Here is a 144,179-nt window from a genome sequence, read left to right as displayed (position 1 = left end):
TATGGTGAAAAGGGAAGCAGGTGGCTGCTTTACATGCTGTTTTGAATTTAAACAAGTCTCAGCAGAAACACTTAGTTAGTTACGAGTTGCACAAGAGTGCAATATTTTCCCCGCTCTTTTAGATCAAAGCTCTATCCAGCTGCAAATCCTCCCTCCTGCAATGGCATGAATCTGATGCTCTGGAGCTGAGCAAGTGTGCAGGGTTCCTCCCCTTGGTCTTCTCCCAGTTCCCAGCAGTTTGTGGCATAGGATTTTCTTAAAGTTTTATTAAGACCATTACATTTAAAAACTACAAATTAACCCAGCCCTCCATTTTCCTCTGCCTTCAAGCCCATTATTATTTTTGACACTGGAAGTGATTTCCCCAGTTTAGTTATGCATGGAATGCAGCTGTTGTCTAATCAGTAGATTGTGTGTTCTTGGCTATTATGTTAAAAGAGTCAATGGTTGTTTTTTCAGTCTTACAGAAAAAAAGGCTTTATTTCACTTGCCTTTTTTTCTAGGCTGCATGGTCATGGTCATGGTCTGTGTGGTCACTTTTCTTCAATTCCTCCCCTAAACAGCTATTTCACACTTTTCCACACTTCCCATTATGTTTGTTGCCTTTTTTTTTTTTTTTTTTTTTTTTTTTTTTTTTTTTTTTTTTGTCCCCTTTTAATAATCAACTATGTATTTTTATTATATTGTATATCCAGGGTGTACCCAGGTATACCCAGCGTTCAAGATGTGAGCCTCTCATAAATTGTGATCCTCATATTTATGGGTGTTTTTTTTGACTGCTGCTGAGCAGAGATGACATTCACAATGCTATACTGAGCATCTCTTTCCTACATAGTGGTAATAAATCATATTGTGTTTGTGTCAGTGTAGTTGTTTTTTTCCCAGGTGTTTTACCTTGAAGCACTGGATATTGAAAATGGGTTATTTTCTCTCCCAGTCTAATATTTGGAGATGTGTAGCAGGGGGACATAACTCTTCTACTTCTCTGTCAGCAAGTATAAGAAAAAATATTTTTCTTTCCTTGTCCAAAGTTAAGCTTTCATGGAGATGGTGGATTTTAAAAGGGTAATTCTTTCCCTGGCCCAAGAGCCAGAGCCATGGCATTACTGGACAGGCAAGAATTCTTATTTTCAATATTCTTTCTCTGTGTGCAACAGCTTGCTGCATTCAGGAACAGCTATAATGTGAGAAAGATGAAGAATGGAGAATTTGTATGGGTGGAAAAGAGGGAGAGAAGGAGCAGATTTGTAGAGGGGAAGACAACAGAGAAAAGGCAAGTCCATTCACTCCAGCAATGCTTTTGGTAAAATATCTACAGGTTATTTTAGACCATGTGGGATGCACAGAGCATTGATAGGGTTGGAAGCTATTCAGCACAGATATAAAAGCAAAGTTCAATTAAATCCATTTACAAGCTGCCAGAGTTTGCAAGGAGCTTTGTCAAGCAGTGCACAAATTATTTTGTAATGAATGTAACTTCAACCTAGAGAGTAGCATACATGATTTCCAAGTTCCATTTACATCAATACCTTCCTAAACAAGCAGAACCGCTAGAAGAACATGTTCTCAGTAAAAAGAAAGAGTTTCTGTTCAAAGATATTCACAAGATTAAACGAATAAAGGAATCTGAGAAAAAGTGCATTAGTATACATATATAGTTTGTGCTATTCAGTAGCTGTCATACTATATGTAAAAAGTGATGTTCAAGCAATGAACATATTAATGCTAACATCTCAAACTATAATTTAACTGAAGCTTTATGGCTGAGACACAATAAAGATAAGAAATTGTCAGGCACTCTTCTTTAGGAAGTGTAAAATTGAGAATGTAACTTGAATATGTAATGGTACTCATTTCACTTTATAATCTTCAGAGGCTTTCCAGAAAATACCCTCAAATATCTGTATTTTGATCTTCACATATGTAAAAGAATATCTCCTATTGTTATGATTGCGAGCTGGAAAACTGTAGCTGCATGAAAAAGATTTCCCTAAGCAAAAACAAAACGCTGCCTAGTGTACTAATATGTGAAATTGTTCATGAAAACACTTTTCATATGAAATTCTAATTAAAAATTATGATGTTCAACAAAATCATGACATGAATAAGCACATGGTCAAAATAATGCAGTTTCATTGATAATACAGTGGCAGACATTGTGTGTAATATTTTCAAAACCACTGACAAGTAACTCTGGGTAATTTTGTAAAAACCAATAGAATTTCACCTTCATGTGCATGAAATACATTATAAATATGGATTTTATCCAAAAATTTTGGCATCCACTTTTAATGAGCTCCCCCCACCCCTGCCACCACAGTGCAAAAGAGACATTTGTAACCTAAAAACAAATCAGCCTACCAAGCCTTTAGTTGCAGTTACCACTTATGGCAAACTGCTTTCTTTATATCTCTGTTTTCCTGTAATCAAATTACAAATGGAAGTCATTGGGTTTTTTTCATAATATGTCATTGGATTCAGAGAGAGCCACTGTAATTTGATATGCTCTAAATTTCTGTGCTTTCTTTCACTGTCTAGCCTAGAGAAGAAAAAGAAAAATGTTACATTTCCAGATTTTTTCTTTATTTTAGAAGGAAATTTATCTCTACAGACCTGGATGTCTTTAGTATTACGATTTTGATTTGGAATGGTGAATTAAGACACTGATGAACATGAACCCTTTTTCACATGAAGGAAAAGATGCAGGAGCTGTTTTTCTGTTTTGCTTTATGGGAAAAATTCCAAGTTCTGCTGGTTCATATACAACACTGTGAAATAAGCCAGTTTGAATACTGAAGGCAATTGCTTTCCTTTTGAAGTGTATTTTTTTGTCTCTAATTTTCAAGATTCATGTACTTCATGATAAAGAAAAAAGAAAAGCTAAATATTACTTTGTAGCTTCCATATTAAAACCACTTGTACTTTTATACAATGCTTCAGAAGGAAGATTGACAAAGCAGCCTTCTAATTAATGTCTTTCATCTTCCTAGAACTATAAGAAATGCTGAAATACAAGTGATATTGGAATAGATTTGTGTATGCCATATCCACAATTGGCTTAACTTTTTAACTCTTACAATTTTTTTTTAATGTCCTTGCTAATTCTTTTCTGTTTGGCAGAATATCAGCCAACAAATGAGGTCAAAGAAATCAATTTTCCACTGTATCACCACAGTATTTTTTGTATTTAAGTTTTGCTCTAGACAAAGTCATGTGCTGCTCTAATTCTTTTCTTGTGCATCAGGCTTACATTACTCATCTTTGCAGCCAGTCCCCTGAAATTGTAGCCTATTTGTCATCTCTCATTTGCAGTGACAATATCAACAACTGCTTTTGCTGAATCCGCATTCACAGTCTCCATTAACTTGTATTTTAAATTTGCTGACAAGTACCTGGTGCTGCCCTCTCTCTTGGAATTACTCAATTTTTAGATTACCTTCAGATTTTTTTAAGATTTTTTTTTCAGATCTATGTGCAAAGCATCTTCATTGTTCTTCAGTCTCTTTTTCGCATGTGGTGACTACCAAAGCCTACAAGAAAATTTAAGCCAGTACCAGCTTTTTCCATTGACCTTTGCATTGAAATGTTGAATGTCTTTACAAGGCTCAAAACATCAGCCTGACTGACAATTGCAAACAAAAATCAGAGTCAGAGCAAAGTGACTGTCTTTATGGACAAAACACAAAACTGCAGTAAGAGCAAGTGCTGGTGAACGTGTTGGATGAGACTGAAGGAGCCAAGGGGAAGTACCTTGGAGCATTGCTTTTAAAGCCAAGTTGTCAGCTGTGTTTTCAGTGAAATCTGGGGAATTCAAAGGAGAACATGCTGCTGGCATATTGACCCGCAGGCTGGCTGAGCCAAACCACCCTCAAGCTCTCAGGATCTCATTTAATGACTTACAGGACTAAAAGGCACTAGCTGGGACAAAAAGCACGTGTCTCAAAGAAAAGATGTTTGTTCTTTCCAGGACCTTCTCATGCTTAAAGAGAAGGACTTAGAGACTGATCACTGTTTTCAGTGTCCAGCTGTACTGCAAGCAAGGCCAGACAGATCCACTCTGGCTCAGAGAACAGTGATTACTTTTCCTACCATAAAAGTATCTCATTCAGCTCCCTTTTCCTGAGATACAGAGAAGCATTTTTTCTCAAGTAAAGGGAACGTCTCTGTGTGTAAATGCACCATATTTTTCACTGAAGTCTCTTTTCAAAGAAGTGCTTGCAGCAAACAAAAATCATTAGTGCACACAATATCTAAAAGGATCAATAAGGATTTGGATTTTGAATATATTTGTCCAGCTGCTATTGAAGCTGCATGCAATGTTCATAACCTGAAGTGAAAGTTCCTGACAGCTATTTTGGTAGTCATGGAAGACCAAGGACAAGAAGTGAGCTGGGATGGATGCACAACAGGAAGATTCAGAACCTGAGGCTGTTGCTTTTAGGGGAGCTGAGTAATGAATAGAATTACAGTGAGTGTGCTTTCAAAGTCAGTGGCCTCTTTTCTAATGGTTTTAGTGGAAATACCAGTCAATTTCTGGAAGGAATCCCCTGTAAAAAGTTGTCATAATTTGGCCTTCATATTGTACTTACATGAACAATGATTATCATAGGAACAACATGAAAACCCTGGGAAAGATGTGACTATATTTAGAGGGGGGGTAATTTTACCTAATGTTTGTATTCTAAAAGGTCAGTGTTTCACCTAAGCTCATTGGTCTCCTTCTTATCAGCAGGAAAGGCAGCAAGAGAGAACCTTCTTCAGACGGTGATCTATCCTACATACCTTAGACATCCATCTCAGGACAGAGTGGGTGAATTGCCTGGGGATGCCTAATTTTCCTGCTGTGATTAGACTGCTATTGTAGGCAAGATTTAAATTTCTGATTAGCTAAAGTTAAGTAAATTGAATCCCAGGGATATCTGTCTAAACAGCAGAACACATTTTGCTGTGATTTCTATCATAATAACTTTTTGTACCATGCATTTGTACCATTCACTCTTCTACAATTCCCTGAAAGGAGTAGCAAGGTGGGGGTTGGCCTCTTCTCCCCAGTAACAAGGATGGAATGAGATAGTTTCAAGTTGTGCTAGGGAAGGTTTAGGTTAGGTATTAGGAAAAAAAATCTTCACATAAAGGCTTGTCAGGCACTGGAACGGGCTGCTAAGGGTACTGGCTGAGCCACCAGTCCTAGGGGTATTTAAAAGATTTGTAGATGTGATGCTTGGGGACGTGGTGTAGTGGTGGCCTTGGCAGGACTGGGTTAATGGTTAGAATTGAAGATCTTAGAAGTCTTTTCTGACCTAAATGATTCAATGATTTTAGGATTTTGGTTACATTATTGCTTATGCAATATTTAAAAATTATTCTTGCACTTTGTCAATTTTTAAAAATTAAAATTATAGTGAATAAAGTAAAAATATTGATTCTTAACTTCATTTAGCTTCTTAGTTGGATTAAATAGTGTGTTTTAATGCAGAAAAAGGCTTAACAGGAAGCAAAAAATATTGTGATAGGTGGAACCAGCAAATTATGCTTGCAAGTGTCAAAAGATACAGAAGACTTGTTTATAAAAGTAAAGAAAACATTCTTCTTTCTAAGTAACACATAAATATATCCTGTCGTCTACTCTAATAATTGCAAGATCTCTGGAAGCCTGCAGGCATTTTACAATGAATACAAAGGATACAAAGCAATAGTTTTCCCAATTTATTTTTTTTCTTCATAAAAGCTCAACTGTTTCATTTTTTAATAGGTGTGATCCTCTCTTAGGCTGACTGTGGTGTACTCAAGGTAGATTTTGCTATTCACTATGACAGGACAGAATTCCAGACAATCAGTCTCTTGTTGCAAGCAGTCCAATGTGATAAGCAGTCTTGGGAAACTGAATTTACTTTCCATTGTCACGTGCTGGCAGATAGAGTCAGGTAAAGGGGCAAGTGATGCACACCTGGATCAGAGAGAGGGAGAGCAGAAAATGTACTATACAGCGGTTTGATGGATGGGATCATGGTTGGGAATGATCGCCAGCAACTTGTAAGACAAAGGAGCAAAGAAACAATAAAAAACTAAAGACCAGGGAGACTGTGCAAAGGCCGATTAAACTTTTGTGGGGTTTATGCCTTCTAATGGGTAAAGGTGTAAGCAGGCAGTCTCCTGTGGAATGTATATTTGGGGAGTAAACTCCAACAAGCTACTGGCATTGTGGCTGGGGTTTTCCAGCTCTCAGAGGCCACAGGCGTAGGGTCTCTCCTGAGAACCCACAGCCAGGTGCTCCAGCTGGTCCATGAAGTAGTGGCATTCTGGGCCACCTTTGTACCTGGCTCTCTTGACAGCAGTGTTGTAAAGGACCGAGAGCTGATCCCAACTGTATCACCTTACACCATATAACTGGTGAAATATTTTATACATCAGTCACTCAATCCATTGCTTGATACTTCAAAGGGCATCTCTGATGGCTTCAGTAGTGCCACAGTCATGCTACAGGTTTGCAAAGGAAAATGGTATAGAGGCTACAATTGAACTGGAAGCATCAATGCTCCATAGAAAACTCTGTATTCCTAGACTTCTCAACTTCCAGGTTGAAGGTCATGGCCACTGCACACTTTTATCTCCAGTCTTGTGACCTCTCTCAGATGAAACTTTTTATGAGTATCCGACTTAACCAAGAATCCACATTCCACTCACTTTGAAGTGCCTGGAGTACCTGCCTGTATCATTTCCTTGATAGCAAGAAGAATGGGGGGAGAAGGGGCAGCCGTAGCTATGACTCTCAAAGGGGGATTGTTATTACATTCTTTGAATGTTTAAGTAATAAAATAACCATTGTGATCAGTTTAAAAATGTATAAAACCCCTCTTGCCTTCAGGAAAGTAATGTTCAACTTCCATTTCCTCCAGAGGCAAATATCAATTCAGAGGGACAGGAGAAGATAGATTGGAATGAACCAGGTTACTGTAAGACTGTGGGGTCATCACCATGTAATTCTAGATATTTTTTGCAAAAGCTGAAATATTAAATGTCACTGGGTGGAGAGATGGATGCAGTCCAAGGGCAACCTAGAGGGAAATAAGACTGAACTAATGAAAGTCTGCTCTCTCAGTAGTATGTAAAAAATGTCTCCAATATCGTGCTCACTAAAATAGTGTCTCTGGGCAATGTGAGAATAATCATAGGTAGAAATTACACTTCCTTCCAAAAATAACATGAAGAAGAATAAAAGTCGTGTCTGAGAAAAGGTGATCTGTAGATTTCAGCAAGCTGTCTCACTCTTAATGACATTTGAGTATCTTTTGAGATTTCCTGACGTAATGAGATTTTAGACAGGGTTAGAGGATGTCTTTATTTCCTTGAATTCTGCAGAACTGCTGATTACTTTCCAATTTTCTTCTCTGTTCATATTTGGTTTTGTGGAGGTTCTTTATTGAAATTGCTAAAAGAATATATTTGACTACATCTCTTTTACAGAACTATGAAATATACTTTCTTTGAAAAATTTAACTAAAGTTTACTCAGGCGAAATAACCTCTGAGGATTATCCCTTCAATTTTCAAGATAAGAGTAGAACAGTAAATTTTATGGTTCTCCTTAGGAAGTAGAATTATGGGAATTTATATTATCCTAAAGCAAAGATCATAGGATCTCAGAATAACTGAGACTGGAAGGAAAACTTTGGGTATCATCTCCCCCAGCCCCTTGGCTCAGAATGGAACTGAACAGACCATGATGCTTAGGACCCCTTTATAAATACCTGCTGACTATGCCCAATCACCTTCAATATACTTGGAAATTATTTCAGGATTAGTCGCTCCAGCACCTTCCCCAGGTGAGAGGTGATGGTAAAAAACCTTTACTTCCCATAATCCTCCTTCTTGCTCCACTTGAAGACAGAAGTGACATTTTCTTCCTTCCACTTCTCAGGAAGCCTCTCCCAATTGCTATGGCTTTCATAGTGGCGCCTTGGTGACTTCTGCCACCTTGCTCGGTGTTCATGGGAGAATGGACTTGCTCAGATGTTCCCTAACCTGGTCCTCTTCCATCAAGAGCAGTGCTGCCTTTTTTTACCTCAGGAACAAGATAACTTTGATTCTGGCACTGTTCAGCTGTATCAGAGATATGCTTGGCTTGCATCTTAATAACTCTTATTGCAATAGTGTGCATATTTAGCCCGTTCTGACACTGGTTGTCAGCCTGTAGGCTAGCACAGGTTACAGATAACATCTATCTTCATATTCACACATGTAGACTAGACTGATTATTTAAAAAAAAAAAAAAAAAAAAAAAAAAAGTATAATACTGAAAACAGGAAAAATAACTAAGTATTTTCCCCACAAGTTTTAGAAGTGGGTTAATAAGACATACACTAGTTAAGTGCATGTCTACAGTTTTGGTAAAAGAAATGGCCAAAAAAAAGCTGTATCAAATTGGCCTAGTTTGAGAAAAAAAATTCAGGATCATGGCCTCAGCTAGAGACAAACATTAAATGATAGGATGATGAGGCATCTAATTTCTTGGACATCTGGGTAGAATTGATAAACTTGAACTAATTGTTTGATGCCATTTGGTGACTTCTTGGACCAATATAAAAAAATGTATTGATTTTTTGCCATTAGTCGTATAAGTGTGTTTATTCATCTTACTGAAAATGTTTTGGTGAATTATGCTTTGTCTTATTGAGTGACACTGTTCACTTCACCACTGTGCCATGTTATTGACTGAAAAAAGAAACTTCAACCTCTCTTGAAAAAACATTTATCATTGTCTTTGTCATATCTATTTTATACACTTACCCCTTCCACCTTATCCTTCCTCACTATATTACCATTTATTTACTTAATACATTGATGAAATATACTGCTCCATTTCTTTTTCGAGATTGTAAGACACCTTGGTAGCAGCCCTCTCATGTCTGCCAGAGCCCTGCTCTGGCCAGTAAAACTCTCCCAAATGGAAGTTCCTTCCTAGAAATGACAGGAGTTTTGATGTGAAGTTACTTACTGTTTAATATGATGAAATCTTTCTTGCACTTTCCAAAGGAAGAGGCCAATAATGGCCTTTGTACACCTCTCTTCCCAACAAGTCACAGGTATTTGAAATGGAGCTGTAGACAGAAACATTTTTTACTGAATAATTTCTAGTAAATATAATTTAAATATATTTCCTCCTTCTCCTCCTACAGTGGTGTTTTGGATATTTCATTATCCTGATGTTTGCAAACTCACCAATATTGACAAGAAGTAAGGGAGAGTGAAGCCTTTGTCACCAGAAGGTTTTAATTCTGGATGAAATGCTAATGTGTCCTGATCAAAACCCCACCAATATCTCCTTGCATAGAATTTATTTCCTCAATGTTCTTGTGCTGCACTACAATCTGGAATGGTATCCTTGAGCCACTTGGAGCACACAAAATATTATGTATTATATTACATATCCACATAATGGATAAATTGGATAAATATGTTCTAGATTGATCAAAATCATAGATTGTGTTCCAAATATTGCCTGAAAAAGATTGAAGTAAATCCAGTTTTAAGCTTCACTGACTAGTTTAGGACAAAAAAATTGGAAGAATGTGGGGAAGAATGCTGCAATCACTTTTACACTATGCATTCATCCTCCTCTGGTTGCATGAGAGTTTATCTACCTTGAGAAGAGAGTTAACAGTCTTGATTATGAAATGTAGCCCCTTGTCCTTGCAAGACATACTGCCTTTAAAATAGTGTGTGCTGAGAAAAATCCCAGGAATCCTATACAAATTAAGAATGTTACAGTTGGTCCCTTCCAAATGTTCTGGAGCTTAGGATAACCTACACAGTTTGCCAACTGGTACCAATACTAAAAGAGAGATTTCAAACACATTATAGGATATGGACTTGATAGATAATCTAAAAGTCTAGAAGTACTAAAACAAAAACAAAACCAAAAACAAATGAAAAACCACAACACTTAACTAGCCTGTATCTTTTCAGGGAGGATTTTCCAAGGAGAGTTAATTTCTCTGCACAAAGAAAGAGCCTAACTCCTCGTCATGCCCAGGAAATCCGCCTCCCTCAGTTTTCTCACTAGTTCTGTAATCTAGCCATGCTGAAGGACACCTACAAGAATCAAGTGTCAGCTTGAGACCAGCTAGCAGAAAAAACATTGAAATGGAAAAGTGCAGTTTCACAATTAAACTTAAGTCTCTCCTTTTGTGTTGTCTCCTTCATTTCTCTTTCTATAATTCTTCTTGTATTATTCTGACAAGGACTTCTATAAACTCCCAAGATGCCAACTTGAAGCTGACAAGAATGGTGGCAAAAATACCTAGAGCACAAATTCTTTTGACAGACTAACAGGAGTCTGTTGTCTGCCAGAATCACCTTTCATTTTTCCTGTGTGCATTTCTTCTGCTTTGCCCTCTGCAGACACCTCAGCAACAGCCTGAGGGGGTCGGGCATAATTCTGCAAAGACACAGAGAAGGAAAAGAAAATGCCAAGTGTCAAGTCTATCCCGTGACCTACCACTACTATATAAACTGAAAAGAGAAATCACAGGAAAGTGGCCAGTTAGCTCCTCAAGTCTTGATAAGTTTAATTGATTTCCAAGTATTTTCATATCTGTGCTGAGAGATACGTGTGTTTAGGATACAATAAAGTGATCACTGAAATCAATTGGACTCTTTATTCTGACTTCAGTGGGCTGAAGGTTGACTCTGGTTTCCATCATGAGAGTTCTGTAATACGCATTTTTTAAAGCATTGATACAAACCCCATCATTCCACTAGCATGTAAAAAAGAGGCAACAAGGGACATTCTGAAGTTTTATATTAGAAACACAAGATCAGTAGAGCATGAAAGCTCATATATGTGCTCTTATATAATAATGAAAGAAGAATTCTTTTTTTTGGCAGTTACTGATGATGTAATTTCTACTGTTACTGATCCAAGTGCTTTATGTTGCTTTTCCGAGAAAATGTTTGCTGGCACCACTAACCCTGATCATTCAGTTATATTGCCAATTAAGTCCAAGCAGTAATGCTCAAAAGAACAGGACACTCTGAAAAAACGTAACTATCCAAAGATAAACCACTGACCTTGATAGAAACTAAATCAAACTACAGCATTTAGCTAACATATCCCTTTGAATTTTTGTCATTCTGAGTGGGTTTTATTTTAAAAGAAGGACTCTCCACTTCAGAACTGGAAAGCTGACATTCTGTATCTATGTCCATGCAGTTTGACATTCCTATCACGGCAACTTACCTTCACTGCCATTTGTCACAAATGCTGATATGGATATGTCAGCTGTCTATGCAGATATGTCATAGAGAAAAAAAACAACTGAAATATAAGTAGATGTCAATAAATAAACAGTGATGTTTCTGTGAGCATTGTGTTAAATTAGTTGATGCTAAGTCTTAGCTTACTAATCATCAGTAGCTGGAGCTTACGTGGCAAGGAGTTGTAGTATGAAGTATGATTTTCCACAGGTTTGAAAGGTCAAGTTTAATTTTCCAAACATCTGTAATTTTATTTTCAACACTTCAATGGCAAATCAAATTCACTTGAGCAAACTTGTCATATAAATAACTTGCAATACTGAAGATACAAATTCAGAGTAAAATTGGGGAAATCATGGTCCCTACTGGGTAAAAAGAGCTAGCCTACCCTAGAAGTCTGAAGCAGCTCGCTTGAGTGGCCACAGCATTCTTAAATGGGACCTTTTCTAAGTAACCAAGAGCAGGCACATATTTTCAGTAGGAATAATGCTAATGTGCCTAATGTTATTTGGCAGTTTAATATTTATTATTATATAACATTTGTGGAAGGAACTGCACAAGGGAGGAAAGAGTGCAGTGGCTCAGATTCCATGAAACAATTTTGGCACTGGCTTTCACTCAGTAACTGATCCCTTTGAAAAGGAGAGGATCACTTTGAAAAGCACTCGGCTCTTGGGAAGTCTGAATGCAAATGGTGTCACCACTCAGGATATCATTCAGGGGGTCTGGGACGCTTCCTTGTGTCCACTGGCTTCAGTACCACCATCACCATGATGGCAATTGTCATAAACTGGGAGTCGTTTTACATGGTGTAGTGGGTTTGGTGTGGGATGTGCTGCCAAGCAGGAATGGGGCCCATAGCCGAGCCCTATTGACAGGTCTGCCCTGTTCTCCTAACCCAGGACCTACTGCCTTTGGAGTTGATCGTTATGATACTTATTATAGTGACACACAGAACAGAGAAACCGAGGTTAAATGACCTCAGAAAATACAGCTGACAAATCTTTCAGGAGACTAGGCATTTCATTTATTTTTTTTCCCTAATTTAACTTACATTTTAATATTGACTGATACAGTATCTTTTTCTTTCTTCTCAATTTTCTTTTTCTCATTCTTTTAATTTTCCTTCACCTTCATTCCTTCTTTTCCTGTGCAAACCGCCAGTCTAACTGGCATTAAAGAAAAGGGATGAATGTGGTGAGAGTTAGTGACACAGAAAAGAAAGGAGTACAGGATAAAAATATAGGAAACAACAAAAGCAAATACGAAACATGAAAGCAGCACATTTCAAAATTAACACTTTTCAATAAAAGGCACAGTAGAAACAATTGCAACTATTACAAAGAAATAAAAAAAATGCCTAATTTTACATCAACTGAATGTAAAGAACAGGAAAAAACCTTTCTTTTTCAAGTTCCTCATCATGAGTACAAGGTTGCTGGAGAATGGACTCTGCCTGTTATTGAGGAAATTTTTTTCAGTATCCAAACTTCAACAAAAGGATCCATATAAGAATGCTAGTGCATAGAACAAGATTTCTTACACTTGTGATTTGTCTGTCTGATGAAGGAGTATTTTCAGCATTGTCCATCATTTATTACCTTAGATATTCACTTAATGCAGCTCATCTTCTCTTGTGTCAATTTTCATCAAAAACATGTTCTGGTTTGTCTTTAATTTGTATGTATGCTCAAACTGAACATATCCAATTTTATTACATTTAGATTGAAAGAGTCCCATGAAATAGATGGGATACACATCTATCTTTGTCTTGATTCTTATCTCTGGTTACTATAAATCACACATAATTCTTCTAATGTTAGTGTAGTTACATAAATGAAAATCCAAATAACAGAAGAAAATGTTTGCTCCTCTTAAGCATTTGTGACTTTTCCTAAGCAAGGCTTTGATAGTATAATCAGGAGCAGTGATAAACCCTTAACAGATACCTATTGTTCACAGCCAAAATACCTTTTAGGTCAGCTGTTCAATTATCATGACTTACTACACAGTGGTATCTCCTCCATTCACTGCCTGGTGTTGATTGGTATGGTCCTGACAAGCAGAAGAAAATCCAATAATCTACTTTTCTTTCTTGCTTCTTCAGGAAATATTGGCATTTTTAATACAGCATGTGGCTATACAATACAGATGATGGTAGGGCAACTTTAGGAGAATTATATTTTTGCAACATTTTTCATGAAGTTGTGAAAGATAGAATCAATTTGCTGCTGCAGCTACCTGAAGAAAACAGCTTTAAATCTGTGCCTGGACAGATTCTGTGGGACAATGTTGTGAAAAAGTAATAGAGATGATGTTATTGCATTTCTTGTTTCAATCCTTTTGGACTGATCACTGCATCTTTGGAGGGTTGCTGTGTATTAAACGGCAAAAAATGCGAGCTACTTGTCATAAAGTAATTGTTTCTCTGAAGAGGAAACTATTGCATGCCTTTCACAACTCTTCTGAAACCCATTGCCAAAAATCCTACAGAACCAGATAAATGGCCATATTCAAATTATAGGACATGTTCAACTCCTGAGAACAGAGAAACTTCTGTGTCATCCTTTTCTCTACAACAGTCTACCTCAGATTGTTTTGGATTGTTTTAAACAATGATTTTCATAAAACTCCCACCCAAAAATCTCAAGCCCACTTAGGGGCTGACCACTTAATTTTTTTGGCTTATATGTATGTAACAGCATTAGAGTGTACATGAGTTTCTTGACTTTTTAATGTTGATTTTGCCATTGCTTTGCCGTAGAAACAAACTTGGCAGGTAGAAACTTGTTCAAAATCACCCATGTCCCTCACCCAAACTTCCAAGCTTAGAAATACTTCTGAATCCCTCATTTTTGATACAGACTCAGTTTACTTTTGTGGTTATTTCTAAAGTGCAGGAGAATCTGGCTGGATTCTTGATATTTTAAAAACCAATGTCATTTTCTGTTCTTTATAAACCATAATAAATGCAACTGGGAGGATTTTGAGTCTCAGTAACTTGATTTTCCGTGGCAGAATAAAGAGTGCCCTGGGAATATGTTTCATTGTCTTCAAATGCCATGGAAACCTTTTGACCTTTAAATGCAAACTTTTCAATTTGCAGGAAGAGATTTAGCCAAAAGATTCTCATTAACATTTGTGTCAGCTAAGAAGCTGAATGCTTTTGTGCTAAACTGAAATTTAACTCTATGCCACAGACTATGAAACTGCATGAGGGAAGTCAGAGATGCTGCTTATGCCAAATGCCCTTTAAGAATTAATTTTGCGAAATTCTCTCACAACAGGCGTGGGCATATCCTGGACTCATTTTGTGCGGTCCTGATAGTTTAAAATCTGATGGCATTCTGACGTGAGGTATTCAAAAATTTACTTAACACTTCTATGGTGCTAGAATATCAAATGCCTTTTGTCCAATAAACAAAGTGACTTTTTATATGATACAATGCCCATTTTCTTGAAAGGCAAAGAACCTGTGGAAATACACCTGCTGCTTCTTCAGTAGAATTTTCTAGTCAGTAGAATATTTCTATCAGTAGAATATTCATTCAGATGCATTTTCTATGAACTTCTGACAAAATATTCAGACTCTGAGAAGACACTAATTTCATCTGATGACTCAGGTTTTACCTTTCTTTGAATTTTGCCAATTCTTCAGCATCAGGTTTCTTAGTTAGCACTGTGGTATATATATGTAATTGGTTTTGTTTCACTATCAACAGTAAGGCAGTTAAACTTTTCATGAAAATTATGCTTTCGAAAACTATATATTTTTAAGATGATGGGGACTGCTGTGTTAGTTTAAGCTGTGTTGCAAGAAGTATTCCTACAGGAGTTTAAGAACACAGTGAATTCCCTTACTTCTCAAAGGCAGTATGAAAAGTCCCTCTGACTTTGTGGACCAAGACTTTGTGTCAGTGTGGTATTTTCATAGCACTGATGCATGAAAACAAGTAAATTATTTCATATTTGCTGCTATCACCTCACTAAGATAATCCACTGAAACAAGCTGAGAGGTAAAGGTCAGAAAAGAACACCTGTGTTCAAAAGAACTTACAGAGGTGGAAAAGGGCTTGGGGGCAGTTTATGGCTATACAAGAGACTGATAAAATGCAGATCATATTTTATTTTTATTTAGAGGACCTATTGGGTTAGGGCTCAGGTCCTCTCCAGGCTCTGTGGTAAACTTGGTGAGACTGAAAGAGAAGATAGCAAGGTACCTCAGCCTTAGTATTGCTAGAGCAAAAAAAACCCCCAAAAACCTGCTTAGCCCTGGCCACAGCATGGTCTTACCTCTAGATTCCATTTATTTTCCTAGACTTCTGATTAGTGACAGAGAAATGAGATCACAATTTCTTCTCTTAGTCCTGAAAATCCTCAGTCCTCTGATAACCTCAGCTGTTTGAAAGTTCATCTCTTCTACCCAGTGGTCTCTCAGTCACCAAGAACAACTGTAGAAGATGTTGGGGTTTCTCCCTGGGTCATCTGAGTTCAACAAAAAGGATTCCCTTTGTTGCTCAAATATATCTGTGTGCCTCAGTGCAGCCCCAGATCCTTTTTCTCCTGTCTTCTGGGCAAAGTCACTGCAGAGAAGAAAGGTGAGCCTGAAACCTATGAATCTTCTGTTGTTTAGCCTCTAGTGTGAACCAAACAGTGCCTGGAAAGATTTTTTATTAAAACTACTCAACAGTCATCTAACTCTGTATTTGTCCTTCTTTGAATTTATCACTGATAAAGGGACCTTAGACTTAGGAAATACTAAAAGTAGTTGCTTGTCTGTCTGATTAACAGATCAGGTGCAGGTGTCCTTTTACCCTCCTACCATTCCCTATCTCTACAAACAGTCTGACAGACAAAAAATAGCTAAGTGTTCAAGCTGGAATGAAAGTAAATATGCAATCCTACATTGTTGCTATTTCATAGCGCTTAATTTGCTTTTCAAAAGGCAGGTATCCACCATCAAGTGAGATTCCCTGAGATACAGATGGCACCTGCATAGGGCTGGGCTGAAGACCAAGTGCCATTACTGAAGGTGTCTAAAAGACTCTAAATGCTTGTGCTTTGGCAACAGAATTGAATCCTAAGTGATATTTTTAAAGTACTAAAATCAAATCACCTGCAGCAGTACCAGAATGAACTTCATTTCCAAAACCTAAAGTGTCTACATTTGTTAGCATTGAACTGTTTCCATCAATGTTTTCAAAGAAAACGGAACTTTTCTTGCCTGCTACCATTATTGTCTGTGAGATGCTGTGACAACAAGCTCTCCATGTGTTTAAGCTTAGAAAATAAGGCTACCTTTCTTCCCATTCTGGTTTAATGGCTTTCAATGGCTCCATTTATTTTGAAACAAGTTACAGCATAAGGCAATTTTGCCACTCGATAGCTTTTGGGTGCAATCTGTTTTTTTTGACTTAGCAAATAGATGAAGCTCTCAAACAGCCTGAATTCTCTAACTGGGAAAAAAAAAAAAAAAAAAAAAAAAGGGCTAGAGACAAATTTAAAAGGCAGCAAGATTCTTCATCCTTCACGATATTTTCCAAAAACAAAATAGAAAATCACAAAATATATTGCTGATGTACCAAGTTTTCAAAGAAAGGAGAAAAATGGAAAATCCCAATGAAACTATATCACTAAAGAGAGCCTATGGTAGCTGCATTATCTTGTGACTGAAGTATTTGTGCTGTGATGGAGTGTAAATACTTTTTGCTGAACAAGCTGAAAATGCTGCCACAGGAGAACAGGCTGACTTCAGCTTAATGCAATTGCTTTCCTTTCAAGCAGTTTCTGATATTTCAAAGTAACTGACAGAATCAAGCCAAATTCATAAACTCATTCTAAAAGGTATAAATTATGACCTTTAAGATGAGAATGGATGTTTCTATCCATACTGTATTGTTGTAGTAGATGAAAATAATCAACTTCTACAGAGAGGAGGTGGTTTAAGGCTGCTGTGTGTGAAAGGGTGATGTGAGTGTTTACGAAGAGCTCAGCTGCCGGTTGTACCAGGTAATCTGATCAGTGGCTGTAACCAAGTCAATGATGACAAATTTGTTATTGCATCTAGATGTAGGGGATCAAACAGTGCCAGAAATAGTGTGGTGATATTGTAGGATTAATGTCAGACATCACATCCAGCTTGCAACTGGCACAGTTACATATCATTATTGCAGCAGGTATGACTTGAATTAAGCTTGCCCAGAGAACACTAAGAATAACACTGTACCAAGAAGTACCTATGGAACTGTTTATGAAACTACATGTCAAGGGAAAAGTATCCCTCAGGAGATGCTATGTTAAAGAGAAAATAATTTTTGTGTGTCTTGTCAAGAAGCATGATGTGGTAGAAAGTGCCACTTCTGGAGATAAAATGTGTGATGTTGTGTGTGCCAGCAGGGATCCATGTCACACAGCAAGTAAAACAGACTTCCAGTGAGGATCTGCAGTTACCTGACTGTGTGAACAAAGCAGGCGCTAAAAAATACTATAAAGAAATATCAGGAAATGAGAGCTTGAATCCAGGACATAATAGGAAATGCTTACTTGTTTGGTAGAAAATGAGCTCTAAACAAGATAAATAGTTAGAAAAACACACAGACAGGAAAAGAAGCCAGGGGAGTAATAAGCCACTGACAGCTTTTCAAAGGCTGGATTTTCAGGAACAGAAGACCATTCTTTGTGAAACAAAGCAAGGTAGTATTTCCAGTCAGATGAAAGCTGCAACTTACTCTAAAAGAAAAATCCAGCAAGAGATTTTAAACCTGGAAATACTGAAGTTTCCCATAACCACACTTAAAAAGATTAAAACATGTGCCCAGATTTGGCAAAGGATTTTTCTGAGCACCTTCGCAGCACTGAATCCATCCTACAGCACCTCTCCCATCAAGATTTAAAGAAAATAGCTGGTACTCTCTTGGAAGGTACTCAGCTTCCTGAGCTGTAAACTGAATGAGGGGTATAGAAATCACAAACACACGTACTTTGTGCAGCCAAACCAAACATTACCTGGTTTTCCAATTACATGAATTTGCAGTTATTCTGGCATAGGTAATGCCAGTATGATGACTGAGATTTGTCATTCTACATCGCATCCAAAGCTGTGGTTCTCATCCATCTGATGCATGTGCTGGGATGCATTCAAGGACAAACCTGATTACCTTCTACTTTGGTATGCAAGTCTGAATATTGACTTCAAGAAACCCAAGGCAGAGCTCATCACTGAAAGCTTTTCAGACTTATACGTCGTTCTCATATCTGCATTAAAAATGATTTAATGAATAATTTTGTTCCAGGACTGCATTCATACATTTTTAATAAAATGTACATTTATTCCAACCTTAGCATTCTTCAGCATTCTGTATTAATTATATACCAAAACTATGGAATATTTAGTGTCCTAACCCATCATTTGACTAAGCTTACTGGAAGTATTGGCTCAGTTATGAATTCATTATCTTTTATTCCCTACATATCTCTGTGATGCAAATTTCTATAGCAGAGAAAGGTGTCTGAGTGCTTTTTTCCCAGTTAATGTCATATTAATATGGCAATGAAATTCATTACATTTACAGATACCTTTTTTATTAACACTAAATTAATGTTTGAACTTGCTTGATAGAGTCCTGCAGTTGCCTAAGTTTGATTTCTTTGTTGATTTGGTTTTTTGTGGTGTTTTTGGTTTTTTTTTTTTTTTTTTTTTTTTTTTTTGGGGGGGGGGGGCAGGGTTTCAAATTAATACAACAGTTAAGATATTTGTGTTGGTGATACTGCCAGGTGAAACTTTTGCTTTTGTGTATCATCTGTTTGTGAGATGCTGGATTTCCTAAATCACAGATTAATTATTGCTACTTAGAGCTACACCTCTGGAAGACCATTTGTCCCAACAGTAAGGATTGCATTAGTAAAGTAAAGATCTCTTGTAGATAGGAAAGTGTCATGGATTGGCACAGTTTGTTTTTAGTTAGGGAGGAATGTGAAATATTACCTTGTCAGGACCTTGAAATTATTTTAGAAAGGACAGGGACCTCTCAGAAGCTAAGCTGGGATTGGCACCTGCTTTGACCACTGAGAATGTTGAATGTGACTTTGGGGAGTACCCATATAAACCCTGATTTTGTTCAAGTCACCCCTTTTCCTCCTGGCCAGCTGAACAGGTAACATCGAGTCGGGCTTGCTCACCTCCCCCTCCCTCCTCTTCCTCTGGTGGGCAGAGCTGGTCCAAGGCCCGGCCGGGCTCCATCAGCTCCTGGCAGGGGAGGAGAGGCTGCAGCTTAACATCAACTACTTTTTAAAACTTCCCTGGAGCCCAGGAGCCCCAGAGCAGGGAGGGATCTCTGCCAGGCCCCCGATAACAGCCGTGGGTCTGGCTGGGCTGAGGCTGCCCCGATGGTCACCGAGGGGTGGGCAGGGCTCTCCCTCCTCTCCCCTTCTCTGGTGATTCCCAGGTGGAGAAGAAAAGAGTGGAAGGAGGAAGCCCAGCCGATCTGAGATGCAGCAGGGGAGAGATTTCTGCCCCTGCCTGGCAAAAATCACATGGACACTGCAGCCCTGGACAGATTTCAACCTTTCTTGGCAACATGAAGCTTCCAAGGCCTAACCCTTCCCTGAGAGAGAGAGAAGAAAGAGACAGAGTGGATGTAGAAAAGACACAGCACTAAGTCAGTGGAGCAAGAGTGAAAGATAAAGATTATGTGCTGGCTTGAAGGCAAAACCAGTGAGAAACTCCAAGTCAGAAAAAACAATTTAATAGGAGAGAAAAAAAAGAAAAATAAAACACATGCAGTGGTACAAAAGATCACTGACAGAGTCAGAATACAACCTGAAACCGTGGTGGTGGCAGTCCAGATGAAGTGGTCTTGTTGAAGCAGTGTTCCTGCAGAAAGGTCTGGTAGCTCTTATCCTCTGGGAATCCAGTGGGTAAGGCAGCCTGTGCTGTCCCAGATGCCAGATTATATCCAGGTGGGAATGCTTGGCTCCTCCCCCTGGGCGGAGCATCTCACAAGGGGCTGATATCATTTTATCAGTTTTGCAATGGGTCCTTGATTGCCCATTAAACAGAGATAGCTCCTGGGGAGAGTTATCTATGAGTCATGCAGCAGGGCATTGATGGGCCATTAACAGAAGATAGTCTGGAGGGAGGGGGCACGGGAAACAGTGGTGCACAACTTAGTTTCAACATTTCATGTAGATGGTGATAGAATACATACTTCGGGCACATCTTACATTGTAACCCAGGACAGATTATTAGAAAGAGAGATTGAGGATGTGGACATTTTCAGCCAGACTTCTCTGGTGTAAACTATGGAGAAATGGACTGTTTCTTGTAATAGCTTAATGTTGTTTGGGGGAATGCTGGTTCTAATCAAAGTTGAGGATTGATATGATTGAGATTTAAGTGAGAACATTAAAGCCCTTTGCTCCTAAGGGAAAAGGAGGTCTCATGAAAATGATTTTAGAGAGAAAGTGATTTGAAACCCTCAGCTCCTGAGGGAAATGGAGATCTCTATTTTCTTTTGAGATAGAGACAATTTTGGAGATAAAAGAAAATCCTTATTTTGTACTAAAGGAAGTATTCTTAAACGGTACCCCAGATACGGTGAGAGGCCCATGAGTAGCCAAGGGAAAGGGTGGTAATGGGTGGAACTGCACAATCTGCAACAACTCCAAGCAGTTGCAGATTTGTGACATTGGGAGCCGCTAGACTGTTTTTGTCTTGTGACAAACGTCTCCATAGGAGTCTAGAGACTTCTCTCCCAAAGTGATGAAAGATTATGTTTAAATAGTGAAACTGTCTAAAAATCACAGGTTGTGTCTCTCTATGTTGTTTGTAAAACAGTTTGTTAAGGGAAGGGAAGAGTGTTTCGAAGTTTCATTTTGTTTGGGTTTTTTTTTCAACTTTTCCATTCTTTTAGAGTGTGTTAATAAACCTATTTCTTTATTTTTAAGCTTAAGACTGCTTTGTTTCTCCTGATTTTCTCCCACAAAAAGAGAATAAATACTAAGACCACTACACTAAATTTGGCAAACAGAATATGGTGAACATGAAACCACTACAGAAAGGAAAGCCCATCCAAATGTTGTTCTCAGGATGCTAATGCCCTCCTGACACCCATTCCCTCACACCGTATGTCTTAAGTGTTTTAAAGGCCAGAATAAAGGCTGTACAGCTAAAAAAAAGGAGGAGATTTTTACCTTAGGCTTTATACCAGTCTCCAAATAAAGAAATAAATTATTGTCAGTCTACAGTGAATAAGATTGAAAAAAAAAGGGGGGGGGGGTGTGCTAAATTGCATCAAGTGATAAATATGCTCAGCATTGGGAAAAATGTACTGAACAGATAGTGAAACTCTGGGACAGACTGTCTAGAAAAGCTGCAGAGTATCTGCTGCTGGAGATTTTAAATGCCGTTCAGACAAACATCCATCAGGATGGAGGATAGATAAACTAGGCAATCTCTTAAAATACCTTCCAGTTTTATTTTTTTTATGATTCTGTGAGTAGGCTTGTCACACTGAAATATTTCTCTGATTAGGGTCTGATGCTATGCCTTGTCTCCTGTAAAGCTATTTATCCTTATGTTGTTAGAAACCTATGATGATGCATAAAAGACAGATGCCTAGTCTGTTCTCAGAAGCCAATTTTTCAGCCAGTTGGCATCTGGAGTTGCAGACAGATTTCCTACAGAGTTCAGTTCTAGAAGTTCCTTTGTTTCAGATATAATGGGACTTTCCAGGTAAAGCATCCTGACATTTTCTACAAATATACTTAAGTAAAGAACTCCTGTCATGCTCAGACACAGGGCTGCATTCCTATAACTCACCTAGTTACAGAATGAGATCTGAGCTAATCCACAACTTCCCGTGGCTTCCACTGAGATTAAAACTGGGAAGTTTTATTAGTTATTTGTAGTGAGACAAGTTCATGAACAAGATCATTAAGGTTGTGGCAAGGCCTTATAGCAGCCTTCCAGTACCTAAAGGGAGCCTACAAGAGCTCGAGAGGGACTTTTGACAGGGGTTAAGGATCACTTTTTGTGAGTGGTAGAATAAAAGGTAATGGCATTAGACTCAAAGAGGGTGGGTTTAGATTAAATATTAGGAAGAAATATTCTCCTGTGATGGTGATGAGACACTGGAACAGGTTACTCAGACATGTCGTGGATGTCTCATCCCTGGAAGTGTTCAAGGCTTATTTGGACAGGGCTTTGATCTGGTGGGTGGCATCCCTGCCCATGGCATGAGAGTTGGAACTAGATGATCTTTAAGATACCTTGTAACCCAAGTCATTCTATGATTTTATAATCAGTTGGTAAGTCCCAGTTGTAGTATAGGGACTTGTTTTGTCATTGCAGATTTCAAAGATTAACTCACACTGAAGAAAATATTTTAGGAGTCACTGAGCCTAACACTAGCTAATACTGTTCCTGAGGCTCCCACATTAAGCCACTCTGGAGGCACACTATGAACTGACAAAGATGCTTGTTCAGACCATGTATAGTTGTTCCTATGCTCCTAAAACATTTCAATGAAGTTTCTAAATTGATTCTGAAAATGGGACCTAGACTTTGAATTTAGCTGGTTTTTATTTAGGTGTTATTTAGGTGATTTTGACCAAGTTGTATTTAGCACTTTTCAAAAGCTTCAAGGACACACTTAATATGTACCCATGCTGCTGAAGAGAAATGGATATGAGCATATACATTCCTGGTTATATGTACTTTCAAACATATTTCTCAGCTCTTTAGCTATATCACAGCTGTATAAGACAAGATGTCTTGGAAATTTGATCCTAAGTGAACAACTGTACTGAAGGAATGCCCAGAGCAGAATGCTGAGGATAATGTTACTCTAAATCAAAGACAACAGCAAGAACTGTCTAGGATCTTAAACCAGTTCAGAGAAAGTGTGGTACTAGCATTGGTTTTAAGATGGTTATTTTCTTATCCATCAACAGTATTTTTTTAAGTTTTATTTCTGCATTCTATTTTTGTTCCTGAATACACTAGGCTGTTGCTGATTTTAAACAATTTAATTCTGAATGTGAGTTAAGTTCTCTGATATCAAACACCTACACAAACACCTTTATGCCTTATTTGTGTTTAAGTTTTATTTCAAATCAGGTGCCTAACTGCAGTGCTTGTAGAATTGCAGAGTACTTGGATTTTAATTGTATCAAGTCCAGGCAAAAGTGACTATAAAAGCCTCAAAGAAAAATAATAGTTTCTAAGTACAAGTGAAAGGATTCCGAGATTTACATAATGGGTTTAGTCAGACACCCCTACTGTTTTATAGAGGGAAAAATGTATGTGCACAATAAATAAATTACACTCTGCCATCCGTAGGTTGCATCTAATTGCATTGGTGGCTCCGTTTTTCCTCTCATGACTTCGATAGGGAAGCATGTTGGAAAGCACATATTTTTTCATTATCCTGTTTAATTGGTTTGATAAATCTGCGTATAGATGACAGAGTTTTTTACTGCTTCTACCAAATTACTTACGTTTGAACCAGATCTTTTGTGTGTTTACATGCAAGATCCCAAAATACTGAAAAAAAAGTTATTATTGTCTGTGGCTCAGATAGAACATGACCAATATCTTGTTCTTTCACCTACTCTGCCTTCAGGCTGTGTGTGCTTTTTATAGTGTCCACCTCCTAAATCTGCTCACTTCAGGAAAGAGCTGGTTAAAGCACCTCCTTCCCCCTCCACACTGCCCTCCACAAAGGTTCTTTAATCTATCTTTCAACAATACTTTGCCAAAATTATTTTCTTGAAATGCTGTTCAAATTCAGCGAATCTCATTTTAATATGGCAGAATATAATTTAGGAATTGTTAAATTATTAAATCCATTTTTATGGAGACTGACCCTTTTTTAAAAAAGGAAGTATATAGAAAATGGAGAGGTTTTGATGAATTTAATTTATTTGGCTTCAGTATCTTTATTTTTTTTAATCCTCTTCCTTCATACTTTTCCCTATGTTTTTCTGGATTTTTTTTTTTTTTTTTTCATTATTATTTTAAAAATGTAAGAAGAATGGCTTAAATATGGTCAAAATGGGGAAACCAAAAAAGTGGAACAATAATGAAAGTTTCCAGATAAATTCCATGTATTTTCTTTTTTCTTTTCTTTATTTCTTTTTTTTTGTTGCTGTTGTTGTTTTGTTGTTTTTAAATTAAGAACTTTTAGAAATACCATTTCCTGTCAAAATTTTCAACATTTTAATTTTGGCCAGCTTGGTTCTTTTCTCTGTTCAGTGCATTTATGCTCTGGAATAAGGCAGAAAATCTAATATATGTGTTATGTTTCCATTTGCAAAAGAAAACTGAAGCAGATTAAGGATTGTGTTGCTAGAAATCTGTATTGGGTTTGTGCAGCCAGGTTTTGGTAGCAGGGGAGCTACAGGGATGGCTTCTGTGAGAAGTTGCCAGAAGCTTCCTTCACATCCAGCAGAGCCAATGCCAGCCAGTGCCAGGATGGACGTGCTGCTGGCCAAGGCTGGGCCCATCAGAAATGGTGGTGACGCCTCTGGGGCAACAGATTTAGAAGGAGAAAAAAATGCTACTGCACGGTTGTATTTGCAGCCAGAAGAAAGCAGGGTGAGAATACATGGGAGGAACAGTCCTGCAGACAGCAAGGTCATTGCTGAAGGAGAGGCAGGAGGTGCTCCAGGCACCAGAGCTGGGATTTCTTTGCAGCCCCTGGTGCAGACCATGGTGGGGCAGCTGTGCCCCTGCAGCCCATGGAGTTCCACAGCAATGCAGAAATCCACCTGCAGCCCATGGAGGAGCCCAGGCTGGAGATGCCTGAGAGGAAGCCGTGAGCCCATGGGAGGCCTGTGCTGGAACAGACTCCTGACAGACCTGCAGACCTGTGGAGAGAGGTGCCCATGATGGAGCCAATTTCCTGGTAGAACTCGTGATCCCATGGGGTCCCACACTAGAGCAGCTCGTCCTTCAAGCACTGCACCCCTTGGAAAAGTGACCCACGTTACAGCAGTTTGAGGAGGATTGTGCCCGTGAGATGGACTCACATGGAGAGATTGATGGAGAACTGTCTCCTGTGGGAGGGACCCCACACTGGAGCAAGGAAAAGACTCCTCTCCCTGAGCAGTGGCAGAAACAATGTGTGGTGAACTGACCATAATCCCCACTCCCTTTCTCCCAGCGACACTGGGGGAGGAGGTAGAACTAGAAAGGAGGGAAGAGTGCAGAGAAGGTCTTATTTTACTTCTCATTATCCTGCTCTGATTTTCTTAGCAATAAATTCAATTAATATCTCTAATTTGAGCCTGTTTTGCCCCTGACAGTATTTGATGAATGATCTCTCCTGGTCCTTATCTCAACTCATGAACCCTTTGTTATATTTTCTCTCATTTGTCCAGCTGTGGTGGGGAGGGAGAAGTGGCTTTGGTGGGTGTCTGGCATTCAGCCAGCGTGAACCCACTGCAAGGTCACAGACAGGATATATTATGGACTTGGTTTTGCCAGACACTAGATGCCTGCAGCTCGCCTCTCGCTGAGTGAATTTAAGGCACTTGTCACATGACCTACTCTTTTATTAGCTTAGTTGCAATGGAAAAGGCAGAGCAGAAGCATCAGAAATGGAAAATGATAGCAGGAAAAGTCTGGCAGTTTGTTCCACAGGGGTGATGGAAACTGTTATTCTGAAAGGCTCTCTGCGGAGGTAATGTAGAGGAAGATAGTAAGAGCAAAGGGAAATGAAGATTTCAGAATAACAGAAAATAATAAAAAAAGTGCACAAACTATTTCTGGAGCAATAACTGCTCTAAGAAAAAGGTATCAACCCAGATGAATCACATTTACAAAAAGGAGGTAATTTAAAGCCATTTTATCAGACAAAGGGAAATAAGCATTTTTAGAGAGTGATTCAGCCCTTAGATAGATAGCGTATCTTTCACTCTTTTGAAACATCTCAAATCACATCATGAAATTCAGATTGAACAGAGCTGGGGCACAATGACTAGGCATTATTAGAGTGGTCCTTCCAAAAGTTTCTCCTTAAGCGAGGACATGGGAAGTCTGGTGCCAGCACAGAAGCCCATATAAAATCCAGTAAACCTGAAAAAACTCTTTTCAGCCTCCAAAAGAATGACGATTTTTCTACCTGAGCATTGCTCACTGCTCATTGCAGAGGGCTCCCTCCTGCTGCCAAGCACTTGGTGATAGCCTGCAGACCACGGGTCACTGAAATGTTTCTGTGAGCCCCGCTATTTGTCTGAGAACTCATCCTATACTTTGTTCCTGTGCATTCCCCATGTATACCCACTGAACGGATCAGTGACCTACGTGCCTTTTCAGCAATTCAGCCTGTGTGCTCTGGCTTTGTCACCTTGCGAAAGGAGCCCAATGCAGCACCAAAGAGCTGCCCTTCCCATAGGAAGGAGGAGGAGGTACATGTTTCAAGCTTTCCCATGTTTGCCGTGTCTTTTGTGTAAGCTTGATTTTCACACGTGTATTTGCATCGGGAAGGTCCAGTCCTGCGGACAAAGGTCAAATGCTTTTCAGTGGAAACTTTTCCCCAAAAGAGACTGCAGCATCAAACTTTCCTGCATGAAAAAAAAGACATCCTTCCTCACTGAAATATCCTGCACAGAGAAGGAAAATATTTTTTGCCCTTTGCAATATAATGCAACCGAAGACACGCCGCCTCCAACATAGACCACAAAGGAGGGCTGCTTTATTTTATTGCCAGATTTTTAAGACCACAGCGCTTCACTTTAGGAAATTCAGTCACACGCAGGAGAGGATCGCTCGGAAAACCACCGCTTGATGAACAGCATCTCGCTACTGTCACGACCCCGAAACCGGGTGCTTGGCCGCAGTCCCGCGGGATGCTCCGTGGGGGCTTACGCGTGGCCCCAGTGACCCCGCAGCCCCTCGGCCACCGCCCCGCACCGGGCCACCACCATCTTCTTCCGCGATCCCCGGCGCCGGCGGCGCGGCTCCGCAAACGCCCGCTCCTCCTCCTCCTCCCGCGGGAGCCCCGCACGCCGCGGGTTGCGCTGCGCTGCGCTGCGCGGGGAGCGGCGGAGCGCGCCCGCCCGCGCTGCCTCCGCGCCCGGGGGCGCGCGCCCGCGCGTGAGCGGGTGCACGCGCAAGGCGGGGCCGCGCAGCGGGCAGCCCCGCGCCCGGCGGTGCCGTCTGCGAGCGGGGCGGGGAGCGGAGGAGGGCGCGGGAGAGGGGCACGAGCATCCTCCAGGCCGAGGCTCCGTCTGCCTTTCCGGGCTCCGCGCCGGCGAGCGGGAGCCGCTTCGGCAGCAGTAACCGGCCAAGTACCTGCGGATCGGCTTTCCTCCTCCTCGCTGGCTTTTTTTAGTTTGGCGGCGGTGCTGCTTTTTTTTTTTTTTTTTTTTTTTTTTTTTTTTTTTTTTTTTTTTTTTCATTTTTCATTTTTATTTGTCTTCTTAACCCTCCTTCAAATCCAGGGTGACGCTTCTGAAGCGGGGAGAGCGCTGATCTTACGTAAATGGTGCTGCTCCGGGGAGGGGATCTCCCCTGCCAGCCCCGGGCCAGGGGACCATCCCCAGGCGCCGCTCGCCCTGCCTAGCGACCGGGCTCCGCGCTGCCGCCCTGCCCGAGATCCGCACCGGCAGCGGCACCGGCGGGGGAGGGCGGTGAGCAGCAGCCGGCAGCCCGCAGCCCCGTTCCCGGCGGGTTTCGGCGCCTCCGCGGACCGGCTGCGGGGATGATGCGGCGCGTTGGACCCCGCGGCGGGGAGGGCGCTATGTCAGAGAGATAACGCGCCTCCGCCAGCAGCCCGGGGGCAGTCTCGGTGCCAGCCCCCCCCCGGGATCCGGCTGCCTGCGAGCCGCTCGCATCTCGGCGGACGGACTGGCCGCGGCGGCGGGGCCGGGGAGCGGCGGGGCGAGGCCCGGCGGGGCGGCGGAGCGGCGGCCGGCCGTGCCGGGGCAACCCGCCTCCGGCGGGCAAGCGGCCGGGAGGCTGAGGAGCGCAGGCAGCAGAGCCGGGGAGGAGGAGGAGGGCAGCGCCATGACTCATTTGCAGGCAGGTCTCTCCCCGGAGACTCTGGAGAAAGCCCGGCTGGAGCTGAACGAGAACCCCGACACCTTGCACCAGGACATCCAGGAGGTGCGGGACATGGTCATCACCCGGCCGGACATCGGCTTCCTCCGCACCGACGATGCCTTCATCCTGCGGTTTCTGCGGGCCAGGAAGTTTCAGCACTTCGAAGCGTTTCGCCTCCTGGCCCAATACTTTGAATATCGCCAGCAGAACCTGGACATGTTTAAGAGCTTCAAGGCCACAGACCCGGGCATCAAGCAAGCGCTGAAGGATGGTTTCCCCGGCGGGCTGGCCAACCTGGACCACTACGGCAGGAAGATCCTCGTCCTTTTTGCTGCCAACTGGGACCAGAGCAGGTAAAAGCAGAGCCACTCGCCCCCCTCGGCCCCTTCTCCCCCCGGGCAATGCGTGGGAAAGCCGTGCGAGAGCAGGGGGAGAGAGGTTGGGCAGCGGGGACACACCCCGCGCTGCCCACAGGGGGCTGGGCAGCAGCCTGGAAGGCAGAGGGAGAGAATGAAGAAGAAATACGTTTTGTGGCTTAAGGCCCTTTCAACCAGTTCACATCCTTTGGGGTGTGAATTTTGGGAGGCAAGAAGATACTGATGGGGTGCTCTTCTCAACTGTCTGCTCGGAGGTTTACACCCTTCTGCCTCCCCTCAGCCGAAGTGAGCTGGCACATAGATGATGTGCTCATCCCCCAGACAAAGGCTGGTTGCACTCTCGGCTGGTCTTTCTGCTTCAGCACACACAGGGCTGCTCAGGTGCCATGGGAGAGAGTGGGAGATGCTGTGTGTAGAACAGGACTATCTATCATGGCTTTTGAGCTGAAAAGTTTGCCTGTGCAGGAAGCTGACACTCAATCCTTTCCCTCAGCTGAAGAAAGCTCTTCCTGAGCCACCTGGAAATGCCAGGATGGAAGTTTCTGTAACCACTTCTTTTTCCACTCATGCTGCTCCAAATGTCAATTCTCTGCATAATAAGATCCGATTACACAAAGCTTTGATAGCAGATTGAAGACTAGTCTCTAGAACAGTTTCTGTTCTTTTTTGGGGGGATTACTCTAGCCTGAAGATGATTTAGTAGGATGACCCAGGATCTGTCTCCCATCAAGGCCCTTTTTAGCAGTTGGTTTGATATTATGTGACACTATTTGTTTTTCTAACTACATTGTAAGGGTGCACGCTCAGTTTCTCCTGCAGTCTAAAATTATATCCACAAAAATGGTTCAATTTCAGCACATTTAAGCTCCCTAAAACCTGCGTCTGTGGGCACTGCATTGTTTTCTTTGGCTCCCAACCTGAGTGCAGGTTTAGGATCTGAAGCACTTTTTAGTGAGAAAACTTAGAATCTTGTAAGTTGCCATCCTTATTGCAGTCAACCTAGTGCTGAGTGCTCAGTGCGGGTATCCTCAGCTCAGCTGCTTTGAAACTTTGGGGGGAACTCAAACAACTGTCAGTGTGGATAGAAAGGACAAAATCTGGGGGAGAGGCACATTTAAGTTTGCTTAGGTGTTCATTTTGCTGTCCTCTTGCGAGCTGGGTGGATTGCCATCCCAGGGGGCATTCCCATAGCTCCTTGCCCTGGTTGGTATTACAGCTGTGGACAGGTCTCTGTCCTGAGGGATGCTGGCCCACCTTGGCTTTCCTCTCCTCCAGGCATGGCAGCCACACCCGCACTGTCTATGGAAGAAGTTTTCTGTCCCTTTCTAACCCATGAATCAAGTCTAGGGACTAGGAGAAAGCTGTCTGGCACAAATCAAAACTGCCCACAGCCAGGGTAATGACTAGAAAGGGTGGATGAATAGATGCAGAGCTGGGGCCAGCATCCTTTTTCTGCTTTGCTTTTCTAGCAGATGGAGCATAAAAACTGAGTAAAGAGCAGTGGTGATGAGGCTGAGGACTTGCTGACTGTGTTTTCTTTCCCAGATAAGGCCCTTCCTTGTTTCCCATGTAAGGATCAGGTCAACTTTCAAATGTAAAAACAGCTCCATAAACTCTTAATCCCTGAAGGAAGAATTAGCAAAGAAACAGATGTTTAGGACTTTTATTAAATCGTATGTCTATGATGAAGAAGTTCCCCTGTTAGAGGTAGCGTGATCTACTGTATACTGTTTCTTATTAATGAAAAAATCCTAAGGCTTTGTGTGACACTTGGCATATTACTTGATTTGATGGAAGACCAAGAATTCAAGTGCAGAGATTAAGTAGCATTTAAAATAATAATTGCCATGTCGAAAGAATGGGTTTATTTTCTTCTTAATGTCAGATATGCTGATATTTAAAGTACATGAGCTCAGCTGACACAGCAATAAATTTAATGTTGTTTTTTTTCATGAACTCCTATTGGTATGATTAATATTATTTTTGCTGTGACAGAGAAGTGGCTGGGGTACACTAGAGTACTTAATGGACATGTTTGCAATTGGGTGCCTACTACTTTTGAGCACTGCGTGCTCACAGCATGCCTCTCCTCCAGAGCGAGGGATTTGTTTTCACACAGACCACTCAGACAAAGCAGAGAGAGCTGAAGCCCAGCTGTGGGGAGTGGCTTGCTCCAAGGCACATGACAAGTAAGTGACACATCTGGGAATGGTGCTAGGTCACTTTCTTTTCTAATTAATTTAGTGCCTTCCATTATCTGATGTTCAGTGGCTGAACCTGGGGAGCATTGTGGACCTCATGCCCAGGCTGCTATGTAATATGTCTCAAGCCTGTGCCTTAACTGACCTGAGATCTTGCAGTATATAACCCAGTGTTCCTCTTACAGCAACAATATGAGGATTACTTATTGAAGCCTGTCTTGTTAGGCCCTCTTTGTGTGCTTCATAAACTAAGTTAATAGAGCATAGCAAGCCTCCACATTTATCAAATATGTGCACCTTCTTATGGCCAGGATATAACAATTAGAAATAAAAAGTTCCAATTAGTTATTTAAATGAATAGCAGCCTTACTAGAGATGATTTATATAGCACTGTCAGCCTATGATTTACATAGTTCCAATTAGAAAGAAAAGTGTGGGAGGCAAAAAATCCTGTGGTAAAACAAGCCTGTGTACTAGATGTTAAATCACTAAATTAAAGCAGGGCCTGAAAACTGTACCAGATGTCCTGCCATCTGAACAACCCAATCAGACACATATTTAAAACAAACAAACAAGAAAAGGAAAGGTGAAAGATAACACACTCAGGAACCCAGCAGTTTCTCAGTGGGACCCAGCCTAACTCTCCACCTTGTCTGTAGTATGGGGAAAATGAAGGTCAGTGGCATTCCAGCCAGGAAGCTGGGTAACACTCAGCGAAGGATCAACCTTCCCTATTAGCTTCCAGATTGTTGATTCCTAACTACATTTGGCTTGTAGGTGTCTATGTGCATTTGAAAACTCTCTTTTTCCTAATGTGTCCAGCTGGTGAAGTTTTTTTTTCAGTTAACAGCGCAATTAACTTCAGTTCTCAGCTGCAAGGGATCTGTTGTTATGCATGGTCTTCTGTATGCTTCCTGGCACCTGGACACACATTCTGCAGGAATATCAGTCCATTTTGATGCTATGTGTTTCAAACCTTTCTGGTATTAATTAATATAATCAGTTAATTCTGGTATAAATTCTGGTATCAGGTTTTTCCCTAGAAAGTGCATTAGAAAAGTGCAATGATACCTAGTTCTGTCGGTGTCACAGTGACCCAGTCAGCTTACATCATCCTCAGTGAATATGGAAATCCCCTGCACTCATTTGCTGCTGGTTCTGCTGTTGCATCAGACAGTTTACAGCAGGGCAAAGACGGAGTCCAGGGGTTTGCTTTCAAAACTAGGCTTTCACGTGCACAAGTGCTGGAAACTTTTCCTTCTGTGAAACGAAAATTTAACTTCTGTAGCTATGAGGAGGCTGGTCTGCTCGGCTCACAATAAACAACAGGCAAGATGGCAAGGTATTTTTCAACCTCTGATGGAGGCAGTATGACAAAATAAGTAGCAATGCTAACAGTAGTAACATTAAAACAGTAAAAAAAAAAAAAAAAACCCTGTTCAGCAGAGTCAATTTTTGTTTGGAAGTTATATCTTCCAAATGATAACTATTAACTAGTGTAAACACCGTCATTTTTTCTACAGTTACTCCTGCTGACTGATGCTGTTTTATTGTTTCCTAGTTTTCCCCCAGGTATCCCTATCTGCCTATCACCACCTGTATTTAGACTGCAGGGGTTTTGGCTAGGGAGTTTTTGATCAATGTAAAATTTAGATCAGCTGAATCTTCCTCTATGGCTGTGACTGTTAGACACTGGACTAATATGTGGCCTAATGAATGGTATTAAATCTGAATCTAAAAGCTAATCTGGTAAAATATTTGAAACTATTTCTATTTTTTTTTCTATGCATTTTTTGTAATAGTGGTGGTGCTTTTTTTTTGGAATAAGGTATCCTCAGGGCATGCTGCCACTATTTAAGCAGAATAGCCATAACAGAACTTTCAATCCCCCATAATTTCAGCATTCAATTCTGTATCCAGACTGACAAACCAAGGAGATATGAGGCATCATTTCAAAGTACTCCTTTGTGTATCTTGAGGGTTCTTGTTTTGGAGAAATTCTGAAAATATTGAGCCAAAACAGTAGCTTACAGATGGGATGATGGCTCAGAGACTTGACCAGCTTTCTGTTTAAAATCACAGTGGCACAGGAGCTAATTTGATAGAAGCCTTTTCTTTTCCAAATGATGAGGAGCTTAAAATATAGACTGTGTATTCGTTATGTGTTTCAGACCTTCAGGAGACATATGGCTCAAATTCAAGCAAAGGAGGCTTACCATTTATCTCTTCTAATTCACATCCTGAGAGGCAGATTCATGCCATTTAGTCTTAATTCTCAAAATTACTTCAAATTTCTTTCTTTTAGGGAGGAGATTACAAATAGGCATAGAGGTAGTAGGGCAACTCTGCTCAATCAGATTATGTTATTCAGGGCAAAAGTGAATTGACTAGAACCAGAATCTGGTTAAACAGATGATATGGTTGATGCCACTCATCATCAAGAGCATAAAGTATTGAAAACAGCTGACACAGATGAGTTTGACATGAGAAATCTGTACCCTGCATTCTCCCTGTCTCTTCTCTTTATGTTGGCCTGGTGGAGATCACAGTGGATGCATACAAGAGGATGCATAGACCACATAACTTAGAGGTAAAGATAAAAGGTCTTGGTCAAGTATTACCAAGAGTTGATAGCTCTACCCACCAGACTGTCTTCCCCCAAAATCCTTGTTGAATCTGTTCATGTCCCACAAAAAAATCTCATATAACTTTTCTTTTTGTAAAGCGGAAATTGCTGCCGCTGTTAAGTTACAAGAGAGTGGGATGTTTGCTAAGTTGTTTGAAGTCTTCTGTTCTTGACCCCAGTGAGGCATTTCCCTCAAAAGCTCTGTCATTGTTGGGGTAGAAATGGTAGCCATCCCATAGCATTTGGAAGAACACCTCTCAGTGTGGCAGTTAACTTGTCATACCTTCTCCGGCTCTATTACTTTCAAGTCAACCTCAAGGAAAAGTTTCAAGAGGTAGCAGAGTCTTGCACCCCAGTCCCTGCTTCAGTCAGTCTTGAGCTAGGACCCACATAAAAAAAGAACATTAAGGGTGCACTATATATGTGTTAATATATTTCCAGCATTTTTTACTCACATTAATAACCAGACTAGAAAACTTGTCCAAGTTTTCCATTGGATTATGTATGGTTCTATAAAGAGAAGGCATTAAATACATTTAAATTAACTGTGAGTTCTTGATTATCCTAGCAATTAGTAATATCTTGCTAGCTACAATATGTCCCATAAGAGTCTGTTTAAACAAGTAAATACAACTAGATTTAGCGATAAATAAATTAGGATTTATTTATTTACAGCCCAACTTCAAGCTGCTACAGAACATGCGCTGCAGCCAGTTGGGCCCAACACACCCTACATATCTGACAGCACTGGGGCAAGTAATTAAAAAACTTGTGCCAGGGCAAAATGAGTGGCTTGCTGTTCCCTGAGTACACGTTTTTACTTAGCACAGATTGGTAAGAATAAAATAGTACCATCTTCCCCTCGGACTGTGCACCATATTCTTTTTGAATTAAAGGCTAATATTTACTCTTTGTTTGTTTGTTTGTTTTGTTTTTTTGTTTCCTTCAAAGTAGAAAGGCAGTCAAAGCTGTCTTGGACCAAATACACTTCACACTCTCTAGCTTGTCCTGTTTTCTCACTTTTGACTGGTCATATTTCTGTATCTGTATGGAAAGTAATTTCAGTGTGGATTTAAAGTTTCAGCAAACAAAATCCAGAGTAATTTTTCACAACTTCTTTTTAAATACAATTTTGATTTCCCTCAAATCCAACCAGGAGTGGAGTGTATTTTATGGCAGAATCTGTGCATCCTAGTGCTGGCACAAACAGTAGTAGCAGTGAGGTGAAATGTTGGACAACATGGGGCTGAAGTGGATTAAAAGATGAGTCTTTATATAAATAACTCTGTGCTCTGTGAAAGCTTCCATGCAGTTTCTTCAATCATGTTTTTTTGCTTGGTCTGCTCAGCTGATACTTTCAATACTCAGCGTTTTGCACCGCCTGAGATTTCATCTACCACAGCAGGTTTACATTTCTGGCTTGCCTTAGCATGTGTTCAGAGTAAAAGTTGCTTTAAATACTCGCTAATGGATTTGTCTGTCTTTCTGGTGCTCTGTACTGTACTTAAGTAAGGCATCGAAACCAAGAGAAGAGATCCAGTATAGAACGAAGAATAGCTCCTATCTTCAACTAATTGCCCTGAAGGGCATTTGAGGTGGGAAGCTTGATTGTTAGTGACATGTCCCTGTGTACTCCTGATGTAGCTTTTTTAGACTTTAAGAATCCTTCAGATACCTCCCTCTGGCAGAAAGTGTTCTTGCTTGCTTTTAGCCGGACCTGTTTTGTGCAGGACTTTTCTCTTATTTTCAGTGAATAGACATAAATATTACTGTTGTTGTGGACTGTATTTCTTACACTAGCAGACCTACAATAGGAGTCGTGGTGGTGGTGAATATGCCACAGATTTGTGGAGACCCAGCCCTGTGACTGTTATTCACTCTCTGTGGCAGCTGATACCCTGTTCCTATTGCTGCCTGACAGTTTTCCCATTGACTTGAATCTAACGCATAATGAGATGTTATTTCTGTTCACGTGTACACATCTTGTATTTAACACTTAGGTGTACATAAAAAACCCCAAACATTTTATGGTCAGTCTTAGAGAGCTGACTGGCCTCACAAACAAAGAATCTTTATGTCTGATGCACCAGATTTCTAGCAACCTTGTGCCACTAGGAAGCTGTTAATCCAAGGTATGTGATGTCTCCTTAAACTCCTTAGGGAGGACATTAGGGATGTACATCAGGAACTTGGGACCCTTATTCCAGGGTTGAATGTAGGATTCACGTAGGCATTGTGTAGCCCTTCTGGAGAATGAGATCTTCTGAGTGGGACAACTTATATGTCAAGTAGTGTGGAGGCTAATTTTAGAATTTGAACATTTTTAATGTCTATTCCTTGTATGAGCTGTGGTCAAGATCATCCTCAGACCAAGGCATTCCAAACTTCCTGTAAACCTTAGATCTCAGAAAAATAAAGCATTAGAAAAGAGTTCAATCTCAGAAAAGTTCAAAGGAGAGGAGTCAATATGAAAAAAAATATCCCTGTCAATCACACAAAATTTAAAAATAATAATAAAAAAAAAGATCTCGAAGATGAAGAGAGGAATTTTGTTTTTACAAAATTATTTTTAATGCTACCCTAGTGCTTTCTAGGGAAAATACATTTTCTCCCATTCTGACATTAGGGAAGTCCTTTTTTAATCCCTTTCCTATGAATGCATAACTGGGAAACTCACTGAGTTTTAGTTGGCTAAAAAAAAAACAAAGATGGAAAGACGTGAGGAGTCAGCTAGAACAGATTCATTTCATTTGTGTTGTTTCCTTTTGCAGATACTTTCAAAATACAGTTATGTCCAAATGTTGTATAGTTATGTACAACAGAACAGCGTACTCGTATTAAAGCAAGTCAGAATCAGTATAATTTAATGTAATTTCTAAGTAGGCACACATGCTCTTTGCTACATATGCAGAATGGTGAAGAATTCTCTAGGGACTCAAAATTTTGAAAACTTCTGTTTGATGCCATCATGGGAGACATTTAAAGGGCCTTGCTTAAAAATATCTGTACACTGAATATTTAACTCTTTCATTTCTGGAATATTTGCATTTCTGATATTTTTCAGGTTTAACTTTCTAGTGCTTCATTTAATATTGTGGTGTGGACTGGCAAATTAATGTCTGTTTTGGTAACTGTTTATAAAATCCTACAATCCTAGTATGGTTTGGGTTGGAAGAGACCTCAAAGATCACCTAGTTCTAACTCTCCTGCCATGACCAGGAGCACCTTCAATAGACAGGCACCTCAAAGCCCTACTTTCTGCTTTTAAGGTCCTTGAGTAATCAGCCTTCTGTAATTGCGGATTTAAGAGAAAAAAAATTACACTGAGAGTGGGATAAGGAGAGCATGTGGGAATTCCCCATTTTAGTTGATAATTTTGTAGGACCTATTCTTTCATTTCCTTAGAAAAAATATAGGAGGAAACTGGATCTACGCTTCTGGTATTAGTCTTGGGGTTTTGTATCATTATTTTAGAAAAATACAATTTGTGTGGAAATTCTTATACAGACATGGAATTATACATAAAGATACTAAAGCAGCTTAGGACACTACGTTGTATCTAGTTTCAATTTGGTTTTGATGTGTTACGTTTTTGTAGTTGTTCTGGCTGCTTGATGGCCTATAGGTACATCATCCTGCTCCAGAAGATGAGCTCAACTGATTGACCTTCTGAGGATTTTCCAGCTTTAGGCGCTTCCGAGGACACATTCGCACTCTTTGATTGAAACTTTTGACAAATGGAGAATACTCAGAACTTCTCTACCTCAGTGGTTGGTGATCCTTTCCTAACCAAATCTCCTCTTCCCATTCTCAGGTACACGCTGGTGGATATTTTGCGTGCCATACTTCTTTCTTTAGAAGCCATGATAGAAGACCCCGAGCTGCAAGTGAATGGATTTGTTTTGATTATAGACTGGAGCAACTTCACCTTCAAGCAGGCCTCCAAGCTCACACCAAGCATGCTTAGATTAGCCATAGAGGGCCTTCAGGTAACGTTATTATTTTCTTTCTTTTCTTAATTCTTTTTCATTTTGCAGTTCATTACAAATCTAGGTCGATAAAAAAGACTGAAACAAAACCTTAGGGTGTGGGTGTACAGGCAAGCTACTTGTGACAAAAGTGTGAACTCAGTCAGCTAACTGCAGTAACTCCTGATGTGTAGGCTCCTTCCTTGCTATAAATATGAGGTAACTTTTTTGTCTTTATTCCAAAGTGACTGGCTTTCTGTAAATTCAGATGGTAGCTTCTGCAACAGGAAGTTAGAAGTAATCAGTTTATGCTGTAATTATGCACAGGGCTAATGAAATACGGATTGCTGCTGTCACGCCAGGTTATGGTTTTTTGTTGATTCTTTTGGAGACAGGCTCTACATCATTTGTCATTAAAGCGTGGGGCCCTGTGATTGGACAGTTAACTGGAACTATTTATTTACTCAAAGTTCAGCATGTGCTTGGCTCTTTTTCTGGGTCAAGATTAATTTGAGCAGCAGCTTCTGCGACAGAGTATGCAGTGATTTAAATTTTTTCAGCTCATTGTAAATGCACTTTACATGGCACAGGCACACTGGTGAAAAGGATACTGCATAACTCACATCTGTTTCCTATGCTATTTTATTCTTGTTAAAATGAGAAACTAAAATCGTTAAGGTAGTTGTTTTCTCCACAAGCCTCAGTTGCCATGTTAAGCATATCTGTAATTCACTCCTCTGGCAGTGCCTTGCTTTTAGGACATGTATTTCTCTTTCTGTGATGCTTCTAGCTTTTATACATTTTTATTACTTATAAAGCAAAATAGCAGCCTTACCTCTGAACTTTTTTTCACTGATAGTGTGATTTTTGAAGAAACTTGTATAGCAATAATAGGGAGTTTTGATGTAACTGATGAATTGGCTCAACTAGCATTCAGCCTGCTGTTGCACACAGAAGGGTAGGGACATGAGACAAAGATCTCAGTTCTCATTTTGTTGTGTTTCCTTATGCAACAATGTGATTTCACTGTCTTCAAAACTATCTTAGAAGGAAGGCAGCAGTGAGACCTGTGCTCTAGAAGCGCTGCATTTCCTTTTATTGCTTTCAAAGTTGTTTTATTTTTTGTGCTTTTTTTCAAAGTTAGTCATTGTTTTCTGTTTTAGAACATGAAGAAAAGCTTTAGTATTCTTTGTTTTCAGATGGTGGTGTTTCTTCTTGGGTGTTATTCAGAGATAGGTATTTTGAGGAGAGCTGCAGTGAATAATTGCATCTGAAAAGATGAGGGGTGACCTACCAAGCTTCAGGTGGGCTCTAAGACTGCATTCTCCTGCCACCAATTGGTTCATGACTGAATTGAGGAGAAGTCCATTGCCTTACTTAACTCACCCATGCTCCCAGCTTTGTAGTTGTGAATATTCCAAGTCTGATGGTGGCCAGAACCTATAGCATCATTTTGTGCCCTCTGCTTTCAGTGCTGTTTACTGCAAAACTGGGCATGAAATGCTCCAAAAGAGAAAAGGAAAAGGCATTTTTATGACTGCCTTTTATTTTGGAGGAAAATGCATAGCGAAAACATCATTCTGAATGATGTCAAAGTAAAAAGTGCTTAATCAGGTAGTATGAAAATGAACAAGAGCAACTCTCACACACTATTTATTTATGATCTTTGTGAATACTTTCTGTTTAATTAGAGAAATGAAATTTACTTTGGCTTATAAGATTTGACAGCGCTCAAGATGCTGAACTTCACTATTTGGAGAATTTAAATATTTGTGTTGCTTAGGCGGAAGGGGACAGTGAGAGTGGGATTAGTGACCACTGAATTTGATGTTAGCCAAATCCTTTTGCCTTTTGAATGAAATCTACTGAATTTGCATTATATTTGCTTAGCTTCCATGGTGAGCAGAATACTCAATACGGTATGTACCAAAGACTTTACAAGCTATGGCAGCTTCTGGCTTTTCACAATGGCTTAATGTTTAGGAAACTGCTCTTGAAAGCAAGATAAGTAAATGTACAGTTTTCTACTGTATAGAAGAAGATGAGTTCTAGTATATATTTTGTCTGCATACGTGTGAAATGGGAGTGTGAAAAGAATCATACCCCAAACTTACTTGTATAAATTAGAAAAACTTCCTAGGTAGCTCTTTCCAGGAAAAGAGACTTTCAATCATGGCATTTACAGGACAGTGATTATCTGTAATCTGATGTGAAATTCTAGCACACCCATCACAACAGGGCTGCACCAAACAATCAGTGCAGTGCAGGTCAGTGCTGATTTGTAGGACAAATGGTTCTGCTAGACAAGGAGGAATCTTTATGTAGAGGTGGGGGACTCTTGTTGCTCCAGTCCTAGCTCATACACTGTCTGTGTGCTTTTGGAAAAAAGGAGCAACATTCTTCCCTGCGGGTGCTTGTGCCTACAGAATTCCTGTTGCTCCTCATCAGTGAGAAGGAGGATTTGCACTTAGAGCTCCTACACCTTCCCTAGTGTAAAGTCAGAAGGAAAACATTTTTTGACAGCTGAAACACATGCCTCAACTTTAGGACTTTGTGTTGACTGTCTCTAGTGTATTCAATGTGTGGATGTCTGTGAGTTCCAGTCTTTGGATGCCCACTTTTCCCCATTTGTTGATTTCTGTAGCCAATCAGTGATTTTGGGCTTGTGAAGAAGCTCATGTTATTCAGCAGCTGTGCTCCTGAAAGCAGGAAGTGTTACAGCGTGCTTCAATACCTGAGTTCCCTGATAAGGTCTCTTTCAAAACCTTTACAAAATTTTGCCCCCTTCACCAGTAATGAGTTGCAATCTGTGTTCTTCAGCTGTTTTTCCCACAGAAGAGAGAACTTCTGAGAACTCTGAAGAAATTCAGTTCTAAATTTTCGTAGACAGTGATGAACTCTGAGAAAAAAATCTAAAATGTATCAGATGGTTTCTGTATAAGGAACAATTAAATTGGCTGGAATTAATCTGTATGGAAGAAGAAAAATTGTAAAGTACAGAAAACCATATAACCACAGAATCTTAGGAAAATTCAGCTCAGAAAATACCTCAGGAACTTGGCAAATCTAACCTCCTCCTTAAAGCAGGGTCTCTGATGAGGTCAGACCAGGATACAAACAAGATCATGGGTGGCTGGAGAGAGTGGAAAAGCTGCAGATGTTATTTGTTATTTGCATTTTAGAAATGGGCATTGTCAGGCGACACTAGGAGGAGGCCTGGCTCTTTCTAGGACACCTTTATACAACATCTGGGCAACTTGTGGAACTCTGTGCCATGAGGAATTCTGGATGCTTAAATTTTAGTTGTGTTTAGGGAAAATGAAAAAAGAGATGAACAGAGGATTAGTAAATACATAAAAAACAAATCAAAGTTCAGAATTCCATAGACTGTACAAAGTTGGAGATGAGGTGGATGCTGAGTGGAAATAATCACATTTTTTGTCCAAGTTGTAGCTGCTCTAGGCTCTCTTTTTTGGCCTTTGTTAAGGATACGATAAAAGGCTATGTGGACTTTTGGTGTGGTATAATTAAATCAGGTGTTTTATAACCCACTCCTTCTTCCCCAATTCTGAGAACCTGCCTTTCATTTTGCTGCTTCTGGCACTGCCCTGACCCCTGCTACCAAAACATCTAGCTGAGAACACTTGGGCAGAAAGAGGGGGGAGCTTCTGGGTATGATTCTTTTCTTGATGGTAGTCCTTTTTTGCATAAGCTCCTATATAGACCTTTTTTTTTTTTTTTTTTTTTAACTTATCAAGACAGTATTGTTTTCATTAGGCAGGTAAGAACAGTTTCAAAGACTGAAAATTCAATTTGAAAATTATATTGAAAGTTGGGGTTATTATTGACTCTGACAGACAGCTTTGGGGATAATTATAATTGAGTTTTGCAAAATGGAACACTGGGTATGCATGAATCACTTTAACTGATTAACTAATATTTAGTATTCTAAAACTGGCCCACTAATTCCTTCTTAAATATTGATATCTATTTAGTGCATAATAGTAGCTGCACGCGTGACAGATTTTTTTCATGCATGTTTTCACTCAGGCAGTCTGCACATTCTAATGCTTTGCAAAAGTGAACAGTTATTGGTGGCTGAATGTGAATGCTTCTCCTCTAGTTAAAAAGCTGGTGGAAAAGAGATGATACACATTTAAACGGGGAGCTGAGCATATGTGAACAGTCAGCATTGTTGCAGAAGACAGAAGACTCTTGCTTCTGGGACAAGGATGTTTGGAAGAAACAGTGATAGTGTTATGGGGGACAAGGCAGGTCTTTTAAATGTGTCCTTTTTTTTTTTTTTTTTTTCACAACAGAGGAAGGCTTCATGAGCTAAAACAAAGTCACTCCTGTAAAAATGAAAGCAAACCAGACAGTAAAAGAAGGCAGCATCCTTGCAGCTGCAATTACTTTCAAAGCCATCTTTCACACAGCTGTTCTTGTGAGCTGTAAGAACAATATCCCCAAGCAAATTTGCTGCAGCAGTGCAAGGTGGAAGTACCAGACACAGACCGTGTACAGTCTGGTGATGAAGGTGACAGGACTTTCTACTCCCATTTTCTCTAAGTGTGAACTCTTATCAGTGTCATGCAGGGAATCTTGCTAACATCAGGGTTGGTTCAACAAGCACAGAGAGAGCTTAAATTTTGCCACGTGGTTCTCCACTACATCTGTGCAACCAGCATGCTGCAGTGCCAAGGATTGCTAAGGCAGGAACTTCCAGAACTAAGGATGCCTCTGAAAACAGTATCATGACTTCATATAATTACATGGTCACGTGCTCTGTGCAGTGCATAAGATTGTTAATAATGAGCTGAGGGAACAGTTAGTACTAGCAGAGAGCAGCAGTGAGCTGCAAACCACAAAATAAATGTTTTTGCATCCAGACATAAAAACTTTAACCTCCCTCATTCGGTGCTTGAATTTTCCACCAGTTTTTTAGAACAGGGTCCTGACACTTTGCATATTGCTTGAGAGAGTATTAAAAAGTATCAGACTGAAGCTTTTAATGGGAGTATCTTTTGTTTTCAGGAAGTCTAGTAAATAATTTAATTCAGGGTATTATTTATTTTATTTTTTAAAAATCAAAGTATTAAGTAGATTGTAAATGCTAGAGTCCCCTGAGCCCAGGACTTCCCAGAAAACAAAGGGACGTGCCTGTAAACAGCCTAATTTCATACCAGTTCACCTCACGTTCTGTAACAACAGCAGTTAAATGGGGTATTTTTCCTAAGAGCTCGTTATTTTCAAGAGTTTGCTTACATTCAGTTTTCCTTCCTTGCTTGTAAAAAGGCCATAAAAGGGCTTAGCAGCAATTTACTGTGGAAGCAGGGTGGACTGGAAGTGATTGTTATTTCTAGCTCCCCAACTAATGTCTGGATGGGATTAACCTGATGGGTGAGAAAGGATTTTATGACCATAGCTGGAGTTCAGCTACAAACAAGCATGTCTGTATAGACACAGCTATTATTCAGTGTGGTCTCAGATGTTAACCTGTTACCAGAAGACAGAATAATTAATTTACTTGCTAGAATCTTTTATGATGGTCATAAAAAAATTGTTGAATGCTTTTGGAATGTTGATTTATGTATTCTCACAAACACAGTTTTAAGATTAAGGTATACCATAATCTTTTTTATTTTTATATCCCCAGCTGTGAATAATTCCACTGAAAGATTACTGTTAAAGTGTTTTCTAATTTGGGGTGCCCGCTGTGACAGGCCATGGTCTGATTTTTAGTCACTTTTTACATATTTGGGGTCCAGCTGACATTTATTTTTGATCAGGACAATTCAAGACTTTAGTCTTGATCTTGAGCCCCCAAGCCAGGAGTCTGAGTTCTAGCATGGCTAAATTAAGAGCTTCTCATTAGATTCTCTTTGAATGCACATAATGCCACGTGGGCTGCCACCTCTGAAACAAATGAGAAGAAGCAGCAAACTGAACTCCCCTTTCCCCCCCAGAAATCCTGCGCTGTGGTATCTTACTGAAAACTGCAAGGAAGCTTAATGAAGTTAAATATCCACCCTCCAAACGCTGCCACTGGATCTAGTGGAGTATCTGCCTGCAGTAGGTTGTCATTCTCCATGTGAACCTGAACAAGTAAGACAGAGGGCCCTTTGCCAGTGGTTTGCAGATATTTGCTGTAAGCAAGGCGTGATTAATTGTGGGGAGTTTGGCTTTTGTTCAGACACTTTGATCTAGCTGGCACAGACTCTTCTGCTCGTTCCTCCTGCCCTTTTTGCTCTGAGCAGGCTTTGCCACAGTCCTGCTGTTTCCCCAGTTCCTCAACCCACTCCTGCTGACGTTGTCTTACTTTGATTTGTCTTCATTGATGTGGGGTTTTTTTTGTCCCTATTCTGATGGCATCCTCCAAAACCTCAGTCACCACAGACGACTGCATGACACATTAAGTTCATCTTAGGCTCCTTAGGAGATTTCAACCTGTTGTGATCTCACTGGACAAATGCTCTCCACATCTGGCTTCCAATCACCTTCAAACTTCCCCCCTCCAAATCTTTTAACCAGTGTTCCCATTGCTCTTCATACCAGTCACGAAAGTAGTGCTGGAGAGTGAGTGCCGATCTGTTCACATGTCAAGTGAGTCCTTTAGACACCAGGCTGTTAAGGAAGCTCTTCTTTTAGTTCCTCACACTGGAGCTGACCTGCTTGGTACACTTGACTTGGTGCTCATGGGGCCAGGCAGGAGACATTGGGAGCTTCTGAAGATGTTACTGGAATGACATGGCATGAGCTAGAAAAAGAAGAATTTATTTTTGAATCTGATGTTTTCTTCTACTCAACAAAGTAGATGTGGTTAGTGTAGAAACCAATGAAAATGCTCATAGTTGATATTTTTCCATCAGTTCTGTCAACAAAGAAAGACATCCAAATAAAATTACTGCATCTTGAGATAAAGAAAATAGAGGAGATGCGTACATGCAGGCTGCTTCTTTTTTGAGCTTTTGCGAAATACTATCCACTTTTCTGTTATTCTTCTCTTTATCAGGAAACTGAAAAATCCATCTGCATTAACTAAAGAGAGTGACTAAATTGCTCTGATTAGGCTGAAAAACTAATACAATACTAAGGTGACACAAACATGAAGGGCCTGTAGCACAAACTCAGTATAGCCAATTAATTCTTGTCACTGTGAATGACTTTCTGTTGTCTCTGGTAGATCACAGTTCAACAACTTTATGGTTTATAACCATTCCTCAGCTTCAAAATTTCTATTTAATTTTGAGAGTGATTTTTCTCAGTCAAGGTCTAAATATTTCTCTTTTCTTCAGTATCTCAAGGCCATAAAGGGAATAAATAGTAGTCTTCCTTGTAAGGTCACGCAGAAATAAAAGTTATTTGTTCTAAATTGTAATGTTGGAGACAGAAGACATGTTTTAAGATCATAGTTCACCTTCCTGCTAAGGCAAGATTATCCTGTGCATTATATTTTCTAGTGCTTCTCACAGTTTAATTTAAAAGCTCCAAGGCAGGTCTGGCAGATTCTTTGGAAACCTCTCGACGACTTCTTGCTCTTCAGATTCCCTCTCGGCATTAATCCTAATTTTTTCTGTTTCAAAATGTCAACTCCTATAAAACCCTTTGCTGTTTCACTGAGTGCTGTTGGGTCCAAAGCAGGAATTGGTGTGTGACTCTCAGTAACCCATAGACAGGAACTGTTTGATGCAGTACCTCTCTGCAGCAGCAGTGATTTGGAATCAGAACCTGGAGATGTTCCTTCTGACTTGTTTGGCACTGAAAATGGTGAGATGTGAAAATCAGTGGGATCCTCTTTATTTGGAGAGCCTAAGTCTACTTTTTAATAACGTTCAATTTACCTGTGTCATCAATCTATTTTATATATGCATCTTTCACATTTATCTCAAAAGTATACACTGGATCATTTTGTAATTATTCTATGAAACCAGTCTGACCTTTATTTTCCATGATACAAATAAATCCCCTGTGATATTATTGGTCTGTGCACAGTTGTCTTTATATTACTATCTTCTGCACATACTGCTCATGCATTTAGTTCCTTTGCCAGCAAAGTCTTACAGTGCTCCATCCACAAAACAATACAGTGTATAATTTTGTGGTTTTGGTTTATACTCCTTAGCAAGTGTTCACCTCCTTTGACAAATATTTTTTATTAATCCAATTTGCCTTTGGTTATAAGAAAATTTTGACTTTGTTTGTAAGTGATTGCTGTGCAGGAAGAGCACTGATGTCATAATTCACTAATGTTTAAAAACAACTATGGGAAACTTCTATGAGGGAAGCACCATAAAAAATGTGAAATTATATTGCTGGTGATGGTTTCTCTCATGTCATGTTTCCTAACCATAAACCAATTTAGGAAATTCAATTTTTGTGTGTTTTAATAGGCATAACTGTTTAAATAAGTGTTTCTTTGGTGGCGATCTAAAATAGTTCAGGAGGTGAAAGTTTAGATATATAACAAATGAAGAAAATTGTATATCTGAAGGAAAAAAGATGTATTAATTCTTTATAAAATATTACACTCCACTGAAGATAATATGCATAAAAAAAAAAAAAAAAGTGCTCCGTTCCCCAAAAAGCATTTATGTAGCCTTTTCCTGCATATTTTGCAAAGATCAGAATACGTTCTTAAAAAAAAATCTCTTCTTATTATGTGGAATATGAAAATAGTGCTTGTAATATTTTCTAGTGTTTTCTGTAATGAAAAGGATTGGATAGTAATGTTTTGTTTGCACATAATGAATATACAAACGTGGATATGGACTGAAGTGCGAGGTGGCTGAATGTATTGTCCTTTTTGAGGAAAAGAAATTTACATTCAATAAAAAAAAAAAAAAAAAAAAAAAAAAAAGAGAGAGAGAATTTCACTCCAATATCTGACACTGAGAAAGCCTCATGTCAGCATCTCCCCCAGCACAGTTCTGGCTATGCCGAGGCACTTGCTTGTTCTTATGGGTTACATTTTACGTTGTCCCTCACAGTATAGGTTTTGACTATGAAATATATATTCCTGTCCCTTATTTTATAGCACTGACGCTAATGACTCACAGTGTCACTGGAAAATGCAATCTTTAATCACCAATTAAAGACTGTGTTTTCAAATGTATTTGTTATTTCCCTGCTCTTTTTAGTTGGTTCTCATGAATACTTTATAGCTGTTAGAGTCTTTTGGGGTAGAGCTTCCTTTCTGAGAACAACCAGATTTCAACCCTTGGCTACTCACAACATTGAAAACATTTTCTGTTAAGAGAAAGTGATTCTGCTGTGATTCAGGGAAGGGCCTCTCTAAAGGTGTATTTCAACTGAAATTTTCATTAATTCTTACCTGACATTGCACTGAATGTGCCTTATTACCTACAAAAGCTTCTGACTTTGTAGGTAATGTGCCTTCATCTCATGCTAAGCTATTTGACCAAAAGTATAATTTAGAGTACTGCATTTTCTGGCTGAAGGCCACCGTGCAAAGTATAAAGAACCCAGGGCAAATCACCAAGTACGGGTAGTCCTCCAGTATTCTCCTCAGAAAGTCTTTGCAAGGTACAGCCAGTACTCTGAAATCTGCAGTGGATCTTTCTGGTCTTTACACAGAAACCCCATGGATTATGCTCCAGACACAGTGAATCCATGTAGAAACACAGGATACATGCAGTAATTCGAGGCACCAACCCTTTGCAATAGGGATTTTCAACCTGCAGAAGAGTATATGGTGAAAATGTAGATTCATTTTGTGAGGAAGATGGAAGAGGTTTTGAGGGATAGTGCTTAACAGAAGGAAAAAGAGGACACTAAGGATGTTAGGAGAAGACAGGATAATTATGAAAGGATAGAGCAAGGTGTTGGGCAGACCTAAAACCTGCCCTTCAGTTTAGATTTTTAAATGTTTCAGAGTAGACAATTATATTTCCTATTTTATAGCTGTTATCAATCTCATTGAGTAAAATGTCATCTCTAAAACAAATTTGTAGAAGCTATACTGACATACCATTGGAAAATAAAGATTAACAGTTTTGAAATCATAGCTGTCACACATCTGCTGCAGTAACTAACCTTTACCATAGCACCAGATATTTTCATTCCCCTCTAGTTTTAATCAGTGAGCACGCCGCCACAAAATGGTGACTTTGACAGGCACCAAGCATGCCTTTGAGACTGTGTTCTTCTTCAAATTCTTAATTAATTTTCCAGAAGAATTATGTGGGTTAACTCCAGCAACGTGTTTCCATTTTGAGGGGATGCAGTTAAATAGTTGTGATTGATGAGGGATTATGTATCAGTGAGAAGCTGTCTGAGCCTCTTAAACACTTATTTTCTCATCCTATATTTTTCAGTGGTGTAGAGATGCAGAACTGCAAGCAAGGTTTGACATATGTTTTGGGCATTAGCTGAGATCCATTGAGTCATGCTTTTCAAAGCATTTTGTTAGGAATATTGAGCAATTGATTTTCTCTGGAAAACATTAGGATACCTTCATAGTATTGCTATTGGTATGATCCAATTCTGTTCTCCACAGAAATTCAGCAGGAGTGCAATTTAATGAGACCAGTGAAAGGAATCTGACTGCTCTATTTATAGCACACTAATTGATCAGGGTAGCCGTGGTAGGAGGAAACTTCAGAGAAAATCAATGCAGTATCAAATGAAAGTAGCACACAACCCTTTAAAGACAGCTGTGTGAAAGCCAGTTAAGAATGAATTCATTTGAAGATCCATGGGAACATCTTGGACCATGTGTGTTCTTGCTTTAAATTGTAGGAATGAAGACAAAATAAGCAGCATCTACATGCAAGGTGAGCCTTACTATGCATTTTTTTATTCATCCTCTTGATACTCTGTCCCATTAAATCTTCTTTGGATTATTTTAGTTTTGTATGAGGACAGTAAATGTCTTCTTTTAAGAGCTCTCCTTTGACAACCTTCCCCTTTTTTTGTAACGAGGATGGCAGCCACACTGTGTAGGAGACCTGCAGAGCCTCTTGGTGGTGTGTCCAGCACCCAAGCACAGTTCCAGGTCTCATGGCTTTCGCTTAAATGCAGGGAGAAGATGGTCTGTCTACCTCCATTCTCATTCCTGTCATCAAAATACATGTGATCATACTAGGTTCATGAAGCATAACTGTTTGTACTCAGTGTTTCTTAGATCTGTGTAATCCTCCCCTAACTGCATTTATTCCTCATGAAATCTGCTAAAGTCCTGAATAGCCCTCTATTTGCCATTCCTGAAAATTATGGATTTGTGGCAGATCGTCCTCCTTTACTGGGTGTATCTTCATGCTATGGGCTGACTGCCCATCAGTACATTGCTTTTGGGCTGCTGTAGGAGGATGAAGCAAGAAACAAACTACCATGAAGATATTTTAGCAGTAACTTGTTTCAGAAAGAGTCAGAAAGGGAGCATATGTACACTTTGGTTACTTTGAATGTGCTTTTGGTTCTTGTGTTTGTACATAGACAAGTTTTACCCCTTCCCTAAAGGATGGCAAACACAACAATGATTACCAGCAAAGCTGTCCAGGCTGTCAGTATGTCTCCTTTCTTTCAATGCTTGAATGTGCTTGTGATTAAATGAATAAAAAATCTTGCTTTGTTTTACGGTGTGTAGGTTCACTTTCTGAGGAAGAATGCATGTACTTTTTTTTCAGTAGGATAACTAAAGGCATGGCATCATGAAGTAGATGCATGAATAATTCTGTTTTCCTGCTGCTTCATAAGAAAGAAGTAAACAATCTACACCTTCCATGAACAGGTAATTTCTGTGGGCTAATTTTATGTAGCACCAATAGCTAAGCATAGTAATGGTGCTACATCCTCTGTTCGTTCAGTCTGAGCATATGTAGTGGCATGGAGTTGTGGCTTAATTAGGTAGATGAATAATGTCAGAAATATTGTCAATTATCAATATGGTCTTCATCTTCCTTTAAGCCCTGACTGGGAATCCAGTTCCCAATGACATCAGCAGTTGCCGTGGTGAACTTTCATAAGCTAGTCTTTAATCTTTCATTAAATCGCAGGCTAGGAAAGCAGACATGAGGACTGAAATTTAAAAACGTGCATCTGCAGCACTGATGTCTTCCCTGAAAAACAGGAAAGCCACACTTCTGTGTTTTTGGAAGAAAAAGATAATTTGCTGAATTAGTGAGAACACTCTCTCAACCACTTACATTGTCTAAGCAACACTGTGCAAGGAGAATTTGCAAAATGTAAGCAGAGGGGAGATGCATGGGGCTTGAGAGCAGCTGAAATCAAATATGACAGAGCCTGAATACGATGAATGACTCAGCTCTGTCATGTGCAAGGCTTGAGAATGGAGGTAAGGCTGGCAGGTTTAGGACCTCTTTTTCTTGCTATACTGGGCTTTAGCTGGACATTTCTTAGAGCAACACAGTGCAAATTTAAGTTATTGTTCAGCAGGGCACTGGGGATATCTCCATATGAGCTACCAGCACAGAGGTGATGTGTGAATTCCTGCTCAGACTCTGACACATGGGAAAAGAAGAATGGGACAGAGGGCAGTGGCAGTCCTTCAGGGCCCATGTGGAGCAGGCTGGGTCTTTTTGAGAAACAGCTCTGGTTGGGAGGGCAAATGGAAACTGAGTTCTCACTGAGAAGCCCCCAAGTGTTTGGTGTGCTGAGCTGAGACTGGAAGAGTAGAAGTACCTGTGTCGTAAGGGACCTAAAGGTATAATATAAAGCTTTTGTTGTGGAACAGCTCCCCAATATAGCACTTTGGGCCAATATGTAACTGTCTCATTCTAGGCTATTTTGTCTAATAGGAGAAAATTATTCTTCCCCGCGAAGCTTAATGTGCTTATGCCATTAGAGCCCTGTGTCTCCAAGAATGCTATCATTGGAGCTGTTACTGGCACAGGTCTTCTCAGCAGTTCATTTCTGCACAGGTCTTGGTCTACCAATGCAAAGCTCTGTCCCTGTTCTGTTTGCTCTAAATCAATCCTGCCTCCTGTATGGGACCAGGTGCTGAGCCAGTGCTTCCCGGTGTTTAATCACTCAGTGCCTGCTTTTGGGGAAAAGAAGTACGATAGCGCTTTTTTTTTTTTTTTTTTTTTTTTTTTTTTTTTTTTTTTTTTTCCCACAGTAGAAATTATGGGAAGCCATAATTTTGCACTCTGCAAATGGAAAAAAAAAATCAAAGAGGCAGGGAACAGACCTACAACTGCTTTGTTCTATTTTGCAAATACAGAAAATGTAAAAGCAGAATCTGGAGGATATGTTTGGTTGTTTTCTTGGGGTTTTTTTACAGATTTTAAATTTGGAAATGATTTCCTTTAAGGTTGTGAAGTCTTGCTCACAAATCTTTTATGCTTTCCCTGAGGCTTTTTTTTTCCTGGAAAGGTTTTTGACAATTTAAAGTTCATCAGAAGAAGTACACTAAGCTGTAATTCATGTTTCTAGGCATTTTTACCCAAGGCTGTGCCTTCTCACACAGAGGAGCACACAGGTGAAACAGCAGAATGGAATTATCTTTGCCCAGGTGTCCTAGGGTAACTTTATGATGCCTGTATCCCCAATCGTCTGTTCTGTTTGTGCTGTATATTGAGTCCTGTGCCTTTAAGACTGGTTCTAAGAGCAAGGAGAAGCGCGGAGTTTGTTTTGAGAAAACTGCCCGACTCCTCCACATTCTTCTGCAGACGGCGTGTCCGGCGGAGGCTTAGAGAGACTGCAGGACAGAGATCTTTTTTTTCTTTGCTTTTAGTTAGTTTCAGCTAGCTAGGGCAGAGAATTTCCCTGGACTGTTTTTTTCCTTTTTCTTGGAACTGTTTAAACCTGCTCTGGACTGAAAACCCAGGGGAACACTGGGGGCTGCACCTGCGGCCCACCGGGGCCTGGACCTCGGCATTTTCCAGCAGCGCCGGAGGGACTGGGACTGAGGAGAGACTGAGAGAGAGCCGAGCTACACCCACGGCAAGGACTCTCTCAATTTGCCATCTCACTTCAGAAAGAGAGGTTTTATTGTTTCATATTATTCATTCTTTATACTTGTATGCACTTCATTTGTTTAGTAAAATAGTTTTTTCCACTTTTCTCCAAAGAGGGTTTTGGTTTTTTTTTCCAGACCGGTTAGAAGGAAGGGCCACGTGAGTTTGCTTCCTTAGAGAGATCCTATACAAGGGTTTTCTCCCAAATTTGTCCCAAACCAGGACACCAGGTTACAAAACAAGAGGCTATCTGTGAGAGCACTCTGTGATGTTTTCCTACCAGCATCAAATTCACACTTACATCCTTGAAAAATACCATTTGCTTGGATGACAGACTGTCACAGGGCTGGGACATAGGTTATTGCTGTGAGATGAGAGCCTTTTGGCGTTCTTCTGAGTCACTGGCACCATCTGTCCCTCTTCCTGAGGTAAGGCCGGATGGAACGAGCAGAGCCCTGGCATGCTGTTCGCTTTTTATTTGGCATTCCTGACCTTGCATCAGTTGCGGTCCGAGGTTGGGGGGGTTGGTTTGGGATGACTTGCTTGGTTCAACATTCTGCAGCGAAGCTTAGGCATAATCTGCTTTGACACACGTATTGTATTGCAGGAGGCATGTTTTGCTGCAAAGCAGATGGTTTCAAACTGAATGCTTTTGCCATTAGTGCATCATATTGGGCCAGGTGTTGCTTGTTTTCTCTCACCCCTCCTTGTTCAGAACCTTGATTTTCTTTTCAACACACAATAAAAACTTAGAAGGGAATTCAGTCAAGATTCACATAGATCACGGTTCTGGTCACCCAAACTGTCAGCCTGGTTTCCCTTTTTGCTTTTATTAGGTGGGTGATGTGTTCCTGTCCTTCCTCTCTTGGGTTTGATACTTTCAACACAGACCGAAATTCACAGCCCTGGGCTCATCAAACCAACATTGATTTAAAAAAACCTCAACCCTTAGAATAACTTCTAGGCAGCACAAAATGGGGCGGTAGGATATTAAAGATAACAGTCAGGTTCCCCACAACATTGTATGTGGAAAAACATAATGTTGGTCTTGCAGGCACTGTGGTGTTTACAGAGAAACCCAGGGCTGTGAGTTTGCTGGCTGCCTGCACTGTGAGGATTGCTGCAACACTAGGAAAAATAAAAACAGAGTGAATTTGAGCTTAGCGCTCATAGCTTTCGGACAAATAACAGTGATGGGTGAGGCTCGGCAGTAGAAGACACGAGTTGAGGTTGTATGCGTATTGACACAGGAATGACACTGAAATGCTCATAGGAAAAGGGAGTTCTCTAGGGATGATGTTCACTGTGAAGTGAGCAAGGAATAAGCGCTGAAGTCTCTGGAATGGTGAAAGGTGACCCACATCATTGAAGCCTGGGGAAGACAGCTGGTATGGATCAGGGAGACTGGAGAGAAGACAGAGAGGGTGGATAATGCAGCAAATGAGGTCATCCTGTTTCTTGAGCATTAACTGTAAAATCAAAATGGGATGAACAGCAAGTTATTTTAGAATGAAATGTACTTTATTGCATTTATATGTTAATGAGAAGGAGCAGGAGGGGTGAAAATAGGAGCTGTCACTGCAAGAAAATGTCATCAGGCATAGAGTTAGAGGAGTTTGTGCTGGAAAGTCAAATTTTCACTTAATTTCCCAGGTAACAGGTGACTGTGTTGAGGCTGGGAGGTGTCCAGTCTGTGAAATGCTACTTGGGGATGGAGGCTCCTGTTTGTGTCTGCCATTTGTTTTGCCCTCATTTTTTAAGTCCTAAAATAGATCTAATTTTCCATAGTATTACGTAACAGTGAGTCAAACCCAGCTTTTAAATATCTTTAATTAGTTTTAACAACCAAATTTCTAGTTAACACGCTTAAAGTAGTGAATGCTGCTCTCCATCCTTGCAGAAAAGTCTCAGTGGTTACCTGCAGTGAGTGTGTGGGTGACTTTCACCAAAATTCATCCAAACCCTATTTCCTCTTGAGCTAGACAAGATGCTCCAGTGCAGGAGGTCCAAACTTTCCCATCCATGATGCAGGTGTCTTTCTGTGTCTTTATGTCTTCTCTCTATTCTCTGTGCCCATCTTCATACACCTGCAAGCTCTGGTGCAGCTTCCTGAGTTCCCAAAGCCCTCCAGCTTTGGGGAGTTGGCAGTAGTTGCCTGTCCATGGAGATCATCAGAGTTGGTGTCAATTTGATGTGGATTTAAACAAAGCTAGGCCTGCCATGTTGGACAGAGAATTACTTGCTTGAATTTCAAAATTTTGGTTTGTGGTTTGATTCTTGCTTCAGGCATTATTTCAGGTCTCTCATTCGAAGAGATCTTCTCTATCTGGCTGGAAGCCATGTCCAGGGCAATGCAGTATGATCCTCGCTGGGAGTACTTTTCATCTGCAGAAATTGTACATGATGCACATACTTGTGCACATGCTTTGATAGTAAATAGTGTCTGTACTTGCTATTGTTTTGTGTAGTACTGAAAAGCACATGCCAGTATGATCAGGGAAGAATTATAGCTTGTGTGGACTACATAAAACTATATACAGGCTGCTGATCATGCAACAATGCATCTTTTTTATAAACTTTTTACTCTGTTGGAATACACATTGTAAGGTCTTTGCACTGATGCTGAGTTATATTAATCTGTCGACACTTGTTTAACAACAGTGTTGTAGAAAAGATAACTTTTTTGCAAACACATCTACATCTGTATTTATGTTAGTGTCAAAGAAAACCAACACAATGAGGGAGAGTTTTACTTCAAAAGTATAAAATGCTTGTAAATATTTTTTTTTTGTCTCTGTGAAATGCAAAAGCATGCAAAGATCTTGCTCACATTTTTTATTTACTATGAATTCAGCTTGTCTGTTAATCTAGTTCCTATTCCCTCTGGGATCATGCTGTTCACCTTACTGATGATAGGGAATAAGTTGTTTTTATTATATGCATATGAAGCCTCTTACATAGAAAAGCCATTCACTAGATAGTCAGCAGCAAAGAACTGTTTTCAGACAGGTACATTGTTTGGAAAAAGGAGACTCACATAGCCCATATGAGTTACTCTTTAAGACTATCAGAAGTAGTTGTCATCATCAACATTTACAACCCTGCATGTGGATTTAATTTATTTTTGGTTTATCAGTTAGTACTCAGATTGGACTTGATTCTCACCTGATGCAGAGTCCAGCTCCTCAGAGACAGTTAAGTTCTGTGATTGAGGGTCTCCAAAATCCCTGCATGCTCTCACTAGATCTGCTGATCAGTGAGCTCTGGAGTCCTTCACTTGTAACTGATATTCAGATCTGGGCTCTTCTCTCTCACTTTCCCCATTTACCAAATGTCGGGCTCTTGGTTGAAACCTTTGAGTTACCTGCTGAATTAACTGGAATACGGACAAAACTTAAATAATTAGTTATAACTTACCTTAAATATAAATGACAATACATTTCTCAGTGCTGTTGAAAAGGAACTGAATGATGCTGAAGACCTGATGGCTAAGAAAGTCATAATGATGCATATTTTGCATGGAGAGCTGTTTATATCTTGCAGCCATTTCTAGTCACCATTTCAGCCTATACAGAATATGGACAAAAAAAATTTCAACAGAGATTATATGAACAGATACTAATTTTTGTTAAAAAAAAACTATTCAGGAGAGGTCACTATAGTGGACAAAAGCATCTCTCAGGACTCCTCAATATTTATTTACACAATAGACCTCATAGTGCTTGAGTAGCCACTCTGTTTAATTAATGGCATTTAAAAGGTTTAATCTGTGCAATGAATAGAATTTTAAAAATCTATAGCTAATATTTGAAAGTGAATATGTTTGTTTTGTATGAGGCATAATAATTTGACATTGCTTCACGTTTTCCTGGGTTTCTTGCTGGTTTATAATGGGCAGCTGCCAGTGGACAACATCTCTAAGAGTGTGTAATTATGTACTAATGTACTAATAAAACAGACATGCCCAGGGCTGCTCTATTCTGCTGTAGTGCCTATGTCCTGAATATTATTATTTTTCTTAAGCAAATAGTGACATTCAAAGGTCATTTTGGAAATGGTGCTTGATTTCTGTTTACTTTCCAAATTCTTTAGCAGAGGGATAGTGGCTATAACTTACTCTAACTGTTTCACAGTATAGATAACGGAGTTTCTCCTCCATGAATGTTTCTGGGTGCTGGTAATTGTGCAGTATAGATGCTGCTTGGGATTTTTTAGAATGTTATTTTGTGTATCTTGGTACTTTTTATGGTACATTTTGTTAAGGAAAGGCCCGTCTTTGCTGTCAGAAATGATGGAGTACACCCGAAGCAGTCAAACTACTGCAAGTCCACAGCGAGTTCAAGTGAGTGAGCTGTATATGAAGAATATTACTTTGGAGATCATAGGTGATCCTGCACTCACCCCTGCAGGCTGATGGAGCAGGACTAGAATGTCACAGAGTTGGTCAAGCTCATCGACCCACTTGCTATAAACTCTTATAACACTCGTAGCAATGACATGATCACGTCTTACACCGGATAAGTTGTCGTGTCTGGTGTTTTCCAGTTCTTGATGACACTTCGAGGCAGTTGAATGCTGCTGTAAAAATGCTGGAGTCAGCTGAATGTATAGAGAGGATTTAGATAGGCAGAATGAGATTCCTTGAGTTGTTATTTGACCAAGTCATTGCGGTTAATGCTTCACCATCTACTGTGGCACCATGGGACTTTATATACCCAGAAATGATCAAGAACCTTTGTTACTTTTTTCCTGCTGAAAGCTGTCAGCTTTAGTGAGCACACCAACTGTTCAGATGTGCTGGAAGTCTGGGGCAGAGTTGAGCTGGAGGAGAAGAACCAATTACTAAAGTGCCAACAGCTGTTGGGCATCACTTTGGGCTCCACCTGGAGGTCATTCTGCATGACCTCACTTTGCAGGTGAGGTCTGTCACAGTCACAGGACTGGGTGATGAAATTTGCAGCAGTGTGACAGCTTAAAATAGCAAAGCAATCTGTTTGAATACTTGAGGGTGTCTTGGGACACACAGGATTGTGCTTGTCTGTGATTTATTTCATCACATAACTCTCCATATCAGGGCTGCATGAAATTCAGTTTCTGGTCCTGGTGTAAGCTTGTGTTGTGATCACAGGAAATAACAGAACAAAGTCTGTTAGAATAGCTCCAAGAAGCTTCATTCTTATCTACAAAAACAAAGGCTGTAGTTCTTCTAAAAATTTAAACAGAAACGTAATAACCTTTGACTCTAAAGCCTTTCTAAGAAGAATCACAGATTTTCCATAATGACTAAAAGAAAATGTTTATGTAAAATGCCTCCCATCTAGAGATTTTTTTATTTGAAAAGTAACAAATGGGTTAAAATTGAAGCATTTGATTTAGGGAAAGCAGCCAACATTGAGTGGAGCATTCAGACACCTCACGTCCTCATTTACCTCTAGGCTGCATCTGTTCCTGTCTTCAGGAGAGACTGTTGTGCACTATAGGAAAAAATATTTCAACTAAATGACATTGTCTTTGTAAGGAAATGGAAGCTTAGAGTGCTCAAACTACAGCTCCTAGGGCAGTAGCAATAGCTAGCAAGAATTCTGAGATAATTTCCGTCCTGCTTTTTTTTTTTTTTTTTTTTTTTTTTTTTTTTTTTTTTTTTTTTTTTTTACATCTACCTTCCTTCCCTCTCTCCATCCAGTGAACTCAAATTCTAAGGTAGCCTTTGCATTTTGTATACTGGCAGAGATTTAGCTGCTGTGTTCTTGTCACAGAACATTTAAATATTCATGCTGCCTTTAATTTTAGTGATGGAAGACTATAGTGAATACGATGATGCAGGAATATGGGCTCAGAAAATGGAAGATTTTTTAATGCTTTGGCTACGTGTGAGCAGAGCTGACTGAAGTACTGCTTTAAATTATCTGTTTCAGTAAATACACAGCCAGGAACTTTAAATGGCTAAGTATACAGCTGGTGTCTGATATCCAGAATGTGGTTCGAAGTGTTGTTTATTCAGGATGAGAACAGGTATTATAGGTCTATAGTACTCCACTCTACACATATACACCCATCAGCAAATTTCTTTGTCTGAATTGCCAAAACTAAGGTTAACAAAGAAACATTAAAAATTATTGTACGGTTATTCCAGGTTGGATTGAATTACATTTAAGGGAATTTAAATGATTTATCTGCGTGTTTCTTATTTCCCTGTGTGCTGGCAGTAGGCAGCCTGTCCCCTCACTGCCAGCATTTGACTGATTATTTGGTCTCTTGCTTGATCTCTTTTCCTTTTCGTTTATGTATAACTTATTCTAATGCTTTCCCTTTTTAATATGGTAACATCAATTTTGTTTAAGGTCTGTGAACTAATGTGAATTAAAAGTCAAGCAGCAGCAGCTCTAATACATAATTGATCTACCAGTAGGGCACGAAGAACTGATTCTGGTTCCTAGACAGGAAATGCCTTTTTTGTCCTATGCTGATAGTCTGAGCTCTTAAATCTATGTTAAAATGAATAGGCTACTGGAAATTTCCAAATTATCCATGTTAATAATTTTTTGAGATATTTTGCTGTTTGAGGGATAATGATTTTTATGTTCAAACACAGACACACATGCACTCTGACATATTCCTTTTCGATTTCAGTGCAGTTCTGTTTGTTGTCAATTGAAGATGTCTAGAAAATGTGGTACATTTTGAGTCTGTATCTGCATCCTGCTGTGACCCCACACTTGTGAATACCTAACAGATTTTGCTTGCTTAAACTATTTTTTTTGTACATGTGTAAGAGCTTTGCAACACGGTCTCAACAGCAGCATCTTTTTGTGAATGGATAGGTTGAAAGAGGCCATGTGTGCTTATATTAGCATTGGCTCTGATTTTATTTCAGCTTGTCCTGTGTTGCTGAGGAGCAACTCTTGACTGTTGAGTTAAGCGGAGGTAGAAGCTTGTTTACGGTTTAATGTTTAATAATATTCTCACTGAAGTGAGGAGTTTTGTGTTTTCAGCCTCCTTCTGAGGTACACATGGTGGTCACAGCAGGGGCCTTTACAGCTGTAGCATGAACGACGTGGATGACGGCTGCACGCTTGTGGCACTAATAGCATGGATGTGCTGGATAGCATGGCACGAAGCCTTGTGTGGTGCTGATGGATGGGAAGAGAGAGACAGCCAGCAGGGTGTCTCTGCCTTCCATTAGGTCCACTCATGCATGCCATATGCCATCATCCCCGTACTGGGGATTTAATTCTCCTGTTAGCATCAACCACTAGCACTGGAGCGACAGGAGGAAAGCAGAAAATTTAAGCCATGCTGCAGAAGAGGGCTGCAAATCAGAATGTGCTTAAATCAGAAAAGTAGAATGGAAGCTGAGGGAAAGAAGATATTTTTGCATATATTCTTATGCTTCCTGTAAAAAGTAGGTTACACTGGTCTAGTGTATTGCACTTAAGGTGCTACAATTTGAATAAGGTTTTAGCAGTAGAGCAATAAACTTTTTGCAATCTGTAGTTATAAACATCTGAACATGTTACATATGCAAAAGCAATGTCTTTATATATAATGCTATATTTAGAAAAAATACATACTTTCAGATGCAACCGCCCTTTGTTATGTAGCTAGAGCTAAGAGCAGAGCAGCAAATTGTCAGTTTCAAAATGGAAATTGAACTTCTTTCCTAGAGGTGCCGTTAATGAATGGAGGTAATTTGACTGTTGCTGACTTTCCCTGGTCTGTGAGCTGCCTGTGTTGCCCTCTGACATTTCTGAAAAGGTGGGCTCACTGGTGGGTGCCAGAACTGGGGAGGCAGCTCATTCCCAGCCTTTGGAAACTGAACTTGTTCATTGCTGTGCAGACAGCTTGGCAGTGGCTAAGTTTTGTTAACCTGGTTCAGGGAGTGTGATGCATGAAATGTTAGAGTTTGCAGGTAAGATAAGCCTTTGTTCAGGTGGAGAAAGCCAAGCACATTTTTGACAGACAGCTGTTAAGATGAGTGACTTCAGCCAAGCCAAGAAGTTTGAGTAACTTGCGTAGGGTAAATATTAACATCTACTGGCAAATAATTTTTTAATTGCCTTTGAGGAGTCTATCATCGCACTGGTTACTTCTGCTGGTTAGGAATTTCAAAAATAGCATAGCTTTGGTAAGTGGTTTGAAAAATACCAGGTAAAAATACAATTTAACCTTAGTGATTTTATATTTTTCATCAGTGTCTAACTTGTTTAGAAGTGTGTGCTCTTATATGGTTTCCTTATGTCCAGAAGGACCTTTCAGTGTTTCATTTTGTTGCCATGGCCTCCGATCCTGTCGCTGGGCACCACTGAAAAGAGCCTGGCTCCAGCTTCTTATACCCTCGCTTCAGGTGTTTATTGCTGAGACACCCCTGAGTTTTCTCTCTCCTCCATGCTGGACATTCCCAGCTCTCTCAGTCTCTGTCCATATGAGAGATGTTCCAGTCCCTGAGTCATCTTCCTGGACCTCTGCCAGACTGTGTCCAGTATGTCTCTGCTTTGAACTGGGAAGCCCAGCACTGGACCCTGCATTCCAGACAGTTTCAGAGTTGAGTTCTTTTCTCTGTGGGTATCTGTGTGATGTGAACTGAGGCTACTGTTGTTTTCTCTTGCTGAAAATACATTCACATGGATTCCACTTTTATCTTAGCATTAAAGATATCTGCATTTCTGGTTTTGGTCTCCCAACTCCTTGCACATGAATTTTCAAGAGTTTCAAAAGTGTGATTTTAGGAGAGATCCTACCATCACATTTCTTCATTACTGGCATATCCCGATAGCACAGCAAACACATTAACCTTCTCCTAGATATGAATGGTAAAACCTGCAACTATTTATTTTCCCAGTTGTTGTGAATCTCTGTTTTTTACTGGAAGATTTCCTCCATGGAGTCTAGTACAGAGACAGCCATGCTTATATGGCTTTACAGAGGCAGGGGGTTGATGTCTGAAGTTAGAATTCAACAACAGAGATTTATTGTGCTCTACAGTAATAACTTGAATGACAGTTCTCCCTCAAACAATATTGAAATTCCCTGAACTCCTACATATATTGCATGTGTGCACCACCAGCAGTCGTTCAGGAGTGCAAAAGAAGAGGGAAGCTGAAATGGAGCTAGCATGTAGGAAATCATATCTTTTCAAGCACCTTTGTAAAGATAAAGTGCAGCTGAGCAGTTCAGACTAAGGTTTTCTTTAAAGCTGAAAGGCTGAAATAAATCTTCATTCTGTACTATGACAAAGAAATTTGAACACTTTTTTGGAACTGGGAATAGATTTGTCCTGTGGGGAACTGACCTCTTGAAACTAAGTATGCTGCATAGTTCATGATACCTCTACCCTTAATAAAATATAATACTTAGTAATGGATCTCAAGTCAATATTCAATTTCCTCAATAATTTAAAGTTTAATTATGCTGCATTCTAGATCTCAGTGGCTGTCCTCAGCTGATTTTTCTTAAATCACTATCGCTCCAATTGTACAGTTCGGTTCAATCCTCAGGACTGTCATTTGCATGCAGTGATAGATTAAAATTGAAGGGCTAAAATGATTACAGCTCTTAGTGCTTACAGTGATGGAGATTGATTCCTCATGGTATGAGGAAACACATGGCTCATGAAATAACTCTTGAAACACTATAGTTTTCAGTTTATTGTATTGTTGTAAATTGAAACTTACAAAGGCCTAATCCAATTTTAGTGCATCTTGCCTGAAACCGAGAGTTACGTTTTTGGAGGAGCTTCGAATAATAAAATTGTAGGCACCAGTTTAGAAGTTCTCCATTTCCAGGGGAGAAAAATGAATATTATGGTAGGAGAAATAGGATCTTCCCACTCAGTAACTTACTGGCACTGGATAGCTATGCAGTGCTATTTCAAAACGTGCATTTTGCCTCTCTGTGGGATCTTCTTCACCTTATCCCTCTGCAGACCTGTGCGCCCCATTGCCTGGACAGTTTCAGATTAATTTCTTGCAAATTTTGACAGAAGTCAATCCTGAACTGAAAATCTTTAGGCTGGATCTGGTCCTAGGAGAATGTCAGCTCGAATGATACGTGAAATTAGATGGAAGACATAAGATTTGATATTTATTTACCCTATATGAGTTTAGGTCTGAAAAATCAGTCTTGACGTGTGACTGTAAAACACGGGTCCTCCATGCAGAAATACTTTATATTTCTCTTTCCCTACCTTCCTGTGAAAATTTTGAAAAGTGGCTAGAGAGGGAACAAGATGAATATTTTTTGTCTTGTGAATCATATTAGTATCTTGATATCTCTCTCTCAATTACTTTTTTTTATTTAATCTCCTCTGCTCCTCAGTTTTATCTTATTTCTATGGTTTCTGCCTTGCCTTGTTTCTTTCAAACCTCATCTTAACATTATCCGAAAATACCCCTTCATTCCCAGGTGTTGTTTAATCTACACATATTTGAAAGTGGTCAGGTACAAGAAAGGGGGCTGGTATCTGATAGCTACTAATGCTCCTCTTTGAAATGACCTCAGGCCTGTGGGAAGCTTTCTGCATGATGAAAAGCATCCTGACAGTAATCCTGTGGTCAGCAGTTTGGCAGAGACTGGGGGCTGTTTGGACAGTCTCACTGACAAAAAGAGGGTGACTTCAGGACGGGGGTGGTACAAGCTGAGATGCTGGTGTGGCCATTTCAGCTCTTGCTATGAGGTTCCTGGCCAAAGACTTCTGCCTTCAGGAACTGTAGTATGGAATCCTTTACAAAGAGTGATTTTCCATGTTATTTTTATTCCACCAGTATTATGAAAGTATTGCTACTGTATTTATGCACAGCAGTTTGCATAGTGTTTTTTTCTCTTTGTTTGTAATTTTAATCTAATAAGACATTCACAAGCTGCCTGGAAAACAGACCCTTTTTTTTTTTTTTTTTTTTTTTTTTTTTTTTTTTTTTTTTTTTTTCCCTTATGGGAATTTCCATGGAAGAAATCACCATCTAATAATTGTCTATTGTAAAGAATGATTTTCATCACAGGGTAGAAAACAGAATAGAAAAACCCATTTCCACCCTCAGTCCTACTCTTTTTCTGGCTTTGCCTATTTGGAAAAGAGCATCAGGCTGTAAAAATTTCTGGGTTCCTTTCCCCCTTTTTAATATCTCACATTCCAAATTAAGTGTTAGAAAAGAGGCAGTGCTGATTGTTGAAAACAGTATTGTTCTTGAAAAACAGCATTTTTCATTTCTTCTTTAAAATTAAAGCCTTCTTTTTCAAGGTTTAAGCTAAAAAAGTAGGCCAAGAACCAGTGTTCAAAACTCCAAATCCCCATCAAAATGAAGAAAAATTTCTAAAAGGATTTCACAATTTCTAATTAATACTTAAAAAAAACCTCCAAAAACCTATTGAAGGTAATTTGCAAAGAAATAATTTCAAATTAAAATGAAGGTTTTACACAAAATACTTCTTTTATCAAGTCCACCTAATTAAAAATTGAGAGTGATATAATCCCTTTATCCAAACAGTGAAAGCAAAAAAAAAAAAAAATCTATGTAGGTTTTAAATTTTAATATATATAAGCATGCAGACACATATGGTCAAATTAGTTTTAAATCCCACCTAATTAATTTAAACAATATATAATTTTTATGAGTAGCATGTTAAAATGAAAGGTGGAAGACTACTTGAAATTAAAACAAATACTTCAGTTAAAAAAAGCAATATTCTCACTAGATGGATACCATCTCTCTTCTCATTTCATTCAACTTAACATAGTTCTATATGAGCTGTAAGAGAACATGACTAATAGAAATGAAAAGGACTGCCAAAAGTCAAATTGCTTCACTGGAAGCTTCTTAGCAAAATGACAACATCCAGTTCTAGATAATTAAATCTTATTTTGTAGGAATGTCACTGAATGATGTTCATTTGCCTTTAGGTACTGTGCGTTTGGTTGAACACAGTAACAAAAATTTATTTGGGCACTTTTTGTTTGTCGTGGAAATGGCTCAGCATTATATAATAAAAATTAAAAGCTCAGACTAGGAGAAAACATTTTAGTCTTACAAAGGGAAATCACTAGTGCAGCTGTTCCAGGGGTCAAGCAAAATTTCACCACCTGAGACTTCTTTTATGGATCTGAATCTTAAAGAGCCTTAACAGAGAGGTACAGAGTGAAGGTCTCCTGTTGTTAGACAGCCTGAAGCTTAGCTTTTTCAGAATTTACTAATTTTCTCAAAATGAGTTAGGGTGTTTATTGCCTGCCAGTCTTGTTGCATGTTTGGTGATTCAAAGGTGTCTACCAGCTTCCAATCTAGTTGTGTTCCTGGTCAGCTTTCTCTCCTCTGTTTCGGTGTCATCATTGTCCTTTGTTTTGAAAGGTTCTTTCCTCACCTGTTATTTATTCTCCCTAGTGTGTTTAGCATCTGTTTTCTTACAAAAATCCAACCTAAACTCTTTTAGATGCCAAAGGTTCACTTTCCAGTGATCATCCAGTCCTCAGTATGGTTTCCAGTCATGTTTGAGCATCGGTGATCAGTCTTGACATAAAAGTTTGCTTGTTTTGAGGCATTGCAAGTGCTTATGTCATGTATGGATGCTGGCAGGAAGTCTGGTATTAGGAATGCCTTGTTCTTTCCTACCTTCGGTGAAAGTTACAGTTTGGTAGCAAGACGAGTGCCATTTCCTGATGTTGATGGCTGTGACTCTCGGATCCTCTGGTAGTTCAGCTCTTGGATACTACTAAGCTTGTGAACTATTCCTTCTAGTCAGAGCCTTTTCTTTCCCCGAGTTTCCATAGTCTTCTCTTTAACATGCTAAAAATTAACATGCATTTTGTAGCAGACAGAATATTTCAGTTTCTTTCTAGTGGAAATTTCCATTACAAAAGATACTATTTTGGTTCATCGTAATAATTTTTTTTTTCTCCCTGAAGTGCTTGACTTTTCAGAAAAGCTAAAGGAGGACTAAGGTATTATCTTCAGCATTAAGTCTTAAGTCACAGTTAAGATATTAATGGTTTTATATCCTTTCTTTGAACTTGCAATTTTTGTTATGAAGATACAGCTGTTGCAGTTTTGACTTTGTTGCCTCTAGTTGTCTGAAGATGCTACAGCCTGAATTCATCAGAGAACCTAGGTGCTCTGGATCCACAGATCCTTAAGTAAAGGGTGTGAGTGTACTCATTATATTTGTCTAGACTGTCCTTTGAAGGATGTTTCTAGACTGTCCGCAAACAGTTTCACTGCGCATAAGGACAGCAAATCCTCAAAAACAACCCCAGAGCACACATACCCAAACACTCTCTCGGTCATAATATGTGCAAGGTGTGTCCAGACAGTCTGTCTGCTGTAGATGTGCAGCATACTTTTAAGGCTCTGATGACAATGGGCTGCCAAGGCACCTTTGGGCACACAGTGGTCTCAGCAGTTTCTGAGACTACACTTCTAAAAGCTGTGCAAACAAATTTGATTACAGTACTGAGTTCAGCTAGGAGGGCTGCTTCATTAAAAGTAGACTTCAGAGATTGAGATGTAGACACAATGCTCAGGGAGTGAAGAATGCTGTGGGCTTTAAGAAGTTCCTTGATGTTTTGCATTTGGTAAAGATAAAAAATGTGGGTCATTTTTAGGATATGATAACAGCAGTCCTGACACCATTAAGAAGGCTCACATTGGTTTTCAGGAGGAAGCTGGCGCTTTCCTAAGTGTTGTTGAAAATGTCATGTACTGGTTTTGCTGTTACTACCTGTGCTGCAAGAGTTCCTGCTGGCCAAAGTGGAGCAGGGGACCCTCTATGAAGCCCCTCTTGAGAGCGGACTCAAGTGATGGCTGTGCCCAGCTCAGGGTGGAATGTGGTGTCTGGCAAGTGGAAACCTTGGCTTCTTAGCATGTGCCAAGGCTGGTAGCAGGCAACAGCAGCTGAGTCCTTGGAGAGGAAGCCTGTAAAGATAGTTTGTATAAATTGTGTTTGGCAGAGAGGTTAAAATTGCTGTGCTGTGAGTCCACAGAACCATTTCTCAAGAGATGGAAACCCAGGGAGGGGTCACTCTGTGATACTGCCGATGCACTGGGAGTCCCCCAGTGCTGCAGACAGTAGTGTTGGGGCATGCATCTTCCTTGGCAGCCTACTGCTAGTTGTCACTTGGGCTTGTGGTCTCTGATAGTAACTGCCTGCTTGTCTGTGTCTGTGGCATGGCCATGTCACAAACTGTGTTCATCAGAGACGAGCAAAGTTACATTCTGCTGCTGAAACAGAGGTTACATTGAATGTGAAGAAAAATCCACCCACTGTGTATATGTTTGGTAATATCCCATCAGATTTATTACTTTTGCAGTCAGAAGCACAGCTCACTTTACAGCTGATCTCTCTTACTGTTTTCTGGCAAGAGATTTCTCTTAGAATTCATGTGATTCATGGGTTACAGGCTCATCTGTTGAAGTATAGTATGTCTGCAGAAGCAGTTGTGACTGCCACCATACTTGTAACCTAATCTACATAAAACCTCAGAAGAGTCAGTGGTTTGAAAGAAATTCCTACCTGCTGTCACCGAGACACACAAAGCAGTCACACGCAGACAAGAGATTTTCGCAAGGCAGAGGTCTTTCAGAACCAGTTCCCAGCTGAGAGAGCGGAGAGAAGAGACCCCTTTGTTTATTTCTTACTTTTTATACATTTGTGGGTTTAGCAGAAGATTGGCTTTTTGGGGTTTCCACCCCTCAGCCTCAGTGGCCAGACCAATTGTCAGTTACAATTGTTTTCAGGTTAGAAATATGCAAACAAAGGACAGAGAATGAAAAACAAAGGATTTGTTTATGTTACATCTGTGGGAAAGGTAGAAAACTGCTCTTAATATTGTACAATAACTAAAAAGATCTGACTCTATTTAAGAAAATCAAAAGGCTCAGAAAAACCAGGGTAACAACCTGCTGTTTGTGTAGGATAACCATCTGTCTGGCAAATCCCCATGTGGAAATCAGGTACATCTGAGAAGACCAAGACAACCTTCTGACACCTGTTTCTCCAGCAGATTGCTCCAGTAGTTGCTTATTCTGCTTTTTTTTTTTTTTTTTCAGTAGGTGCTTTTGAGATCTGCTTTTGGATCTACTTTCAGCAGCTTTTGAATGCTAGTTTAAGCACTGTGTACAATGCAGGATCATTCTGACCAAATCACCCTTTCTCTTTTTTTGACACTAATTTTTTGGGGTCCTAATTACACCTTAGGAAGTGCTTCTGAATCTGGGCACCTCAGTTCTGTCACGGAGACTGATAAATACCCATTTTCTTTAGTTTCAGAAAATGCTTCAGAATTTCTGAGAAACACTGAAACAAGCCGGCTTTTAAGATCAAGCGGCATCTTCTAATTTTTCTTCTCTATGTGGATCATTCCACATATATTCATCATCCTCCATGTAAATGGTTTCCAAGATGCAGAAGATAGTAGATGTGTCAAAGTGGTACTTTTTAAGGATAATCCTTTTGTCTGCTGGAAATTTTATATCTTTAAAAAGATACAGAGCATTCTGAGACCACATTAGAATACAAATGCCTTTGGCACTTGGCTCTGAATCTGTTTGTACATGTCAGTTTGCCTATTGAGATCTTCTTATTCCCAAATTGTCCTCAGTTTCTGTGTGACTCTCAGCTCTGCTGAGATTTCTGCAGCTCTGAGTGTGTGTTCTTTTGTGCATGGTACGCAGCATGGAGCACCGGATTTCTTTGCTGGAGAGCCAGCCGTCATAATCCAAATAAACACAACCTTCTGTAGATGAATTGTGTCTCCTGTATCTAAAGGTTAAGGTGTCATCCAGTGATTTATCCTCCCTAATGGATTTGTTGGATCACTATGATACAAACATAATTTACTACCTTTTGCACAACATAGCTGTGTCCTCTGTGTGGTGTTTGGGGATTTACAATACTGAACAGTGTGAATTATGTGTCAAATTATCAACCATCCTGTTTGACATTTATTAAGTGCTGACAGGAATTGGGCATTTAGCAGAATGAAGCTCCTGCAGCAATCTTTTGATAGGATTGTTTTCTTTCAAAGTTGCTGTTAATCAAAAGTTTCTGGAGAGAAGATAGGAAACAGACCATTGATTGCATTGGCTGTTGCGCTCTGGCCGGCCAGGTATGAGTGGTATGTGTTGTGGTTGTCATCCTCCCTGTAAATCATTGTCAACGTACTGCCTCCTTGATGGAAAATCCAGCAAGTTGTTACAATTTGAAGGCAAGAGGTACCTTGCTGTAAAGAGCCCCTGGGTTTGGCATGCCTGACACAGGCTGTGAATGGATCCTTGGAGTGGAGTAAGTGATAAGTTCTCCATTGTTCCCACAGGTCTAAACACATTTGCAGAACTAAAGAGGTTCTGTGGATATGCAGTCAGTTTCACTTTGAAGTATATCCCTATCTGGAAATAATTAATGGAAGATTCCCTTCCTGCAGTTTCTGTCTTTCTTTTGTGACAGTTCTTGATTGGCTGGAATAGTTGATAATTCTTTTCTTGGCCATTTTGTTGTTGTGTGCTGCATGTACCTATGCTTCCAGTGGTGCTTTGCAGATTGCATAGAGGCTGCTGGGTGCTTCTATAGGGCCTCCTCTCTCATCTCCACAGGAGGCGAAATAGCTCTATTTGCACAAAGCACCACGTCAGAACTTTTGATTACCTCCTTTTGAGCCTTTGATCCCAGCCTGCAGTTGCCTTTGTTGCATCCACATAGGAGGAGGAAGAGGAGGAGGTAACATCCTTTCAGATGTCCATGTTTGTTACCTGTATGGTCAAAGGGGATCTGCTGCTGCTGCTGTGAGGAACCTGTTTTTGGTCTAGGTGACTACCATGGCTCCCTATGCTGTGTCACCTGCTGAATTAAGCTTCAAATGGAGGCCATTAATTTAGTAAGTCTGTATATCTAAGAGAATGTTCACTGAGAAAGTTCTGACATAAGCCATGGAAACAAAAGGGGACATGCATCAACCGCATCTGTTTACACCTCTTTCCTCCTTCCTCAATGGTGCAACTCTAGGAAAAACAAAAGCTGCTTATTGCAATGTTTGTGGTTTTGATCAACCAGGCAAAGACAAAATGAGGACAACACAAGGAACTTAGAAATTGTATTGCAGGACAGAGTGGCTGCCCTCCTCAAACCGCTAAACCCTCTGGCATATTCTCTCGACTTAGAAATTGAAAATGCATATCAGAATCTTTTCCTAGTGAGTTATCTGCCTCTTGTGATTTTCAGCAAGTAGAAAAGAAAAGCTGTTGCTTCAATACAGATATGCTGTCCTTATATTTAAGTTCCCAGAAGGCCTCTGACTATGTGACAAGAATTACTGTCATGGATATTGCATAACAGTTTATGCATAATGTTTAATGCAGTCTCAGTTTTATGAAATATAGATAATATTGGAGACATTTTGAATAGTAGTTTAGATTTACACTTTCTTTTTAAGGTGGAGACAAGGGACGCTTTTAGTGGTCTTCAATGACAATGGAAGAGTTGAGACTGTTACTATTAAAAAATGAATAAAATCCATAGAAATGGAAAAGAGAAAAATACATGGCATAGATGTATTATGGACATAAATGTTTAAAGCATTTCTGGAGGTTAGAAATGCTGTGCCTTTATTTGAATAGCACCTCAGCAAATTTTCTCCACACTTAGTATGTCCAAGGTTTTTTGCTCCTTGGTGTGGAAGGTTGGAACTCAGCTGAGAGGACACAGTTTTGAATAATCTTTCTTCTGGTCAAGGGTTTATTATTAAGATGAAGGCATTCAGGAAAAAAAAAAAGTATCTGATGCATGTACTACACATGTCAAGAATTGGCTCAAATTGTGTGTGTTTGTTTTGTGTTACACAGGACAGTTTTCCAGCTCGGTTTGGAGGAATACATTTTGTCAATCAGCCATGGTATATCCATGCCCTCTACACAGTTATCCGGCCCTTTCTAAAGGAGAAGACACGAAAAAGGGTATTCTTTTTAATTGTCCATTTCCTGGCAGTTGTCATCAGCAGATGCATCATACTCTAAGAAAGTAGACTAGCAAGAGATATCAGCTTGCTATTGGTGGAAAATGTTTAAATATATCTGTGTCGTAAAGGGTACCTTCAGCTGTTTTAGAAACTTATACAACATTATCCTTTAAGGATATAGTCAAGCAGTGCACTTAAATGTCTTTTAAAATGTAAGCATATGCTTGCTCCTGGGGATTATATAAAAAATATTGCCAACATTAAAGTTTGTATTAAGATTGTATTCAATTCCATACTATTTAACTTCTGTTAAAGTTATTTGTGTCTTTCTTTTAAAAGCAGAGTTAGTGACTACGAAGTCCTTTCCCAGTGTGATTTCCTTGACATTAGCATGAGCTAAAATACCCAGCTGGCATCTAGTAGTATTAGTTTGCAAATACTAATTTGAATGAAAGCCAATAAAAGGGAATTTGTGTGCATGCATCTGTGCATAAGCACGAGCAGCCTCCGAGATGTTGCTGATTTTGTACCATTTGCATCAGTGCAATTAAATTAGAGCTTGGTGGTGATAGCATATAGAATGATATTATTTCTGTAACAGGAACTTTGTCATCCAGGAAAACACAATCAACATCATGTACAATGGCACTAAAAAGAACATGATGATTTTTTTCCTTAACGAAATCAGCTCCCTAAACAGCTCTGTATTTTTTCCTCCTTGAACACATTCTGCAAGGCCACAATGATCCTTGGTGTTGAGCTGGTTTTCGCTGACAGATTATGCTTGAGAGGCCTCTGGTATTTACCGATTTTGAACTATAGATCACAAAGCCTTTTATGTAATATCTGTTATAAATATGCAAATGAAGCCCCATTTTGCAGGACTCAGTTGCACTCTGTTGACTGCAGCTTCTGCAAAGAACATAGCAGTGCCATATATGTCTGAGGCCTTTTCAACTCAAGTCCTGCATATGCAGAACTAGGGAGTAAAGTGCAGCTTATAGGAGTGTTACAGCATTAAAAAATAAGTGACGAGGCAGTTGAACACAGAGGCTTATCAGTTAGCATCTAAATTTTTATTTAGACACCTGAATCAATGGCATATATTTTCAGAAATGCTGACTTTTTACAACTGTTTTTTGTCAATACTGAATACCTATAAAAAGTAGTCAGGTGGTTAAATATTGATTTACAGTTTTAAACTTAGTGTCAAAATGTGAAAGTTATGACCAGCACATAAAATTTAAAATCAGCTTTAAAAAAAATTATTAGATGCAGAACAAACAACTGGGGAAGAAAAACTCAAACTCAAGAGTCTTTAGATTTTTTTTTATTCAGACTTATTATTTATCCATTGTTTTTATCCTGAATTATTGTGTATATTTTAATTTGTCATGTAGATTTGCAACTGATAGTTATAGTCAGATAAATGCAGTACTAAGCATATATAAAAACAATTGCTAAGAAGTGAAACACTTAGCTGTAAAGGCACCATAAAGCAAATAACTTTCACCATTAATAAATGTTCTTTCACAAAAGGATAAATTCCTTTCTGAGATGGAAGAAAATTACTGCTTTTGCACGGTCATATGAACTTTTCTGGGTCCACATCTGACTGGAAGGTGGTCTAAAAATCAATAAAAGACAAGCATATATTTGGTCTTTGTCTTTCTGCCTTTTGAATTTAACTCTTATAAATCATGCTGAGGATCTAGCTGCCCAGAGGAGTCCCTGCAAGGTGAAGCGGAACGTGAAAGATCTCAGAAGGGTAACACTAAAGTTAAACATAAGTACAAGTATTCATATCACATCACACTAATATAAAAATATATAAATGTAAAGTAGATATGAATATCAGTCTACCAAAACATTGATGGAAAATATCAAATAGTCCATCAGCTATTCCCTCAGTGTTGTCACAGGGATTATTTTACTGTTATTACTTACTTCATGCATTGTCAAGTATAAATGGCAGTTACTGGTATGACTAGATTAAGGAAGAAATTTCTATCACTCATATCATTGCACTGCACAATATATCTTATTTATAGGACTCATGGCTGCCTGCTGAAAGTCAATATGTATTCCTTGTTGTATATGGTGAATATTATTTTTATTTATTTATTATAATCTTAATTTATTCACTTACACAGAATCAGGGAGAGCAATTGACAGATTAACAAGGCAGTTTGTCTATCTAATATTCTGTCCATCTAGCTACCAGACACCAGTTCTTACCCTCCCTAAGTCCCTTTCCCTACAAACATTTGAAGTTATTTATGCTTTCATCACTTTGCAGGTTTATGAACATAGTATGACCATGCTTAAGGCAGAGGTGATGTGTGCCCTCCTCTGCACCTCTGTTAGCCCAACACAACCAGAACGTTTAAATTGTACAAAATTGTTTAAATTGTACAATATCCTCCTAGTAATGATGATGTCATTTGGGCTTTGATGTTTTTTGGTGATACCTCTGTGTTTTTACTTGCATGCATGCATACAGATATTCCTGCATGGTAACAACCTCAACAGCCTGCATCAGCTCATACACCCCGAGATCCTGCCTTCAGAGTTCGGAGGAATGCTGCCCCCCTATGACATGGGGACATGGGCAAGAACACTACTTGACCATGAATACGATGATGACAGTGAATGCAATGTGGACTCCTACAACACTCCTGCAAAGGATATAGAAAAGGACCTCTCTCCCAAATCCATGAAAAGGTGAGTTAAAAGTACTATTGTCTTCTGGTATTGCATAAGGTTGACATTTGCCGCCTTCCTCCTTCATGAAGCTGTAGGTAGCTCAGTCTGTTATATAGGAAGACAATTGGGGTTTTTTCCCCTTTCTTAAAAAGACCAGTGTTGGTGAGAGAACATGGCCTTGATTATTACCATGTGAGTTGTGAACTCAGTGCAGCTGATTATTTCTGAGGTGCCATCCAGGTTGTGTACACAGCACTGTCTTTGAAATAAGCTGCTATCTCACCTCAGCCTACAGTACTTTTTAGAGAAACAGTGCTAGCTGGAGTGAGCCTCTGAGCAGAGGGTAAATTTGGGCCAATTATCTTTCTGGGTGATGATAGCTATTATCTTCCTCCATCTCATAGCCTACTGCCTGGTATCCACCAGCCTGTAGGTGCCAGGACATTTACAGCATCTGAACCATCAGTCACAGTAACTGCGTGCCTGAGAAAATATGAGGAGAACCAGGACAAAAATCAGTGCCAATTGTAATACTCAAGTCTGGTAAACATTCTGGCATTCTGATATTCTTCTCTTTGAGGAGGGTACAGCGTAATTGCTTGCTGCATTTTACTATTCAGAATAAAGTATAGGAAGAGCTTAGTTACCTCTCTAGTAACTATGGAAGCAGTGAGGTCATTGACTTAGAAGGGCTGAAACTGATCCAAGCTTGCCAGGGTGGTAGGAAGAAAAGGGTAAAGATTACAACTGTGATAGCAGAAAGGGCAACAGAAAGGGCAGCAAAAGTCAGAGTGCAGCTCATACGGGGCAGGCCTAGCAATGGATCAGGAAAAGACAAACATGCTAGAAACCAATATATAAAGCCGTTAAAATTAAGTTAGGATATGCTAGGCTGGGAACCCAGTTTCAGGAGACAGCATGCAATGCAAAAGGGAAAGAAACTCTGGAAACAGACCAAGCAGAATAAAATATTTTCAGATGTCTCAGCCAGGAAGATGATTTTGGCTGGAAAACACTGCTTAGACTGGGAAGGACAGTGTGGTTTAAAAGGAAGATATTTTTGTGGAAACAGGAGACAACTTAATATTGCTATAGGAAATTAAAAAAAAAAAAAACCAAACAGTAAAGTTAAAGGATTTTGTGTTGACGAAACCCTCCATTTTATTGAAAGTTGGAAATAGCAAGAAACTTGGTTGAAATGAGCTAGGATAAGAATTTTAAAAGGTTCTGAAACTATATGAAGGGGGTGCTGGAATGGCTGTAAACCTGGACTCAAACTTCCATGAGGTCATTTTGGCCATAAATTCCCAGAGTCTCCAAAATCCCCAGTGCTATGAAGCTAGAATTGTGTAACTGACAAAATTAATGGAGAAAATGGGACTGAGAAAAAGAGTCAGGGGAGAGGAAAGGTGAGCAATACACTTACATATGATTTGCACATAACACAAGAATTATGAGACAATAGAGAAGGTGTCTTAGACAGAAGGATGGAATTAAGGAACTGAAATGCAGAGTCTTTCAGCTGTAAAATGATGTTGTGAGAGTAAATAACTTCATCCAAGGGTAACGAAAAAAAAAAAAAAGAGAGAGAGAAGGCCTGTGACAAGTCCTTTTGGAGCAGCCTGTTTGGAGCGGAGTTTTTCAGATTGTCCTGGGCAAGCATGTTATTAAGTGGAAAAGCAGTGAGTTCACCAGATTCTTAATTCTTTCTCAAATAATTTTTATTCTCATTTAACTTGTTCTTGGAAACTCTTTCCAGACAGTATTACACTTCAATGTAAGCTTCAGATTGACATTCTTTCATTTTAGGTGAACTAACACAGTAGGGGATCTAGTGCAGAAAATAAACATGTTGAAATCTATATCTATAGCTATATAATAGTATGCTAAAATTTCTTCACCTTCTAAGCATTCTTTCTCCATTAGCATACCTCCGGCATCTGCTGGAATCCTTGTTCCTTGCTGCTGGACATAAAAAATACTAAGAAGACTTACTGTGCTAGTACTAAGACTGACAGAAAGTCCCAAGACTTCAGTGTATAAAGTGCACAGACTCTGTTAAAACACAAATAGAAAAGTTAAGATAAAACAGATAAACTCTATTTCATTAAAAATTAAATTTAACTTGGATTCAACAATTGATGGGTTGTTCCTCTCAGTTTAAACCCACAGTCAGTATGATATGTTTGTGCAGAAGATTTTTAACATATGAAAAACCATGACTAAGGCAATGAAAAGTGCTTAACTTAGAACAAATCTCATAAGCATCTAGCAGATCTCCAACAACTGTCTTGTTTAATTTGGCTTACCATTTTAAAATTAGTTTACTGTCCTGACAGAATATCCTTTTATACCAAAATCCTACTGAAAATTGATTTCTTTCTAACTTATTTTTTTACCCCCAATGTGACACACTGACATTCTTCCAGATCTCCTTGAATTTTTGGTGAATTGGATGGCCTCACCTTGAAAGAAAGGTCGACTGGGGGGGGGGGGGGGGGGGGGATGAAGGAGATAAGGAGGAATTAATGGCACCTGTAGCACAGACCTCTGGAGAGAACTTGTTTATGTCATCTGGCAACATTGCAGCTGTCTCAGCAGTCAGGTTTAGCCTGTGTCTGTCAACCTGAGGCACCCAGATGGAGACCTGCATCCTCTTCTCACCTAAGCCAGCAGGGCAGATATCTGTGGTGATAAACTTTGCAGAGGAGCTGTGGTTTGGTTCCTCACCTCTGCAATGGGACTTTGTAGTATAGCTCTATAGTGTAGCTCTGTCCCACTGTGATTTCTCAGAATATATTCAGTAATATTTGTAAAGTTATTTGGGAGATGTAGGTAGAAGAGAAGGAGCTATAGACTTAAACAAATGTTTTTCCTTTCACATATCTTCATTTGTGAATTGCTGTTAAATGGGATAAAGCATGACAATAAACGTCTGTTTAAAACTGAGTACAAACTATTTCTCCTTCTTCTTCAAGGCATTTGGGCATCTGAGCTTACAGACCATAGGTCAGGATTTGTGCAGTTCAATTTTCACACCTGCCTTGGCATTAGGGATTTGGAGGCCCTGGGAATTTATGGCCAAAGCTTCCTCACCGGGAATTGAAGGCCAGGTTTGCAGCTATTCCAGCTCCCCTTTAGCTTTCCCCAGATGAGAACGGAAAACCCTGTCTGCTCAGTCATTGGCAGCCAAGGAAAAGGCTCCATCTTAGCACTTACATCCAGCTGGCAAACCTTTGAAGTTAATTTGCTTTCACAGCAATTTTTATCATGATGAACTGGATTTTCTATGAGTGCAGCTTCCCACCAGCAAATTTTCAATCAGCTTAGCATTGGCACAGTACCTTGTAAAGATTTTAAAGAAGCATTTTTAATTCAGCTTTTTAGTTTTCTGCCTGAGGAACTGACTAGTGTTCAGGATGAGTATTACTGTACACTCTTAATTTAAAAAAAATAAATTATGCTTATCACAAGAGAGATGATCATATTTTTAAAGCTAATTTCTTTGATTTTAGTATTAGTATGAGAATGGGATAAATATTATCAGAAAGTATCCTTGTATCCAAAGTTTTCACCTAAGCTTTAAATCAGATGTTTTTTCTTGTGTTCTTTTAAGTTTTCTTTAGATTTTTTTGAGGAAGACCTTATCAGCCTCATTCATTGGTTTCACTGGATGATGCCAGTTTATAAGAGGAGGGATTGACTCCATATGCTTCTCTTAGGAAAAGTTAGAATTTGTAAATGTTTTTCTCTGCACTGTAGCCCTCTAAATGGGCAAATCTGTAGCAATGCTGCAGGCACAGTGTGCTTCCACCGATCAAAAATGGATGCCTGCATTCTAGAGATGTCTAGAGCTCTTTAGTAATCTCAAATCTTCTTTACAGAAAGAGAGGTAGGCATTTCCTGCATGAGATTTTTCTCACTAAAGGAAACATTTAGCAAGGGTTTCATTTACTGTACCCCAGAAGTGGCTGCTTTTTGATGAGCCATAGCTGATGTGAGACCCCATCTTAACACTCCAGGCGTTGTTTTCAATGGAACATTTTGATTTTGCTGGAGTCTCCGTTTTCCTCTTTGCCTGTCACATATGGCTGCTGAAGGGCACCAGTACCATGTTATGCTTCTGGGCTGAATCAGAGAATCTAGAGAAAATTTACAATCATCACTGAATCTGCCCTGATCATCCTTCCCTGCTCAGTTCAGTTGAGCTGAAAAGTGAGTTTGACACATTTGTCTGCTGCTCCAGAAGTCCTGCTAACCATGGCACTATTCCTAGTTTTGGCTTAGGATCTCTCACTGTTGAATTAAGATGCAGTTCAGAAAAGGAGCAACTTGTGCTTCCAGCTAGCACATCCCACTAATTGCAGTGTGTGATTAGCCAGCTTGGTGGCTGAATTGTACCTTCTTTGCCAGCCCAGTGCTGTATAACTTTCTGGAGAGACAGTGAGTACTTAAGTCACTACAGAGGACAGCTTAGTTGACTCTTGTGTGTGGAGGACACTCCCTGCTTCACAATTTCACTGAAGAGAGGATCCACTTTATTCCACCTTTTGCTCCTATATTTGTAGATCAGCACTGAGCCCTCTAAAGCCCTGTTATTCCTCCATGAGGGTATTTCCTGATGATTTGCAATGATCAGATGCTTGGATAATGCTGTACCCTTATTTTTAAGCCCTGACAGAAATTAAAATAAACAAAAGAAAGCTGAGTTTTAACCTCATTTGTCTTGATCCAGAAATATCAAATAAACATGTTGTCCCTCTGCAGGTCTCAGTCAGTTGTGGATCCTGGGGTGCTGAAGCGCATGGATAAGAATGAGGAAGAAAACATGCAGCCTTTGCTTTCACTTGACTAACAGTTTTTGAGCATTGGACGTGAACTGAGGTGAAAGGCACTGCCTCTCAGCAGCAAGCAAATCATTGGGAAGTGTGTAACAGCTGGAATCCTATTTACTCATGTTAATGTAGCATATTGGCAACAGGTGTTACTATTCTGCCTGAATTCTGGATGCCCTTTGGTGAAAAAGAAGTAGAGAAAAAAAAAGAAAATGAAGTAAAAAAGAAAAGGAATCAGTAATTTAATCTGTAAGTGCCAACTTGTTTGTAAATACAATATAATTCTCCAATTTTACTTTGTAAGTTATGGTAAACAAGTGCTATAGAAATGAGTGACTATTAAATATGTCAGTGAAGTGCACCATAAAAAAGAGAAGAAAACGTGTGTGTTCTCACATGCACACATGCACAGAGAGAAACATAATGGACAAAGAAAGATATCAAAGCCAATTAAATGTCCTTCCCATGGGAAGCCAACTAGCACATTGACTACTGGATTTTTCTGCAATGCTCACATAGTGTGCTAAGATAAAGAGGGAATATAAGTACTTGGGAGATGCTATAATCAGTGGAAAGCTTCCTAACTGTAGGAATTGGTTTCTCAAATAATACTGGGGCTTAGGATTGTGATTTAGCATAAACCATGTGCGTTTTGAGGAAGATCACAGGTGAACTGGAACCAAATCTTTGGATAGCTTTGTTGTTTAGCTGTATGGGTCTCTGAGGTTTCTTCCCTAACTTTTGATTTACACAAGTAACCGGGCTTGGTACTGTAATCTGGGTGTTGTAATGTGGGACACATTGTAATTACTTCTCTTGCATTTTGGGTGCACATCAAGAATTTTTCCAGAACACTCTTCTCCCTTGGAGTGAGACATTAGTCATCTAAATGCAGTGTAATAACCAGTATCTAAAAGCAAAGCCTGGCAGCAGAGGTTAATCAATGAATCCTGTGCACTGGGAGACTGGATGCATATATATATTTTTATCAATCTCTGACAAGCATACAAGGTGACATTGTTAGATAAATATATTTCATTGAAGGTTTATACAAGAAATCATACCTATTCAATGTACTTAGATATATTATAGATTGTTTATTGAGACACTGTCATTATTAATAAAGTAAAACTTTCCATAGATCAACAGCATCCCACTCCAAGCAAGGATTATTATGAATAAGTTTTAGTCAAACATCTCAGCCTATAGTTTAGGACACTTTCGTTTTGGTTGTAGTGTAACTGTATATACTGAATGTGTGCCATAATAGAGAAATACCTTTTACCTCAAAAGGGCAAAGGGTTTCAGTAGGGATTGAGTAAATCAGCTGAAACATAGGGGCTGTTTCATCTCTGTGTTCTGGCTGATGTCTGTGCAGCCGGTTGTATGCTGAGGTGAGAATGTAATTTCTTATTAGGACTTAAATCAATAGTCAGAGTGGGAAGACACACAGGGTGCCCAGCAAGACATCTACATAATTAGAGATATTTTAAGAGCATGTTCAGGCAGTGCAGGGATTAGTTAAGAAAACACTGACCACAGTGACAGCTCATGGCAACCCTGCCTCCCAAGTACTAGAGATTAAACCATTTTCTCCATCACTCCAGTGATCAGTGAAGTTCCAAAGTTACTGGTTGTAGGTCATCTTTTCTCATCCAGGATGATTACAGCTGTAAGATTTGGTAGGCTGAGGTGAGTTAAGAGCAGAAAGTGAAAACTTGAAAGTCTGTCGTCTCGAGTTTAGCTGTAACTCCTGTGGTGGCAGCTTCAGCATTTCTCAGGGCTGAGACGACCCTGACTCATCATCCTTGATTAGCCCAGGAAACACACAGATGAAGCTTTCCTACTTCCCAGGCCGTTAGCAGCACTGATAAATAGGGTATGCCCTAATACGCCATCACCTTGCAGGAACATGTCTGAACAACTCAGTGCCTTTCTGCTTTCCTAATTCTGTTTTCATAGGATGTGTTAGGAAATGCAGAGAGGAAAGATAGGAAGCCTGAACTTCTTAACAGTCTGTCCTACGAGTTGTCAGTAGTAGAAACTGTCCTAATACTACTTCTGTGGTTTGAGAGACTTGAAGAAATGATCAGTTCTTATATACTATTTTATTCAGTTCTATTTTTCACATTCCTTGTAAAATCATGTTGTACAAGTGAGATGTGTCTCCAGTATTCGCATAAGTGCCATATTTGAATGTATCTTATATATTTCCACACTTCTGGTTAGTAGATTAGTATACTGTCATAGTTCTGATTTTAAAATTCTTATCAGATAAAACTAAAACATCAGTAGAAATTTTAACCTTATAAGGGCTTCAGGATTTAGTCAGTACTCCACATGTATACAAGCTGTTACATAGTAGTGATCAAAATCTTCATGGATCCTTTTAGATACATGGGCCAGACTGGTATAAGACAGCAGAATGCTGTCTAATTAAAAAATGCAAATCTTTTCCAATGTATGAAGCTTAAAATTTGTTTGGAAGCTTATAAATTTTTGTTTGAACTCCCTTTATTTGTGCACTTAACTGTAATTTATGTAATATTTTCTGATGTCTGAATTCAATTTTAAGGTAATGAGTATTAATACATTCTTTCCAGAAAGTGAAAGTAGGATATATTATAATTTTGTGTAACTGGGACCTCATCTTTCAGCCAGAACAAAATTGCTTTTTCAATAAGATTCTCTCTGTTGAAGAGCTAGGCTACAGGTCTTCATGGCTGCAGCTTTTATTTCACTGAAGCAAATTCTCACCGTGGCAATTGCAGTTGTGACATTTTGAAAAAGAACATGGAAATGGGTAAGAGAAATAAATATAATTTACCTGCTCTCAGTGTTCTTTGAAGGCATTACTCTTTTACATATCAGGGTACATAAAGGGTTCCACCTTTCTTGTAGAAAATCTTTATAGGTAGTTCAATTTTTATTAGATGAGTTTGGACTGAAAACTTTTTCCAATCTTTATTACCATAGGAATTGCTGTCAAATTTTTATAGCAGAATTGATGTGCTAAAAACAGAATGCACATGCTTGGGAGGAACTCCTCTTAATTTCTTACCTTTCTTGTGAATTGGGTAGAATAAAACCTTGTTGTAATTATGCATGCCAATATGCATATTAAAATATCCTGCAATATGAGGAACTTAGTGGAGAAACTGGATATACCTGTCCAACTACTTAAAAAAAAAGGATTAAAAAAAAAAAAAAAAAAAAAAGAGAAAGAAAAAAAAAAAGTGTAAAATTTGATAGCCTTGGGTCTTTGTTAAGATCTAAAAATATCCTCTTACATGACAACTTTTCCAAGACAGAAATGTTTAAAAATATATGGAAAAGTTATGTAAACTTCCATGACCAAAATCTCCTTGTAATCAGAGATGTCAGTAGACTCTTGGCTTTACAGAGACAGGTAATCAGACCCACTAAGCTCCAACAAACACACAGACTCCCTCCCAATAGTTATTGTAAAATAGTTTGAGATGTCTTTACAGAAATGTAAATTTATTGTATAGCATATTTAAAAGAGATGTTTTGCACTCTACAAACATGCTATGCCTAGTCACAAACTGAACACAGAATTAAAGAAAAGAGGAGTAAAAGGGGCCTCAAGAGGTCACTGATACGTGGAGGAGCAGATTCACTTTAATGTCACTCTCAGATGTTTTAGCTCAGTAGCTTGCATGGAATGCTCTTTGTATTATTTAATCGCAGTCACAGCCAAGCCTAAACACATTACCTGACAAAATTGTAACCTGACAGTATTTTGTTCATACCTTTTATTATCTTCCTGTTCTGTTTGGGAAATTAAAGGTTGTCAAGAATCATATAAACTACCATTTAGCATTACTTGGAAAACACTTTGCAATAAGCTTTGGTCATATCCCTATTATTATATTGTTTCTGTTATGATTATCGATGTATGTATTTGTTTTTTGATATAGTCATGTTTGAAAGAGCATGCAAGAGAGAAGAAAACAAAATCAATCAGGCTTCAGGATTTTATTTAGAATATTAAAATGGGATTTTAGGGGTGAAGCTGAGTTTGGATTTTATTGTCTTTAATTGTGTCTGGGGAATGTCTGGCTGAGCTATTGGCAATATTGGGTTCCAAGACAAATTTGGAAGATTAATATCAATATGAAAGACAAGAGCAAAGGTCTCAAAGGACTGTATTGATAACAAAAAAAACCCTCTTAATCACATGGCTATGTAGATCAGAATCATCTAAAGAAAGGTGTTTTGCAAATAGCCTGTGAGTGTGTACTTCTGGTGCTGAGAATAGTTCTTTTGTCCACAAACTTCAAAACACTCTATGAAATTGAGAAAATAATAGTTCCAATTTCTCAGGTAGTAAAACAGGAACACAACAAGTTAGAGACGTACCTCAATGGAAGACATTTTTCCATATGGAAAATATGTCACTTTGATCACAGTCTGATTTTAACTGAAAGAGAGAAAATGTGTCCCTATTTTGTGTAAGAAGGTCTTATTGTCAATTCACTCATGCCTAGTCTCTCTAGAACACTTTAGCATGGGACCTTTGCAAACCAGGAGTGATCTGATTTCCTGTGGAGTTAAATATGAATGTACATTTAAGGATTTCTGCTGAGGAAATGGCAAGAACGGTGAATGTCCCCCAAATGAAATGCCTTCCTTCGCTGTCTGATTGTTGGGAAAAAAAAAAAGTAGTTTAAAGGCCCCTCAAAAGGAAATATGCCCAGTAAAGAATTCTGTCAGGGATGAAACAAGATACTTATCTCCCATTAATAATACAAGGAACATGAACATTTTGTTTAGAGGCTTGCTCGCGTGACCCCAAATGAAAGTGCAAACCAGGTAAATAAAATTCCATGTCCTGTATTGCCTTGTTACTTTGGATGATCCTGTGTCAAAAGTCTGTATTTAGATTGACTTGGACATTCCCTTCAGTCTGCATTTCAGCTTTCAGTTGTGTAGGATTTTTTTCCTATCAGCTTTTGGGATCTTAATTTGTTTCCTTCATAAGGGTCTGTTGGCACAAAACAGCATTGACCCCTGTTGGATTGCACAATTTATGAAGTGGTTTTGTTGTTAAAAAATAACAACTTGTGCAGTGCTAGGTAATGGTGAAGTTGAAACTTGGGTCAGAAGTTCCCACTATTTTGTCACTACTCCTCCTGTGTTTTGTGTGTGTGAACAGCTTTGATTGATAAAAGACATGTTAACTCTTGCATGATATAAATTTAAAAATAGAAAAAAAAAATGGGTTTCTGCAGTGAGTTCAAGATGTGAATTCATCAGCTATTGCTGTGGAATCCAAAGGCGAGCGGACTGCACGCAGGTGAAATAGAAAGACCTCCAAATGAAGTTGCTGATAGTTCCTTGTTGTAACACGTTTTCTTAAAATGTGGCCAGATGGTGGTCAGCCTGATCTCTTCTCTCTGAATCAGTGGCTTACAGTAAGTCCTCTCTAATAAAGGTATGACAAAGCTTCCTTTTGCAGAGAATTCACTTCCAGGGAATTGACATATCTGTCAATTTGCAGTAGACAAATAGTGGGAGTTAATTAGGATTTTTATTTGATATGGAAATGCTGCTGTGGTTCCTTAAAGAGGCTGTCACATCACCAGCAACCAACTACAGTGCCTAAAGGCAGGCATCTCAAATCAGGTCCCTTGGTTGATAAAAATTTAAGAGTAGAAAAAAATCAAGGGAAGAGATGATAGAAGATGATAAAATGCAATAATTAAAAAATCAAAACAGAAGCAAACTTGCAGTGGAAAGCTGCATGAATGACAAAAATGATGTGATAGAATCTGTATTACACTTCCAGGAAATTAATTAGTAGCCTATTATGAGTGCACCCTCTACATTATGAGCAGAGTTTCCATTTTTCTCATGGTCTTCCATGTATGACCACAATGGAGTTTCCCAAATCTTTAGAAAGTGAGTTACCATGTAAAATGGTGGGTGCTGTAGCTGAGCTTGTGAACATGATTTAAGGGGTCAGAACATGACAGCAGAGCCACACTTGTAGATGGGTCCCAGGAATATGCTGTGTCCTGCCTGACTGAAGAATTCATGGAAGGAGAGAATGAAAGGAGCCCTATCGCTGTAAGGAAAGGTGGCAGGCCTAGGAGAAAACAACATTAGGGATTTGGAGTGAGCTGGTGAACCATTTTAACAGTGAAGGAGGCTTTCACCTGCTCGGTAATAGAAGAGATGACTTACAAACCCCATGACATATCTGTCACCCAGAAGGAGAGATAACATGTTTCTCACTTTCCCACACAAACTCAGTTTCAGTATATTTAAACCTGATGCGTATGCTAAACCTGAAGTGCCTCTGCTGCTGCTGTTTCCACAGCAGTTCCCAGGGTGTGGGTATCATGCAGCATACAGGAGCTGGAAGAGTAGAGCCCCCCAGCCCATCCATAGGAAGAGAAGGGAGGGACGTGTTCTGCAAAACCCTGCTGCAGAGAAAATTTTGTGGGAGAATTCAGCGCTTGCTTGAGTTACAGCCCTGACACCAGTATCAGTGCCTACTCTGTGGAAAGCTGTGAGTGGAAGTGGTGTGGGAATCTCCCTTGAGAACCTCGGTGTCTTGTGCTAATTATGCAGCCTTCGAGCTGTAGCTGGTGATCTGTGTCCCATGTCTTTGAACAGTGCTGCTGGTGATGTTAATTGTAGCCATTAGTCACCCAGAGCAGAGATGATTTAAAGGAAACTGACAACTTTAAGCATTACACTTAATGCCTAAGAATATTAAATTGGTGATTGTTACAAGTAATGCCTAAGATTATGATAACTTAAAGACTTCCAGGGGTTGGTTGCATTGTATCCTTGATGGGACTTAGTGTATAATCACTTTCCTTTAAGTATGGTTGTCCCTGAGGTTCAAGTGCATCTTTGATACAGCGATGGTTGAAGGAATTAAATAGCAGAAAATGTCATTCTAAGGCTATGAATATATTCAGAGGGGCACATTTAGATTACCTGACACCCTTAAGAAAAATGGTTTTGCAATTTGCTGGTGTTCAACTCAAGAATAATGGCTCTTTTAAATCATTTGCTTCTCTAGCTCTTTCACCCTATGGATTGCTGTATGAAATGTGTTCTACAAAACATTCCCAGATTTCATTTCTTCTCCTGCCCTCTTATGTTTGCTTTATTTTATGAATAACTGAAAAAACCTGTAAAAAAAACCCCGAAACATTGATAATCTGCAGACTAGATCTTGAGGACCAGTATTTTAAATATTTCCCTTGTATGAATCTCTGGTTAACAGGGTGAGATGGAAAATGAGACCACGGCCAGCCACATCATAGAGGAATACAAACCTGACTGTTGTCATTCTTCACACAGGAACTACTGCCCTAACATTTAATCAACAACATATTATGGAAGTACTCATGTCCCAGTGAAGGCTGTGCACAAATCATGTTAACTCTGTTGATTCTGCTCTGTTATGAGAATAATGATTAACAGCTAGTGATGGTGACATCTAAAATTACAGATTGGCAATCTGTGCCTTAAGGCTCTTGTGATCTGTAGTACTTGCATAGCAGTAACTACTGAATAATGTTCTTTTTTGCATGCAGTAATCTACTTTGGAGCCTTATGGAAAATATTATAGCACCATATCAAAATTCAAAATTAAATTACAGGAGTAGTTTAAAAGCAGTGCTTGTATCCTCAGGATAAAATTTGTTTGTTTCTCAATTTAGTACTGTTAGGACTCAGGGGGTCTGAGATTTGTAAAGCCAGGACAAGTTTATTAATCATGTTCTTTCTCTGTAAAATTTCAGTAACTATTCTCTTTTCACAACTTGTCAGTTTGAATTTTATTCTTGGACCTAGTGAAATGGTTAATTTTGGTCTGTTGTGTTCTAACCTAAAGTCTGAAGATAAAGCAACTTTGTGAAACATCACTCTATATATTGTATATTTAAATATCATCAGTTCTCCGTGATCAATAGGCTGCTTTGGAGAGTGCTACTACTTTAAATCATCATTGGTTATTGAGGAAGAATGACATTCTGTTAAATAAAATATGACCAAATTAAAATTAAAATACATATATATTTTCGTCTTTGTATATGGGAGTGTTTGTCTGGCTTCCTTGTGGTAAAACATACATGGAAGACTGGATGAACTGCATTTTTTTTAATCAAGGTATTGAAAGAAAAATACTGAATGGTATGTCAGTGTGAAAGTCTGGTAACACTAAATGTCTCTTTCCACCCATCAGTAAGTTTTAGAGAATTAACATATTTCACATTTACAATACCGTTTTGAACTGTCACTTAGAAGTCTCTCTAACGTCACAGGTGAAGATCATGTAGAGATGCAACACAAGAAAAGCTCATTTCCTCCCCAATGTAATGCCTACTCTCCTGCCTCTAAGATTGCTCTGTAGTGTGTTCCCTAGCATCATCTTGTGTTCATTGGCTTTTCTTTTTATGCCACATCAGGGAGAAATGGTATTAGGTCTCAACAGAGATGTCCCTTTCTTCAGGAAATTTCTGTTCTCAGGAGAGATTAAACAGGGTAGGATAGAGCAGGCTGTGTGACATTGGAGCACTGCCTGCCAAATGACCGTATTTCATTCTAGATTTTGTTTTTCCCATGGGAGGGGAGGCCCAGTAAATTACAGTAATGTGTTTATGTGCTTATTTAATACAATTTTTGTAGTATGCCTTGCTTTAGACACAAGGACATATAATCACCTCTTCTGTACATTTTCCATAGCTTTTCTTTGGTTTACACAGACTAAAAAACAAAACAAAACAAAACAAAAAAACCCCACAAACAAAGAAACAAACACCTCCAAAAACAAACAAAAAAACCAACAAACATCCCCCCCAACAACAACAACAAAAATAGGCTGCAGTAGCTTCCTGTTTCACACATAATTTCAGTGCTGTATGCAGATGCATTCCTTACGCCAACATGTTGAAAAAATGTTGATGGGTTCTCATCTGTGTGGTCCCTCAACTCCCAGGTGCTGCATGGCTGTACACAGTATATAAACCATTTTTGCACAAGGGTGCTTTTCATCATGACATTACTGTACAAGCTATATGTCAATACAGTTCTCTGCTCCCTTGGAAATCCCTCACTTGCATCCCTCCAACTGAGCAGAGTTGAAGACCCTATAGCAGTGTGGTTTGCAATTCCAGTGTTCTGAGTTATAACCACTACACATTCAAAGGGTGCCAGGCTGCTTTTCCATACAAACAATGTGATCCCAGTGCGTGTGCACCTTTGGGGAGTGTGTGTGTGTGTGTGTGTGTGTGTGTGTCTGCTTGTCTCACCCCACCTCCCATGTTGGACCCTCTTCACTAATGTTGGTTTTCTGTGGGGAAAAATACCTCAAAGAGGCCTCAAAGCTGGCATCTTGTGTTGCCATGTGACAGTGTGTTGTGACATGCTCAGGTCACTTGGCTCTGATGTGGAACTGGCTGGAGCATCCTGCAGTTCACATGTGGCTCCAGTAGCTTCAGTTCCCACCAGAAGAGACCAGCCCGAGGGCTGGAGGATGGAGGAAAGAGTGCCAGGTGTGCCTTTGTTCTGAGGGAACTGGGAGGCAACAGGGACCTACACTGGGGCTACACAGACATTTTAGACATGTAGTACTATAAAATGGGTAGGTGGGCAGAGGAATGGTTTTTGTTCCCTGTGGGCAGGAGTTCATACACAACATCCAGTCGAAAGCAGAATATCAATGTAACTCCTATCAGTGTAGTGGCATGGCCAGGAGGATCTGCCAGGAATATGGGAGTCTTGTCTGTGGAATTAATTACCTATTGTGCTACCACAGCTCTGGTGCAGCCTCACAGTAGCGCTGCAGTGATGAGGGGTAGAGGAGTGGATAGTGAAACGGGGAGCTGTGCTAATAATTTCAATAGTACTGGCAGTGTTTACACAAATCTCTATCTGTTGAGAACAATATAAACAAAGGAAGTGTTCACAAAGCCGAAAATTCTCTGTGTCAGTAGCAAATAAAGTATTTTGTTGCATTGTCTGCATGATTCTCTGCAGTGCTGTTTTCATTCCCATGAGCTGAGTAGTGGGGAAAAACAGCCCTTGGCCTTCCAGACATGTACAGATGGTTGGCTAGCTAAAAGCCCTTCCAGTACCTGAACCCTGACCAACAGCATCCTTTCTCCTCTGGACAGATTACCGGGCTGTCAAGAAATCCTCTTCCCATCATCCATCAGCTTAACTGCTGAAACCCCTGGAGATTAGCAACTGAGAAAGTGCCTATGTAGCAAAAATATGTCACACTGGTCAAAATGGAGATATTTTTTTACACTATCATTCTCTTCTATTCAGATATACAACTTCACAACTTTCATCATTAAATTTACAGCAAAAATAGTGATGAAAAAATGCTATTTAAATATAACTGTTTAAATTTTTTCTCCATCAGTGGTACAGAAAACAGATAATCATATGGTTTGATAGCATTAATTTTCATTTCAGTCTCTGAAAATAAAAACTTTTCTTAACAGGCATGTAATTTCTTCCTCATGGAGCAATGAAGTAAAAATAAGGTTTTAACCATATCCCAATCCTGGAATCACCAAATAAAAATCACCAAAGTCTAACCCTGATGAAGAAGCAGTTGGCATGCTGATCTTAATGAGTTTGGTTTTGGGTTTTTTTTTTTTTTTTTTTTTTTTTTAGATTTTGATGTATAGACCAAGATTTTTTGAAATTTGATAGTGAAATATGAAGCCTTGAAATAGCTTCTAAATAAACACAGTAATGGAAAATGACAACATATTCAACGTTTTACAATAGTTTCTTTTTCTTTAATGCATATACCCTTTTACAGTTTAGATCAAGTGAATACAAACCAAGAATATACTCGGAAATCTGAAAGTGTTCAGAATAAAGTGTGAGGTACAACTGTGCATTATAGTATCTGCTGGATTTTTTCTTTTAAGTCTTTATATTATCATTATTAGATCCTCCTAACGCTCATGTAGCAAAGACATCAAGGAGAAACAAAGTGTCTTGTTTGCAGGAAAAAAAAAAAAAAAAAAAAAAAAAAAAAAAAAAAAAAAAAAAAAGGAAACATATACCTGGCACATCACAATTTACCTTTTTGATTTAATTTCTTGTTCATGTGACTTCCTTTTCTTTAAAAAAACTGTAGCTGTGGATCTCAGCTCATGTGATGCATCAAGTTGATGCGCCCATATCAATGCAAGCTAAACCACAATAATGTCCTAAGTTATTTTAGTGTCATTAAAACCCTTTGACATATAGTGTCTTTTGAAAAAAAAAAATAAATTACAGGCTAAAATTAGCAATGAAATAATGATGCTGCATTCAAGAGTGTTTGAAAAAATGCTTGCAAACCTACCTGTCAGATACATAATCTCTTAAAGAAATGTGGTTTGCAGTTTAGGAAATGATGGTCTTCAGCCTCCAGAATTAAAAACAGAGGGAAAGGAGCATATCCTCCAGGAATATGACTTTTTACGTGGGCGGGCATTGTAAGGACAAGAAGGAACAATTTAAAACTAAAGGGGAAGAGATTTAGATTAGATGTAAGGAAGAAATTCTTTACTCTGAGGGTGGTGAGGGTGCTCCATCCCTGGAAATATTCAAGGCCAGGTTGGATGGTGTGGTGGTGCAGAACTGTTTTATTAGATTTTTGTAAGAAGTTTATGTTATGGTTCGTTTCACTATATCCCCAATTCTGTATCCCTTTTGTGCTGTCTGTATAATAAGGTGTTTTGTGTCAATCATCCCATACCTCACATGACATGTAACATCCCCTCTGCCCCAACCCCCCTCTCTGGGGCAGCTTGCCTATCACTCCCGGGGTCCCTCCCAGATTGTGAAATCTCCGGCAGAGGGCTTCAGGTGATAGGCAGCCTGGGGGGAATTCCTTTGGCTCTGGATTTTAGTGGTCTGAAGCTTGGGGGTGGGCACACCTTGTTACCCCCTGAATCCCCTGATTTGTTGTCTTGTTGTATCCTCCCTGGGACCCTCCCCCGCTTATAGGGGGTGGGAGGGAGGAGCAAGCTCTCTCAGCCGCGGGGTTCTCAGCCTGGAAGCTCCGAGCCGCTCGCCTCGGAGCTTGGAGATCTCTGCTAATAAACATCCTTTAACCTGCTAAGCTGAGAGCCAGCCTTTTCTCTTCTGCTGCTGTTGACTGTCACCTTTGGGTCCAGCTGCTAAGCCGAGAAGCCAAAACGAACTGGAAACTTTGTGTCTGTGTTGACCCGAGCTAGCTGGGGGTCAGCTCCCACCCGGAGCGGGGACACAACCGGACACAGGATGGGGCTCTGAGAAGCCTGGTCTAGTGGAAGGTTTCCCTGCCCTTGGTAGGGGGCTTAGAACTAAATGATCTTTAAGGCTCCTTCTGACCTAAACCAATTTGGATTCTAAGATTTAGCCTACTGGTAATTTCTCACAATGATAAAACTGTCTCATCATAAGTATTTAGTAAAATACAAAGGCAACTGCAATGCAGTGTGGATTAATTAAAATTCAGTCATTAACTGAAATTGACCTGAAGTCACAATTCCTGTGAGTAACATCCTCTTCCACTTGATGTTTGGTGGAGGATCTTGCACAGGTTTTCAGGGAAGCTGGGGATGTGATCTGCTATCATTGCTTTTTCTCTTCTTTAAGTTCTCTCAAGTTCACTGCCTTTAAATTTCTCTGCTAATGTCCTGAAATATGAAGGGAAGCAGGTGGATCTACTAGAGAAGAATTTGTTTATTCTTCATTTATTGCTAGCTTCCTGTCTTCCAATTTTATTGATGATGAGGTTATTTTCGTGTGAGGGTTTATCATGTGGTGTTGGGTTTTTTGTTGTTGTTGTTGTTTTGTTTGGGTTTTTTTTCCTTTGATTTTTTTTGGGGGGGGGCGTTTGGGTTTTTTTGGGTGTTGTTTTTTTGGGGGGTGGTGGTTTTTTGGGGGTGGTTTTGTTTTGTGGTGTTTTGTTTTTTTTTTTTTTTTTTTTTTTTTTTGGAAAGGGAGGAATGAGTCCTTTTTTCTGTTTCAAGGTAATGCATCAAATTATGTTTTCACAATCCTGCAGTTACAAAACTTTATTTTTGACTGTCTATTCCCCCCAGTTTATTATTCAAACATTTGCTGTTTTTAATGATTAAATATAAGCAGCTTAAAAATGCATAGCATAATGATACCAATTTCCTATCTAGTTTCCCTTTCCTAGAAGCACCTTAACAGTGCAATATAAAGCCCAAGATGACAGCAATTTACACCTCTGCAGAGACAATAAAATGCAAATAATGTGGTATATCTTGAGTATTTTCCACTGGAAAGTATTATTTTTACCTTGTCTTTATTCTCACACATGGAAAAAAAAAACCCAAAACAAAACACTATAAAGATGACCACTGTCTAATTACTAACTTATTTACATTTTAAAACTCAGGTAAGAATTTATCTACTACCAAAAGCAATCAGGGAAAGTGGTTGGGCACCACATAAAAAGACACCTGCCTGCTACCTTTTACCACTGCTTGGCTTCAGAGTTATATTTGTGAGTTTCAGACTGCAGAAGTAAGTTTATGTTTGGCTGAAGTAATTAAATAATGAGAGGCCATAGAGACCAGTTACAGCACAGCACCTTGGTTTGCATTTTAGGTATGGGAACCTTTTCTTTATAAATGGTACTTTATACGGGTTTTAGCTTCCACGGGATTTTTGTCACATAGCTTCACTGAACAGAACTGCTGGACCCTAGGGAGAAAAGTATCAGTGCCATCAGGGAACTAAATTTGGGAAGGGAGAGAATAAAACTGTCAGCTTTTCCAGGCTGAGACAGTTTCCCATGGGACTTTTTATTTTGTGAGGAAAACTACCAAAGGCTAGTAGCAGTACTGGTATTGATTTTAATGTTCAAGTTCGCAGTCATTATTTGCAAGAGCATTTTGATTAAAATGACCTGAGTTTGATTTTCTCTCTCAAAATGCCTTTGATTTTCAAATTGATTTTCTGTCTGTTTACACCATGAAACTGAAACAGTTAAAGGGTTGGTTTGTTTGTTTGTTTGTTTGTTTTTAATCAAACCTGTTATTCTGATTATTAAAGTGATATCATGAGTCTGAATGATTAGCATTGCATTTTTTAAAGGAAGTTTTGTTCTCATGTCCTGTTTGGTTCTGTGTGTCATTTGCCAAACTACCACAATTTCTCATGTAAGAGAAGCTTTTAAATTGAACGTGCTCTGTTGCTTGACTCCAGTCATATAAAGTCATAAGTCACAAATATATGTTGGTTACTTTAAGAGATGAGATTAAATAAGATTAAAGAGCCTAAGAGGACACTAAAAGTCACTTACTTCCTGATTTACTGAACCAGAAAAATAATCACGTCATTAACTCCCATCTCAAAATACAAGACTAGTCTTCTGAAAAGTTTAGTTAATGCTTGCACCTGCTCTATAAATTTAAGCAATGCACTCCTCAGCTTTATTGCCTCCATCCTGAGACAGTGAGGTCCATAATTCCAGGGCACAGATGATTAATGCCATGCTGTTTGGATTCCTGCATCTGTGTTATGAGTCAGGCTGCGTGGGAAGGGACAGCTTTAAGCCTTTGAATTTTTCCCATCTTTCTCTATTCTCCTGAGTGCGACTGGTCAGAATTTGTCCAAGAAGCTCTTTTTTACTGAAGATTTTGGATACAGCAAAGTTAGAACTGTAAAAAAATTTCAATGTCATCTACATTTTTGAAGTAATTTTTAAAAACAGTTTAAATATGTTTATTTTGATAAAATTATTCCTTTGATGATATGCTAGTTAAAACAATGGCATAAAATAGTTCTGCTTCAACTTGGATATTTTATTTTGTTAAAACATTTGGTATTTTTACAATCCATTATAATATGAGGCAAATATAACTTCAAAATCTATATACTTTTCTTATGAACTAAATTTCCTTTTTTATCTTTTGTTTGGATCAGCATCTCTTGTTTGCTGTAGGTGCTTTCCAGGAAGGTCATGATTTGATTATTATGTGCCTCCAGTCCTTCAGAACCATATTCATCCATTCAAAGGTTTGTTCTTTTTTTCTTTTCTCTTCATCCATCCCAAAGCTTTGGCCTCACGCCTGTCACCTGATGACAGCCAAAGAGATCCGAGGTGTGTATTAAATAAATAAGTTTGTGACTTTGCATCTTTCTTTTAAAAATCCTACAGTTCTGATATGGATGTCAGAATCGCTTTCTAATTTTTCACTTTCGCATGTGAAAAACCAACAAATTTCTCAATACTATGGTAGACAAGGAGCCCATGTGTGTCAAGGAAGCAAAAATAACCACAATGGGGAGTGGCAGGGTAGATGAGAGAGAGGGAAAATCTAGAGAGAGAGAGGGGAAGATCTAGAGTGACAGTGAGAGCAAGGAACTAAAGCATTAGGATAAATAATGTCATGCTCAAAGTATTATTCCAGCATGTAATGGTTCCCTTTACTTCTGAGCAGCTCTCAACTGAAAATCAATTTACTTTAGCAGAGAGCACACCATGTTATTGCATTATTTATTTAAAAAAAACCCTGTATTCTCTTCTCTTTGCAACATTGTTGACTACCATCAACAATCGGTCTAGAAAGTACAGTATTGAGCTTGTTTGCACAGAGAGAATAAAATAAAGCTTAAAAAAAAAAAAAATCATAGAGTGATAGCAAAGATGATGTAATGGTATTTGCACATGGAGAGTAAATGTGCTAAGACAGTTCAGCCCTGAAAATAGCCAGTGGGGTTTGAAGTATGATAAAAACCTAAAAACTCATGAGTGGTTTGGAGAAACTGAATAGCCTTCTGGGTTTTTGGGTTTTTTTCTTACATGAACAAAGAGTCACCGCACAAAATTATCAGGCTGCAAATTCAGGATGCATAAGAAAAAAATGAGTTTTCATTCACCCTCTAATTAAAGTATTTTCACCATTACCACAAAGCACTGTAGATGCTGAAAATATATACGACTTCCAAAAATATATTCATAAAAGAATTATTTAATTAGGGCTATTAAACACAAAAGGAGTATGTCCACTGTCTCGGGAGGTCTTGAGACACAGAGCTCCAAGTATTCTGACAGTTCACCAGGGGAGTATCCATTCCTGCTTGCAGCATTCTCATATCTTTCCTGGGTGTCAGATGCTGCCCACCGTCCGGAACAGGACTAGGCAGACCTTCAGTCTTCCCCAGGATGGCTTTTCCTACCCTAACTAAAACAGCTTGTATGCTACAGTCTTATTTAGTGTCCAACATTGTGATGGATTTGAGATTTGCTGGTTGTAAGGACCATCCTCTTTTGGGATTCTTCAAAAACTATTATGCTGCAAGAGCTTGCTATCATTAAGATAGGTGTGGGAAATTCACATTACCTGACTTCAGACATCTATATGTGAGGTGATCACCTGAATCCCTGCTCCGATCAGTGGAGAAGAGAATTCATGGTTATTTCATCTCCCCTAGGAGATAAACTGTGCACTATGAAACACAGAACTCTCTGGAAGGGGAGCCAAGAGATCAACTCTTGCTGCCCTTGACTGGCATCCATGTTGGAAAAAATGTGATGGGAGAACTGGTAAGAAAGGGAAATAAGTAGAGAGTTGTGTTCTGGTTCTGCTTCCTCCCTTGTGGAGCACATTGCAAAAAAAAGCAGGAAACATAAAAATTTTTTTCAAGGTGAGAGTGGTGTATTTTCTAAAACAAGAGTCAAGGCCAAGTCAGCTCAAAAATCTCTCTGGCATACAGACTTCAACCAGTTTTGAGGCCCACAAAGATGTTAGACAGTTAGACATCTTTTGTTATCCGGAAAGATCCTATTCTTTTTTTTTTTTTTTCAGTGTAATATGTCTGCAAAAGATAAATTTGACTATAAAAAAATATGTTAATATGCCTGATTGTCTTGTATTTTCTCCAAAATCCCAGTTTTACAATTCAGAGGGCTAGCTAGGAATGAGAAAAATGCATTTAAATCACTCCTGTCACTAAAAAGCTGTATAATGGAAATGAAACTGCCTAAAGAATAATATCAGACAGGAGGTATACACAGAGCAGGGCATCTGAAGGGCAGCACAAGGAAGAGTAGGCTGCTGTTGCTTAAGTTCAGAGGAACTGGACTGTATAGCTCCTGGTGGTTGACTTAATTCAGAATAGAATTGTATCAGATGTATGGTATATTATTTTGAGTGTTGTTTCTGTGTTCAAGATAAAATCATCTGTCTTTCTGCCATATGGAAAGAAGTTTGTTACCTCAAAGTTTTCCCTATCACCAGTGAAAAGCAATTTCTGTGTGAAATATCTGTGTCCATACTTACAATTATACCTACACCTTTAACTATATATATATTATTTTCAAAGCTGAAAATAATTCTCTTCCTCTTGATCTGCATCTATAATAGGTCATTGTTTCTTCTTGATGACACTTAAATTGCTCACCACTCCTTCAGACTAAATGTACTACAATCCTTTGAAGGTACTCCATCTGCCTTGAGCCAGGGTTTTTCATATAATCTGTGCTCCAGATGCTATGTTTTGCATTGTCAGTCTGTCAGGGACTGCTTGCTGCTATGGTGTTTTGATGCAAAAATACAGCTGCTGGATACTTAGGTGAAGGAGAGCATGCAATAAGAGCAGCTGACAAATAACTAGTTGAGTCAAAATGAGTGGCATTCATTTGACCAACCTTCATTTACATGTGACCTAACCCTATACACCCTCATCAATAAAGAGGAACAGTCACTTCCAAGTGACTCATCATATCCTAAAGCAGAAATCTTAGCTAGGGAAGCTGTTGGTATGACTGGCAGGGGAGGCATAATGGGAACCTCAAACAGCCCATGCACTGCACAGAGGCAGTCCAAAGGAAAAGAGAATAGTTTTGTTACAAGTTACTAAACAATGGAAGAAGCTGTTTTTACACCTTTTATTTGTAATTAAGAGGTAGGTCTCTAAAGGATGATTCTTTCTTAATAAGATGTAGTCAATAAGGCTTGCATCATCAAAGAGACAATGCTGCACACATATCTGACCTCTCCTTCACCTCCTTCAGAAGATGTGTCAGCTCATGCTAGGAGTACTGAAATGTGCTCCAGTACATTGCTTTGTCTCTTCTGAGAGACAAGGCAAAAGGAATGGACTGTGATAGGCAGGAAACCTTTCCACATTGATCTTTATTATGGTGAAAATTTGAGTCCTCAGAAGTGTGAGTAATACAAGCTCAGGCTTCCTGAATAACTGATCTGCATGCTGATGGATCAATAAAATACATTGAAGTGTCTCTTAACAAATTGTGCCTGTTTACATTCAATACATATTGAATGTCAAACTAGCTTATGAGATGGGTGTATACTACAGTTTGACATTTATTTCTTTCCTTTAAAAAAAAAAAAAAAAAAAAAATCACAGGGTCCTGTGCTGGATCTATGGATTCAATGCCTATGAGTATGGACAATACTTCTTGTGTGGTCAGTTAAATCTCTTTCTTGCAAAAAATCAACCTCTATTCAAACAACAATGGAGACCCAAAGACTTCTCTCAGAAGCTTCACTCTAAGGTCTCACTGTCCATTTGCCGAGGGGGTGTCATAACCCAGAGATCCACAGCTGTTTTGAGTGGAACCGTTGGAACCTACCACATGTTTAAATTGAAAATTCTCTATTTTCCACAGAGTGAAGGAAATCTGCAGAATTAGCAGTGTTTACTCATTTGGGACTGCAGTTACTGTAACTTGGTTGGAGATGTCAACTCAAACCTTTACTCTGAGCAATGAATTTGTGCATTTGAGCACTAGCTGAACATTGACTCATATGGGAACAGGGAGTGGAGACGCAGGTCTGGTTCTCTTGACCTACCAGTCAGCAAAGGAAGGATTGTTATTTGCTGCTTGCAGCAGTCAGGAGGAAATTATTTTGGTACTCATTTTTTTCGGTAATTTAAAAAGACAAGTAACCTTATATGAGGAGGATTTAAAGCAGGCAGAAGAGTAAATGGGAAGTGAGAAAAGGGAGGGCAGCAAAGTGTCCAATGTGTTAGGATGTCTATCTCAATGTGTCTGTTGGCACTTTATCCAATGTTAGAAGCTGCTCTCAAATTTATAGTTCTTTAATCAGCCACCCTTTGCCATGGGGTATTGAAAGCAGCCAGAGGCACTGTGCAGACACAGGAAGCTGGAGATGGACCAACATTTGTATGAATGGCTCTCCAAAAATGACAGGCTTCATAACCAGAGCTTAAGTCTGTGTATTGCTGGTGTGTCTGAGTTTGGCTATTTTCTCCTGAATGACTGAGGGCAACACCAGAAAATTTGGGAGCCTGAAAACCAAGTGTGCCCTGACAGAAACCATCTCAACAGGAATCAGAACTCTGTGGCCCAAGTTTACTTCAAAATGGCAACTTGCTCCTCTTAACAATTTAGAAAACCCTTCTGTCTGTCTTTCCATGAGCTGTCTGAGCTTGTAATGCATGGAATAACTCTTACCCTCTTGTACATCCTTATAATACGTTCTTCTGACTCCAGCTATGAAATTGTCTATACATCTGAGCATGTTTCATTATACAGTTACATTTCTGTGAAGTGTTGGATGGTAACAATGTTTACTATAAAGGTTTGAAGGATATTTTCTTGTTTGTTATGAGAATTCTATGATAGGGCCACTAAGACTAATGAATGAAACAGAAATGCTATCAGTAGCAGTTAAAAGGTAATTTAAAGAATTAACAGCAGGAAAAGAGAATGCTGTACACAAACTATTTTATACATTTCAGATCTTCTTTTTAAACAGAAGCAGGTGGTAGCTTTCCTGTTGCGAATCCAATGCTTTTTACTGGAAATCAATCACTTGTTACATGAGAACCCATTAGAAACTTTAATAATAGCAATCTATTGCACCTCACTGATAGGTTTTCCAGCAGTCTAATCTTCTGGACTTGTGTTTACCCATGATTTAGGATGGCTGGCTTCTCTAAAATACATTAATTGGTTGTAGGTCTACTGTGTTTAAAGTCTTGCAAAAAGACATTGTATATTGATCATAATCTTCCTCTGGGATTCTAGGGAATCAGCTTGGTGTAATTTGAAGCTAGCTTGGTTTCAGGCTAGAGGATTGGTGCATTTTTCTTTAAAAAAAAAAAAAAAAAAAAAAAAAAAGACAAACAACTGTAAAGGCAGGGAAGGAAGAATTTATGAGACAGATCAGATTTAGGTGATTTTGGCACTTCAGACTGCAGCTTCAGGCCCTTCCTTGAGAAGGTCTGCATTATTTTCCCCATCCCCTAACAATGCAATCCTCTGCCTCAGACCATGGTCTCTTGTACTGTGTCTCCGAAAAGGATTAGAGAAGAGCACGTTGGGCACCAAAATCTGTCTTGGTATGCAAGACTGGTATCTGCTAGGGAGGGGCAGGGGTCTCTCTCTTGGAATGGAGTATTCAAATCCCCTACCTCCAAATTATTATAATTTAGAAAATTAAAGGGTTTTTCAGGCAGAGGTATGGGGGGAGGAATAACAGTTCTTTAATAGTAAGTATAGCAAGGCAAACAAACAATAACTACAGCATTAATAATAAACAGAACCAAGAACCTCGAACTTTGTTTCACAAAACCCCAGGGCAGTCTGATCTCTTGGGACTCTGAGAGCACCAAGCTGGAACGGTGGAAACTCCAGGGCTAATGACTGGAACAGCAGGATGTCCTGGCAGGGCAGGGGAGATGTCCTGGCAGGCAGGAGGGTGTGGGTCTACAGCGTAGCAAAAAAAGAGCAGTGCTGAAGAAGTCATGATGGCGGGACAGGGCTGGCCCAGCTCCAGCAGGATAGGTGGAGGAGCTCAGAATTCCTGGGCACACAAGCAGATGATGGTAGATTTTCCAGGACCAGGCTTGGTGACGACAATGGATTTCTCCCGCAGCAAGCAGCAGCTTGGCCATCCTCTCTCCGATGCCGAGAGCAAGAAGAGCCAAGCTGCCTCCAGCTCTGTCCTTTTCCTGCCCCAAAACTCTCATGATTTTCCACCTCCCAGCTTTTGGCTACCTCCTTTGTGTTGGTCAAGCATCCATAAGCACCAGTACTTAGTCTCCTAGCACTTATGGGGAAAATTCTATAAGGACAAAAGGGAACAAACAGCAGGCTAGAGCTTGGGTCTTCAGCTTGGATGGCATGGAGCTCCTTGAAGAACTGGGAGGCTATAAAGGACAGCTCAAACCATCTCTTTCAAGGAGTGATAGACATTCTACTTCCAGATATATCTTTAGCTTTCACTTTGATTATAACTTGCACGTACTTGTCTCTGGATGTGAAGGCAAGGCACCCTTTCAGCTGAGTGGAGAAGGTCTTTCTCTTCTGTCTCCTTTAGGAAGAAAACAAGACTGTGTGCTTTGTGTAAGATTATGTGTCTGCCCGCTCTCATGTATGGGCTGGTCAGGGGTCAGATTTCTCCTCAGATACAGAAATGACCTGAAGGAACCTTTCTGTCAAATTCAAGTGTATGAGAGAGAGTATAAGGACTGAACATGTTATTGTATTTGTCAAAAATTGACATTTCAATATTTAAAAAGGCATTTACTAAGAGTGTTTTAAATATTACATATTCAAGCAAAAAGCAGGTATACTTTTGGATGGGTACCTAAAAGTTTTGAAGATGGTATTTGGACACTGGGCACCAGCTCATTTAGTGGGTGTAATAAATACGATAGACCAAATTCAATAAATCAAAATTTAGAATTTTATTTTGAGACAAAATAACAGTCTCCGATAGCCACAATTAAAAGGTCAGTGTCGAACCCCGGGGTTTCAGCACTGGGTGAACACGGTAACACACTCTGTCAGGTTGTCACCCCCCAAGTTCACATTTTTGGTCTGGGGCTGTCGACTTTTATACACTGGTTCATGGAGAGAAAATCGGGATCCTAAGGCTCCCTCTTCCAAGGCAGCTTCATTAGATATTCATGTTTGGGTTCTGGCGAGTTGAATGGATTTGAGCTAGAAAACAATGTCTTGATTGCTGCGTCCGGGGATGGTGTAGAGATGTTAATGTCGGGCGGGGACGGATAAGATATCGATCTGATGTAATCATTCGGTCCTCTGGGTTCTCCATCTCCCTTTTCCGTCCTTTTGTGTTCTCCTCTAATGATTCCCGGCAGAAGTCTCCTCGTGTCCCTTTTCGTGTAATTCTTGGCATAGTTTTCTCATGTCCCTCCCGTGCAATCTTTTAGCAAAAGAATTCCTTTTGCCCCTCTCCGTGCTGCTTCAGTCCCAGTTAACCCGCTGTGTACTCGATTAGAAATAAAACTTGCAGTTTACAGAGAATGAATTACTTATTATAACATTTAACACGAATTAACTTTAGGACATATATCACAGTGGGGGGAAAAAAAAAAGTTTCAGTTAGTAGAGCAACAAGACTAATTTATTTAATGATGTATTTATGCATGAGCCTGAAATGGTAGTGTGAGCAGTCTAAATTAGTTAATTGGGAAGTTTTAATATCAAAAACCTTATTAGACATTTGTAATAGTGCTTTCTAAGCAGCTTGAATCTTAATCTTCAGTAGCACTGTGACTCCAAGTATGGTAGATTTGTTTTTAATAACTTGTTACATCCTTAATCAACAATAGCAATTTATATATGCCTGTTTCAGCTATGTAATCTGATGAAAAGAAGATGTTGAGGAAAGGGGATGTTGTCTTTATAGCATAAAAAATGTGTTTATGTTGTTTGTAGCAAGAAGAGAAACCTTGTGGATCTAGATTTGTTATTGTTAGAAAGATTATTTGAAGGTTTATAAGACTTTTACCTAATTGTTTTACTACATAAACATAAATATTTTTTAAAATATCAAGAATGTTTTGGGTGTGCAAAGATTTATCTTGCTGAAAAAAATGCATATCTGATTTATGCCTGTCCAAATGTCTAAAAACGTGCAGCCATACATCAGGCCTCATTGGTGCGACAAATACTTGCATGTTTTTTGATAAGAATGAAGGAAGCTATCAGGTTGTGGGGGAGCATGGATATGGGGTTGAGTCTTCTGTTGGAGTGGGGCACTGGGCAGAGCTGATACCCATTATGAAGGAGCTGGGGCAGAGGAAAAGGGCCACAAGCACAGCAATGCTTTGCTGCCCAGCACTCACAGCACTCTCCTGCTCCTGAAACAACTTGTAGGCTTTGTCCAAAGCATGTAACACAAGAAAGTAGGACATGATGAGCAAGGTTGCTGCTTGTGTGTGAAGATAGTGGCAATCGTTGGAAATTTCTCCAGCAATATTCACGCTGGCCTCACCAGTGTCACACAACAAAGTACACTCTTGTCCCCAGCCTCAGCTCCACTATTTGGGTACTGACAGTGACTTCATTAGCCCCCTTTTGCCTCACCATCACTCTGGAATCTCATGCTCAGTTGCTAATTCTGTGTAGTTTTGACCAAGTCCATGTTTCATATATGATATTTAATTTCCCAGGCATGGTCTAGATGCTTTTGTCTAGAGACACTTGGCATTTAAAAAGATCATTTGTTTCAGAGGGCCTAGACTGAAAAGTTAGATGTCTACATCATTATTATATGCTATTCTGACATCTATGTGTCATCCACATATTTTAACAACAGTGATATTGTGTATTATTAGAGAGCATTAATAAAACATAATCGAATTAATCCCTGTACAGGGATCACCCAGTTAGAATATTCCTCACTTCAGTGTAACTTTCCATTGACAGCTGCATTTGGACATCTGCCAATTAGTGCAGTCTTAATCCATTTGATGTGTTCTCTACTAGTGTATAAGAGACTAATTTTGTAATAAGACTCACACGTGGCACTAAATCAAACACCTCATGAAAGGCAGACTTGTTCAATTACTTTTGTCAAACAAGTTAGAAATCTCAGAAAAGAAAATCATAGCTACAGTCATCTTGGGGATTGAGCTACAGAATCTGAATCAAAATATGGTTTAAAGAGAAAAGTACTAAAATATTTCCTTAGGACTAATTTCAATGAGGGGATTTAGAATCATGACTGCGACGTCTAACCAGGGTGCAATCCAATTTCAGGTAAGTTCATGAAAAATGAGTTAGTATAAGGCGTAGCATCTCCAGGGGAAGAGAATGAAAAGACATTTTGTTCCCCTCTTTCTGGCAGTTTCCTCCCTGAATACATTGCTCCTCAGATGAGTTATCATAGGTTGTGAGAGAGGTCTTAGTACACCTTGGTATTGAAAGAAAAGGAGTGGGAGCTTGAGTGGCTATGCAGGCCCTCTGTTACAGACATACTTAAAAACCCCCAAAACACTGGCTCTTTATAATCTTTAGAAAGAAGGATGGCAGACCAGGACAAGAAAGAGGTGCAAAACAGGCTAAACTGCTTAAATTCTTCCTTGCTCTCCGTCCTTACATCTCTGTTTCTGATGAATAATTTAGATGTCTCCCAGGTCTGCCTTTGTGCAATCAATTTTTGGTCACATGAAAGGATATCTGCACAGGCTTCTGTCTATCATTGTGCATGTGCAGACCCCAATCTAAGCCTGGCAAATGTAGGTTTCAACTGGTCAAGCTGACATTTAGCACGGGACTTTGCTAGCATTAATACAGTTTAAGTCTTCAGAGGGAGCAACATTATATTGCACATAGCAGCTCTTTGCCTTCCTTGCCCTACTGCCAGAAGGGAAAGCAATGAACTCTGAGGTCTTCAGCCTAAGGACAGGCTTTCAGTGCACCAGGGTTTTTGTGCCTCTAAGTATCATCATTTGGTAATATAAGGAAAATCTGCCTTGAGAGTGTAATATGAAATCATTCAAAATAATATTACGTTAAACTTTTTTTTTTTTTAACTTAATTTACATGTGCCTACAAACTGAGAACAGTAGCTGCACTAATCTTATAAATTTTAATAGCCAGAAACAACTCTTAGGATATTCCATAGTAATAGTGATATTATGCAAAATAACCACACACAAGGAAAATCATACAGACTTTTGGGAACCATAACGTTCCCTCTTTCCAGATCTATCCTGACATCTATATCACAATTTTAAAATGCTATAATTCCCTTGTATATGACATCAGTCAGTTTTATGATCTTTGAGATACTTTAATTGCCCAGGTCTTCAAAGGTTTAATGGTGCTGTCCTCAGCCATTGCTTTAAGTAGTCATTGTTACTAGAGAAGATGAGAGGAAATGGATTCAAATATCATGATCTTGACAAGCTGGAGAAATGGTCAGAAAAAAATAGGTTGTAGTTCAATAACCTGAGAATAAACACTGTGCTTACATGAAAAAAGAACAGAACACAAGACAGGGAAAAGGCAAATAGAATTTCCCCAGGAAAGGATCAAGATATATTATGAATACAATCACACAGACCAAGGTCAACAGTCCAACAGTGTCTGTTTCTGACAGTAAGCAACATTTCATGCTTAGGAAAAGACTACAAGATACAGGAAACACAAGATGCCACCTCGCCTGACACTGCACTTCTGGAACTTGAGATTAGAAGCTTAGTGGATTGACATCTCCAACATCATATTTTAGAATGCCTAAATGTAACTTCCAAGCTTTATTCAAAAATCTCTGGATCTATTATTATTTGTGCTATCCAAATCATCCTGTAGCAAAAGGTTTCACAGTTTAATTCTATACCTTATAAAACTTGCTTTCTTTTGATGCCTTAAGCTTTAGCTTTCGTATTTTCAGATTCTGTGCTGCCAGGGATGTATCTCTGAACCTCATAGTAAGTGTTAGCAAGCTCTCCTCACAGAGAAGGTAGACAAAACAAATCCTTTTCCTCCTGGAGACCAAGGACAACTTTCAATTCAAAAGCACAAACAATGGTGGACTGAAGGGAGGAACAACAAAAATGGGACCTCACAACCTGAAGGTGTAATTGGACAATTAAACCCCAATATGCAAATGGACCAAAACTTATGAAAATATAAGATCTTGTGACCCCGATACCATCTTTCTTTGGTGGCCACCCTGGGTGCAGCCTTGGTCAGGCTCCTGTCTTGCCCAAGGCAGATCCCAGAGGCCTTTCAATGTATACCTTATTTTCTAGCTCTGTCCAGTCTTGGTTTCAGGTCAGCCTTCCTAAAGCATCACTTTTGTTAATGTTAAACCTGCTGCCTATAATTTCATTTTATGCCCTTGATATTATATTTTATGAAAAATAATATACTACAGTTCTTATTCATGTTTTCCATTAGTTTTTGATTTAAAAATTACATTTTAAAACTTAAATTATTTTTTTTTAATTTAAAAAAATCCACATGTACTATTTTTTTTGTAACTGTTATTCAGTACTTGGCTTACATTTCCAAAGAATTGTCCACAAGCTCTCCGCAGTCTCATTTTCGAGTCATAAAATCTTATTGCAAGCTGCTGCTATACATATAGAATTATGATTACTTTTCTTCATGAGATTTTTCTTCATGAGACTTTATATTTATTGTTTCTTCCTGAAATATTTTCATGCTTTATTATGAGACTCTTCTTCAGCTATTTTCAGCCAGTTTAGCTGTGACTAACATGAATGTGAGTGCTTGTACTGCACTCCAAGAATGAACCCATGTCTGATTTAGGAGTGGATCTGTATACCTGCATCAGTTTCCTATGTGCAGGGCCACTCACAATATAAGTAGGTATGTGTGCAAATATCTGATTTGTGATTACCCAACTGACACTTACGCACATAAATCAGGCATCCATAAATATTTATATCTGCTTATCACCAAAATTCTTGTCCCCAGTGAATTAAATGCCATCCTGTTTAAAAACATAACTTCATGCTGAATAAACGTTAGGTGTATGTAGTTCAATCCTTAAATCTCAGAAGTGAGAGAAAAAGTCAGTTATAATCTCTGCATGTTGGTGCTGTTGATGTTGATTTTTTTTTCAAAAAAATTAATAGATTTCTGTGGAATGGAGTCTGTAAACTGATTAACTACAACATGAACATTGTGCCCTGGACCTTGTATAGTTTTCAGACAAGACTGAACTGGAAAGAAAAGTAGAAAAAAGGTTACAGGCAGTGCTGCTGTGTGTTCTGTGTGGATAGCTGTGATTACCCTTGTTCAATTTTATAACTGTGAAAGAATTACTATAGAGCCTTCACCCAAAATGTTAAAGGTAAACAGAAAACTGGGAAAATAATTTTCAAAATGTAGCATGCCCAATTAGGCATGAGTTAGCTGAATGCCTGACTGCACACCCAATTGGCATATTAAATTTGACATGGTCTCTTATTCAGTTTGGGTAATTGTGCATGCAAATGAACAGGTACTCATATAACCTGTAATTTCCATAAGTAATTGACATATTTGCATGTGTAATTTCTTTCTTTGTAAGTGAAACTCAAATTTTGACTATCTTAATGTTCATCAGAGCTTGAGTTTTGGTCATTTCGGCAGGAAACAAAATCCAGTGGTCCACTGACAAATTGAATTCACTTCAGAAAACTGGAGAATTATCTCACCAACCCAGATAATCCTAAATCGTTCTCTTTCTGATTTAGGAAGGAGGTGTATCAGAATGCATCAGCAGTGATATGTGACAATATCCTAACTAAATAAACACAACAAGGTTCTAGATACAAAAAAGGAGATTATTCTAAGTCCACTAAGTCTCTAAAAGTTTTTTTTAGAAAGAATAAAAATGGGAATACTTGGTCAACTCATCAAAGTTTTCTAGACTAAAAACATAGTTACTATATAGGCATCTATGCATTAATGCAAAAACCTGAATCTCATCACTGCTGTGAAATAACCAGCATAATAGGGATGGGATAACTCATGACTATAATATGAGCAAAAATTGGTATACTAAGCTCAGGAAGGACAAATAAGGGAGAAGTAAAAAGTATCATCTTGCACATACAAGATAACGTACTTGGAAACTGAAAGTACAAAGCATATCCCAAGAGTCTCTGGTTAATATTTAAAAAGTATAGGGAAGTAACACTTCAGGTGTAGAGACAGATCTTCACAATTTAGTCTGAAAAACAAAGTTGAAGCTTAATGGCAGAATATGAGTGTGGAATGTGGGGTTTCTTTATGAGACCAGATGACCGCCGATGGCAAAAGGAAAGAGCCTGCTCTCTCACTGGGGGGTATATCACAGCATTATTCTGGAGTCCATTCCCTGTGGACACCGGTGCCAGAGAGCGAGCCCCCTCCTCCCGGGGCTTTTTCCCAGGGGGGACGGGCCCAGAGGCGGGGACAAGCCACTGCCCAATCAGGGATAAAGTGGGAGTGGAGCAGAGTTGGGTTACATTACAGTGCGGGGGATGGGCACAGCTGAGCAGGGACAGACCGCGTGATACAGAGAAAAAACATTACAAATGCGATGAAGAACAATATAAACCCAATTAATGCATTACAACATGTGAGAAATGCTCAAGATGGAAACGAGATGAAATACTTGTTCTTTGGGACAGAATGTGGTATGTGGTGGACCACGAGCTGAACATAAGTTAATAGGGTGGTGCAGCGGTGAACATCATGTCTGGGACATATTATCAGCAATGCAGACCACAGGGTTTCTGTTCTTCTCAGACCTCTCTTGCCAAGCTACATTGCTGTGGTCATTACACTCCAAGAAAGGCATGAGAGAGTCCAGGAGAATCCCAAGGAAAGTTGGCGTTTGGGAAATATTGAAAAAATTGGATCTGGATAAGACAGAATAGAAGATATTTGGGACAATGTAATAGAATTCAGGCATACGGAAGTTTGCTACAAAAAAAGAAGATAAATTATTTTCCAAGCTTTTGGTAGATAAAGCATGATAAGGTTTGTGTTCATTAGGAAATTATCAAGCTGGATATTAGGAAATACTTTCTCCTTATAAAAGCAAGTGACACAGTTAGTCATAGTTTTGCTCTGTATGAGCAGGCATCTGCAGTGGTTGTAAAATCTTAATTGCTGGAGATATTAAAAACAATTTAGCCATATGTCTTTCATGAACAACACAGGGATAATTGATCCTGCGAGAGCTGGGCTAGCTAATATTCTCAGGGTTGTTTCCAACTGTTCTTTATAAAATTCTGTTATTTTATGGTTGTATTTAAAATTATGTTTTCTTAGTAATTGTACAGTTTTTTAAAAAAGCAGAATTGAAAAAAATTAATGAAGCAGGGGGAATATAGTTTCACGGAACATTTACAGTTCCTCTTTGTCCTCTGGCCTCTTTATTTAGTGTCTGTTTCCAGAAAAAGACTGGCTTAGTGGCTTAAAATGTTGTCCCTTGGGAGAGTCCCTGAGGAGAGTCCGCAGGTAATTTCAGTGTCCAGGAGAGAAACAATCAAAAAGGCTTTAGCCCTCTGAAAGTTGGCTAATCCAAGCAATTGGGGCTGTTAGGGTTGAATAATCCACAAGGTCTTTCAAGAACAATATTACTCTGACTTTCAGTCTATTTTTTGTCATTTCTTATCCTGACTTCAAGATCTGAGTGTTTCTGGAAGGTGGAAATGGTACTAACCCCCAGACTCATATGTTGCATTTCTGATATGATATTCTTCTGACTCTGATCCAGACACTGGGAAGCTGGAGCAGATACTGAGGAGGGAACACAAGTCCATACTCATACAGGTAGAGCCTTCCATCTTTCCTGAAATTTGTATCCATAAAAGGCATGTGCAGTATCAGGCAAAAAGCTGGAGGAGCACCAAAAGTCAACGTTTTAATAAAACAGATATGACACGTTTTAGTGATTTTAATGATTACTTGGTTTAATTATTTTTAATAATTTGGTTATTTTAATGAAGATTTCATAAAGAAAATAATTTAGATTTATTCTTCTGAATCCACTGCCTCTGACTTGGATAAATAAGACTCTGCTTTGTCTTACAGCAAAGCTTGCCTGGTATTGGGGAGGGAAAGACTGAGTGAAAGCAGGAAACAGAGGGGATTGGATATAACAGAGCAGCCAGTGAGCATGGGTTAATGTATGTAGCAGCGTGGAGACAACCGGGCATCCAGGGACCAGGCTGCCAGACACGGCAGGGAGAGGTGATGAAGCTTATATTAGCGGCCTCTGAGTCTGCAGAAAGAGGTTTCTCTAGAAATGATAGAGAGGAACTCTGTCTGCTGGAGTTAGGCAGCAGTAAATACCTGTCAGCCTGGTGCATCGCCTGGGCTCTCAGAGCCACACCTGCTGACCACCACGTGCCTGCATGCTACACTCTGGGAGCAGTGACCTGTGAGAATGATGTGAGTCAGTGGAAATTAGTGGTGCTCTGCAGAGGTTTGCCTCACTGAAGGCTCTGGTGCAGTCAGATCAAGCAGGCGTCAGTGTGACTCCTGATTTCCCAGTGATGGCTGTGCTGCGGAACCTGACACAAATCAGGTTCCTTCACTGGAAGCTTGCCTGTGGCTACTGCTTCTTTTGGGAAAGGGAGGATGACACATTCACCATTCACATAGATAATAAAAAAGGTCATTATCTATGCAAATTGAGATATGCAAAGTCATAGCCATATTATTCTGGCTGCTTTTTAAAACTCTGAGGATCTCTGCACTATTAAATAATGAGACATACATTCACAAAAGTGCTCTCTTCAAAACATGAATAACAACAAACTGATGCTTAAAACTCAGTTTCATAATATCTGTGAGAGAAAGATCTTTTTATTTGGTATTGGTATTTGGTTTTATTTTAATGCTGCCATAAGTCCCATTTACAGCTATCAGGATTTTTCCTTGTAAGTGCCTCTCTTCCCTGGGCTAAAGTAATTACATTTAAATGATGGTTTTCCTTTCAGAATGGACAGAAGGACAAATATTCACAATGCAGTGGTTTCATAGCGGTCACATTTCAGTTTTACTTGCAGCAATCTTGATTGTTTAAGGAAGCGCTGCAGAACAAAATTGTTCTATGTCTTTAGAAAACACATGGAGATGCTGCTTTCCTTCTAACATTTTAACAAAGAGTTATTGCTATGAATTAAATTTACTCTTATGTTTTAATCTGTCATGTGTACCTATATGTCCATGGCCAAATCCTGGGTCAGGTTTCTTGTCATTCAAAGAAGCAGCATACCATGAAACCCCTAAAATTTCTTAAGAGTAAGCAGCAAAAAGAAGCAGGCTGGGAAGCTGCAGGTAAAAGCCATCTTGAAGTCGTCTCTAAAGGAACCCATACTTTGTTTTCTATAGGATGTCAACAAGTATCTGTCCAAAATAGGCAGAAAGTAATATGATTGTCATAAAATTTAGAGCTTTTTAAATGAGAATTTTTCCCAGATGAATGTGAAGTAAAGCAGATCTCCTACCGAAGGAAGTATTTCACTTACAGGCAGCTGATAAGTTTTTTGTGCATTACATTCATATAACTTGTGTAGCTATAGATGTAATGGTAAGAACTTGAAGAAAGACTTTCTCTTCTGCCCTAATTTTGCTAGAGTCATGTTTCTATTAAAATGTTGAATCTATAAGATTGTTTTCTGAGGTTCTTTCTTCCCAATGTCATCAAAAGTTAAGGTAAATGGAAAAGATCATTGACCTTTGTATTATGGCTAAGGAACATATGTCCTCTCTTTCTCGAAATTGTTAGAATATTCCAGTTTTAGAGGCCTACAATGACTATCACTTCATTTTTGGTAAGAGGTTTCCTGCTCTTCTGAAGTACTGCATTAGCAATGACAGTGCCAGATACCGGTGAAGGAGGTGTTGGTAAAGTTGTTGTAGAGATAGCAAAGACCTGGGACAGGGCACCCAGGAAAATTTTTACATCTCTGTTACTGGAGGGATTAAAAAATAAGATAGGTAAAAAACTGTTTGCAATAATTTAGGCACAGTTTATCTACTCAAGATTCCTTCCAGTTTAATTTTCTGTTATTTATTGACTTTAACCACATAACTCAAACTGTATTGCATTTTCTTTCTTTTTGTTTGTTTGTTTAGTCTGTTTTTGTTTTGCTTTGTTTTAATTTTAATTTATTTCTTTTAAGCTTCAACCCCCAGAACTGTGAGAATGCTAGCTGTCAATGAAAAAACTTAAAGTAACTTCCTACCTCCAGAGAAAAGCTGGAATACTTGACTCCAAGATAGCCTGAGCACACAACACAAGAATGATTTAACAATAAAACTCCCCTCTCTGTGAACAGTGCAGAACTGAGGAACCCTACATTCCCTTGGACTCTAGCACTGCATTTCTTGCTCCTCCACCATCACAATTCCAACTCTCTGCAGCTACCCTGTGTTGCCTCCACCCATTTTCCTACAAGCCCTCCTCAGTTGGTCAGAATGGGAACTCCTTTTTCCTGACAGATCACGAGATACTGATCTTCCCCAGGAACCCCATTTGCTAAACCTGTTTCTTTATAATGGTGCTTGGTCAAGCACCAATTGATCCAAAGCTGTAGAGAAGGTGACTGCTGGCAGCTGCTGCTGTGGGGCAAGAAAGAGAAGTGGCAGCCAGCCCCTGCCTGTCCACCCCTTGGCGCACCTCTGGCACTCCACCTGACTGGCGGTTTTCCCTGCACTTGCAGGAACTTGGTGAGACCCCTGTACCTCTGTCAAAATGTGATTAATATTAGTTAATGTGCAACAGTGAATCTTGGAGACTGATGGACAGGTAGAACAGTGGGGACTCAATTAAATGATACCAAATTAGTCTTTACAGTTTTAAAGATATTGAAGTTTTGGAAACCTGGCTCATGGCTTTTGAATCAATGGAATTGTCAGATCTGAACAAAATGTGCCTTCTAATATATGTCTCTACAATCTAGTATCTAGCAAGCCCTGTCACTGGCTTCTCTAAATTAGTGTCTTTCTTTGCCAGGAATGTAATACCACTCTTTCATTTTAACCTCAGTGACGGGGAATTGTTCTGGTAAACTAATATATCTTTCTCTGGAATGGAAAAAACTACGACTGGTTCCAAGTCACATAAAATAAATTATTTCAGAGCTGATAAAACGTGTCCCGAAGGTCCGATTCAGAATTTAATCACCATAGAGCTGGATGTACTTGTATCAGAGGATGTTTTGGAAATACACGTATGCGTTTACAGCACCTGCTCACAGGAAAGAACAAAACAAACTGATACTGGTTCTTGATAGATTTAATTTGTTTTTTTCAGCTCATGTGGATTTTCTTAAAAGATAATTTAAATTATTTTCCCTTTGAACATAGTGATTTTAAACTTAAATATCATATTTGGAATTTAACAACCTGACTGTAGTTTAATAAGTGTAGACTCTTTTAAAGCATTTTGTGTGTATAATAATGCTTTTGATAACTGTACAGAAAAAATACTGTATTATCATGAAAGACATACATGAAATATTAATTTCTAGCATTATATTAAATAAATAATGTGAAATTATGACTTTAAATACTCAGAAGCAATGTTCAGAAACAATGCTCAGAAAATTATTCAAATGTAATATTGCTGCAAGACACTAATTCAGATTTTTTTTTTTTTTTTTTTTTTTTTTTTAAATTTCCCTGCCAGGATTTAATATGACAGGAAAGAAACCCCAAAGACTGCAAAACAGCATGAGTTCATGACTTTACTGTGTTCATCTAACCAAATACAGTCAGAGAAACAGGTCTGGAAATCACATTTCTAAGACTTAAAATCAGAGGATTTTTATACATTTGATGGTGATCTGTTGTCCTCTTTTGATTGCAGGTGTAAAGCAGGAAATGGGTATGAAACTGACCTGTTATCAAAGACCAAACCTGAAAATCATATTTGAAGGCTGAGTGTACTGAAAAGAGCATTTCTGCAATGCTTTGCCTTTTCTATAGTTAAACCAGCAATAAGTGATAGCGGCTTTGACTGCTGTACACTTATCCCTAACTTTATCTTGACTTTATGTTCTCAGCAGTATTTGGTCACTTTCAGACCAGAAAAAAAAGTGCTTAAATTCTTATTCATAGTGAGGTTGGGATTTACTGCCACCACATTCTCTGTCATCTCCTTTTGAACTGGAGAAGTAGAATGAATTCTGACATAGAGCACACGCCGTGGTGGAACAGTGCTGTTGTACAGGTACTTCAAGCAGCCTCCCAGGAAGTTTGGTAATGTGGAAAGACAAGGTCAGCTCTTTTGTATGAATTGTCTCTTTTCAGTTCTACAGCAGTTGAAAACGTATTTCTCCCTGGGGGCAGAGGGGCAGAGGTGTGGGGTGCCCAGGGAAGCTGTGCCAGCTCTGGTCTGGGGATTTCCAGTCCTGAGGGGACACAGCCCTGAGCAGTCCCCTCTGACCTCAGCACTGAGCACACTGTGGCAGGGCTGGAGTAAGAATATTCCAAGGTCCCATCCCAAAAAAGCAGTCATCAGTTTCCTAAGCCACTGAATCATAGTGTAAAGATAGATGATATTCAGAAAATAAAACCCCAAAAAACATTTCTACAAGAAAATTTCAGTTACAGTATTTCCCAGATTCCCTTTTGTGCCAGCTCTGTCAATGGAAAAATATGTCCTGAGCAGCAGCAGAGGTAAAGGATCTTGCCTGGGCTAGACTAATTCAGCAGACAATGGAGAAGACTACAATTCATCTCTTTCAGATGCTTGTTTTATAAAATACACCTTTGACAATGCAGACAAGTTCTCTATTCAAGAGAAACGAATCCTGTGGTACTTGTAGCAAAGACAGCCATTCAGTCAGGTGAATCTCCTCTTTTAGCCTTCTCCTCTGGGAGCCTTGTGAATGACTTTGCAAACTGGAATTCGCCTGCACAGAACACAAGTTGTCTTTAAAGCCTAACTGTTACTGCAAATCGTGGAGGTGTTCTTTGATATATGTTTGCATGCCCTGCCAGCAATGATTTTCTCCATGGCAGAAAAGTCTGCTCAGATTAAGGAATTTTCTCTCACAAAGGGAGATTTCTGGCATTTTATCTATCCCTTTCAGAAGGAAATGGGTCAAATAAAACTCATATATTTGAAAGAGAGTTTTAGAGACAGCTTGCACTTACTGATATTTGTGTGTTCAGCACTTCACATTTGAACAGACAGAAGGAGGAACAAAATGACAGGCATGGCTATCCTGATCTCAATGCAGAATTTTTAAAGGCTCTCTTCTCCTATCTTATTTTTCTCCGAAGTTATAAAATGATGGTACTTTAAAAATAATTTTGATTTTTCTTTACATCAACATATTGTGTAAGAATGAGTGTGTCAATATTGTGAGGAATGTTACTGATTACAGAAAAGGCTTCTTGTATCTATATATATATATATTTTTTTTTTCATCATGGTAACATAAGATTGCTAAATCAGATCAAAACACTGGCTCATCATTTCCTACAACCTACCTCTTGTCCTAGCTTATATCTGAGGGTTTAAAAAAAACAAGGAAAAATTCCATAATGAACAGAGGCTGTTAGGCAAGTCTGGGTTCAAGTTGGATACAGACAGGATTTCTGACTGACATCTTTACAAAATGTGTTTCTACATCTACAACTTTATTATCTGTTACTTCAGAGGCATGATTGCTATGGTAATATAATTCACCCTTTTGTATAAATAAGTCCATAATATTTGATGCAATATAAGGCACTTAAAAATAATCTACAAATCAATGTGAATCTGCAAGAGTTTTAATTAGGCGCTAATGAGAGAGACCAGGAATCATGATGCTTTTGCATACTGAGAAAGACAGAAATAGAAAATACTTTTAATTATTATTACATTGCTCCTTTCCTCCAAAAACATCCCATCATTTTAATCTCGGTCAGGGTCTTTTGTTTACAGCTAAGATCATAGAAGTTTGCTGAATCCAAATAACATCTCTGCTGAAGGGGATATGAATGCATTATTGTTATGCTTCTGACCTTTTGCCAAGAACAAAAATACATTCTCAAAGACAAGAACTGGATGTAGCATCACGGTTTCTTTTGTCAAGCTTCCAATTTGCTGAAGATTTACATTTTTAATCACTATTGGACTATGTAAAAAATTTGGTGTGCAGATGGAAGGCATCACTTCAACAGGCTTGTATCTGTAGAAGCTGCAGCTACCAAACTGTGAATGGATAGCTGATTCATCAGGAAGCTGGCTGGAGAGCTGTGTTTAGTTCTCTTTCCAGATCTCCCATAGACTTTAACGACCTTGGGTAAATCACCCTTGCTAAGTCCTTGAAGGAACATCTGCCATTTGATGTGTTTCCCTATTCCTATGTGCAATGAGTAGGAAGCCATATAGATCAGCTTTTTATGACCTTGATAATTATTTACTATGGTAGAAACTTAATTCAACACAGAGCAGGATCAGGGCTGTAATTTAGGCTGCGGGACTCACAGGGCAATTATGGTTAAGAAGAAGCCCTGCAGGTGATCTGGTACTACCTCCTGCACAGAGCTGAACTGTTGTCCAAATTATACCATTTTACTCAGGAACTGACCAGTGAAATTTTGAAAATCTTTGAGGATGAATCCGATGCTATCTTTCTGGACGCCTGTTCTAGTGCTTACCATTCTGATGGTGTTTTTCTTATTTTTCTTCACTGGAAATTGTCACCATTGTATCTGTGAGAAGAACCTGGCTTTGCCTTTTCTCTAACTGGCCTTTAGGTTGTGGAAGATTGAAGTTAGTCCTAACTCTTAGTCTTCTCCAGGCTGAAAAAAACCTCTTCCCTCAGCCTTTCCTCATGCAAGCTCTTAACCATGTGAATGACCCTGCTCTGGCCTGTCTGCCAGTCACACCTCTTGTACTGAGCTGGCAAAACTGGGGACAGGGCAGCACATATATCCACAAAAGTGTCAAGAAGAGAGGAATAACCATTTTCCCCAACTCCCTTACTGTACTCCTGTTAACGCACAGCATGTTGTTAGCCTTCCTCATTGCAGGGGTGCACTTCTGCCTCATATTTAACTTGTTTTCTAACATGTTTTTTCTACAGAATCATTACCCAGCCAGCCAGTTACTAGCCTGTACTGTTGCATTTCCTTTTTCTGTCCCAAGGCATTAAAAATCATCTTTGTTGAAGTTTTAATCTTTGATCCCAACTTTGAGCTAGTTTTTGGTCCAGCAGGTGATTCACCCATCTTGTAGTCTAGTCATCCAGTCCATATCCCCAGATTTTACAGTGACTATTTTTAATTAGTTTTCTGTATTCCTGGTTCCATTGCTTTAACTTAATTTTTTTCTCTCTGAGTGAATGACAGCAAAAATACACAGGGGAAGCAAGCTTTCCATTTTCATTTAGCAATGAAGAAGAGTGATTTTCATAACCGAGCACACCATCAAGAAGCTGTTCTGTACAATGTCTATAGCATAAATATTGTAATGTTATTACAGGGAGAGAGAAATACTGAGTCAGGCTGACTGGGTAATAAATAATGCTCACCTCAGCTAGTGCCAGAAATCACTAGCAATGATGTTTGAGAAGATGAGGGAGGAGTGCTGTTCATCTGCACAGGAGGTCTAGTTCTGAGTACTCTAGCTATGAACATCCTGGCATGTCCTAATGGCAGCAGAATGATTATTTCACAAGTTACAAGTGGATGCCAAAGATTAATTTTCCCAGCCATTTCATTCACTGTTCATTTGCTGCCCTCCATCCCTGTAGGACAGTTATAATTTTGTGCAGACTACTGACTGGGCATTAAACTTCCAGAGGGATAATCTTAGCAGGAGACAGCACATTCAATTTCCCTGAAGCAGAAATGTTGAAAACTTTTACATGCAGTTTATTAAATTTTGTTCTCATTAAATTAGAATTCTATTAAGTATATTTGACTCCTATTGCTATTTATCCTGCTTTCTCTGGAGTAAAGTATTTTCTGGAGTCAAGCATTAATGTTATCAATCAAATCAATTGATGTTATTGATCAAATTTTCAGTGTTATTCCTACCTACCTATATATTTAATTAAGTAAGAGTTCTGACCTCAGGAATAAGTCAAACAAATTTAAGAGCAGTGGTCTGTTCACTCTAAATGAAAATTAAATGCTTGATTTAAAGGAGTAACTTCAACACTACATGCACAAATTTTGACCATATTTCTATTCCTCCATAATAAAAAAAGGGGGTTTTAGGAGAGAACAGTGAAATACTTTTTCCCTTGTGAGGGGAAGAACTTAATGTTAGCAGAGAGAAACAGAATGTATAAAAGCACAGATGCCTGAAGGAAGAGGCCAAAGGAGACAACCATTAAGTAATTGGATTACCCTCTATTTGGCCCTTTTCAGCTGAGTGAGATTTATTTTGATAACATGTTGTTTGCTTTCTTCCAGGTTTGCACACAGTGTAGCAGCCATTCTCAAACACTGAAAAAGAAATTGAAGTATGCATCTCAGTAAAAGTCCCTGTCTGGGTAATAAAATAATACATCCTTCAGTAACTTGAAATCTGGAACAAGATTGTTCCAGTGGCCATAACCTGAATAATGCAGAGATGGAGATTTTTTTTTTTTTTTTTTTTTTTAACATAAGAATTCTTTCTAAGTTGCAGCTGCAAGGACAATCTCAGGAGGAAATGAGAACTTCTCTCATTTTACTTGAAAATGGATTTAAGAATAAAAGAAAAAATCTATTTTAAATTAGAATAAAGCGTCAAAATCTAAGTCTATGCCCGTTGGAAGTCCAAAGTATATTTGAATCAAATAAATTATATTTTACATTAATTTATAAAGAAATTTTCACCAAGATCTAAAAAAATTGATTGTGCTTAGATCAACTATATTAAGTCTAATTTAAAAACACAGTTATTTTCAAGCAGAAAAATGTAAGAGTTTTGTTAGAAAAGATCAAAACAGTCAATTTGGACAATTTTGAAAGTTAAAACCCAAATATTTTCTTCTATCTTAGCCTTCCCTACAGAAATATAATTTAAATTTACATTTACATTAAAATATACATTTTATAGGAGCTGTAGGAACTGCTTTTTTTTTCTCAGAGCCTCCATCCTAATTTATCTAGTTTCTGCTTATGTTGCTTGAGGAGAATTCCAGCAAGGACAATGGTGCATTTTCCATTTCTGTGGATGGGGTGTTATCAGTGTTTCCTTTATCTTCTCTGAACGTAGGTCTGGTGTGAGAGTGGTCCAGCCTTTGACCTTCATCTGTACCCATGCAGAACACCCAACCCAGCCACAGCAACTGCATCAATTATTGAGATAAGGATGGGTTTGGGGCCAAGGGGAGGCTGGCTAATGTTTGTCTGGAAAAGGATCAAAGTGCTGCCCATGGGAAACAGGAGCAGACGGCAGAGAATATTGGGACTTTTGGCTCAAAGCAGCAAGTAGGAATGAAGCTAGTTCACTGCTAATATTAGAGAATCAGAGAGCTACTGTAGAGGATGGGATCTAGTTTTTCTCCCTGTTCTTCACTCTTGTTTAATTGTGTAGCTGGGCTTATTTCTGTAGTCACACCTTTAGTATCTATTTGAGCTCAGACTTTGCATTGATTTTTGCTAAGGACTATACTTTGCAACCATCTGGAGACTGAAAATATAACAGAATTCAAGTCTGTGCTCATTCAGAGCATATCTTTCTGGAGTGCACACACTAATGTTTCTGTATTTGTACTCTTCACACAGTAGGAACAAAATAGGATTTTGTTTAATTTGTTGGCATGGGACTAGCTTTTCTGAAGCATCTTCTGTTTCCTCAGGCCAGTCTGCTATTGCTGTGGTCCGAAGGACACAAGGTGTTCCAGCCCTTGCCTTCTGAACCAGCCAGTTGCCCACAGAAGGCATTGCAGTCAGCAGCCTGCCTGGCAGGGTCCTGACTTCCAGCGCTGAGTGTGTGATGGACATGATAAATGAAGCGCTACCTCTATTTTGTGCTGAATAATGCCTGATGCACTTTTGCATGTTTCTACAAACTGCTGGAGGATAGTTTTAATCTCAGGATCTTTGAAATAGTGTCAGAACAAGGAGTTTGCCCAAAAATTTTGTCCAAGCATTGAGAGTCAGAATTTATATGAAATTGTAACAGATCATGTCATGGTACTGTCCCAATATCATAACTCTAACATAAAATCATTTTCATGAACCTATCAAATTTCATCTTAAAACCAGATAGTTGTTTTGGATTTTCCCCCCCCTAACAGTATAACATTGGAAGTGCTGGGTCAGAATACTTATTCTAATACTATTTAATGTTTAGGACAGTGCCTTCTTTAGTTTTCCATTATGCATAGACTGTTTTCTAAGTACTTGTCCTCCTCAAGGTTTCTTGAAGATTTTGTTCAAAAGCTTGAATGTTAAACACTGTAAGAAACTTTGTACATTACTGTTTATTTACATCTTTTACAGTCCCATCCTCTTAATTGAGAAAATGTTCATTTCATCAAAACATACAATGCTTTGAATGAAACTGGTGGTTTTTTTCTTAGCTGCAAGCTTTCTGCTTGAGTTGTCTGGGATAGGATTTCCATGAGAAGAGGTATTTCTGGATCTAAAAGATTATAAAATATCTAGAGGCTTATGCTTCTGTTGTGCTATCACAGGTTTAGGCATAACACTGAGCAAAGTCAATGAAATATGATAATATTTTTCCATTCTGCAGCCTTTTTTGGTAACACTTTTCACCAGAAACTGTCACACTCTGATTTTACACTGAAGATCCAATGCTGGGCTTATTAGAGAGTCTTCAAGGAACACAGAACCAGTGAAAAAAATTTTTAGAAGTCAAGTTCAAGATTTACAATTATTTTCCCGCAATTATTGTGCAGAATTTCAGCTCAGAAGAAACAAGACACTAAAAATGTAATTAAAATGCCATAAATCTTATAAATAGTGCAGGTTCAGACAATAAGATTTCCTACTGCAAAGTCACTGATAAGCCTGAAGGAAATTACATGGACATATGTGAGCTCTGCATTTTGTTTGAAATGTGGAGCAGCTTCAGAGCTTAACTTGTAGAAAGCATTACTACTGTGTATTTAGTTAAGAAGCAAAATCAGATGTAACTTTCAATAGGAAAGACGTTTAAAGACATCTTTGAAACAACCTTTCTTCTACAGTCCTTACGCTCTGCATGGAAGTGCTTTGATATAGGATGAACAGCAGAGAAATTTCTCTCTCTCCAGTGGTTTCTTGCCTTGTGCATTAGGGAATGAAAACATGGAATTTTAGACAAATATCAAATAGAATTTTCTCAGTTTTGGGGATTTTAAGAGACCCTTTACCCCAGAGGAACTTAGTCATATTCTCACCATATCATTTTCACCCAGCAGAATCAAACCCTGATGGTTCTTGTTTAGAGCCTTGTGCATCATCTTTTGCCTGGATGCCGATTCTATAATTTCACTGTCCATCCTTTTTCATGCTTTATCCTGGAATAGGCATCACTGATGCATGATGAGAGTGAACTGGTCACTTGGCAGGAATGAAACCATTCTCTACCCTGTGCCTTAATTTTCCTTCTAGAATGTTGCTACTGACATCCATCTATGCTTCTCCCAAGCTAAAGATATCTCATTCCCATCTAAATATGAAATATCTAGAAAGTACAGAATAATCTGCTGTCCTGAGCCTTGACAATAGAGGCAATGGGTCATTTCTGTTTTTCCTGCCTTTTCTGTGAATAGCATTGCAAAACAAGTCTCCACAAGAAACTAAGGAACTGGAGGTTAAGAGCTGATAATTTGATGTCAGGAATCAGCACTGAGTTGTTTGACTGCTGAATGATTTATAGGGAATGTATGAGTTTTCATGAGGAAAGTAGAGAGAGTATTTTTCTGGTAATGTATGTATAACATATTTTGGGAGAGAATGAAACAGAGCAAGGTCCTTACTAAAAGCCTGAGAGGGTCTCACTGGAGAAAATGTTGGGGTTTTTTATCTCCCTCATCAGAAAAGCAAAAAAAACTCTGTTCACCACTGGATATCTCCCCATTTCTCCACTGTTTCAATGGATGTTTCTCACAGTGTAGCCAGGACATTACTTGTTGAATTATTTATTTTCCAACAGGGTACGTGGAGTCACAGTAACCCCAGTTTTCTCTTGTGAAACACTCTTCACAAATAACTACTTTGAAAGTCAGTGCAGTACATAGGTGAGATGTACTAGGTATGTTTAATTATTTAAGTTAATTTTCATCCTTTTTTCTCAGCAGCCTTAGAAATTTTAATGTGCACTTTTAAGGGAGACTATTATAAATGTATCTTCCCTTCTTGTTCTGAATAAATTGCTGTTTTCCCTCAATTTTTTTTTTTTTTTTTTTTTTTTTTTTTAATGGTTTCAGGGAGTAGAAAAGGACAGGTTCATATCTTAGAGAACTCAGATTGGGCTTGGATTTAATTATAGATAATAACTGAATAACACATTAGGAAAGATGTTACAAAAACCCACTAAGGGGAAATTCACATGAAATATGTGGCCACTGTGAATAAAACTGCTTTTCCAGTGATTTATTTCAATGATCAAATTGCTCTGCCCTCAGGATCTGATATCTAAACCATATGAACAAATTTGGGTGGCTTTTCAGCAAACAATATATACCTTTTAATAGACCAGGCAATGGATTCTGGGACAATTGTTACTTACTGTCATAATTTTAAATCTGAAGCAAAGATTTAAATTTAGATCAGTTAATATTTCAGATGAACAGCAGATGTTGTTAGGAGGAACAATGTAGTCAATATAAGAAGCTAGAAGTGTAATACTTGCTTTATAATTTGCTTTTTCATCTGCAGGTAACTGCATCAGGTTTTTTTGCCTAGATACATTTTTTTGTGTATAGCTGCATCACATGCATAACCTGTCTCTCAAACATCAGTCCTCATACTTGTGCTTTTTCATTTCAGAATTATTAGCTATCAGATCATAGTCGCTCTGCGAGCAACCTTCTACTTTGTAGTGCTCAGTATCATTCCTTCCCTTTACTCCAGTCTTGAGGATCATCTAGTTCTTTCCTATAATCCCTGAATTGATAATGTTATTCTTTATTAGACCTTACAAAATTTTCATTATTGCAGTCCTAGTTATTTTGTTCTCAACAGTGTTCTTAGGAAATTAAATTAATTTTGCTGAAGAACTTTCTTCTGAAACATCATTTCTCTAAATGTGTTTCCCAGCCTGGCACATTGATTTCCAATGGATTACAAAAGGGATCTTTTTCACACATGAGAAGCAATTATAGTTGCATTTTATGTTTCATCAAAGTTCTTTCTACTAAAAATTTGTAAGGAGAAATTCAAGCCCCCTTAGCAGTGAAGAGATCAGACATAAAATCAAGTATCTTTCCTGTTTGAATAAATTGTCTACGTATTTTAAGACACTACATGTTGAAACAATTACATGATCCTAGGAAAAAACATTAACATTCAGTCACTCGTAGCTAGGACTTAAAATTTAAATTCACAGAGTGATGTAGTCCAACATGTAATAAGCAGAGATACCAGTGAGGAACTGAGAAACCAGTCTGTCACAGTTACAAGCAGCATAATATCTGAGAAATTTAAGAAGGCATTGTGCTGCATAAACACTTTTCTATCATATATAAAATATTATTTGCTATACAAGTTCTTTATAAAAGGTAGCAATTATATGTCACAGCTGGGAGTCATTTCACTGCATAAAAATTTAAGAAAAGTAGCCTTTTGAGTGCACAGATTTTGTGCTTTAGCCCTTCATTTTGGGGTTTATCCTGGTGACAATTGCACAATGCTTTTGCATTGCAAAGAAAAAAATGTTTGGTTCCAGAAATTATAGTTAGAGAGGGCTTCTTTCCATTCCAAATGAAATAGCTGGAAAACTAATAAAAGAAGAAATTGTGAATGTTTACCTGAATTTGACTATTAGGGCCATACCAATAAAGACATGAGAAAGAAAGGAGAAATGTACTTTCCTAATGTATTACAAGAATCTATCCAGAGAAATTATTTATTACTTTATTGTTAGTTACAATAGTTGTCCTTTAAATGAGTTATTTTATTCCTGTATTTCACGGCAGGTATTGAGCTTGAGTGTGGTGTTGTGGGGGTTTTTTTGTTTTTTTTTTTGGGGGGGGGGGGGGGTTTGGGTTTTGTTTGTTTGTTTGTTTTTCTGGGCTTGTTTGTTTAGTTGGTTTTGGTTTTGTTTTTGTGGGGGTTTTTTTTGTTATTATTGTTGTTGTTGTTGTTTGTTTGTTTTGTTTTGTTTTAATCCAAGCCGGCTATCTTGCTCTTTCCAGAGGTTTTAGAAAAAGAGAAATCAAACAGAACTGCTACTGTCCCAAATGCTAATACTTTCAACCTAAAAAAGATTATTGTGGGATAAATCTGTTTCATTTACATGTTCAAATATTTTCATTTCCCATCCAGAAATAGAAATTTAAACACCAAATGATGTCTAATCAACTTTTCTGATTTTCACCAACTAGCTCCCACAAAGCATGATGACAAATTACTTCTTTTGAAACCAATGTCTTCATACTTTTGAAGCTTCTGTTCTAGTGATAGAAAGTTCTACTTTGATAGGCAATAATGCCACTTCCATTGGCATTATTTCTCTGCCATTCCATGGACAGAAAAGAATTGCTTGTTCAGTCAAATACCACACCTCTGATACCAGTTGTATAGTACCAATATGACTCAGCATCTGAGTCGTTAAAACCGATATAATCACGGACAAAGACCCTTTAACTAATTAAAGATAGAAAATGGTATGTTTACTCACCAGCGGGTGTCACGGGAGTCATCACGTGGCTGCCTCAAACAAGGCTCTTTGGTCTCTATTTATGTTCCAAATTCTTACATACAATACATATGCATAACCCCAGCACCTCCCATCCCGGCTCTGTATTAAAATGAGGCTATTAGTCCTTCATGTGTGCACAGTTCTTCTCTTGAACTGGGTCAGTGGTCTCAAAGGATGAGGTCAGGAGAGTCTTCATCAGGTCTCTGTGACCCTCTGGCACGATCCAAGGTCCCCTTTTTCCTGATTGATTGGTATAAAGTCCAGGTGCTGGCCATTGTTCTTAGTGGTTTCAATCTGTTTTTATAACTGTTCGCTTACTCCACTTTCTTCTATAAACATACTCAAAATACAACAATTAGTTCTAGCTTAGGCAACTAATAATCATTAACCTACCATTTACTAATCTGACTTACATCTTGATATAAATAATATAATATAATATAATAATTATAAATTGCTTCTAACCCTTAGCTAAAATTTTAACTCTTTAAAATCATGATTCACATCTGTGGATGTTTTCTCTAATTTCACTTTTATATGGGGTTGTAAAAGTAGTTAACAATTGGACTAAAGTCTGTGGAATTATTCTAAAATGACTATAAGTGTTTCTATTTGGAAAACACTGGTCTTTAAATTATGAAATATAGAAACCTTGTTTCTCTGGTTATTTCAATGGGGTTGTGCCACTTCCATGCTAACAAAAGTCCATTAACTAACCTGTAGGAGTCAACTAATTTTTTTATTATTAGAACAAGGTTTTTGTGGTTTGGTTTTTTTTTTTTTTTTTTTTTTTTTTTTTTTGCAATTTCAGATTAATTTTCTTAAATTTAACTTGAAAGTTCCTTGCATTTTTTAGTTTAACCATTTATTTTGTTGCAGACTCCATAAATACTTTTATTCAGCTGGATTTAAATTCAACCTTTGAGCATTTTCAAAAACAAAGTTTCTTGAAGAGAAAGTGAAATAAAGAGTGTCCTCCACAGAAGCTGTTCTTTTACCACTCTTTACTAAATAAAGTGCAGGAGAATCAGGAGAAGAAATAAGGAAAAAGAAATATTGCTTAAAAACACCTATCAACAACATTTATTGTTGCAAGAAAATATCTGAGGTGAAAGGCTTCTTTGACAAGTAGCAGAGGTGGCTTGGTTTTCATAAATGAAATTAATTTCATAAATTAATTTTCATCAATTTATTTGTCATTATTTGACCAAACGAAAAGAAAGGGAAAGTGGAATTAATTAATGCAACTGGAAATTGGAAAATTACCAAATTACTAAAATAAATAGTAGCAAGTCAAAGGTTAAGTAATTTCTACTTCTATAGTGTACAGGAAAGAAGAGGTCACCTTCCTAAAAGGTTTTTAAAACCTTCTGATGGGAAACTTTGCATGTCGTAGCTCAAGCCAAGTAATTTCTGAATTTTGCCTGGTAATTCATTGCTTTTCTTTTTTACAAAATATTATCATTCAAATAGAGCTATACACAGTAGATAACAATGTGGAAACAATGAGGTAATAACAAAATATTATGTCTTCAAAAATTTCCAGTTTGGTGCAGAAATATTACTAAATCACAAATCTACAATTTTTATAGGCAGAGCTTAAGTACTAGAAAGCCTTCCACCAAGCAGAGTTGTATGAGCACTTATTTGAGATCAGTTTCTTAAGGATCATTGATTGGACTTTATGACTGCTTGTGCCTGTTTTCATTGTGCAGTTGTCAATGGTTAGGCCAATTTCAACAAAGACTTTAAGGGGAGTTTATTCTTAAATTTACTTTCTTCCCGCAAATGTCACTTGGAGTGGCCCCTAGGTGGAAGAGAAGCGGCCGTATTGGTGCTTCTCTTGGTGCAAAAACATGTGGAGATGGGAACTGCAGCAAGCCACCCACGTGGTGGTGCACTTCAGAACATCTTCAGCAGGGAGTGTCTCGGGGTCCTCTTAATTTGCTGGAAAATGCAGAGTGTGCCATGGAGTAGGGTCGGAGGGCTCATGACACTGTGAGAGCAGGCCATAAGGGTTTGGCACACATCTGAGACAGGGAATACTACAAGAACTACGGCTGCGGAAGGAAATGGGGGATGCATTAATTCAGCTGCTGCAGAACAACACTAGTTTTTTCCTCCTTTATTTATCTGTTCATTCCGCATTAATAATGCTGCTCTCCATTATGATCTCCAACAAATATCTTTATCTTTCTATTTCTTTGCTCTTATGTGTAATGATACTGTCATAGATTAGCACAGCTTAGTTTTTTAGTCATAGAGGAATATGGAATGATTTTCTGTATCAGGACCTGGGAATTGCTTTAGAAAAGACAGGTACATATCAGAAATTTAGTTGGAATATTGGCATCTAGTTTTACCACTGACAATGTCAATTGTGACTTTGGGAAGCACTCATATAAAAGCCCCTGATTTCCTGCAGGTCAGCCCCTTTTCCCTTTGGCCAGGGAGAGAGAAAGGTAACATCGAGTTGGGCCTGCTGCTCCTCTCCCTTTGAGGGGGAACTGGCCCAAGGCCTGGCTGGATTCCATCGGCTCCCGGGGCTGCGGGGGAAGGAGAGGTTGCTTCTTTAAAACAACTACTTTCTCCAAACTTCCCCGGAGAAGGGAGTGATCTCTGCCGGGCCCCTGATAAGAGCTATGGGCCCCATTTTGGCCAAGGCCACCCCAGTTTACCCTGAGGGGTGGGCCAAAAAGGGATTTATGACCCTGCCTGTTGTTTTGATTCTGGACTGCCCGGGTGCTCTGATCTCTGATCTTTCCGCGTGAGTTCCCCCCACCGCCACCAGCCTGGCCTTGAATATCCAACACCATGAGCTGCAGTGAGAGAGAAGAAGAGAAGACAAGTCGGGCAACATGCAGCTTCCAACAAGGCTTAACCCTTCCCTGACGGAGAAGAGAAAGGGACAGAGTGAACATAGAGAGGAAACAGCATGAAGTCAGTGGAGTGAGAGTGAAAAGACTATTGGGACAGGGGCTTGACGATTGAGGAGTTTGTCATTCCATCCTTGTTGAGCCATGGAAATGAACACTGTAGATTATCCCTTTAAATCATGGGAAAGATATGCATTTGGGGAGATAATTTTTTAGATTTGTGTCTGTGGATTTGAGCAAAGGTGTTTGTGATGGACTAAGTGGTATTAATCCCATAAGGTGCTTGAACATGAGAAGTCCATTGTGCCAGTGAAGAAGTGAGAAGATATCTCTGTGCCTTGAGATGAAGAATCCTTTGCTTTGGAGTTATTCATCTTTAGAAAGTGACACCCCAGTATGCAAAAGTCTAAGACCCATGACCCATAAGCAGCTTGGGAAAGTGCTACTGGGAGGGGTCATGAAAGAAGGTTTCCTCGGACAACTGTTTTTGCGATGGTCAAAACCCACAAGTAAATTGTTTTAGGCTGTCAGTGGGATCTATGACTCTTTAGACTCTTCTCCTAAAGAATTTACAAAAGACTATTTTCAAATGGTGAAACTGACTGAAAATCACAGGTTTTGTCTCTTTATGTTGTTTTGTAGGAAAGTTAACAATTTGTAGGGGGAAGGAAATGTGGTTTTGGAGTTTCATTCTGTTTTGCTTTAGTTTTTTTCCCAACTTTCTTTTTCCATTATTTTAGTGTGTGTTAATAAAACTATTTATTCATTTTTAAGCTTAAGCCTGCTTTGCTTTTCTCCTAATCTCTCTCCCCCAGAAAAAGAATAAATGCTGAGACCACTACACTAAATTTGGCAACCAGAATTTGGCGAACATGAAACCACTACAGATACTAACTTACATGTGCAAAGCAAATTTTGGTAAGGATGTGTCATGAAAATTTTATATATAGAAAATTAACTCTATGAATGTGTTACTGAACTAGTGAAAAAGTCTGATGATGAAAGTGATTTGGAAAGAATCTTGGAGATGCTGGGGAATGGTAGGCCTTTTAAAGAACGAAACAATCTACTACTGTATGGTAAGTTTAAGAATGGAGAAGAGTATGACTGGTACTGGAATGACTGTAATAATTTCATAGTGTATATCAGACATCAAATGTCAGTGTGAGACATAGGAAGTTCCACAAAGCATGCAAATAGTCACACTGATGAATCACTGGTACTACTTTTTGAAAGGATTGGCTTAGACTTTTGGACATTTTGGCAGTGATTTGTCGCAGTGTCCCTCATGCCTAGCAGGCGTTGACCACAGGCTAGCTCAGTTCTGCACTGCGGCAGCGAGGATCGGTCGGGGTTACAGGCAGGGCGAGTAACCTCCTCCCGGTGGGTTCTTGTTTCCCCACAAAGGCGAGTGGACCTGATGGCGTCACGACTGCAGCAACGGAAAAAAGGTCGACTCTGAGCAGGGTAAAAGGTGTTTTATTAAGGGGAGTCCGGCAAGGAGCTCCGCCTCGGACCCTTGCTGCCCAGAGAGAGCCTAGATCAAAGCCTTGCACCCACTTATAAACGGGGGAGGATCCAGGGGTGGTGACAACAGGTCAGCCAACCAGGGAACACGGGGGTGTAACAGGGGGTGTCAACTTCTGAACAAGGAATGAATCACAAGAGGGGAAGAGGGGATTCCCCAGACACCAGCCTATCACTAGACGCCTCTCCTGGATCTTTCCAGAATCCAGGGAAGGCTCCCAAAGTGACAGATAGGGCGACCAAGAGGAGAGAGGGAGGATTGACAGGGACAGGTGCAGGGGAGGGTGATTGACACAAAACATCTGGTTATATAACTAACTCATAAGGGGAAACCATTACAGAACACAGGGGGCTACACAGTGGAATAAACCATTACCAAAAAAACTTATAAAACTTACAAAAATAACTTAATAACTTAATAAAACAATTCTTGCACCACCACAGTTATTCTTCATTCATCTACTTCTGTTTCGCAAATCACAAGAATCGTGTTTCAGACATTTATTTGCAGAGCTTGTGTTGACTATTCTTTGGGAATAAGTAAGAAACTTAATATAGGTTGCTAAGTTTGCCTAGGCTACCTCTCTGGTCCATTGGGGAATGGTAAGCACATACATAAGGTGATTCAGAGCATTTAAAATCAGTTTCTATCTTCACTGGCTACATTAATGTTTATACATGAATGGAATAGATATACCCCAGTCAGGATGTGTCTGGTGGGAGACAATCACTGTAGTGTGGTAATTTATTTGTTGATGCACAAAAAATATCCAGGGGAAAAGTGGTACAGCTGTAAGACTACTTCTTAATATACCTGTTTTCTCATGGAGAGAGGGCGAAGCCATTTTGCTCTTGATAAAAAAAAAAAAAACCCAAAGTATTCCTGTGCCAGAGCCAAATGAGAAAAAATGGTGACTCAGGATCTCACTTCTTCAGATTCTGTCAAGGCTTTCCTAATAGCATCTCATTAGCAAAGTTTGTTGAGATATATAGACCTTTTTGAAAGCTGTTCGACACATTATCTACACAGTATATATTCAGATGATCAGTCTTTTTCTTCATGAAATCTGTTGTTCTAGGATACATTTCTCATTAGGCAGCTTCCCCTGAGCCTAACATTAATTATGTACCAGATTCTAAGGGAGAGTCAACAAAATCACCTGATATGGGTGAGCACATCGGAACATGGACAGGCTGTTAAACTTTTGGGATCTCTGCACCAGGATTTCCCAACAGGAGGGTCAAATGCTGGTGGACTTAGCTCTGCCTTCACGGAGCTAAACCTGAAGATACTTCACTCTATCTGGGAGCATCAAGATGAATCAGATTCCAAAGTCATTTCACCTTGGAGCCTGCTAAAAAGGTGCTTCCCTCATACAAATGAACATTCTTTTCCTGGTAGCATGTCAAGGTTATCTGTCTTACAGAGGAAACTGGATTTTGGCTTAGCTTCTTTCTGACATGTAGTAAGAAGAATCAAATTATTACTGTTGGCTTTGCTTTGGTATTTGTGTAGTCATTGGATGTATCACTTGCAAGCACCTAATTAAGACAAATAAACAATGCCAAGGATCACGACATATGCTTTATTCCTGATTGCTTGCAAAATAATGGAGGACAGACCAAAAAACTTCAGCAAAGGTCAGTGCACAGAATGGCCAATGGGGAATAGAACTACGTTTATCCAAATGTCCCCTCTACCTGGAAGTATTTTGCTGATAAATAACCCCAGGAGAGATGAAGATACACACTGATGGGTCAGAAATTGTCCTTGCCAAGCTCAAAGACCCAAACAAATTTAAACATTAGGGAGAGGTGAACCTATATACAGAGCCAGAATGCACAAAAGTACTATTTCTTAATAGTATAGCATAAATTAATCACCAAATATTAGCAGATGACTTCTAGTCCAAATACATGGGTTTTGACTTAAATCAGCCTCTACTATGACAACACATGTTCCAGTGCCAAACTGAGAAGTCTGACATAGTGCCTGCCCCATAAAGCATGGTAGGTGCTGAAACCCCATGGATTCAACTGTGGAACAGGTATAAATGTTTGTAAGCTTTCCACTAGAAGCTGGGAATTTGACTATGCATAAAAGATCTGTTAATCTGAGAAGTACATGTGAAAGTCTTACTCAGCTATCCCAACTCTGGAATGTGCTAATTATGTGAGCATTCAGACAGTCCTCCTGCAGTCCCCACCTGGTATTTTTAGGACAGACCACACTGCCCATCAGAGATGATGCCAAGGGAGATGGTGTGTATGTGTAGGTGTATGTGTGTATGTCTATGTAGGGTACATGTGGACACCTGAATATCTGTCATTGTCATACTCAGTAAGGCAAGTGTGACAAGGCAATCCTTATTTCATTCACTGAAAGAATAGAGATAGACTTTATGCACAAAAGGTTTGAAACTAAAAAGTGCTGATGATCAAATCAAGAATGGCCAGCAGTGATACTGGCTTATGTAATGTTGGCTTTTATCTTCAGGAAGTGAATTGAGAAAACAATTGCTGTCTCAGCTGGCTGCACTGTCATGTGGAAATAATGCTCAGCCAGTAGCAGACAGATCTGGCTTTAAATCAGCTCTTAGGATAAGAGTCCTTCTATCCCATTGTTATTCCCTTAACCTCTACAGCTGTTTGATTATAAAATTTAGTCATGTGCCAATAACAAGTTCTCTGAACACCGTAATGTGGAAAATGAATAGTTAAGTTTTCAACAGAGGTCTGTTGATGGATTATTTTTGTCAGGAGATGAGCTGTTTTATTGGATTCTGCTGTGCTCTTAGGCTTCAGATCTCATCACTTCATCCTATACTGTTTATTTTCACAACCATAAATTTGGTAAGCTGAAATACAAGGTATCAACTGGAGTTTATTGTTTCACACATGAATAATTTTTGTGTCTGATTTTACCTAATATGCTAGATAGATGCAACTATCTATCTAGATCTCCTGTGATTCTTGATTTTGGTAGAGGGTTGTGCCTCTCCATTTCAGAATAGTTGGATGTTGGCAATCTGTATGCTGGCAATCTGTGTGTTGAAAGTACTCAAGCATTTACTGAGTCATCCAGGCCTGACATATGCAAAAAGCTGCTGTATTTCTGTTTAATGGCCATATTAAAATTAAGCTACTTGGGCACCGCCAGATTTTTGTAAAGAAACTGTCTCTATGGAAAGAACTTCTATGAGGGAACCAGATGTTTAATTCTGAGTTATTTCAGCAGTGAACTTATTCCTAGTGTATATTAATAAACACTTGTAACAAAGTACACACATTTTAAGAGTCAAGTAGAATTGTATGTGTTGACTATACTGGAGTCAACAGTCTGCAGCACATTAATCTTACATTCTAAACCCCTAATGTAAAGTTCCCCAGAGGTTTATTGAAAAGTCACTACCAAAAGAGATCTTCCATTTTCTTCAGAACCACAGACCTTCAGAGCTCAGACACCTGTTCTCAAATAAACACCTAAGCAAGAACATCCTCACAGGAAATCTGTCTTTTAGATAGTTTGTTCAAGTACTAGTGGAAATTAACACATGCATTTCTTGAAAAATTTTGAAGAGAAAAAATATTATACCAGCAAAAAGTGTGAATGCTTAGTAGCACTTTTGTTTTATTTCATTTCTCTATTAAACAGCACAAATAAAGACATCCCAGTTTCAATATTTCTTCTCTGAGGAATGAGAGTGTAGACTTGGGCTCTTCATGCTGAAGAAAAAGGGTATGATTTGGGATACAAGAGAATATCATGAAATAAGGAATATAATAAAGAACAGAAGTAGGAAATGACTGTACATTCCCTTCTAGTACACAAATGGAGGTCAATGGAGAACACTAGCAATTGCCAGGGAAAGTAACAGGTTTCACCTTTTATCTCTCTTGACTGGCTGGGCCACTCTTACAGCATTACAGTACTTGATTATAATTGTATGAAAAACATCGATAATTGTAATGGACAAGTGCTGTAATCTGAGAGTAATATCCTGTTTATACCATTTGCATGTATTTGGCTTTCAGTACTATCAGAAGGCAAAACATAAATTGCACAATAGATGTCAATTAACTCCTGAGAAGAACTTCTGTAAACTAATACTCCTTCTTCACGTATTGGTACAAAAAAACAAAAAAAAAAAAAAACCCCAAACAAACAAACAAACAAACAAAAAACCTAAAGTGAAAAAAACCCCACCAAACCAAAAGAGACGTAGGAGGGTTACATACAGGAAATAAATTATTCAGAATTTGAAAAAAGACATGGCAAGAAATATGATGTATTTGGTGCACACAATTCACTAGAGATGTCTGAAGAGGTATTCAGTGTGATCATGGTGGCATGGAAAGTGAATGAAGTTTACCTCAATCTGTTGAATAGCTAAGAGACTGAAGAAGAAGTTAGAATGTTCTCCAGATATGAAGCTAGGAGGAGCCCACATGAAAGATGAAACGAGGAAAAGAGCAACACCTAATGTTGTGAAACTACTGTTAGTCCAGTTGATGTGGGATGGAGAACGCACACATTTTAATAATATAGAAATAAAGAAAAATCACATCATAGATGCCATATTGGAAGGAGAATGTGTGATGGTTAGAATGCTGCTGTTGGCTAGATGGGGTTTTCATTTCCCCATCATAGAAAAAGGAAAAAAGTACTTTCAATTTAATTATTTAAATTGCCTCTTCTTTCTGTGTTTCACTCAGAGCAATTACAAATTTGAACATGTCCTTTAACTCACTGAGTAGCTCTTTCTTAAACAACACAGTTCATTATTTACCCTTCACGTACATGCCCTCCATATGTGAAGTATTTATGAAGAGCCTTAGCATGGCATGTGTTATCACAAAAATGAATAACCATATTAATGTCTATATGTTAAAATTTTTCAGAATAAGGTTTTTTATCATAAGCAAAATGAAGTAAACAGAGCATTCAGAAAATATGTCACTTTCCTGCTTTTTATTAATAATCAGTTTTATTGGAACTGTTCATTATCTATAGCACAAAAATGCCAAATGAAGTTCATTTTGATTTATTGAAGAAGTCTTGTTAATTTGATTTTAGTTATCGCTTTTTATTTAAGTGAACTTTCCATTACTTTTATTAACGAATTCAGGCAGCAAAAATAATTAGCAATAGAAATCCTTTTAACAGTATTACACTATATCTTTATTATACCTTAATTCCTCTAAAAAGGTACCTGCAAAAACCCATTGAAACCACAAATGCATTTATGATGAATAACTGAATCACATTGTTTTGACTCTGCATTTTTATTACAATTTTTTTTGTAAGACAAAAATTACCAACACATGGGATTTTAGTAAATATCCAAGTTTATCTACAAAGCATGAAAGATTTTGAAAAGAATAAGGAAAAACCTGTAAATTAAAGCAAAGATAAAACTTCAATTTTATTTTCTTATTTTCTCTTCATCAGTGGGTTTACAACCTTTTTTGTTTTTTTTTTTTTTTTAGAGCTTTTTCTTCTGAAATGCTTAGAAGACTGACAATATTTCTGATATCAAAGCCTTTTATAATGGAAAGGTCATTTCACCTGATAAAATAACATATTTGAATAACTTGCTAAAAATAATTCAAGAACATATTTAGTTACAGGCAAAACTACATGCATATGTTGTCCATGAATTTATGCTGTCACACTGCAATTTCTTGGGCTGGGATGGTTATTCAATTCCATAGACCCATTTAGAGTTTATGCATAAATATTATGTGACCTGACATCTAAATCTGTTTCTTCAAGGAAGCTGATTCCCTCAGGCATATTCCAAACATGCTTAAGAAACATTGACAACAATGTCAACAGTATAGCAAAACTGAGAGGTATAATGGCTTACTCAGTACAATAATAGAAAAGCCAGGGAGGGGGGATTTGTGTTATTTATTACAAGTTAAGCATGCTGGGAGTATGTGTACTTGTTTTGGCTGGGAGACAATTAATTTTTTTCAGAGTTGCTGGTATGGGGCTGTGTTTTGGATTTGTGGTGGACACAGGGTTGATAATGTAGAAATGTTTTTGGTTTTGCTGACCAGGGCTTACTCAGGGCCCAGGCTTTTTCATACTGACACACTGGAGAGGGAGAATAGGGGTGCATGGAAGGCTGGGAGGAAACACAGCCAGGACAGGTGACTCCAACTGATCAAAGGAATATTTCAGACTATATGACATTACGCTCAGTATATAAAGTGGGGGAAAGCAGTGAAGTAATTCCTTGTTTTGCTTCGCTTGTATGGGCAGCTTTTGCTTTCCTTATTAAACTGTCTTCATCTCATCCCAATAGTTTTCCATCTTTTATGCTTCTGGTTCCCTTCCTGATCCTACTGGTGGGGGAGCGAGTGACTGGCTGCATGGGGATTGGTGGTTGGCTGTGGTAAAACCAAGGCAGTATGTATGAGACGTTGGGTCCCGTGAGGATCTTCAGTGTTCTCTATGTCAGGGAGCTTGATTTTTGCGTTCTGAGCATGAAGCATCTGAAAAGGTTTTGGCTATTTCCTGCTTTGTCAGAAATTAACTTGTAGGTATGTGAAGGTATCTTATCAAAAAGAAGGGGTATTCCATTTATAGCCCTAAAATTTTTTTAGACCAGTTTTCATGTATCTAGATCCTTCTTTATGTTTCAACAACTAGAATAATTCTCTTCATAGCATGTTATATATAGAGAAATATACTATTTCTTTGTTCTCTACACATTCAGTATCAATTGAAGTACTTCTGTTTCATCAGGATATTGAAGGTCAGTCAAACAATTGTCTCTCTTTATAACAAAAAACCACCACCAACAAAAACAAAAAAGGTGATAGGTCTTCTGAGGTCCAGATTTCAGGCTTCCCTTCCTCATAAGTTGATCCTTGTTTGCCTCAATACAATATATAGGAGAAAGAAGGTGGCTTTTTTGGGGATTTTATTTGTTTATTTATTTATTTTTGCAAGTTGAAGAGAACAAGTGGAGATCTGTTCTACAGTGGGCATGCTGCAGGTTTTTTGTCTAAAAATAGATTTAGACAAAAAATTAAAAATACAAATTGGCACTCTTATGTGTTAGGTAAGGGTACAGTATGTTCACTTTCATTAAAGAAGTAGGAAGCACAAAACAACCATGTACTTAGAGCTCCAAATTTGTCATGCACTACAGGGTTGATTTAGAAGAAACATCTTGCACTCTGGACAACTGGTGAGCAAATACAGCCCAGTATGGGCTTGCTCTCCCCAGCACCATTGTTGAGGAGCTCAACTCCAAGGTAGGAGAGGTTCAGGGACAAATATTCTGTATTTATGTGGTGAGAGGCACACCTGACTCTAGTATTGCACCTGACAAGCAGCTCCACTTTAAGGACATGACTTGCCATTGGTTGGAGGAGTGGAAATGTTCCAGTCAACTCTAGCAGTGCAAATTCAGGCTTTCAAGTTGAAAGGAAGGATTTTGCCAAAGTTCTATGCCTGAACAGAAATGTTATTGGCGACCATGGTTTCATTGGTGTCCCTGCAAAGGTGTGAAGTAGTGATTATGAAATGAGTGGTTTGCACCTCTGTAGAACCATACAATTGTAATAAGTCAAAGGAAAAATAGACAAGACTCCTACACAAATAATATCAGTAAAAAACCCACATTCTTCTCTTTTTTTATAATATCCCCCAAAAATTCCAATAATCCTTATGTTTTATGTAATTTTGTGGGAATGCTTCAGGGGATATTGTAAAAATATTTTTTAGAATTTGAGCTGATTTATGTTCTTGTTGTTTGAATCCCACCTGTGTATATTTTTGATTTTAGACTGTTTCTTATATTGCTTTTGTTCTTGAAGAGAAGGAAATGAAAAGCAATCTATTTTTTACAGAATCAGAGTCTTAGCAGCCAGCTCTGGTATTTGGGGATGGATGTGTGAGACTGAAATGTTAATGACCAATTACTCAAACTATTGGTTATTTGCAAAAGCAGCAGGATACACAGATATGATTAGAGTGTACAAGCTGGGTGTTGGACAAGATAAAGGAAGGGGCTGAAGATCCTGTGAGATAGGATAGTGCTTTTTATTGTGCCATAGTCCTTACAGAAGTGACTCAGCTCTGAAAACTCCCCTCCAGGGAAGTAGCAGGACATCTGTAGACCTGAAGGTATTCTCCTTTCTGATGGGCCATAATTGACTAAACCATGCTGATGTAAGAGACAGCTGTAATGCACTAGAAGGTATCATAAAACATCAAAGACCCTTCACTTGGTGAGAAGAAAAAGACAATTAGAAACTCTAGTGGATTTTCAGTTCACTAGGTGATATGGAATTAAAAGGGTAGAGGGAGTGAGAAATTACACTAATGAACCAAGTCTGATATTAATACTTTTGTTTTGGCATCTAAAACCTGATATAAATACACTGCATTGCACTTTTTTTCGTATATAAATATTATTGCCATATACTAAAAACAAATCCATTTCTAGCTTTACTTCTAGCCACACAGCATCCCAGAATCATAGGTGAGTCTCACATATTCTTGTAAAAGCTAATGAGATCTGCTCTTAATAGCAAGTGAAGAAAGACTTGTTCCTCTCATGGGTTATTCATCCCACCCCTCAGATTTTTATTTTAGATTAGGTGAACTCATCAGCAGTTACCAGTCTCTTTCATTGACTACAGACTTATCATTAAATGCCTTAGACTAGACACCTGACAAAACAGAGATATAGTGAGACAAATCACATTCAGTGCCTTTTGAGTGATACAGTTCCATATTCACTCTGAGCCTTAGCTTTTCTTCTGTATAGTCACATGTCTTTACTGTGACCTACTGGGAAATCAGAAATACAGCCTCAGAGCCTGCTCACAGTTTGATTTATAGATTTATTCTCATAAAGATTAAAGTACGAGAAATATATAATACAGATTTTTTTTTTTTTTTCATTCCTTTATGAATTAAGGTATCTGCAGATGCAGAAGTTAGTCAAGTTGCAGGAATATTAAACAACAGGATTTAATTTCTTTATGTTGATGCTACTCAACATTCCTGAAAAAGCAGTTGTGCCAGTGGAATTCACAAAGGTTTTACTATGAGATGAGGTCTGACTTATCAGAAAGAAACTTACTGTAGTCCACTATTTTCAAAAATATCTGAAAATATGCCATAGTGTTGACTTTCAGAATGCAATAGTTTCGATGAAATACCTCAAATGCTGTTTTAGAAGCTGGTTAGATTTAAAGGTGCATATAATTTCTTGTCACTTCAGAATTCCTTGCTACAGCAACAAACGGAGTAAGGATATATACTAATTCAACCATGGCACTTAGGGCTAGAATGGGAGCTGTGAGGTGATTGTCCTTGCTCTAGGCAGGATCGGGTATTACAGCATCTCTCTTGACACATGTTTATCAAACCTTTCCTTTGCAAGTTATGAAAATTCTGTGGGATCTGAAAAGTTCCCATTTATTAACTATTTTTTTCAACTAGACAGTGGCATCTAACATTTAATCAAAACCTTGAAGTATTTTGTTTTGAAAGTTTGGAACAAGGCAGAGAATCAAATCCCATTTTTTATTTCTGTAGTGATAGGAGTGTGCACTTTTTTTTTTTTTTTTTGTCCTCACACATCAGAATTTTAGTCAGCAACCAGAATCACATTTCTGGAAGTGATATACCATGCAGATCAAAAGAGCTGGAGCCTACTCTGGAGGAAAGAAATATTATTAGATATGAATATTTGTTCCACATAAGGAATTCCTAGTATTGTTACAAGAGGTTATACTTTTTTGCAACAAAAAGGCAGAATTATTAAGCCCAGGGCTGTTGTTTGCAAGAACATGTAGTGGTTAAAAAGACTGAGTTGGTTTCTATTCTGTCATGAGTGATTGGGAGATGCAGGCAATGGAAAAAATTCATAGGATCTTGTGAAAGGCTGAGACAGGAGCTGTGGGAAAGGAAAAAGTTTTACTGAAAAGAGAAGTTCAGGCTCTGAACTTCTCTTTCTGAGCTTAGATAGAAGATATTCATCTCATGGGATAGTAGTGATTTTTTTTCTTTGACAAAGAAAGAACAGTTGCTTATTGAGTATTTGTTCCAATATAAAAGAAATTAAACTTATGAAGAAGCTTTTGGACACATTAAAAGAGCAGAAAAGAACAAAATTAATTAATTTTGGTAAGGAGTTGGTTTTCTGTTAGGCAAAATGATGAGATCTGGGGCCTTCTGCTTTCCTTTCTGGTACCAGTGAGAGCATAGTAGAAATTACTTCCCATTGAAATTGAGTTAGGGAATAGAATTCATTACAATTTTTTTGTGTAATTGCACATATTTCTAAGTTTTTTAATTAGATGAGTTTAGCTGTTACTGTTTTGTTTTTTGTCAGTTTTCAGGTTAAGACAAGTATTAACCCAATATTATGCATTGGACTCCTGATAGCTAAAGATAAGATGATCTTTTAGCTAAACTATCATTATCACAGTATATAATTACTTTTGTTCTTCTTGTTGTTGTTGTTATTATATGTAATTGAGATGTGTGCCAAACCCCATGCAAATGCGTTGCAAATGATGGTTACCGATAACAACATTTAACAGAGGAACCAGACTAGAGGAGTTCAGGAGCATTCTGCTTGGGTGCCTTGGTTGGCATGAGCTGGGCTCTGACAGCTTGATGAAGCAAATAATTCCCAGTCTTCACAGATATGATGAAGCTCAACTCCATAAATACTTTTGAGACCATATCTGGTGGATGAGCTAATTACTTGCCTGTGAGGTGACAGCAGTTCTGTCCCCAGGAAGAGCCAAGCTGTCCAGCACATCACAGATGCAGTCCTCCATTGTCTAATATCCAGTGCACAATCATCAGTTTTCCAAAGAGCACTGGGGTCACACTGCAGAGAGGCATTTTTCTCCCCAGAGGAGCTAGCAGTCAAATTTTGGGTGGTGTTTGTCCATCAGTAGAGTATGGGACAGACATCTTGGTATATTTGGGTGCTTGCCAGAAAACAGAGAAGGAAAAAAGAGTGCCAATTTTTTAGAGGGTCAGCAGATTCAGCTACAGAACTTGCAGATTTATGCTGGCTAGGCCAGTTGATTTCATCAGGGATTGATATCCATCAAAGCTAAGACAAAAAAAAAAAAAAAAAAAAAAAGCCTGCTTGTGGTAGCAAGGGAAATGGCTTGAATTCCTGTTTTGAACATTAGCACTGTACATCCAAATATTATCCCTCAGAAATACTTGCAAAATTAAATGCTACTGCCCCAGAGAGGAACAAAAAATGTTTGAGAGTAGTGAAATCTAACTGTCTAGCAGTGACCTTATGGTTTCTTGGTTTCCATCCAAACCACCCAGAGCATCAAGTCCTTTGTGCCTTGACTTTGCTCTCATCTGCTTGCATAGTTCTCCTGCTTCTCATTTCTTCCTGGGGTAAATAACTACTTGCAGATCTGATCTCTCCTGTCAGAGAGAGGGAGAGAAGAGTGGAGGAAGGCCTTTTTCAGGAAGGAGAGATTCCATTAGCATGGTTGCACTCGTACTTGTGTCCTTAATCTCTCTCTACTATGTGTGTGATTTTCCACCCAATAGTTTTTCTCTGGGCATTTTTTTTTCATAAGTTTAAAATTGGTTTAATGAACCAGTGCCTAGTTTGGCTATTTTGGAAGGCTTTCTATTAAGCCAAAGTCAGTTTTCAAACTTATAAATAATTTAAGTAGTTTATTTTTAATATACAAACCTTAATTTTTAATGTACAAATATGTGCACATTTAATATGATGTAAGTTGTTGTCCTAGCTAAACATCTCAGTACTCCAAAATTAAAAATATTTACAGCTTCTCCACTTTTTCATCTCCTGGAGAATAGCAGTGATGGGGTTTATCTGAATCTGTGTCTCTTGAAGGTTTTCACAGTAGGAAAAATCTGATTTTCAAAATCAAATACAATAATGATTAGCATAGATTCAACAGTGTACTACATTAAAGTGATTTATTCAGATCTCTGCCTCATGTGAGCCTTCACACTTGGCAAAGTCAAATTTCAAGAGTCACATATAACAGTAAATTGACATTGATTCATTAGTGATGGGAGAGCAGTAACATAAGCCATTGCTAAAGTGGGTGTAGTTGTGTTTGTGGAAAGAAGACACAGGTCTCCACCATTGGAGACTGAAACACCTTATGATTGCAGACAGTGTGGGGAAAAGAGAGTGCTTAATCTACAAAACTTTTTTTTTTAGTTTGGCTGAAACGTATTTTAAAGAATTGCACAATATTCCAACTTGAGTTATTATACTCCATATAAAAGGCCACAGGTTAAAATATGAGGCCATATTTCAGCTTTAACTTCCAGGAATTTACTCATGTGTGCTGAGGGAGTGCTCTTAGGTCTCTGCAAGTGCACGTCCATAGGAGTCCAGGCGCCTTGCTGCATCCCCCTCACAGAGATATTTCTTCTCATCAGTCTCTGTATTCTTTTTTTGCAATGACTGTCAAAGTGCTGATAGCTAGCTAGGATGCAGCTCCACTAAATGTATTTTTCAAGTGATAACTGTTTACCACCAATAGGTAAGAAGTTAGACACAGTGTGAAAAGCATTCATTGCTGGCCTCTTGAGAGATAACACCTCTCTTGTGTACTTCTGGATTTAATTATATTTTGCTAATTTTGAAAAACAACCTTTAAAGTGTGTGAAATTATTGGAAAAGGTCTTCCTTTGATCTTATTAAAAGTATCAAACAATTTAATTTGAACAATTTTCTGTCACTTAAAAGTTTTGGTAAAGACACTTGTATTACCAAAATAAAAGAAGGGTCTGATCCAAAAATGGATTCCAGAATTTTCTTATACTGAAAGTTCCGCTACAAGACTAAAGTCCGCAGCTCCATCCTACAACTGAGTTCTTTGCATCTTAGCTAATGATATTACTAATACAGCATTTCAGTATTAGAGAAAAAGTGTTAGAGAATGGTTTTAACACTCTAACATATGCATTTATCTAAATAAAAGCAGAGAATTATATATTTTTGGAAGGAAAAATATGACAATGATTGCATGTGATAAAAGACCTCTTCATAGCAGATGTCTCAATATGAACGGTGATAGCTGTCAAATGGGATCACTTGTTAACTGCTCTGTTTCTGCAATTTTTGGGGGGAATTTGTCAACTAAATTGGAGAAATCCTTTTCACTGTAGCGTGCCAATCACTCCCATCCATGACAAAGCTGCCCACAAACAGATAACGCTGTAAAATATCCCCATGAGTATGTGAATTGGTCTCCCATACCTGGATTAATTATGAAGTATTTTTGCCCTTGATTACATTGACTTGACATTTTCACTAATTGTAATCCACTGAAACTGGGACACCAACAAAATTCCTACCAGCTGAAAATGCTGAACTATTTTTTTCTTTAAAACATTAACTTTTGGGCAAATTAGAGTAATGCTGCTGGCTTTATTTCATGGAAGCTGAAGCACCCAGATGTTTCATTTTCATGACATTTAGCATTTAATAATCTCACTGTTACTGATACTAATTTTCTAAGTGCCTTTTCTGCTTTTGTTTTGAAAATAAATACATGACAAAATGCTTTGGTACTTCAATTTTCTCTTCCAGTCTTTGGGGAAGATTCCAAAATAATTAGCTAAATGATCAATCAGTTAGAAAAACAGTGAATTTGGAGCTGGATCCAAACGTCCCTATAATCTATAGGATTCCATTAACTTCTATTACATCTGCCCAGAGATGATAAATCAGTTGGCGAGGCATTAATAGGAAAAAACTCTCATGACAATAAACTAAATAGGAGAATGATTTGTATAATTTGAACAGTAAGGATATTAAAATCTTTAAAAAAAAGTATATTTTAGTTTTTATCTTTGACTTTTTTTTTCATTCTTTGTGAATTTAAAAGAACTCTTAATGTTATTTGACTCATCACTCCAGTTACTTGTTCTAGCTTTTTAATTTGATTTATCAGAGAACATGTTTGATTTATCAGAGAACATGCTAGTATACCTATGTAATCGCTTTAATGTGTAAGACAGCAGAACATTGTATTGACTTTCACATGCAAAAAAAGACATCAAGCAGCAGTGATTTATTCAGATTTTCTCAAGGCAGACTTATGCACACTCACATCAAAAGTAAAAAAGATTCAGCTGTTTTGGGAAAGGCTGGCTGTATGACTTTGGCAGTCAGATGCAATTTAGAGAGGCACATGGAAGGTTCTGTTCAAGTGATCTTCATGTTGCCTTTTCTTCACTGAAATGCTGCTTCTAAGCCCTAATTTAACAAAGTGGTACTCAAGACTTCTCCTTTGCATTGTTTCTTTTTTGAAGGAAAAATACCCCACAGGAGTTGGTTTGCGTGATAAATGTGCATTTATATCGTTGTCACTCAGCTGGAAAGTATGCCTGGAGTATTAATGTTAGCAGCTTTATTTTCCCATTTCTTTGAAAGACTCAAAACTAAGGAGGAACTCCATTTTGTAATATCCCTCTTTAGAATTAAAAAAGCAGAATTAAATGTTTCTGTTACTCTTTTCTCTTTAAATTCTTTCAGTTTGGTGATTCAGTTTCAAAAAAGATTGCTTTTTTTCCTAGCTGGAGCTTAGCATGGGATTTATGGGAGAACAAATTAATTTCTGAGCAAAATTTAGCACAAAAATAAAAAAACCTTTAGAATTATTAAAGCAAATAGCACACTTAACTGGAAGAAAATTCTTATTACCTCTGCTACTACCCAAATTCAGTGGTTTGCTGTTTCAGCCACCAGCCATACTATCTAATACAATTTTATTGGTGATTGGGACAAACCCCAAAGGCTTAAGACATGGGCATGCTTATTACCATTAGGTATTCTAATACCTAAAGAATTATTAGGTATTATTAGAAAGAAAAATAATAGAACATTTCAGGTAAAATCAAATCAGTGAAGAAGTTTGCCTGTTGGCAGAGTATCCTTTAGAATTACAGAATGATAGAATGGTTAGGGTTGGAAGGGATCTTAAAGATAATCTAGTTCCAACCCTCTTGCCATGGGCAGGGACACCTTGCACTAGAGCAGGTATCTCAAAGCCCTGTCCAACCTGGCCTTGAACACCTCCAGGGATGGAGAGTCCACAACCTCTCTGGGCAACCTGTTCCAGAGCCTCACTACCCTCACAGTAAAAAATTTCTCTCTAATGTCTAAACTAAACCCAACCTCCTTCAGCTTAAAGCCATTCTCTCTTGTCCTGTCACTACATACTGTTGTGAGAAGTCCTCCTTTAGCTGTCTTGCAGGCCTCCTTTAGGTACTGGAAAACTGTTATTAAGTACCCCCGAAGCCTTCTCTTCTCCAGGCTGAACTGCCCCATCACTCTCAACGTATCTTCATAAGACGTGTAGTCCAGCCCTGTTGTCAACTTAATGACTCCCTCCTGGACTTGCTCCAACACATCAACATCTTTCTTGTGCTCGGGTTCCCAGTCCTGGACACAGTACTCCAGGTGGGGTCTCACCAGAGTGGAGTAGAGAGAGAGAATAATTTCCTTCGATGCTCTGGCCACGCTGTTTTTGGTGCAGCCCAGGATACATACAGCTTTCTTCACTGCTAGCACGCACTGCTGAGTCATGTCGAACTTTTCATCTACCAGCAACCCTAAGTCTTTCTCCCCAGGGCTAGTCTCTTTCCATTCTCTGCCCAGCCTAAAATTATTTTTGGGACTGCCCCAAACCAGGTGCAGGACCTCACACTTGGCATTGTTGAACCTCATCAGGATGACCTGAGCCCACCTCTCATACCTGACAAGGTCCCTCTGGGTGTTATTCCTTCCCTCCAGCGTGTTGACCGCATCACACACCTGGGTGTCATCAATGAACTCACTAAGGGTGCACTGAAACCCACTGTCCATGTCACCAATAAAGATGTTAAAAAGCATCAGTCCCAACACTGACCCCTGGGGAACACCACCTGGCAGTGCTTTCCATTTGGACATTGCACCACTGACTTCAACACTTTGAGCGTGATCATCCAGCCAATTCTTTATCCACCCAGTGGCCCACCCATCAGATCCACGTCTCTCCATTTTAGAGACATAGATGTCATGTGGGACAGTGCCTTTGCTCAAGTCCAGGGAGACAATGCCTGTTGCCCTTCCCTCGTCCACTACTGCCATAACTTCATGGTAGGAGGCCAAGAAATTTGTCACACATGATTTGACTTTGGTGATGCCGTGTTGGCTGTTACCAATCATCTCATTATCTTCCATGTGCCTTAGCATAGTTTCCAAGAAGAACTGTTCCATGATCTTGCCAGACACTGAGGTGAGACTGACTGACTTGTCGTTCCCTGCTTCTTCCTTATGTCCCTTATTAAAAATGGGTATTATGTTTCCCCTTCTCAAGTCAGTGGGAACTCCACCAGATTGCCATGACTTCTCTAATATGTTGGATAGTGGCATAGCCACTTCCTCAGCCAGTTCTTTCAGTACCCATGGTTGTATCTTGCTGGGTCCCATGGACTTGTACACCTTCATGTTCCTTAAACGATTTTGAACTCGGTCTTTTCCTGCAATGAGTGAAGAAGAAAAAGGGAACAACTTAGGTTTTTCTTAATACGGAACAAGAATCAAGCCAAAGGGAAAACAGAGGTCACTAATTTGAACAAGAACATATTTTTCCCTTTGAAAATAAGCAACTTATCCAAAGAAAAAGACTCAAAGTTTAAACAAATTATATCTACTGAGTATTGGTAAAAGAGCTATGTAACAAAAGTGGTACCTGGAAAGTGCAATTTTTACAATACTTTGCCCAAAGGGAGCATTACTGAATGAATACTGTTAGGCTTTTGGACCAAGCAAAATTAAATGTATTCTAAAAATTGTATTAATCTCTATCATAACAAAAGACAAAACTGAAAACTGAAGAAAACTCCTCTTCAGTATGAGAAGTATTTACAATGTTAACTAGCCCAGTCCTTGAGATGTGAGAACATCAGAACAAATGGTTGTGTGGAGCATGTATCACAAACAACATGCATACACAAAAATCTGTAAACCAAGAGAAAAATGCTATTTCATTGTTTAATCAATTGACTAAGAATTCAGCATTGGGAGGTATACTCTGTTTTGCCCACAGGTGAATAATATGACTCCTTAAGTATTTGGCTAATTGGGATTTTCTGGAAAACTTCATTCAGGATAAATGGATGGTATGCAAGCTAGAGATCTAGTGACCTTTTCAGGTGTATAAATAATATATGTTACATATTTTCAATTGCCTTTGTTATTTCTTCCTTCTGGAGAGCAAAAAGGTGGCAAAATACCACCTCCTTTAAGATGAATCTTTAGCAAATACTGCTTTCCTGTATGATTCCTGCCTAGGAACCATCATAAAGCATTTTGTATTTCCTTTTATTTTTTCAACTACCAGCTCCTCAGATCTTTACTTTCCCCACTACTACTCATGTAATACTTCTATTTTTTTTCTTGGCATCAAAAATCTTCAGTCCCTAGAAGGAAGTGCTGCCAATGGTATGTAATTGAGGGCAGTCAGATGCTGACTGTCTTAAGTTCAAAGCAGGTTAAATGACCAATGTTTTCCCTAAGTTACTATACTGAGTAGTGGAAGAAAAGTTTTGAGATAGGAAAGTGGAAAGTGTTTCTGCTTCTCTCCTGAGCACCTGTGTCCTAGAAGTTAAATACATTTTCTTAAAACTCTGCTTACTGCACTCCTATTACATTGTCTTAGAGTTTTTGTCATGGAGAATTTGGCATCTAAACAAGAGTACACTAAGTAGTTAATGGCTGTGTATAAAAAAATCCAGCTGTGAAGTTCTAGAGTTGGGGATTGGTGGGATAAATTTTTGTGGCAATGTACAATTTACACATATTCTGTCTTGTGTTCTAAGTGGTGACCCCATGTGTGAGACAAATAGCATTTTGTTGATTTTTAGTAGGACACATATAGGATATGTGTAATAACCAGCTGTGGTGGGTCAGCCTTGGTTAGCAGCTGAACCTCCACCCAGCTGCTCATTCCTGCCCTCGGGGGGAGAAAACAGGAAAAAAGAGAAAGCTCATGGGTCAAGCTAAAGACTGGCAGATTGTTTACCAATCACTGCTGTGAACAAAGAAGACCCAGGAAAAAATAATCTCACAAAAATATATGATTTTGTGATTTGGATAATGGGAAACAGAAGGGCACACATTAAATTAACATTTTTTGTTCTGCATTCTCAAGCTTAAAGTCACTCCTTCACACCAGTCTCTGTCAGTAGTGGCTGGCCCACAGTGGTTCCTCTTCACTGCTTTGTCTTTCTCAGATTTTAGCCTGCTCTGGCATGGGTGTTTCACAGGCTGTAGAGAAATCTCTGCCCTGGTGTGGA

The 144,179-nt window shown here is 38.9% G+C and overlaps 2 protein-coding genes across 11 annotated transcripts in view; one reads left to right on the top strand and one right to left on the bottom strand.

The window, feature by feature from the left end:
- The first annotated feature begins 28,181 nt into the window (after positions 1 to 28,181).
- On the top strand, positions 28,182 to 84,958 carry CLVS2 (clavesin 2). The gene is made up of 5 exons (XM_040060057.2): positions 28,182 to 28,655; positions 37,321 to 37,495; positions 69,228 to 69,338; positions 71,844 to 72,064; positions 76,814 to 84,958. The coding sequence occupies exons 1-5, from the start codon at positions 28,267 to 28,269 to the stop codon at positions 76,899 to 76,901; spliced, it is 984 nt and encodes a 327-aa protein (XP_039915991.1). The 5' UTR covers positions 28,182 to 28,266; the 3' UTR covers positions 76,902 to 84,958.
- A 54,936-nt stretch (positions 84,959 to 139,894) lies between these two features.
- Positions 139,895 to 144,179, bottom strand: part of TRDN (triadin) — a 233,259-nt gene continuing 228,974 nt past the window's right edge. For all 10 annotated transcript variants that reach the window (XM_058420014.1, XM_040058143.1, XM_058420013.1 and 7 more), the window contains one exon: positions 139,895 to 142,361. In XM_058420014.1, coding sequence (XP_058275997.1) covers positions 140,869 to 142,361 — 1,493 coding nt within the window. In that variant the 3' untranslated portion in view covers positions 139,895 to 140,868. The remainder of the gene's footprint in view (positions 142,362 to 144,179) is intronic.

The sequence above is a fragment of the Hirundo rustica genome, chromosome 3 (assembly GCF_015227805.2).
Source record: "Hirundo rustica isolate bHirRus1 chromosome 3, bHirRus1.pri.v3, whole genome shotgun sequence".
In the NCBI taxonomy this organism is placed as follows: domain Eukaryota; kingdom Metazoa; phylum Chordata; class Aves; order Passeriformes; family Hirundinidae; genus Hirundo; species Hirundo rustica.
Note: the sequence above shows the minus strand (reverse complement) of the source record. Positions and strands in the feature narration are given on the sequence as shown.

What these genes read in the sequence shown, in the direction of transcription:
- CLVS2 (XM_040060057.2), top strand. Translation starts at nt 28,267, where the DNA reads ATGACTCATTTGCAGGCAGGTCTCTCCCCGGAGACTCTGGAGAAAGCC. An exon ending in GCCAACTGGGACCAGAGCAG is followed by an intron (nt 28,656 to 37,320) that starts GTAAAAGCAGAG and finishes TCCCATTCTCAG; the next exon opens with GTACACGCTGGTGGATATTT. An exon ending in AGGAGAAGACACGAAAAAGG is followed by an intron (nt 69,339 to 71,843) that starts GTATTCTTTTTA and finishes GCATGCATACAG; the next exon opens with ATATTCCTGCATGGTAACAA.